General features: G+C 42.0%; 4 protein-coding genes across 14 annotated transcripts in view; 2 read left to right on the top strand and 2 right to left on the bottom strand.

Moving 5' to 3' along the window:
* Window positions 1–49,042: 49,042 nt before the first annotated feature.
* fcho2 (FCH and mu domain containing endocytic adaptor 2) lies at window positions 49,043–91,190 on the bottom strand. Of its 8 annotated transcripts, none has more exons than XM_035626353.2 (29): window positions 90,963–91,175; window positions 83,555–83,646; window positions 80,335–80,409; window positions 80,091–80,232; window positions 78,919–79,071; window positions 78,569–78,673; window positions 77,369–77,467; window positions 73,331–73,427; window positions 69,988–70,032; window positions 69,760–69,829; window positions 69,612–69,636; window positions 69,304–69,360; window positions 68,293–68,350; window positions 67,903–68,078; window positions 65,409–65,433; window positions 64,818–64,862; window positions 64,053–64,092; window positions 63,771–63,856; window positions 60,529–61,041; window positions 59,986–60,101; window positions 59,761–59,887; window positions 59,105–59,164; window positions 58,435–58,546; window positions 54,299–54,454; window positions 53,362–53,494; window positions 52,314–52,513; window positions 52,137–52,201; window positions 51,817–51,981; window positions 49,043–51,721 (listed from the first exon to the last, which is right to left on the bottom strand). In XM_035626353.2, exons 1-29 carry the CDS (start codon window positions 90,993–90,995, stop codon window positions 51,699–51,701), a joined length of 3,093 nt encoding a protein of 1,030 aa, XP_035482246.1. In that variant the 5' UTR covers window positions 90,996–91,175; the 3' UTR covers window positions 49,043–51,698. The 8 variants fall into 8 exon arrangements, with proteins under 8 accessions (XP_035482246.1, XP_035482249.1, XP_035482248.1 ...); XM_035626356.2 differs by lacking the exon at window positions 90,963–91,175 and adding an exon at window positions 85,130–85,231; XM_035626355.2 differs by lacking the exon at window positions 59,105–59,164 and having other exon boundaries at window positions 90,963–91,173.
* An 829-nt stretch (window positions 91,191–92,019) lies between these two features.
* tnpo1 (transportin 1) lies at window positions 92,020–114,929 on the bottom strand. 3 transcript variants are annotated; one of them, XM_035626364.2, is made up of 25 exons: window positions 114,674–114,903; window positions 114,400–114,519; window positions 112,367–112,442; window positions 111,475–111,624; window positions 109,800–109,906; window positions 105,327–105,460; window positions 104,745–104,826; window positions 103,750–103,872; window positions 102,709–102,827; window positions 102,340–102,400; window positions 101,831–101,999; window positions 101,474–101,626; window positions 101,119–101,344; window positions 100,774–100,945; window positions 100,360–100,446; window positions 100,157–100,264; window positions 99,436–99,594; window positions 99,264–99,351; window positions 99,079–99,177; window positions 98,857–98,952; window positions 96,898–96,973; window positions 95,883–95,982; window positions 95,713–95,787; window positions 95,222–95,361; window positions 92,020–95,132 (listed from the first exon to the last, which is right to left on the bottom strand). In XM_035626364.2, exons 2-24 carry the CDS (start codon window positions 114,502–114,504, stop codon window positions 95,254–95,256), a joined length of 2,673 nt encoding a protein of 890 aa, XP_035482257.1. In that variant the 5' UTR covers window positions 114,505–114,519; window positions 114,674–114,903; the 3' UTR covers window positions 92,020–95,132; window positions 95,222–95,253. The 3 variants fall into 3 exon arrangements, 2 of the variants coding, with proteins under 2 accessions (XP_035482257.1, XP_035482256.1); XM_035626363.2 differs by having other exon boundaries at window positions 114,400–114,516; window positions 114,674–114,898; XR_004790234.2 differs by lacking the exons at window positions 92,020–95,132; window positions 95,222–95,361; window positions 96,898–96,973 and having other exon boundaries at window positions 114,400–114,516; window positions 114,674–114,929.
* LOC118301143 (MOB kinase activator 1B) lies at window positions 114,105–122,812 on the top strand. Of its 2 annotated transcripts, none has more exons than XM_035626366.2 (6): window positions 114,105–114,259; window positions 117,298–117,464; window positions 118,993–119,086; window positions 119,698–119,831; window positions 120,397–120,560; window positions 120,684–122,812. In XM_035626366.2, exons 2-6 carry the CDS (start codon window positions 117,410–117,412, stop codon window positions 120,759–120,761), a joined length of 525 nt encoding a protein of 174 aa, XP_035482259.1. In that variant the 5' UTR covers window positions 114,105–114,259; window positions 117,298–117,409; the 3' UTR covers window positions 120,762–122,812. The 2 variants fall into 2 exon arrangements, with proteins under 2 accessions (XP_035482259.1, XP_035482258.1); XM_035626365.2 differs by lacking the exon at window positions 114,105–114,259 and adding an exon at window positions 115,571–116,124.
* A 10,044-nt stretch (window positions 122,813–132,856) lies between these two features.
* Window positions 132,857–142,614, top strand: part of ddx56 (DEAD (Asp-Glu-Ala-Asp) box helicase 56) — a 10,246-nt gene continuing 488 nt past the window's right edge. Inside the window, exons 1-14 of the mRNA XM_035626666.2 lie at window positions 132,857–132,976; window positions 134,037–134,198; window positions 134,496–134,650; window positions 135,364–135,534; window positions 136,128–136,218; window positions 136,336–136,577; window positions 137,796–137,939; window positions 138,506–138,619; window positions 138,713–138,807; window positions 138,940–139,013; window positions 139,279–139,368; window positions 140,579–140,684; window positions 140,859–140,965; window positions 141,672–142,614. The exon at window positions 141,672–142,614 is cut by the window's right edge and continues 488 nt beyond it. Of these exons, the coding sequence (XP_035482559.1) occupies window positions 132,920–132,976; window positions 134,037–134,198; window positions 134,496–134,650; window positions 135,364–135,534; window positions 136,128–136,218; window positions 136,336–136,577; window positions 137,796–137,939; window positions 138,506–138,619; window positions 138,713–138,807; window positions 138,940–139,013; window positions 139,279–139,368; window positions 140,579–140,684; window positions 140,859–140,965; window positions 141,672–141,755 (1,692 nt within the window). The 5' untranslated portion in view covers window positions 132,857–132,919 and the 3' untranslated portion in view covers window positions 141,756–142,614. The remainder of the gene's footprint in view (window positions 132,977–134,036; window positions 134,199–134,495; window positions 134,651–135,363; window positions 135,535–136,127; window positions 136,219–136,335; window positions 136,578–137,795; window positions 137,940–138,505; window positions 138,620–138,712; window positions 138,808–138,939; window positions 139,014–139,278; window positions 139,369–140,578; window positions 140,685–140,858; window positions 140,966–141,671) is intronic.

Below are 142,614 nucleotides of genomic sequence, written 5' to 3'. Positions count from 1 at the left end.
TTAACACAAGAACATAACTCGGTCAAATGACCTTTAATTCATTCATCGATCAATTTATTTATTCTCGGAAATTCATAAACAAAACCCCCCCCCAAAAAACCCCAATACAAAATCATTTGGAACAACACCGTGCAGGGCGACGTGCGCCGCTTTAAGACGCGCACTTTAGAGCAGGATTTGTGTTTTGTTTGGGGGCCAATCGGTCCAATATCTGTGCAACTTTCACAAGAGAGATGTGGAAACCTGGAGCCTCTGTGGCGCACAAACACACACACACACACACACACACACACACACACACTGATTTGGCTGCAGGAGGAGGCATCTTGTGTGCATCAAAACGTTTGAAATGAAACATATTTGTATATTCCTCCACCCGGCAGGCGACTTTCCAACGAGGAAGAAGGCATTGGATGTGAAAAGTTTTACAGAACTGTTTAAATGAAAAAGAAAATATTAAAAAATGAAATTATTATTTGTTTATCTAGAAACATAAAAGCAGGGGATCTTTAACAATGTGGGCTGAGCTCATGGTGAAAAGTGAACCAAAGTAAAGGCAGGTGGGCTACACGCCAGACTGTCAGAGTCATAATCTTATTTTGTGTATATGGGCGTAATAAACTCAGGGGTTTTTAATGTCAGTCATAGACGCATCAGTATCGAGGAATTACAGTCGAATTACGACGTAAATGACTGTGAACGTCATCACACACTAAAATCTCTGGTGCAGGCTTTCAAGGCTGCGTTTGCACACACCATGTGTGTGTGTGTGTGTGTGCGTGCGTATGGTGTTTACCGTCTCAGAGCCGGGACCGCACGCCACGGTTGTGTTTGGTTGCAGCTATTATTTACCTAGGTTATTCATTGTCTTTACTTTTTGGGTTGTTTTTCTTCTTCTTCTTCTTCTTCTTCTTCTCTCCTATGGTTCATGTCGTTCTGTGACCGCGCGGCGAGGCCCCTGGATGTGGGCCGCGACTCCCCCAAGGGGCGCATGAGGAGGAGCGCATGAGGAGGAGGCGCATGGAGAGGAACACCAGTTGGGACCCCAGCAATAAAATAAAGACGGCACACTTCTTAGATCAAAAGGAGAGAAGAAAAAAAACAGCCACATGTTAACATGATCCACCTTGAGACTCACTCTTCTGTCAAATTAAATATTAGAGGTAAATATAACCGCACAACTTTTCGACGAGCCGAAACAATTTAATTCCTCCACCTTCACTTCCGCCGAGCAACTTTCCGTTCCCAAAGGAATGCGTGTAGATGAGCAAAATGATGTTCTTTTGACTGCAAGAAAAGTAATTGCTTTCAATTAAATCCCGCGACGAGAGCCTATTTGGAGTCTGGTTTTTAGCCTAATAGGTGTTCAGATGACGCGTACAAGAAGGATACAGCTTCCTCTTGGTCACGTGGACATGTGGGTCTAGTGGATTTAATAACAGATGGATATGCACTTATCCGAATTACAATCGCATTTACAGTAAGCCCCATGCATTTCTTATTGCTTGCCATTATTAATGGAAGTCGGCGAATCCACCGACAGTGGGTCCTGTCAGTGGGGGAATATGAGGGCTTTCCACACCTGTCATCCCGGTGAATACTGGTGCAGGTGGATGGAAAATAAAGTGCAAAGTGTGGGCGATTTTGCTTCAGAATGACCTGCTTCGTTGTCCCTTTTCAACGGCGGAATGACACAATTATTTTTGGTCATCGATACAAACGGAAATGGTGCTCACCTGCTGCTGCTGCTCTGACTGCCGCCAGCTGCCAGTTAACACCCATGGCATGTTGAGGAGGCCGCAGAGCCTGCCACCTCAGGAGACCTTTCTTCAGACCCCTCCACCACAAAGTGGCTTTTTACTGTCACAAGGGCTCATGTGCATCCTGCATGTGCGTCCGGCATGGGCAACCGGGAGGGAGCCACGACGTGGGATTTCGACGCTTGGACGAAGCGGTGTCGCTGCAAGAACGTGGACTATCGCGAAGTGTTCGGGGATCACTCGTGGCTCGAAAATCATTTAACCCAATTAGACTGTTGTGGGAAGTGTTCAGGAGCAGCAGTGGTGGAGGGAGGGTGACTGCAGTCGAGCAGGTCTGAGAGGATGGCCGGCCGCATGAGAGTCACAGGTTCGACGCCATGACATTGTGAAATTCGCATTTTTTCTTTCTGGAGGACACGTGAGGTTCGGGAGGGCAATGTCAAGATCGGTGTGCAGGCTGAACGTGACGTCTAATGAAATGGAAAAGTCAAAGAAATGTGTCTGCCCTCCGCTAATAACGAGGGGCTTCATACAATACACACATGCTGTTCGGATTCTGTCGCTGCCTCGCACACAGGCACACATGGATCAGTAAGACAAACAAACCGCGAAACAAATTACCAAACGGCTGGCTCTTCTCACGCACAACCTATTGTGATTCCGTACGCAGAAATCTGGACCGCAGGACCTGCCAGGGCACCTCCTCGAGGAGCCGGGCTGGAGGGATCTCTCGGAAAGTTGGACAAATGCACAACATGGCATCACACGGGCCTAAAGGGATACTCGAGGTGAAATGGGGTTGTTTGTCGGGGCGGTGATGTGTGTGTGTGTGTGTGTGTGTGTGTGTGTGTGTGTGTAGGGTAGAGGTAAAAGGGGGAGTGGCGTTGTTCGTGAAATGTTACTCAGAAAAGAAGAAAACCACCTAAAAGCCCGGAGAAACACAATGACACATCAAAAGGGAAAACCTGAAAACCTTGGCATAATAAGACTCATGAATAAGCTCAGATCTCAAAGGAACAATGTGTGTTTAAGTGTGTGAGAGAGAGAGCGAGAGAGAGAAGTGTGTGTGTGTGTGTGTGTGTGTGTGTGTGTGCGGATGGCGAGCATGCAGGCACAATCACAGAATTACTCTAAAATCATTGACACAGCGGGAGAACGTCCGTTCGCCACAGTAATGACTTCATTGCTTCACATAATCATTTCAGGTCTTGTCTCTGGTTCAAAGACGAGAACTGTTTAACTCCTTTGATGCGCGAGGAAACTTAGTGGGAACACAGCGAACTCCGATAATAACAAAGGGAAAAAAACCCCCACATTGTTTTTAAGGAGGCTAAATGTTTGCAGTGCGCTTTAAATCGCTGTCTTTTGTGAGTTCGACCATTGATTTGAAGAAACGAATCAGCTCTTGGCGCAAAACATTGTTAACGCCATTTCTCTGAATCCCAAGTAACAGCTGATGTGGATAAAAAAAAACATTTCAACTAAAGGGAAAGCATAAAACTGAGCTGTCCACATGTTGGCATTGTCATTTTTAAAATGTATTAATTAGCATATCTTACACTCACACTCTTATGGTCTGTTGCGTTTGAACACTTGGAAGGTGGAAGTTCCAACAGGGTCAGAAGAATCACCCATTTGTTTGTGAACTGCCATTTTGAAGCCTTGAGTTTCGCATCTTGACAATCTTTGTTGTCCATCTACTCTAAATGAGAGCACAATTTGCAAAATGCACCTGAATGAATACATGAGCACATGTGCCAAAAACAAATTCATGAACCATGTGTTGAAGACTTGAAACGAGAGATTGAGACGAGAGACTCAGACCGAGTCGCCCTTTGCTGGTGATTACAGAGAACGCAGCCTTCAGGCGCGTCCGCACTGTTGGCTCCATTCTTCTGTACCTTGCGACTACGTCCATTTTCCTAAAAAGTCTGTGGAAGAACTTCAACCCCCGACATCAAAATCTAGCTGAAGTCATTTACGCTTTCTGTTATTTCATAATTCAGTCGTGCACACCACTGTCCATTTTCCATCTGTGGAGATGTAGCTACAGTGTTGACAAGCTCTACATGGAGGCTTATGTCTGGGTCTGACTTGCGAGGTAAATGAAACACAGGCTCCATAAATCCGTAGCAGCATATCGCACAGAATATTGAATATGGGTCTGGGTGAAGCACAATATCCTTTATTTATTTGTACTTTCATGATTATATATGATCGTGTTTTTAATAGAATGACAAATCGGGGTAACTGACCGACACCTCTGTAGAGTCCCTAACACTATTTGGGTTAAAGCAAGAGAAGAAAAAAAATGATCTCTACAGGATAACGTTGCTCTACGTGTCTGTACCTTGAATAAACACTTTTGATGCATCTTTGATGCACCAGATGCCATCGGAAAATAAACGCAAAGCAAAACAGCACAAACATGGAAGAGAAACAAAGTCATCTGGATCGTGTATGCTCACACAGTCCTGCGACTCATTAGCTGTGTGCTTCATTGTTTTTTGGGGGTAACAGATTTCCGCGTTTTTTTTTCCCCCTCTTCTGTTTTATGGTTTGTCAACAAATAACTTTTTTTCAAAGTGGCCCCTGCTTTCGAGTTGACCCCCTTCACCGTGTGCTATGACATCATTTCCCTATTGTGAGAAGATTTCTGCTTTGAATCCAGGGTAAAGCGATACTGTGCCAGAAGTTAAGGGATACAACTTCACTCCCTCCTGTAAACAACGAGAGGCCAGGCCGAGACTGTGGCCATGTTGGGTGGTAGAAAGCTCTTTTCACTGTGTATGAATACAGTCAAACAATATGTTCTCAGTGACGAACTCCTCAATGTGTTTACCGCATGTGTGAGTGGTGCGGTTTTGTCGAAATGAATGAAGTTATGAAAAATGGGCGAAGATGGCAGAGACAGCTGAAGGTTATGATTTATAAAGTGACTTTATAAATCAAAATGATTTCTATCGTCCCATATTGTTTGTATTTGTACAAAAAAAGCAGAATGGTCATACCTACATAAGAGATTAATGGCACTGATTTGTCACAATGTCATGTGTTCACTTGATATATGATATTGTTTAACAAATGTCGAGCATATGTCATTTGAAATTGGTGCAGTAACATCTCATTTGCACGTGATGAGATTAAACTTGAAAATACAAAATATAGCTGCAACCTACTTCAGATTTGTTTGATTTTTTTTTCAACTGTAGAGTAGAGCAGCAGAACATTACCAACAGAACAGTAGAGTTCAGTAAAGTTGATCAGCAATAGAACAAAGCTGAGTTAAATTACTGTGACTTCATTGCCATACATGAGCTCACAGTGCAATTTGATGGACAAAGCATTTTGGTAAAGAGGAATCAATCTTAAACATGTAACAATATTTCGTGACAGAGACAGAGAACGACTGTGGTGATTGACTCCAACAATGTGATCAATCGATAGGCCAACATGTAAGTTGAAGAGATGACCGGATCTTTCCACCATATAAGACTCAAATAGAGAATACGTTTGCTCTGAATTACTAAAAATCCCCCCAAAAGTTGTCCCCTCCTCAAAGAGCAGAGATGCTGGGGGGAGACCCTCAGTGGTTGAGATATATGGGTTAACTACAGCAGATTACACAGAGAAGAAACGAGTGGGGTAAAATCCAAACAGGATTTTAGTCACTGTACACTTTATTCATTTCGAAATGTGTTTGTAAAATTGGTGTAACCCCCCCAGATAGATACCAGCTACAGACATGAAGGGTGAAGTGGGAGCAGAGCAGAGAAAGAAAGAGTAGAGTGCAGTAATGTACAGCAGAGTGTACTAGAGGGAAGTAGAGGAGAGCGGTGCTGACTAGAACACAGCAGAGTAGAGCCAAGGAAATTGGCGTAAAGCAGAACAGAGGCCCAATAAAGTCAAAAGTGTCATAAAAATCAATAAAACACAGCTGCGTCAGATTATTTCAGTGCTCCGACGTCTGAGGTCTGGATGGACGATGCCTCCATCAGCATTTCCACTGACGATCCTATTACAACCTCTATCCACTTGTTCAATTGACACAGTCCGTACAAAGGTATGTCTGTTGAAAAGATGATAAAAGATATGCGGCGAGTTTTATGTTGTTTATGTGAACGTCAGGGCCGCCAGGAGGCTGCGGTGATGTGGTCCGGCCCTGAAAACCAGGTCTGACAGAGTGGCATCATCTTCAAATCCATTTTAAAGTTACAACCAACAATTGCACTAATCACCACAGCAAACCAAATCCAAATAGGATTTTAGTAATTCTATACCCCTTCCACCTCTAAATGCAGTGCGGAGTGGCCTATACTCATCTTTAGAATTGTATCAGTAAAAAAATGTATGTCGGCTGGATTTTAACTCATTCGGTCTTGAAATTATAAAATGCCCCTTTTTCTTCTTAAACTGTTGTTATTGTTACTTCACACGATTAAAGGAGAAACACTGCTGGAAATTGGTTTATGTTACGGATTGAGATCTGACGGCATGCATGGTGTGGAGTTTCCATGTCCACACACACACACACACACACACACACACACACACAGGACTGCGGACTTAAGTGGCAAACACTCTGCAGGCCTGCCCAATTTTCAAGGCGATTTCCGAACTTGAGAAAAAGCGGGCTGTGAATAATTGTGGTGCTCTTCATGCCTGTGATAATAATGTTTTTCTAAAGGGGTGAAAGTGGTGCCAATGGTGGAAAAAAAAAAATCACTTACGGTAAGAAAAAAAAAAAGGAGAGACAGAAGGTAGGACATGTTAGAAACCACACATTTGAACTTGCGGCCAAATCACTCATTTATCATGAGGTTTCATTTACTCTGACAATTAAAGCAAGGCAAAGGGTTCTGGTAACACCGGGTCCCTTTCTCTTACATATCTTCTATCAACGTCTTATATCAACATCAGGGAGCTGAAAAAAACTGCATGTACTAATCAATTTGAGTATTGTGTGACTTTGTAATATACAGCTGTTCCCCTCTCTCTCCCACTCTTTCTCCCCCATTTCTCTCTTCTTCTTGAACCAGTTGCGGTTGTTATTTCCCCCCACTCAACACTTGTGCAGCGTTTGCTCATTGCGGGAGCTGTTGGGGAATCTCTGTAATATTGTGAGGTCTCGACCCCGCCATGCAAAGTGCCTTGAGATAATGCGCGTTGTGATTTAGGGCTATGCAGATGCGCTACAAGAATATCCCATTCCGTTCTTTCTTTTTTTTCAAAAACTGCATGGACTCAAATGGTTTCTTTTTTAAATTGAATTATCTTTCATCGCTGCAAACTGCATATTTGCCGTGCACAGACTGACGGAGTGGGGAGAGGGATTAGTGAGCTTTCAGTGAACTGAAAAATGCATTGACTTGAGTCGAGGAAAAAAATAAAGACTACAATTCACTTGAAGCAGGTTCCCATGTGTGCTTTGTTAGAAATGCACTAGGGGTCCAGACTGAGGAACATTATACCCATTGAATTGTTTTTAACAGTAGTGACTGTAGAGGTCATTGGGAGACATGCTGCATGTCACCTGCCTCCCTGGAGAAAAATTGAAATTGAAATTTTAAATTGAAGATACAGTTTTTCAGTGTTTTGTGTTCAATTGATCACATGACCACACTTGGGGAACTCAAGACCAAGGTTGGAAACTCTGTAATGTCTACTCATTAAAGGTCTAATGTTAAATCATATACTGCAATGTTTAAGAAATCCAAAAGTGCATGTCCATATCAGACACTATGAGACATGTGGTTTACATATGCAACCAAACTAACCATTGGAAAAATTGGACTGGAAATCATGACGAATCCCGAGAACGCCATTAGCTCAACCTTTACAGTGAATCGAATGAGTAACTTGCTGTGTGTTTGAGTTTGTTTGGGCGGGTGACGGTACCTTTGTGTGAGAAGGAATCAGAGAGGAGGCATGTGTGTACACTGTCCATGTTTTGTCTGTGGTTTGAGTACCCAGACTACTCTGTCATTCTGTGTGTGTGTGTGTGTGTGTGTGTGTGTGCGTGTGTAATACCTCAGAGAGGGCTCAACCGACTGTCTGTGGATGAACTGAATAATGCATCAGGAGTTTCCCGTCCTCTCTCCCTCTCTCTCTCTCTCTCTCTCTCTCTCTCTCTCTCCCCCCTCTCACCCTCGCTCATCTTAACCTCCAATCTCTCAATCAATTTGGCTGTTTATCCAATATTCTCTTAGTTACTCGACCTTTGTTCTCTGTATCATCCTCCACCATCAGTGCGCAGCATCACCCCTCCTCCTCCATCCACTCTCCTCCCCTCCCTCTATCACTCAGCCCCTCCCAGGCCTACTCATGCGTAAGGTAGTGGGGTGAAAATGCTATGCTCTCAGTGCAGCCTCTGCACGCAATAGTGCCGAGATCGTGTGAGAAGGCCGGCAGACATGCTGCAGCCCCACATGGCTGTGGCATGGAGCCACGGAAGAGAGGAGCGGAGCAGAGGGGAGGGGTGTAAAAAAGAATCCCCACAGTCCCTGTTACCCAGGGGTCTCGGCTCAGCTGAAACCATGGCAACGTTTCACACTGATGAGGGATTTTTTCACTGCCATTGCCAAGGGTCAATCAGAAGGGTCTCACGCAAAGCCACTCTTACAGGGGGGAGGTGGAGTGACAGGACGCACCGAGAAAAACAAACAATGCTGAGCGACTTTCCATTCATTTGGGACGGCTCCTGATGAAATCTGTGGCTCGGACATCCCCGGGCATATTTCTTTTAAACAAATTGATTTAAAGTGGTGATTACTGTGAAGGCTGAGGGGGGAGGAGTGGGCTCAAATCACACCCATCACTCATCTTCTTTTGGTTTTCAATCCTCAAAGGCCGGCCAGCCTGCCCCTGCGACTCCCCCGTTTCCCCTCGGGTCTCTCGCAGCCGCTCTCCACACCTCTGCTGACGCTGGTCTCATTTCAGAGGCGAGTTGTAATGAAATCCTCGCCCTCTGATGTATGTTCCTCCGAGGCGGCGGGCCGTGTGGGCCAGGCCGCTGAGCAAGCGAAGGCCTCTCCATTACAGACGGGTTAACGTCTTGTGTCAAGTTTGGCCGGCGTGGCTGCAGTTGTGATAACAACATAATGACTTTCTACCTCTGATTACCAAAGAGTCAGAAACATACAGGATCAAAGTAAATAAAACAGAGTAGCACCTTCGGCTAGAATAATAAACCCCCTCAGAAGTGGTGCATGCTGGGAGGATTACTCATATTTTTTCATCTAATTAGGACAATACATCATTTACTGTTCACATGGTGGAATGAGGCCAAATGGAGAGGCCCAGGTTACTCGACATGGGGTAAGTTAGAGCTCATGAGGAACAGAGGAAAATGAATCAAATGCATGAAATATACAGGGAATGTTCAATTATTGTAACAATAACATGAGCATTTTTGCTAATGGGTGTAATTGTGGCTTACAGCTTGAGTAACACGAGACAGGAAATTAGTCAAGATCTATTGCAATTTCTTCTTTAAATAGACAACACAATAGTAGAGTGTGTGCAGTTCAGTTTGAATGTAGTTTTCCTAGATTTGTGTGTGTGTGTGTGTGTGTGTGTGCGTGTGTGTGTCTCCAATGGTGCAGGTGTCGGTGTGTGTGTGGTCCCATAGTGGATGTGCTGGCGGTATGGGGGGGGGGGCTTTGAGTGAGGAGGCCTCTTGGAGAACCATCACTCGGAGGGTTAATATCTGTTTCCCATCTTTTCCAAGTGGCTCTTGAGGAACTGTGGGTTTCCCCGTTTCATTTTTTAAAAGGGGGGTAGAAGGCCTCTCTTATGAAATTACAAGTACTTGAAAAGATCTAATGTGGTCTTAATTGTCGCGTTGCATTTGACAATGGGTGTGGAGGGAAACCATGGGGTTGGAGAGGGGTTTCTCAAGTGTGTTTTAAATTACAATGCGGAGTTCTATAGAAAACGAGCTTGTCTGTGTTGTGTGGCTTTGTTGTCTTGAACAGAATAAGGAGGTGCAAGGCTTGTGTGAAACACTTTCCCAGAAAAAAAAAGAGTTTAAATTTAATGACAAGAATCTGGAGTTTGATTGCACAGTGCCACTCTGCAGCACATATACCGCAGTATGCAGCTTGAATGATATATGTGAATCTAAATATCTGAAATTCATTTTTAAATCTCCTAAAATGACCTATGTTAAGTGTAAATCTCCAGGACCTCTAGTGGCTGCATGAACTGTGACTGCTGTCTGTCAGAAGGGCAAAGGCGAAGGTGACGTAACATAGAATCTCTTCCTAGAGGAGGCTGCAGTGTTAACAAACTCTGACAAGAGCGGAAAAAAGATCAAAAAAGGTTGTACAAATAATATTTAAGAAAGGGCTTATGACGGCAGGTGTCAGAGCAGGAAACACTCCATTGCCAATGTGGAAATCAATGACAAACTAGCTGGCTCTAAGTGTGAATACATTAGAGAAGATCAACTAGTGTTTAAAGGCTTGAAAGAGAAACATCTCCAGATTTAGTAGCTACCAACTACTGTGGCTTTTGACGCCTAAAAATCAACTCGATGTTCATCTGGTGAGTCCTAAATAGGAAACACTATCCTGAGGTAGATATCAATAAAAAAGAAATTGTCTTTTTCTTGTCTCTGTTTTCTGTCATCTCTGCCATCCCCTTAAGGGCTCCCTTCGGTTGGGTCGCATTTAGCTTTGTCAACAAATCCATTTCAATCAGAATTATAGAGAGAGAAAAAAAGGAGAGTGTCAATTCCGTGGAGTGTGAACGCTGGTGGTGGTGATGAGGAAGATAGTGCAAGGTTGGGGCGTCTTATGAGAGAAGACAGCTTGGTTGCGATTAGCCAAAAGCGAGCGTGTCAGGTGGTGATTGGATGAAGACCAGAATGAGCTGGTGGAGCTTAGAGATGGGGAGAAACGGTGACTCAGAAGACGTGCGCAAGGAGACAGTCTACCTGACTGAACTTTCGCTGAGCTTCATATGAGACAAGAGCGCGGGTGTGTGAAATGCGTTTGTTTGATCGAAATGTAACGCGTACAATTGACACTTTGGAAAAGATATTGTTTTAGAACCAGTTTACCATGAGCAAAAAGAACCACCTTGTCGAGCCCCCCTAATTTTGTTATGCTGGTTCCCTGCACCCCAAACACCAGCAAGTGATTCTTCTCTCCACAACTCTGTGGTGCCCGCAGAAACCAAAACCCAGGCGATCCCTGGAACCGACTGAACAGCTCGACTGTGCATGGCCACCCCTGGAGCCGGGTTTCTCCTTTGCCAGCTGCTGTAGCCTAATTAGCCATTTTAAGAATCACCCTACCAAAGGAGATGTGTTTCCATGTATGTGAATTTCCCTCGCCAGTCATTCACTTCAACATGTTTCCCACCCTTCACGACCACCAATCTGCGTATGGCGCACATCTGGGCCTTCATTCATGAACATTCAGCAATCTGAGGCGGGTATCTGACGAGAGAGGGAAATCTGGTGGGCCCTTTTCTGCTTACAGTGTGACAGACTTGATCTCGGCAGAGAGAAGGTTGGAGAGAAAAACAACTGGTCTCAGATTCCACAGAGCTCAATTGCGCAATCAAAAAGGCCTTTGTCATTTTCCCGTTTGACTGTGAAGAGTCTCTTGTGTCTTGTAGCACAAGCTGAAACAATTGGAACAGTTTATTGCCTTTGATAATATTGAAATGGAATCAAAGAGCAGTCTACAGGGATTTACAGCTCGCAAAAATAAAGAGACAGATGCAAGCACGCGCGCGCGCACACACACACAGACACACACACACACACACAAATGCAAACAAAATCATCTCTAATTGGATCAGGGCAGCTCTTTGGGCTGATTCACTGACCACAGAGGCCTTGTCCTCTGATAAGTAGGGATCTAACCAGCGCTGGTTGTCTGTGTACTGACCTCCACCGTCGAAGAGTGTCCACTGACACCTGACACAGCCGGCTTATTCTCCCCACTGGAGCCTAATGTCTGCTGATGGCGGAGACCACCATTCCCTCTTTAGTTTAGGTGCAGTGGGCCGCGTACACATAGGCCAAGCAAGTCTGTCACCCTCCACCCAGCCCACCTCTCGTTAGACGGAGACAACCTGTTTCTGTGCAAAGGACTCTTGCCGTATTCAATGCGGGTGGTGCCACAGGGATTTCCAACTCACTGTGTCTCCCCAGCCAAAAGATAATAATTAGGCCCAGGGCTGTGCTAAAACACCCTCAGAGTCTGGTTCTGGTTGGATTTATACAACCATTTAACATTATGTGGCTTCTAGAACAATTTAGAAAAATTATACCCCACTGATAGTGGTCTTAAGTTGTGGTTTTCCCCATTACATAGAGCATGTGCATGGCGAGAGCATATAGCAGCAGGAAACCTGCATGATATTAATAGTATGCGCGGCAGCAAATTTGGCAGGGAGGTGGCTACACCTCAGAGACCCCACCAACAGTGCTGCAGTTTTACTCTGCCTTATATATGACATGTGCCCCTATAGTGATTTGTTACAGTATGTATGATCAATTAATTACGCCACAGTGCTACTCACAGGCTCAGGTAGAAGGGTGGTGCGTTGCCTGGGTGAAAGAACAACACAGTACATTTCTTGAAAGCATAACACAACGACTAAACAACATGTTCATCTTTGTACTGACTATCTATGAAGTGTACAATCAATTAGCTATGACAGTACAATCGGCAGTCAGTGACTGTTAAACTATGTTGTTGCTATTAAAAATATCAAATCAAATCAATACAAATGACTAATTTCCAGCTATTAGTTTTTTCGTTTAAAAATGCAAGGAGCTCTTTGACATGTAATGAAGAACATTGGAAAATTCATAATTATTAGTCATTTTAAATGTCATTTTGCCACATTGTGATACAGAGATAGGGTTAGTAATACATGTCTAACAGGGATTAATGCTGTTCTGGACATTTGAAATGACCAGAACAGTTCAAGTTCTCTTTGGTAAATATTTTACAAATGTCTCATGAGAGTCGTGCAAAATATTGGAAACATGTCCATTAAACATATCACTTTTGCGTATGTGTTAAAAATGATAAGATCAGGCGTCCGCTACGGCCATGGAACGATCCACATCATTTTCATGGTCTTCAAACCATTCAGTGACTCCTTCTCCTCTCATTTATTCTGGATTTTATCAATTCCAGCAGCAACGATTCAGGGATGAAATTGGAACAGTATAATCAGTTCAAACATCGTGGTCTTGACTGAAATATCTCAAGGACTTTGGTGATCCGCTCTGAGTTTCACATTTATAATTTTGAGCGAAATGTCTCAAAATCAATCGAATAGATTGCTTTAAAATTTTGTCCAGACATTCATTTTTCCCTCAGACTGAAGTCTGATAACAGCCCCTACTTTTTCATCCAGAACTGTCATCAGATTTACCTAACAATGTGGTTCATGACCAAATACTTGCAAAACTAATGAGACTGTGTTTGGAGCTGATTAGAAAATGTTGCATGTTAGCACATGGAAGATGGTCAACATGGTAAATATTATACCTTTTTAAAGAACACATGTGAGGCTATTTCAGTTTTACCCTTTCCTCTAGTGTGTTATAGGTTTTTTGTGTATGTTTTGACATACAGGTTAAAAAGGCCAAAGTCTGCGATAAACAGAGCTTCACTCCTCAACAGAAAACACTGCTCCTGAAAGGCCTCGTCAGTAGTGCAGACATCCTGATACCATGTGCATGAAGCATATTTAGTGGCTAGTCGGGCGCGCCCCCATTCAAAGCCAGGTAAAGCGAGAGCGGAGGCCGACAAACCCTACATGCACTGCAAGTGGTTGACCAATCACAAGAGTGAGCCAGCTGACCAATTAGAGCAGACTGGGCTTCGTTGGAAGGGAGGCCTTAAAGAGACAGGAGGTAAAACCAAGTGTTTCAGAGAGAAGCTGAAACGAGGAGCTGGGGGAATGGACAGTCTGAGGAAACGGATGTGCTTACCGAACATTAGAACGTGTAAACCTTTTCAAGAAACAACCCAAATTAAAATCACGCAGCCCGAATATGTGCGTAATTTGTCTCCTTTAAAGTGTTAGCACTGTGACCATCTGGGCATGCTGACATTTGCATAGGTCAAAGCACTTATTATTAGCAACTGGTGCAATTATCACATACAGGCTATTAAACACCTCACAAACCTGATCCATGCTACAAACCTCTTCACATACGTGCACACACACACACACACACACACTAGCTTGTGTGTGTCTCCTATAAAAATGATGAGTGACTTGCACTGCGGTTGAAACTGCATGTAAAGGAGACACTTCAATGTCATAACATCAAAAAACGAAACGGAAATGAATGTTGTAAACAAAGCTAACCAGCAGTAATCTTTATCAGCTGCCTCGCGTTTGCCTCACAAGTTGGTACAAAATAGAAAAATGCAAATGTAATCAAGTGCAACGGAACAGCCGTACCAAACACTTTGCAGTGGTGTTTGGAGGCACAGGACACCACCTTCTCAGCCGGGAAGAGGGAAGAGGACACCGTCAGTCGGGTCAGTGGGAAAGAACAGCAAATGAATCAAGACTTCACAGGGCGGTTGCTCGGTCCGACAACATGTACACAAACCAGCAACAAATGTGAGCAAATGTAAGTGCGAGTTGTTCGGGAAATTAATAATTTTCACCCGTGCTCCCTTACATATTCACCAGTGAGCTGTTTAATAGGATCAAGCTCTACTCTGCAAAGGCCCATCTTGTATTATGGTCCTATCCAATTATGGTTAGAAAAGAAATGTGTGATAATGGAAATGTTTGATGGGTGGAGTAGCTTACTCTCCGCCGTTTGACAGACACTACAAGTCATGACGCTGGAGAAAGCCTGGTGCATGTTGAATACCGGGCATAGCCTGCACTCCCACTCAACTCAGCTGGTGGTCCGTCTGAATTATGGTTAAGGAAATGTTTTGTGCGTGTGTATGTGTGTTTTTAACTTTTGAAAGGACAGACAGAACCACGCTCGACAAAGCCATCCTGAAAGCATCTATTATGTCCCGCCTCATGTGCTTTCTATGAACACCACATGTTGCTGGTCAACAGCGGGGAAAAATATGACTTTCTAAATCACTGATGGCAGGTTTTACGGCACACTTCCCTCACTGTGTGTCTGTCCTGCACTCTTTGTGTCTGCTCTGGTGCAAGCACACACATAAACACACACATAAAACCACACATATGCGTATGTAGCGGCCAATGCGAGACACCGGTTGAGCCAACTGCAGAGGGCGGGGAGACGACATTGTCATCTTTTTATTCTCAGTGTGACAGGGATCACACACACACACACACACACACACACACACGCACACAGGGAAAACACACCACGTTATCCTCAAAGGTGTTGAATCGGGAGCAACTGCACTTGGTTGTAGATTCTTGAGGACGTTTCACCGCTCGTACAAGAGGCTTCGTCGGGTCGAATTAAGTATGCACTTGACTACATCATGGTTAAACTGTTTTAAAAGAGATGTAAGATGGAAATTTCAGCGATCACGGAAGGAGTACTCAGATTTTAGGTAAAGGGTAAAGGGTTAAGTGTGGTGATGTATTTTTTTTTTATTACTGTCAGTAAATCCCTTTAAAAAAAATCTAAAATAGCAATGCCAGAGGATGAGTGGGACGAACAGGATACATTAGTTTTACTTTGCCTGAAAATGCGTAAATTCCCATGTTTGTAATAGCGATTGCTGTTTTTTCAGCCACTCGGGGGGCAGGAGCACAAGCTGTAAACTCCACACCAACATATCCACTAATAAAGTTGATATGACAAACTTGTTCGCAAATGGTTTCCTATTCACACAACCAGCGGACACGGAGCAACGCTATTATCCAGCATTTACGTTTGTCTCGGCGTGTTTTTGGGGCTCTGTCAACTCCTGAGGGGGAAACAACCTGGCTCTTTTTCTACCAAGCCCTGCCTTTCATTCACCAGCTCACCTCTAGCTTCGCCCTGTTAGCCGTTTGGAGTCGAGGAGGTGTACAGTGAGTTATCAGAGAGAAAACTGCTGAGGCTAAAAAAAATCAAAGTTGGAAAACTCTGAGGCCGCGTTTAAGTAAAGGGAGATGTGCAGAAACAATGATGCGGTCGCCTGCATGTGCTTCCTGATTGGTTCTCACCAGTCACAGCTCGACTGGCAGCAGAGAATGTATTAGTTCCAGTTTGTCATTGATCCAAGATAAGAAATCCCCGCAATTACGTTTCATCGTTGTTGTTTCTTGTTAATTTAAAAATGCCATTTCTTTGACGAAAACAAAGTAGTTGAATGTAGCCCAAGTTAATGACAGCACAGTTTGAGGGTTGTAAACCCAAAACAATGAGCTGAAATACACCATGGTCCTGTCCAGACCTGGCGTTAACGTCTGTCTCTAAATACAGCGGTGAACGCACCCAAGATAAATCGGGGCCTTGAGCTCAGTCCCCCGTGAGTCATGCCAAATGAAGCTGGACATAGTCAGTGGCTGCATACCTGTCGAAAACCTTTGCTGATGATCCCAAATCATTCGCAGTATCTCTAACAACACTTTTCATAACATTAACTAGTACAAAGTTAAGTGGCTAATAGGGAGCTAAAGGCAGCTCCCTCATACTGGCCAAGTCAAGACAGAAGTAGTAGATTGGATGGCTTTAGACTGAGTTAAGCCCACTACCTAATAACCATTTATACACTGACAGAAACACGTCAGTGTAGAGATACATAAATAAATGAATGAAGAAATGTAGAAATACATAAATAAATAAATGAATACATGTACAAATTAATAAATGAATAAATGTAAAAAAAATGTAGAAATTAATAAAAACATAAATGCATGTAGAAATAGAGAAATTGCCTTTTTTCATCGCAAACTCTATGTGTTTATTAGTTTATCTTTATTTATTTCTGCGTTTATTAATTTATTAATTTATATTTATGTCATTTTTTTGTCCTTCATACCCAACAGTCATTGATTTACCAGTTGACATTGACTCTTCTTAACATTTGGTCTACACATCACCAAATTGAGAATCATCACATTAGTTCCTCAACATCATCATCCAGTTTTTGCTGCGTGACTTTCTTTGTTGGCAGTTATTACGTTATGTCCTTTGACAGTCAATTGTCAACAGAAGTTTTGACAACAAGACCTAAGAGAAAGTACATTATTGGTCTCTTATTCCACTGGTCAGGTCTTTAGTTTCTCCCTCAGATATACTTCCAAATGCCTGCAGCAGCTATTTCAGCCAGTTTGCATGTTAAAAGTAGAAGTGGTTACATTTTTAATGTAGCTTGATGACATCTTGCTCTTTCCACTCGTTCCATATTTGTTTCCGTGACATTTGTTCAAATTAAGGATATGAACCCCCTGCTGTAATGTGCTGGTCCCTGGATTTGCTAAATCACAAACTTAAATCAGTCATGCTATAACTGTAAAAAGACATACTCTGAGCACAGCTGTAGATGCAGATTTCAAGAATCCTTCAGCCAAGAGCTTGAGCAGGCCTCGCTGCTCTTACCAGAAAAAACAATTCTCTCCTCCCCACAGAATAACTCAAGATTTTATGTTAAGTGTGTGCGACCTCAAACTGGAAGCCAGCCCTGCTCATTAAACCAATAAAACTTCAATAAAACTGATAATTGTTTGGCTCATTTTTCCAGGGTAGTACCATTTCTAATCCCGCATATCAAACGGAATATGTCTTCAATAATCCGTTTGGTTGGTCCATGCTGAAAGAGTTAAAGTCCACCGCTGCCACAGACCAATTTGGGTTTTAAACCTATGTCGCCATGTGTAGGAACACTCAAACCACTGACCTGAAAAAGTCAGGACATCTTTGAATCAAGGACGACATTAAGTTACATCAAGACTTGTACATCTCCCACCGGAGGCTATTTTGTCTGTTGCCAATCATTTTGTGCTCTGTTGGTAATTCTGCCTGCTGCCTTGCTACATGGCCACTGACTGAAGATGTTCATTCATAACATTTACAGTAACAATCTAAAATACAATGGAAAACTCCACTACTGTCCCAAAGTCTTCATCTATATCTGCATGGGTAGAGAGATTTGTTCACTGCTGTTGCTTAGTAGTTGCAATATGACAGCATGGCGTTGCTCCTCTGAGGCAGAGAAGTTTGTTTACCATAAGAAATAATAATAATAATAATACATTTCATAGAAAAAGAATGCTGACAAGACAGAAACTGTGTGCCACTTCGTGCAGGTGCAGTCAGGAAAAAAGACAGCGGCTTTAAGGAATCGACTCGTGGCTCAACTGTGCGAAAGTCTGAAGTCAGTCCACCGAAATTTCTGGCAGGTCAGAAATGTATTGGGACATCTGGCGGCAAGCAGACGTCGGGACCAATTGATCACTGCTCGTATGTGCTGATGACATTTACCCTAAAAAGGTACTTTTTTTTATTTTCCACCATTCAGTCAGTTGAAATGTCTCGTTTTAATTTGTATCAGCAGAGATGCTGTGATCTAAATGCTTTTATCCCTCTATAAACAGCCTGTTCTCTATCCGTTCATTTGTGCTATTTGTGTATTTTAAGGTCTATAAGGGAGTTTCCTCGGTGCAGGGGTTCGACATGGATGAAGTGATCTGTGCTCTGCGCAGTCCCTTAAACGCCTTTATGCGCTTTTGTATATTTTTGAACGATAACTCTCTATTCAACAAGCTGATGGAAATCAATGTGTTTTGAGCTTTTAACTTATTGTTGCAAGTGAAGGCTGACTGACAGAACTGAAGCTGTTGCGGAGTAATGATCCTAAATCAATCTTTTTTGCACACGTACACTGCACGATAAGCGACGCATGACGAAGCTGAAACTTCGTCTGACTCTAAAAGGAGTCAAAAATCAGAACTCCGAAATCGGGGCAAAAACGAAAAATCATACGTTGAACAGTGTGGCTGAGCATGGCAGGCAAAAGGGGGTTTATGCAGGTGATCCAGAGCAAAGACAGAGTCAGAGAGGCTATCATATGAGGCAGGCGCAAAAATACAAAAAAGCTTTCCAAAAGTGTTGGCAGAGGCATTCAGCACAGAGTGTATGACAATCAAGAAGTGGTGTTCGAGTCGGCCCTTTTATACCGCAGCGGATTGATGAATGAATGAATATAAGCTGGTTAAATTAGCTGGATGAGTATAGATCAAATCAAATTTCCCATGACCCTATCAAAAATAGAAGCTGTAAAACCAAAGCAATAAGTTAAAGAAAACTAAAATGGCGCACGGTCCTGAGAGGATGTTTGGATGTGGGTGATAATTCTCTGTGGGTCCACCACCGCAAGCAAAACCTTTTTATGTAGTAATTATGTCCGTGGTCGTTGAGCAATGCTGCTTTATGTTTACAATGGTCAAGGGGAGAATTTCATTCATGCGAAAACATTGTTGTTTTTTTATCGGCGCGCACAAAAGCGACAGCTAACAGACAGTCAGGAAATATTCACAGATTTTTACAAAGCGTGTATTGCTTTAGAATCGCTAACTGCCCCTTTAAGATATTTATTTAGCTTTGAACATAGTCGACATAACCTGCAGTCACGAACAGTTGGAACACACCTGCCTGCAGGTTTGGTGGCTCAACAGCTACTCTTCCTTTTTGCTGAGTGTCTCCAGGCCATCCCGCATCAAACCCTGTCCCCACCCCTGACCCAGTCTATTAAACCCACACAGTGATCTTTCTCTAAACTCAAACAAGTTCTTTTGAGCCACACCAAAACGTAACCATAGTGCTGTCACAGCATGACAGGGATTTCTTTTTTCACCTATGATTTGTTGCCCTGTTGCCATTCTACTGTATGTGGCGTTCATGCACAAATGACTTCTTTCATCTTTTGATTTGGGTTTTTTTTTCTAACAGAATCTGAGAACTACAATTTAAATGATTGTACTGTACTGTATAATAATTGAATTTTGAGCTCTCTGAGAGAGACAAGTTAAAGTAGAAAATTGCCACATTAGTTGTTTCTAAGAAAAGATAAACCTAAAAGACTCGTATTATGAAGTACTGAAAATGTTGTAACAATATGTAGGACACAATAACAAAATGATAAGATTATGAAAACGAGACTAAGTGGATTTCATACTAATTATGGATTGGCAGTAAATATGCTCATACAGGGAACAATAGATATTTCCATTGAACGTGATTAGGAAAAAAATAAAACCAATAAAACCACACCTCAGCCGTGTATCCCAGCTGAGTAATGCAAGTGGCAGATGAATTGAAAACAATATCCCATCCACGATCGGCTCGCCAAATTCAGCTACAGATTTCAGCTTTAACCCATTGGATCCCCGGAGCGGATTCGAAGGGAGTGAGCAGGAAAGCAAACAGTATTAATCCTCCAAAAGTTCAAAATACCTCCCTGTCATAACAAAGGATTGAGCCCTTGTTCTCCGTAAAGTCTGCAAAATAATATTAAGTGCAGATGTGAAGGAAGATGGAGGCATAAACACAGGGCCCTGTCTTTTCTAAATGTTTAAAAAATGAGCCCTAATGCAGAAGGGCTGTGGGTATTTGCCCAGCTGCTGCATAAATAAGCAGAGAGATTCAAAGGCTGGATAACCTCCGCCAATGCCCATCAAACCAAACAGATGAGAGACCGTAGTAATCTGCTCCATTCTCAAATGGGATAACACTGACTCCAATTAGCCTTCAGTCCCCGATCCACCAGGGGAGTCGGGTGGAGACCCGAAAGAGCAATGAAAACGGAGTGTTGGGATCCTCCTTGCATTTTTACTGAATGCATTCAGAAGATGAGAGACAGAATTACACTCTTTTATCACTCCTCACCTTTTCATCCATGTCATACAGGAACATTGGAATGCTCAGTGGCAATGTTTTACCGTCTAATTCAATTCCTTCCCCCTTTTACTTGGCATGCAGTGAAGTCCCAACAGAGTTAATCGAAGTAGATCAGCGTCGTGTATCCATGCCATCCGGCTTGCTGCGTTACGGAGCATCCTGCACCCTGAAGGCTCCCGCTCCTTGGCCGCAGGTCGGTGTGCAGTTGAGCGATTGCACCCTCGCTCGCATTTGGAGCGCGAGGGGCCTTGGTGTGCAGGAGTAATTGGCTGCAGGATCCTTCTGCAAATACATCGGACGTCTTTCAAGAGACTGGAGAAATGTTTTCACTACTGTTGAGCTCACTGGCGCTCGTCCCGTGCTCGATTGGAGGGGACGGAGTGCGCACAGCAGTAATTAAAGCGAGGTGGAAGAAGCGAGCTGACATTCATCGGGGGGCTGATCTCGCCAACAGTCTAATTCTTCATCTCTAGTTATTTTCTCGGTATTTCCTCGCTGTAAAGTTTGTTTTGCCACGATACGGCCAGTTATTTTGCCCAATCTCATACTTCCGCATTTAATCCTCGCTATTGATTGTACAAATACAACTTTTCTAAGTTGTTACGTAATTAATTGTATGTTTTGCCGCTGGGAGCTTCAAAGGGCCCGCTGCTGCTGAAGACATTGCTTGCCGCTGAGGTCATGATTTCCCTGGGATATTTTAAAATAAACACATTAGGCCCGAAAGAATTCAAAACTTGTCTCGGGCTATAATGCCCGGCCTTTTGATTGGCACGAGGCGTGGCGTGCCACTTTTCAGTGGAAAGCAATAGTTGCCTTTAACAGCCTGCATTTCCAAGCTCCCATGCAGTGTAAATTATAGGATAATAGGGTGCAGGCGATTGCAGACTCTGTTTATTCAATCCATTTCTTCACATAAGTTCCCATTGCCTTCTTTCCGTCTTTCTGCTGTGTGTGTGGTGGTCCTCTGATCCTGCTGACCCTCGACATGTGTTTTCACTTTCGGCTCTGATCTCAGCTCTGCGACCAGCGGGGAACCAAATACAAATTGAACAGTAACCATTCACAGGCCACTCTTTTTCATACCGCCGTTAAACCCCGCTTTGTCTTCTCCAGGAGGAGCTCGGGGGATAGCGGTCCCTCGTTTGGTCACGGGGCCTTGAGTCTGTTCCCCCCGCAGCCATCAGTTTTTGTTGCAGGCATCCAACAACAATGCGGTTTACTGGCAGTGCATGGCACATATTACATCTTTTTAAATCTGAGTCACGTTATTCCCCTGAAAGAATCGAATAGGCCTCAAAACACAGACACAAGCTGAAAACCTTTAAGTGGGCAAAGAGTTTCTTTAACGTATCAAGACTGATGAGCTGCGGCCCAGAGAAAACACTACCAAGAGGAACAAATCGCCAGTGTTTGGGTGGTGTGCTTTTTATTATTTCAGTTAAGGTGAAGTTTTCATTAGGCCCATAAGCCCCCCCTTTTGAAAGCGAGCCCTTTTTCTGTGAAACTCGCTGGACAGCAGCCGCTCACAAGTGGCAGGGTATGTTTGTTCAGCTTTTATTGGGAGATGTGGTTTGAAGAAGTTAAAAAGAACCCTTCTGTTGTTCTTGGGGTTCATATTTTCTCTGGAGTTGCTCCACGCGCTGTGTTTATTCCCTCGACTGAAAATGAAAAGGGTAAAACCTGAACGCAATAACTCACCTAAAGTGAAGACAAACTCTCAGAAGACTCCACGGATAATCTCCCAGATAAAGATATAAATCAAGCTGGGTGAAAGCCGTGAGCTACTTTTATTGAAGGCGGTTGCCAGACTTCGTGTGTGGACGGTTTAACTTGACGCCTCAAATGGGCGGCTGAGACTTAGTGAACAGTTTAGTGACCCAACATAATGTAATCCACAAAAGTGAGCGCAGACTTATGCCAAAGCCATAATATTTGATCAAATGATACAGCACTGATAGCATCTACATGTTATTGCTGTAATATCATCAAGAACAGGACGTGCTGATATGCTGCAACCAAGTGCATTAAGCATTGCCTACACATTGGTTTGTATTGTGATTCTCAATAATCTTCTCTTCACTGGGATTCTCCCTCAGAGCCTCTTTATTAGAGTAAAAACACGTTCATCACCTGTTTCACGTTAAGGTTTCACGCATGCAGCCCCAACCCCTTGTATCTTGTAAACTCTGCTTCATTTACTTAGCCTGGCTTTCATTGCGGCCATTTTGCATGGTTTACCTTTGTTTAGTTTATTAACCCAGGGGGTTACCTAACCTAAACATCCCAGCTGAACGCTTTGGCTTTGCTTTTCAATATTTTTAAAGACATTTTTTTTCAAACGCTAAAAGTGACGTGAGTTCGAGGATGGTGGAGTTGATCTACACTGACAAATGGTTACGTTTGTCAGGTGGGCATGTGATTGGTAGGCGACATATTGACATTTCTTTTGTTTTGTTTTACATTTCTTTTGTATGAAATCCATTTTTTAAGTTACACGGGTTTTAGATCTAAAGCACAGGTTTCATTTTTTTATTGCGTGTTTGATTTGACTTTTAAGGAATATCGTTTTCTTTAAACGAAGGAATAGAAATCCTTTTTTTGATTTTGTATTTGTTTAATTTGGATATTGAATCTTGTCTCAGGTCTGGCAAAACAATACATTAATATCCTCATCTACCTTCCAAGCTGCATCGGTTTCAACAGCGCATGTCCGAATCTCTCAGAGGACTTTTCCTTAAACAAATGAATTCTCTAAAACAGCATCAGACTGGAGGAAAACCTAAGAAAAAAACTGTATATGCACTGAGTGTTAAGTGAGACTGTCCTCATTTGCTAAACCAAAAATATCCCCAGTTTGAGGACCAGCTCCACGCCGCTGATGGCTGGTGCTTGGTTCCCATGCTCCAGCATTGTGTATCTTCCAGCTGCAGCCAGGGGAAAAATGGGGGAGGCGTACTCATGGGTGGTCTGCCCCACATGGTCCCACACTCTGCGGTTTGCGCCCTACATCTGATAGTAGTGGCTCAGCTGGGGCGCGCACAGCTCACATTCTCGGTGCCATTTTACTGCAACAATCTCGAGCTCCAGGAGGAGCTGGAACTGTTTACTGTGCAATGTCTTCATCAGAGCGGCACACTGCGCAGCTGGCTCGCCATACACCGACACTGTCGTTTCTTTACTGTACCGGGGGATGTTGTAAAATTCTTCCGTGAGTTGGTCGAGCACATTTTTTACCATGAATCAGATAGACAATAGTTCTCAGTGATTGTAACTTTGATCTTTTCATCCACTTACACCTGCATGCAACCTTTCGAAAAAATACTTTGTGTAATTGACACTTTCATTGTGCTCAGTTAAGAGAGCATTAACTACTCGTGCTGCACCATAACCATTACTCTGTACACATTTGGCTCAAAGAGACTCTCACACACGCTTGCTATGGGGTTTGAATCGATCATTTCTCAGCCAGAAGGTTTTGCAGTGTTCACACAAATCACGCTGAATTTCAATTTCAATCCAGAACGCCATACAGTCTAGTCAATAGCTGAGGGGGGCTGTGAGATCATTTATGTCGAAGTAGATTTATCCTCGAGGCCCACAAATACCACATTTTATTGACTTTCATATGCTGGCAGTGTGATCTGAAGTACAGGAGCACAATTAGCTTCATATTAACATTTTATGGAAATAATCAATACGGCGCAGAGCACAGATTTGGGTTGGGGGCTTCAAGTGTGGTCTTGACAAAGTTCTCATGAGCGGAGAAGCCAACATGTTGCAATCATCTAACTCAGCCACACACAATACTGCGACAGTAAGAAATGAAAACGGGGCTCGTGGTGGCAGTGAGCATATGTGCCATTCGGACAAAACACTCCAAGACTAAAACGTTGCACCGCTGCATGTCAGTAAGACTCACCTATTCCGTTAAGTGATGGTTTTATGACCTTGCACATGGAAGAGTGTGTAGTAAAATGATTGTGCCGATTTCATTTAGGCTGCAATCGTGTTATTGGGTCATTTTGAGATGGACACGTCTATTGACGTTTCATTGTATGCTGCTTCTGTTGCTTCTACAATCATGTTCATGTGTTTCCTACCAGACATGGATATGTCGCTGATTGTGTTCAGTGTAGTGGGTCAAATCCAGGTCAGCAACCCAGCACAGGTGCTTCAAAACCCAAACTGACGTTGTCTCATGCAAATGGAGGTTGGCCAAACATTTTCTTCATTGTGTACGCGTGTGTGTGTGTGTGTGTGTGTGTGTGTGTGTGTGTGTGTCTGTGTGCATGGATTGGTGGTTATAAATTCTTCTTCTCCAGAAGCTATTTTTCCGATGTTTTATGAACAACATGTTGCTGGGAGACAAGCTCAATGATGAGCTCCGGCCTCCGGAGAAGACGAGTGATATTATTCATTCTGCCCCGTGACAGTGATGTAGAGGCAGATGCTTCAAAGCTGCTGATCGTCAGAGTTGTGACGATCTCCGGATCAGGTGAATCAGAGTGTTTCACAGTCTCATCTGCGTCTGACATAAACTGAAGGCATCTACAAGTATGCATCGTGGCACGAGTCCTGTGACTGGGGTCATGGAAGGCTGAAGATGATCTCATTAAATCATCTTTACCACCTCAACAGAGCAGACGGATTGTCAGCTTTCAATGCTATGTGAGAATGGATTCTGGGCCCATGCTGGACACCACATAAGTGAAAAGAAGGTGTGGCAACGTTGTTGGCAGATTGTACCGGTAACCGGTACAGTAGACCACAGACCAAACTATAAAAAATAACTTGACCCAGACAGAAACATCAGCTGCATACATACCAAAAATCAAGCTGCACCATCCAGAATGCAGTCAGCCAGCGGACACAGGAGACACGTGTTGCCAGGCAGCACACCAGGGCCGCGTTTGTCCCCCCGAGGACAGTGAAAGCATCACCATGTGCATTGAATCTGCACACAGTTCACACACTTGCGTGCTCGTCAAGCGTGGCAAGAAGGCTAATGTAAAGAAGAAAAATAATCAGAGCAATACAGAATTAGGGTCAACGTGCTTTCAGTTGTTCAGTACTGAGAGACTAATGTTTTTAATCTTCTCTAAGAAAATACCACATGCCCAATTTTCCTAAAGTTTTAAACTGCCTTGAAGAAAATATACCTCATAGCTCACTTTGGTCCACCACATACAGGGTTTCAATAGTGAAAGTGTGGCAATACCTGACAACATGTGTCCACACATGCCCCATGTGCACATGTATATTGAATCAAGTAATATTACAGCATGTCTGAATCCCAAACAAGTTGGAAAGAAATCAAGGGATTTTATTATCATGTTTGTAAACAGTAATTTCCTCTTCCTCCTACAGCTCAATCTCTGCTCTAACTTTGGACATGACACAACAAAGAAAACCACAATTAAAGGGAAAAGGCTTCTTGAAAGATTAAATTATTAAATATTAAAGTGGCAGTGGGGGAAGGCCTTGCACTTGCTGACAGACTAATAAATATATGTAGCCATGAAAGATGAAATGTTGCCATTGTTAGAGGCAGATTTACATGCAAACCATACGGCTCAGATTAAATTTCACTGCCTCCGCTTCAATCAACTTATCAAACATGCAATACAATACGATACAATACAATACGATCAAATGCGGCATCTTTTTTTCATGGCTAGGTCCATAAATATGTCAAATTCTGTTTGCAAAAATGACACCTTGAAAGATGAGAAAGAACACAAAAATGAACATGATCTTGACCCGAAGTGTTTGGATGATAGAGTGGCTCTTGTACATCTGATAATGATTACCGTTTTACTTTCCGGAATTGCTTTTCAACATGGGGGAATATAACTCTTCCGTTCCTAGTGCAGTCTTGACACCACGAGGACTCTGAAGAGTATCAGTTTCCTTTTGTGTTTTTCATGTCTTGTCATTCTTGAACTCTCGGCAGTGATCGCCACGACAGGCTGAGAGGTGGCTCTCTAAGATGTTACAGCTGATGCAGGCCCTTGGAAGGGAAAGTGGCATCTAGCCGCTCTTTCATCCTGAAAGATTTCTGCGCTTATCACTTTAATCTGTCTACAGTCTTTAACTCACTGGCAGAAGCACAAAAGACCCTCACATGTGGTTTTAGAGTACGTGGGTTTATGACATGATCAGAGTCTATTACAGTGCACGTTAACCTCATGAACTCCTGATTTTCCACTCACATTTTCCCTTGTGTTCCTTTCAATTTGGGGGGGGGGGGGGGGATCTTCATAATAATATCACATGTGCAATATATTGTGTACCTGCTTGTTCCAACAGTCCAATGCATACATTTCTTGTGCGGACAAACATCATACCAACTTCACAGTCTCATCAGTAGCTGTTTATTTGGAAAGACAGAGTCAAAATGTAACAATGCAAACTTTATATTCAAGAAGAAACGAGTTTGCAGCAAAGCTAGCAGCTCTCTGAAACTTTTCTTTTACCACAGCATTGGTTGAAGCTATGCTAACATGTTGACAGTGACCATGCTAACACAAAGCTGAGACGAATAAGAATATCAGTGCGGGTACTTGGCCATAGGACAGGCCTCTCAAGGAAATTGAAATGGAAAACTGCGTTCCTCTCTAATATCTGGCGTGTCTATGTGTATGTGTGCATGCATCATGTATATGTTTGCATGTATGTTCATGTGTATATGTGCACATATGTACTGCATGCATGTGAGGTGGTTGGGGCAGACCCCACGGTGCTTACACGCCCGCATGTGTTTATGTGTGTTTGTCAGGGACGTTTCTGGGCGTGTGTGCGGCAGGCGTGTTTGATTTCAAAGCACGGCAAATGAAACCTAAGACTTGGGAAAAGCTGACAAAACATACCGATCCCAGGTGGTTAATGGGCCGAGAGAAATGACCACTTGACCAGCATCATAGACGACCTCATTCTAATGTGCCCTCTCCCCCCATCTGCTAGATATTACACCTACAAACTCTTCTGTTGGTCCAACATTTGTAACCGATGGGTGGTCCTGTGATAACACAGCACGGGGCCTGTCCTGTCACTGAATGACACCTTGCCTGGCATTTTATTCCTCACCATCACTGCAGTCCGAAAAATTGGAGGCTACCAGTGTGGCAAGATGTCACGATATCTGACAGGCCGTGACAGCCTCGTTACTTCCTTATGCCACGTTGATGCCAGTCGCTAGAGGGCTGTAAACTTTTGACAAAAATGATCTCTTGTCTTCTTTCACCCCACAAGGCTTAAAGCACACCGTCTCATTCTGATGCCTCGGGAAAATGCAAATAGATGTGTATGTTAAACTCAGAAAGAGAAATCTGGGCTCAGGGAGCAGACGTGGGGAAAGTTCCAGGTGTCAGGGGTGAGAGGTCGAAGGTCCTGGTAGTGTGGGTGGTTCTGATGAAGCCCTGTTAGCAGTTAATGAGGGCTGAACAGACACACTGATCACCCCTTGTAATTTGCGTGGGGCTAATCGCTGAATATTCCCCTTTGACAAGAGAGCTTACACGCAGGACCCGGGGCTGGACAATAGAGATTTGCCATGTAATGTCTCCACTATAGACTCAGAACACAAAAAAAAGGGGGTGGATCAGACCGTAGGAGAGAGGAATTAGAAGAGGGCAGGCAGGGGGGTGGATGTGACACCAGCCAAGAGGTGCCACCTTTTGGGACAATGTGAAGATGGGGGGGTGGGGGGCAGGGAAACATAACAGCAAAGAGCATCACATGAGTCAGCTATGACCTCAGAAGGACCGTGTGTGGCTATGGGTATTATGGCTGGCCAAAATGACAAAAGAATGCCTTGTTTACTTCCTTTAAAGAGTGATTATATTACAAATTACCAATGGATCACATGACAACTTGCTTGGGAGGTTGCATGTATTGATTTTCACATTTTCACTGAATAATCTGTCGCTTCCTAAGTATCCATCAAGCACTTGCTCCATGAAGACCATTTTGGCCCTGTGGGGGAAAAAGCCGAGGGAAAGAATTAGGCCTCAGTCCATCAAGCACATGGAAAGCTCATAACTCAATGAGGTTGAGCTCGCTTTAGTGGTTTTCAGTGACACAGATGACTTTTACAGACTCAAAATGACTCCACAGTAAAAGAAGCGTACACCCTGTGAATGTACCATATATACTTACCTTGGTGGTCCGCGTAATGTACATTACATGTAGAAACTTACTGTATACGACCAAGTGCTGTATGAGGTTTGGGTTTGTCATGGTGGTCAGATTTAGATTTGGCCATTAAACCACACACTAGCTAACATCCATTCTGTCTTTCTCCTGTTAGTTGAATTTCTGGGATAGAAAAGAACAATGGATCATGGGTATCTTGTGTAAGTCTCGTGTAATGCAATGTAACAAGGCTCATGGTCTGAGCTTCAAACCTGTTACCGATTTGCATGAAAAATAACCGCACTAATCCGTAGTAAACCTTGAACCGTGGACCATCTTGCGGTGCAGCCTTTTATCTATCTCTATTTATATGGACAATATACTTTAAAAAAACAAACATATCATGATATCAAAGTCTCTGTTTCTCTTCCTGTAAAAAAGTTTCATCAGTTTAATGAATCATCCTGTACTCAGGGGCATTTCAAATTTTGCATTCAATGAAAACTACTTTTTAACTTAACCCCTCCCATGACTATAAATTCTGCCAGATATCGATCGGTGCACAGGAGCCTATGCTGCCCGATTAATAGGTTTACGCGAAGTTACACTCTGCCGCAGGGGCATGATGCACATCCAGCTCTCTTAGCTCCTGTGAACGCCAATGAATATCTGTGACAGTTCCCTCCATAGCTTTGTGTTTTTATAGGATATATGTGCAAAATCAAAGGGTGCTCTGACATTTAAGGCTCAGTCACGCCACAAAGTTGCAGGGCAAGGTGCTGCAGAGGCTATGAATGATTAGGGAATGTAGCGGGTGAGCTAATGGCTAACACGCCTGCAAGCCAGGAAAATGCTAGCTTTAATCAGTCACAGTAGATCTTCCTGGTATTTTGTTCCCAGAGATGTACATTTCATCTAATAAGAATTTGTTGAAGGGAGAAAAAATTGTCAGTTAATAAGTAGTCGTTAACAGAACAACTTTACACGAACTATCCATGTGATATATTTTTGCTCTTTTGACTCCTGTCTTAAAAGAAATGTGTCTTTTGTGTTAGAGCTTATATTCTGACAGAGGATGGTTAAATAAAAGTGGACTCGCCTCACAGCTAATGAGCTGTGAGAGCGTCCCCCATTCGAGCCTCTCCAGCTCTCCGTCCCTCGAACGGTCGGCGGGTGTGAAGACAGCTCGCTGTTTCGGTGCAAAGTCAATCTTCAAGGGAAAAGTTTGGATGGATTTACTTTCCCTCTGCCAGCGATTCCATCCCAATTAACCGAATTCACCACATTTGAAATGCTGCTGTGTCCAACCCTTCATGTGGTACCAACAGCATCAGCAGGGAACATTTCAAAGACAGTGAGGGACAACGTGTGATAGAGGTGAGCTCAAGGAAACCGGGCATCGTGTTCTCTTGTGTTTTCTGTGTTTTTAAAGTGATCGGTTACTTCAGCTCCTCTGTTGTATTCCTCTTTAGTCTTTTCCCTCCATTCGACATCCCTCGTCTCACTCATAAGATGTGTGGCTTTTTGTTTTGCCAAAACATCCTTTGGGTTTCGCATCCGTGCCAAAACCAAGGGATGCATGCAACATGTTGTACAAGTCTGCAAAGGCGGACGGGATTTTCTTTTCTTTTTTTCTTCTTGCCTTTCTTCAGAAGCCTGCGAGGACCACCAAAGATGTCAGTCTCCGACTCAAATTAATTACAACCTCAAGGATGATCCAATTCGTCTAACATCAACTGCACGTAAATGCTCCGATGTGCATGTTTTGTGTGGACTATTCCCCATGCATTAACATGCACTAAAAAGAGCTTGAATCCCAAAAGGCTCGGTGACGGTCATGGGAACCCGGAGCCGCACATCAAACATAAACTCCCGGTGGCAAGTCTGATGAGAGTGCCTCGCCTCTGAACATGCACGGTATAATTTCCGAAGTCGTGGGCCGTGTCATTGGCACTTCAGAGGAAACGCGACTCGGACACATGCACAGCTTCAGGCTGCAAAGATGAGACGTGAGGTGCCAGGAGGGAGAAGAGGGGGTACATACGCCGACGACGTGAAGGTGAAGATCCCGACTGCGGTGCCTTGATTTAACAGCTAAAGTTTTGAAAGCCCAGTGCATATAAAAGCCTGCCATCAACACATATAATCTCTAAGCTGAGCCCATTGAAAGCTGGGTCCCAGGGGTTAATTCTCCCATCACTCCATGTTTGAATCAACTACTGACTCAAATTGAGATGAAAGCCACAGAGTCCCAGGACCAAGCCTGGACTCCGAGGCCCGCTGATCCTGGACGACTGGAGCGGATTATTGCATGTTCGTCTGGTCGGACCTCCATCGGGACAGGAAAACTGAAAAGAAAAACAATAATTAGAGATAATTGCTTGTGTCCAAACACGAGCGTTAAAGCCCTCCTCCCTCCCATCTCCTTTCGTAGTATGTGAGGTGGAATGAAAGGGACACCCCCCTGTTTTGACAGCTGGGCAGGCGAACATAATTTGTGACAGCTGAACTGAAACGTCTTTAACCGCAGGGAGAGACACAGAGAGACGGGGACTTGGGCTGAAAGGGAGAGAAATGGTGAGAGAGAGGGGAAGATCAGAGGGGGAGAGAGGTCCTGCCCAAGAGAAAGGAAGAAGATATCAGAGAAGAAAAGGACACATAGGAAAACGGGGAGAAGTGATTGCCATGTAGGATGGGTGGGATTTCAGCAGAGAAGGATGGAGGGAGGTTAAAAGGGGGGAAATTAGTCACACACCATAAACTTTGAAGAGAGGTAGAATTTAAAATAACCCCCCCACACACACACACACACACACACACACAAAAAAGACAGGACAAGAGAGCTTAACATCAAATGCATGCAAGTGGAAAAGAGGAGAATATTTGAACGGCAGAGCTCGGCTGAACATGGTGTCATGCCAGGTTTGACACATTGGGTTAATTTGCTGCTCCCTGGAGGTGACCCTTGACCTTTGGGGACACGGGGTCGAATTGAACCCTGAGTGAGACAGCCGAAATCATGTCAGTCTGAGGAGCCGGGTCATGGGTCGCCCTCTGAGATTCTTGGTATATAGGCCAAAACAAGGACCATATGTGGACGGAAAACGCATCTGAAAAAAAAAAAAAAAAAGGAGTCCAGATTTTTCCGTCCTCGCCGCAAACTGGCCATTTTCTTTTTCCTTTTTGTTTCTCCTCCTCCGCGTCTCCTCCCACCCCCCAAAATCCCGGCCCGCTGCACACTCTCTGCCCTAATTCAATAAAGTCATAAATACCAGCGAAACGGCAAATTGACATAACGTTGGCCGCATGCCCTTCAAATTGTCAGTGACAGAAGTTTTCCCAGAGGTGTAATATTAATACAAACACAGGATTTCTTTTCCAAAATACCCAGCTCCCAAATTCTCCCATGTTTACTTTGCTCCTTGCTCCTAATTTCTGTTAGTGTGAAATGTTATACTTACTGTTGTATTCACTGACAGGGCAGGAATGGAAACCTGGGAGCCGGGAGACTGCTCCTTATGGGGCATCACTCAGCTCAAATAGGCGAGTCTCTGTCCTCTCAGTTTCACTTCATTTGACCGGGAAATCTCCTTTCAGCATCTGGCGAGTGTGAGCACATCTGCGGATTAATCACCATTCAAACTGTAAATAAACTGACCATTAATAATTTCTCACAATTTGCTTTGTGTCGCAGTTTCTTTCACTACTATGTATTTAGTAATATAGCGACACGATTGTTCCCAATGCTTCTAAAAGTATCACATAATCATGTTAAAATATATGCTGCCACAAAACAAAAAAAAACAGTACAGTGTGTTCACTGTGTCAGACTTTGGTGATTAAACAGAAAACGGCCAAAACATGAGCACAGGCTCCATTTAAGTATGAGGTTGTGAGGATTAGTGTGGTAAGGTTTGAAATTTATGGTCATATTACATTTAAAACAACAGTCTTACTATTCTGAGAAGGTGCATATCCTTAAATGAACGTACAAAACAGAGACAGTCTAAGGGTAGTAAAACAGACAAGGTCTTGAATAAAATCACATCGGAAATTAGACTGTAATTGACTGTATAAGTGAAATGTGCAAATATCCTTGAAAATAAAACCTGTAGTGCCACTCTGCCGGTAATACTATGGGAACATATGAACAAAAACTACAATATACACAATAATACATTATATTGAACAGCTTTATATGTAATATACACACAATATAGTGACACAACAATGCTTTGTGATATACAATATATACATTGACAGTTAAGTAGAGGAGAATACCATAATATAATATATCATATAATAATAAAAATGTCCAATGATAACAATATGGTATTATTATGGTATATGATTACGTCATGCAATCCAAACTAAAACCATAATAGTACAACATATAACTACTTTTAATACTTTAACATTAATACCAATGATACAGTATAATCTGGGACAGGGTACATGAAGTACATAATTGCATATTTACTACTACTTCTTATACCACTACTGTTGTCTGTTTGTTTTTTAATCTCTGGTCCAAATTGGGTCTATGATTTTGGTCTAATAGTTAATAATGGTTGTTAATGAAAAAGAGCTTCATCACTTTTCCTGTTCTTGCCTAATTTTAGATACTTTGACAGCTGGTTTTTAGTATTTCATCATTTGTGTGCCTAATGTCGTATTGTCCTGTCTTTTATATCCTGTTGCCTGGGATTTTCCTGGTTGAATAAAATAAATGCATCATGCCACATTCTACTTCCGATTGGTTGTTTGAATCCCTGAACTCTCCCGTGTGGCACAGTAATTGGCTGTTGAAGACATTTAATGACATCAAGCATGTTCCTAGACAACCAGCCGGTCTTTGCACTTTGCTTCAGAGTCTTAATTAATCTACACTGATTATATCAACTTTTCTGCAGTAATTTAGTGCCATCACTGGAGTATTTGAGGGAAAAGTTTCGTTTTTTTCCACATTTAATTAAATGAAATAAAATGACAAGATGTTTTCCAGAGTTTTAATCTATGATCATGGACTATCCAGTATTTGATGTCCCTCTGATGATTAAGATTGTAAATTGAAAAGTTGAAAAGCTACAGAAAGTTAAAAAAAAGACTTTGCGTGAAGGGTGTTCTGTCCAAACAAGGCTACCGTATCTTCACTTTCATTCTTTAAAAAAAAAACACTGAAAGAGCTATAAATTGTGTAACTGAAATTCAATGAATGTCAATGAAATAAAAAGAGCTTCATTAATAACTCTCAGAAAAGTTTATGGAGGAACTTTGTCTCCATTTTCCAATGATATCCACCACGGAATATCCCTCACTTAAAGGCACATGGTGATATAAGACACATAAACGTCATATTAAAATCTTTAATATAACTTAAGAAATACAAAATCAAATTTGTTCATGAATTGAATCATCACAGAACTCTTTCTCCACATGACATGGCCTCTTGTGGTGTGACAAAGCACTGACCCGTGCAGAAGGCACATGCAATTGCACTCAGAATACAGTCAAATCCACTGCGGTTGCCCTCATAACACATATATGGGTATTTCCAATAATGCGGCAGATGGAGCTGACCTCCCTGTGCTCTCATTGAGCGAGTAAGCTCAGGGAGGGAGTTTGATCGTTAAAAAAAGAAAAGGAAAATAATATATTTGATGGGGAAGTTATTAAAGAGAGTAGAGACAGGGTGAGGGAGATGACTTTGTCAGGGCCACACAGAGTCACTGGCTTGTACTTGATAAAGAGGGAAAATGACCTGATTGTAGCTGATAGTTTTGCCACATTTGCTGTGTGTAAGTGCGCGCGTGTGTGTGTGTGTGTGTGTGTGTGTGTGTGTGTGTGTGTGTGCAAATGGTTGCTTATAGAGAATGTATCCAAGTAACTGTACGTACCTGTTATTTTTTCTGTTGAATGGTGCATGTTAGAAGACTTTTTTCTCTGTGTGTGTGTGTGTGTGTGTGTGTGTGTGTGTGTGTGTGTGTGTGTGTGCAAATGGTTGCTTATAGAGAATGTATCCAAGTAACTGTACGTACCTGTTATTTTTTCTGTTGAATGGTGCATGTTAGAAGACTTTTTTCTCTGTGTGTGTGTGTGTGTGTGTGTGTGTGTGTGTGTGTGTGTGTGTGCGTGCGTGCGTGTGTGTTTAGCACAGCTCCCTAAAAGGATGAGTATGTAAATGGCTTATTATGCTGAGAAGGTCTGCAAATCATTTCCTGTGGGCTGACAATTTATCAGATCCCCTTGAGGTTCAGATGCTCACAAACATGTCTGCATGTGTGTGTGTGTGTGTGTGTGTGTGTGTGTGTCTGTGCGTGTGTGTCGGTGTCTGCATCAGGAAGAGTAACAGTGACGAAAAAAACACGCCGCTTGAAAAGTTTTGTCTGGATCTTAAGGGACAAAAAAACGGGTACTTTGCATTTTTTCTCGGTTTCAACTCGAGAGGAAGACGTGGGAGGACTGCCGTCCAATCGCCTTCAGACTTCTGACTTGTGTGTCTGTGACCAGCAAACTCTCTCCACCTTCTCCGCACAGACCTGCTTGCTGGGTGGTGACACTGCTGGCGAGCGAACTGAAAACTGCAAACGACAAAAGCTGGAACAACAGGAAGATAATTCAGATTTGATTGGTTTCACGTGTTCTTCATAAACAACAAAGTTTTCCTGTGCCTCCAGCGTGTTTTCCTGCAAACATGGCATCCATTTGTCCCCTGCGTCTTCATGCTCTTACGTATATAGCAACACACACAAACACAAACACACTCACACACACACACACACACACACAGACACAGACACAGTGAAGTGAAAGCAGGCACAGGGAGCGCGAGCCCACCACTGTGGCGCTGGGGTCTTTTTGATATACGGTCAGGAACTTCTTTTTGAAAACAACCACTTTCAGCTGCTAAAAATAATCATGAGGGACATGGAGATGGAAATGGGAATGGGCGTTCTCCAGATCTGCCTCTGCCGTCCAAATAGCAAGAAAATGAAAGTCCTGGCCGGAAGCTTTAGACCCTCGGCGTCATTTCATTTCTCCCTGCTATAAACACACGCGGGACCTTTAAAGGGCAGATCCGCTCAAATACAAAATTGACATCAGGTGTCACTACTGTCACTACAACTATTTTTGAGTCTGATGGAAGGCAATGGAACTTTGTTTGTTGCGCTCACATTCATAATAATGATAAAAAATATATAAATTGTTATCATATAAATTCCACAGCAATTTTTTTTTTTTCAGAAATGGCATCTCTGATAATCTGGACGGTAAACAGAGTACTATGAAGTAGTACTGCAGTGGGTCCCCCCCCCCCCCCCCCGGGAATCAGGACCCCACACAGGGTCACAAGATGAATCTATAAGGGGGTCATGAGATGATCCCTCGCATACAAAATGAGAGAAAAAATGAAATGATTTCTTCAACACAGAGCCGTGTATATTTCTCAGACTTTTCACCAGTCTCGTATTGTGTTTTGCACGATACTGCACTTTACAGTTTCATTGTCTTCAAGCCTCTGAAGATATGGACAAATCCCACAACCTGAGCAGAAAAGGAAGGGCTGAGCTGACAGGCTGACTGAGCTGCCCACAGCCTACAGGCACACGAGCAGTAATCTGTGATGAAGGGTCACAAGAAGATATTGCCTGTAGTGTTACGGGGTCAATAGCAATAGCAGGTTTGAAATCGCTGCCTGGGTGTGTAGCGGTAAGTAAGAACATGTATTGTGGGGTTTTTTTTGGTCATTTAGGTTGAACACACAAAAGATTCCCGTAGCCAATTACACAACTCTCCTGCTCACAGACACTTACAGGTACGAGCAGTTACTTGGAGACACTCTTGGCAGCAAATAACAGTAAAAACTATGAAATACATGCACACAAACTTAATTTGTGAATGAATTTGCAATTTAGACATGAGCCCTTATGAAGACGTGACCCGCTTGTCTTTAATATGTGAGGCCAAACATCATTCAAACCTATTACGTATTTATAATTCAAGTTTAAGTATATATATATATACGTTAATGAGTAAATATATCAGTCTGAATTTTGATGGAATGTGTAATAGAATAGAATTTGCACAATATATCCAGAGTACATGATTCTTCTAAGGAACGGTGCAGTCATAGAAACCATGAAGTCGTTGAGTATTTCTGTTGGTGTAAAAATGAGGAGTTAGAAAAAGATGCTATAGTTTAAACAATAATGTCTGATACACAGACACGGAATGATTCTACCCAACTCCAACCCGCACGAGGTGGGCCAAAAAGGGGAAAATGCTCAAGTGAATGCTGTGTGTTCACTGAAATTAAACAATCGCCGGCCCTGAACTCATTTTTGGAAGGGTTTTGTTTTTACACTCTCAAACCCAAAATGCCGTCGTTTTCCTGTGAGTCAAAACAAAGTTCCTCATTGAGTGCAGCGTTGTGGGAGAATTTGCTCACACAATGAGCTCAAGTTACTGACTAAACACCAGCTTCAGCTGTTTGTGCGCTGCAGAAAGCCTCCTCATGCTCATGAGCATGCACCATATGGGGCTCTGACCATGCAAGCACAATGGCCGATCCAGTCGCTGCCAGCGTGCAGAGCAGGGTCAGCGCTAATTGCCCTGGTCTAATCATGATTTCCAGGGATTATCTGACCCTTTGGTATTTATTTTTTTTTTTTTGGATTTCAAAAGGGGAAAATGCCATCTCAGATGAAGTTTTTCCAAATCCGTCCACAAATGTTTAGCTGGGGGCCCGTTTCGCGCGCGGGGCCTCCAGCTCAGGCCTCCTGCACAATCGAACCACTCTAGTGGCCCCGCGACGCAGCTCGTCCTGGGAAACATGTGACAAAGGGGGAAACGCAGACTGTGAGTAAGAGTTGGTCGAGGGGAAGCGGAGACAACTGCAGACAGAACAACAGCCGGTGTCCTCAGACAAGACCTTTGATGTCTCAGTATGAGCCTTTTTTTTTTTATTTATTTATTTTTTTTAAATAATCTGCAGAAAAGCTTATCCACTGTATTACAGTATATACATCATTGTGTTTTAAGGGGCATTTTGTCGGACGACAAATCACTTGGACAGTTTGTACATTAGTGATTGCTTGTTGCTGCTTACCTTTGAAACATCTCCAGCTGGAAGTGGTTTCCCTTATTATTAACCTCAAAATTACTGATAATGACTTTCCAAACTCATGATTTTGTAGGTGAGTATCTCCCCCCCCCCCCCACACACACATCTCTTTTTTTCATTCCAGAGTTGTTATCGTCCAGTATGTCCCATAATACTTTCAGAAATTGTCTCCACTGCTCCAAAATGGTGAAATAATGGGCCTTGTCGGCCACCCGCATTTTACTGTGCTGTAAAAATAATGAAAGTCATATTGCGCTGCGGTTTTAAATCGGCGCAGGCGAACGGCGCAAGCTTGAAGGAGGTCCTGACATGTTTTCTAAACTGCTCTGACTTTTCAATTTGTACACGTTTTCTGCAAAGCCGGTCGACGTTTTCTGTACGAGAATAAGTACAAGTGTTGGGCGGTTGGGGGGGAAATATATATATATATATATATATATATATATATATATATATATATATATATATATATATATATATATATATATATATATTTGTAGTTATCAGGTCAATAATAAGTGTCCTGCAAATATGAGATTTACATTGAGGATTCGTCATGTAGGCTCCAAAACAAAACAAAAAAATAAATAACAGCTATGATAACAAAATAATACAAAATCCAACAACGATACATTTGCTTCTTGTGAAGACTTCTTTTTGCAGCACACACTTTAAATGAGCTGCTGTGTTTCAACAAGCACGAGACCAGAAAGTTTCAATAAAAATACATACATACATACATACATACATACATACATACATACATACATACATTTTTCTCACAAACTAATGATTCAATATAAATTAATAAATCGTCATGCAATATAATCGATTTTTATCCCAAAAAATTCTTAAACATAGAAACGGTTTGGTTGTTTTTTATTCATTCATGAACGTGTTGTCTGAGTCTATTTATGGTTGCAAAGAGCGTGTATGTAATGTTTCTAATTCATTACTTACTCATGAATACTTCACATGTCTTACTGGTTGAATTTATTTGACATTACTTTAAATTAAAAACAAAAACAAAACCACGAAGACAGGAATTAGCTCATTTATCATCAACAAAGATTAGTCGATACATCGCTGTCGGCGTGAGTGTGTGTCCATGCACGCGGCGCACCTGTAAGTGGCTCTGTGCGTGAGGTGCGTGACAAGTTGTGGGAGATTTGATTTTTATAGCAATTTCTTTATCAAGTCAGTTAAATGTCCCGTACGGTTCACGCCGTGAGTCGTAAAACAGACGAAAAAACATATTACATGAACACGATTTAAGTAGAATAAACTGAAATGGAAAAAAAAATAAAATCCTCTCAAACATGTGCAAAGGTTGAGCAAATCAGGAGGATTAAAGTTTCAGCTAAAGAAAGTTGGTTCAACGTGGTTTGAAGTAAAAAGAAAACAAAAAAGAGGAAACAGACCAAATTTAATAAATGAATTCCATAATTAACATAAATGCAGTGGCAACTGTGTAAAGTCTTAACACTTGATTCAAAAATAGCTAAATGCCATCATCCTTATTATTACTAATATCAGTGGTGGTGGTATTTTTAAATTTCCATAACACCGGTAAAACCACCTGACTCGATGCGCTGAGTGAAGGTAGTACTGAAGTATTGATTTCCTCAGTATTTCTGCCCCCGTGTGGTGCAGTGACACTTATTTCTCCTGCGAACACAGCTGACAGTGAACTCCTCACTCCTCACTTTGTAACCACCGTTACTAGGCTACATTGAACGGAGCTGCGTGATGCTGCAGGACAACGGGAAATGAACATGGGTTTCAAGCTTAATCTGGACATGGATTCCTGGTTATTATTATTATAATTATGATTATTATTATTATTAGCAGTAGTAGTAGTAGTGGTAGTTGTATTATCATCATTTTTATTATTATTATTATTATTAGTAGTAGTAGTGGTAGTAGTGGTAGTTGTATTATCATCATTACTATTATTATTATTAGTAGTAGTAGTGGTAGTTGTATTATCATCATTGTTATTATTGTTATTAGTAGTAGTAGTAGTGGTAGTTGTATTATCTTCATTTTTATTATTATTATTAGTAGTAGTAGTAGTAGTGGTAGTTGTATTATCATCATTACTATTATTATTAGTAGTAGTAGTAGTGGTAGTTGTATTATCATCATTGTTATTATTAGTAGAAGTAGTATAGTAGTGGTAGTTGTATTATCATCATTATTATTATTAGTAGTAGTAGTATAGTAATGGTAGTTGTATTATCATCATTATTATTATTATTATTAATATTATTATTAGTAGTAGTGGTAGTTGTATTATCATCATTGTTATTATTATTATTATTATTAATAGTAGTAGTTCATTGCTGTTCTAAACTGATATTTTGAGCTGTGCTCGTGTTGAGGTAATTGTCCTCCGAGTTCCATGGTGTCTTTAAACACCACACATAAAAACTAGCCATGCTGCCAGTATGAGAACAATTGTAACCAAATGTTGAATGACCATTCTGACTTTTTCCACTTTTGAAGATAATTTTCTCCAGCATAGAACATTTGAATGAAATCAAAATAAAAAAATTAAAAAAAACGTATTTTTCTAAAGCATCTCTGGTAAATTGTCTCCATGTTTGTTTCAGTCAATAATGGCTGTCTGCATTTCCAAGATTTAATGGGCATGTCGAGTTGTTTTTTGCCTCTCTTGAGCGACAACACAAGCACAAGTGTGTGTGTGTGTGTGTGTCTGTGGGTGTGTGTGTGCGTGCGTGTGTGTTTTCTGAATGTAAATTTAGCATCTCAAAGTTTCCAAAACCTTTGAGCCCTCAGATTCAGCAGAGTGTGTCCATAAATCTCCATTTTAATGAGGCTTTCTTCCAAGGAGTCTCATCTGTGTGGATTTTATGACTTCATACATAATTATTATGGTAACTCTATGTGTCAGAGGAAAGCAAAACCTCAGCTATATGCAACTCTCGCGTGTGTTGTGGCGTGAGATACCAGTGACACTGAAGTAGCAAGGCATTTTATCAAATCACTTTGACGAATCCAGAAGGAAAGTGCGTCCAGAAAGAAAGATGAGAATCCCAATAACACGTTTCAGAAGACATTCATGACAGACTGTGGTTGTTAAAGGAAGGGTAGATGTCTTCATAAGCAGGTGGACGTAAACGGGTAGAGCCACTCTTGTCACCACGTCCTCTGTCACCCGCCGTCCTCTCAACCCCTACGGGAAATTACAGGAGGATAACAATAAGAGCAGATCTGGCTAATATCCAAATATTATTTGGCCCCAATTGGTCATGCTTAAAGCACATCTCAGGAAGCATATTGCCCTTTCAAAGAAAACTCTGAGGTTGGCCCATTTCTCCCTTGATCATTCCTCTATTTGGCATTAACCACTGGAAACACACTGAAACAGGTCAGAAGTTGTGACAACATAAGTGAGCGCTGGTGAGCAGAGCATGTGTTCATATGATCAGGGCAGCAGTTTATAGTAACTCTAGGTTAACTGTATTATTCCCGCTGTCTGTTTTTATTAAAGTGAATTACTTTCCTGGAAACCTGCTGGGAGTAATCATCTTAAAGACAATAAAAGAAAGTGAAAACCTGTAACTTTCCACAAATGGAATGCAGCCTCTTTTTTTGTCAGCAGGATGTCTGTCAGAGGACGTTTGATTGGATTCAAAATAAATGGGATGATGCAATTAGTGGTAAAAAAAAAAAATCTTTTTTGTGGTTATTTTTCCCTCAGCACTTTTTGTAGGAACAGGTGGGAAAATATGATGAACCAAAAGAATATTGCACGCCATTCCTTGACACAGCACATCAAGTGTAAAATGTCTGTGGTATGACGTCGTATCTCTGGAGGGTGATTCAATGAGATATTTCGGTCTTAATTGTCCCCATTTTATCCACATAAGGATTATTTTATTTTACGAGACTGTTAAACTGATGACCTCTTTTCAACATTGGTCTCCAGTTTTATTTCTGTTACCCTGCGACAATAAGCCCACATTATGGGACGCATTGATCTCAGTAGAGTCATTTATTGAATCAATACAAGTGTGTTAACTATTATAGGGAGATTAATTGAACAATAATTTGGCTGATAGAGGAGTGACAGCCAAAAGCACTTTGGGCCGAGTGGAAAGGCATCATGTGGTTGATGAGAAATGAACTCTGGCACGTTGGGTCTGCTTTCATAAGCTCTGTGAGGAGCCGCGAGTTTTTAACACTATCACGTTTGACGCAAGGTCTTGTCTGCTCCATGGTGTCGACCTGTGGTATGCTGGGTAAAAAGCACTTACAGGGGAATCCATTGGCTCAAATTTAAATCAACCTGATGCATAACTGCATGTTTAAGTGATGGAAGAACCCAGCAGGACTGACACTCTGTTTTAGAGGCTTGTGCTCTGAGCGATGTCTGTCGTGCAGTCAGCGCTCGCTACCTGCTTCTGCTGCTGTCCGCTCCTGCTCTGTGAGCTGAGCCGCCGTCCTCGGCACAGTGAGCAGGGTTGTGTGCAGCAGGCGCTGCGCCGATGCCGTCCACAGAGCTGCCGCGCCGGAGCGAAGCGGCTCGGCACACATCCCCGGGTTAAAAAGGGTTATAGGGCGGCGGAAAAAACACAGCGTTGCTGTGGCACTGTGTAACACGATAGGTTGATTTATGCCACTTTAGTCGCCCTGAGCTTTGCTCCGTCGCGGGCCTCACGAGCACTTCCCCATCCATCGGTCGGCAGCTCCAGCGGGAAGTGAGGCCAAACTTGCAGACACTGGTGAGTATGAGGGTGCCCCCCGACAGAGATCAGCATGGGCCCCAGCAGTCGGGTCCGCTCGAAGCCGGAGTCGGCTCGGCGGTGTTGCCAGCCCATGGCGGTGAAGGTGACACCAACCAGAGCCAGGAAGACTCCGGAGCGGGTATGGCTGTCTCCATTGCGGGCCTCTGCCCCACCATGGCAATCCGGAAGCCCCGCGCTCCTTGAGCATCCGTGAGTTGACCCAGCATCACCCGTGTACACACACTCAAACTGGTCGACGGGGCCTCTTGCAGTGACCGCCAAGTCAAAGTGAGCGAGCGCTGAGTAACTCTGAAGACTCTCGAACCAGCCGAGAGGACAAGTTCTAAGTTAACCTGCTCTCAAAACAACACGGTGCACCTGTACCGGTGTCAGCGAGGTCAAATGGCAACCTTTCTGTTTTTCAGCGTGTACGAGAAGACTTTTGGAAAATATGGATTTTGTTAATATTTCATTCAGGTAACTTTGTAACCAAAGAGCAGACATGCATAACGTGAGGCAGTAGGCCAAGGGGAGAAGATGCGAAAACCCACCCTGTCACATGTCATTTCACACAGACACATCTCGCCACTGTGCTGTTATGCATAACATATTAGTTGAACAATCAGCGCAGCATGTTAACTGGAAGGGCTTAAAAACACGCCATACGTGTTACAGTCAGAGGCTAAATGAGCTGCACACAAAGTGAAACCCACACGTGACACGCAGGTGTCCGCAGGACCCCCCCCCCCCCCTCCCCCCAACTCTTTACCCATGGTGTGTCAGAGGAGTGCTGAGGGTTTCATATGTAAAGCTGTGCATCAGAATCAGGCTCAAAGTGCTGAGGCTAAAGTAACAATTTTGGACTTGACAACGTTGTTTTTACAGACAATCAATTGATATAAGAATCCAGACTTTTATTTTTTCACACTTTTGCTTATATCTATATGAAGTAAGACTTTCCCTCTATTAATTCAAACCTCCGTTTTAGGTGGAGCAACAACGCAGATTGTTCATTCCCAGTCTCTTTCTCCGCTTTCATCTCATTTAGTCGCTGCCAGGGCAGCCTGCAAAACATCCAGACGTGACTGTGTGTGCTACAGTTACAGTGGGAGGGAAAAAACACCTACGCCCATGAATATTTTATTCTCAATGCAAACACAGTGACATGCAAACATGTTTTTCAGCTGAATTTCCAGGCAGTCTGCTCTCCTCCCGGCGGACAGCTGGCATTTGCCGACGTACAAAGCACATCCGCACTGCATGGCATGTAACCAGCCTGACAACCGTGAGGACGATCATGTGCCGCTGCTGGCAAAGAAAAAACAAAAGGTCTGCAGACACACAAGGCCAGTGGCTGAGCCAACGTTACCTGTGTGTGTGTGTGTGTGTGTGTGTGTGTGTGTGTGTGTGGGACGGGGTGGGGTGGGATGGGGTGCATGGGGTGGGGCAGTTGGACAGGGTTTAGTAATAAGTTTAGATTTGGGTTGGGGTTGGGGATTTAGTGGTGATGGGTAAGGTTACGGCAACAGGCTGGGGAACACATTGTGTCAGTGATTGTCGTCACAACTATAGAAATACAAGAGCGTGTGTGTGTGTGTGTTTGTGTGTGTGTGTGTGTGTGTGTGTGTGTGTGTGTGTGTGTGTGTGTGTGTGTGCGCCTTTGTTTACCAAAGACTCAGCTCATTTCACTTGGCACTAATGAACAAAGGGACTTATAACTATACAAAGAATCCATATGAGTGCAGTGTTTAAAGAACCCCCCAGAATTGAAGCTGCACAGATTCTTTCAATTAGCAAACTCCAAATATTTATGGACTGAACATTTCCTCTATGGAAGGAAGGGGGAGTTATGTACAGTACGTGTGTCTCCTGTTGACTCATACCGGGGGGAGTATTGATCCCCCGGGCTTATGCTTCATTTCATTTGCCTTAGTAAGTATATATGTATCAAGCAGTGATGCCACGCCCACTTACCGGATGCGATAACCCGAGGATTTGGAGAACGTTAACTCACATCTCCTTTGTGCGACAAAGCTGCACATTTTGGTTCCTCCCTCTCTCCTCCCAGCGGGTCCGAGGCTTTCCGTCTCTCTTTGCCTCGCGGTGATGTTGTCTCTTCTCACCTTTGTGTGAACGGTGGCCTGATATTTTTCCTTCTGTGAGGGTGAAAGCCCCTCGTCTCTCCTCCCTTTTTGTGAACGGTGCCCTTGCATCCGCTCCCCCTGCGTGAACTCTGTCCTTGTCTGTCGCTATTTATGTGACTGGTGATCCCGTGTCCTCTCCCTCTGTGTGAACATCCTCCTCGTCTGAACTCGGGGTAAAGTACCAAAGATGGAGCTCTGCAAATTTGAAGGCAAATTTTAAAGCTTTATGATTGATTTGACTTGACAAGAAAACATCTGAGACGGTTTTTTTGTTATGTTGTTATAGGTCAGATCATGAGGAGCCTCTATGCCTCTATATCATATTCGAAGTGAAGCAACGCAATTGCATTGGCATATTTTGCCGGGCCAATGGAGAAGGACCAAATGACCACCATCGGATTTAAGACGTAACCATTTCTCAGTCATCCCCTCCCCCAAACACACACTCACACACGCTCACCATGACAGATAGCCTGTGACGTGCCTCTGTGAACATGGCACGGAAGGGTCCCCTCCCACTCCCCAGGGCTGACGAGGCAGGGGAGTCTGCCCGTAGATGGGATCTCTATTTCGCTTCCGGTGACTCAGGTCACATTTGTGTGTTTTTGAATTCGCCGGGAAGATCCCGCTCAGCACAGCCCCTTCACTTTAAAAAAGCCTTAGGCTTAACATATCACCTGACGTCAGAGTCATGGATAGGCAAAATAAGCTGTGTGTTAATATACAGCCCTTCACCTTGAGCTGCTTATACCCAATCAATTTTGTATTCTAAATTTCAAATTCAGATTTTGTACAGGTGCAAACCGAACCTTCTTTTTGAATGACCTTATCCTCGTCAGGTCTTAAAAACCTCATTGCAGAGGTATTTGTCTCCACAGGGGAAGTCATTGAAAGTCACAAAAGGCTATATTCCTTAAAATGTTCAATCTACACAAACAGTATAGGAAAGCAAGAGTTTTTTGAAAAAGAGAGATTTTTTTTGAGATATGTTTGCACATATCTGAAAGCTCAAGCTCAAGGCATCTGATGACTTCATTACTATATACTTCTGAAGCCTTAAACAGAAATTATGAGGTCAACATAATGTTGCTTCTAATGTTGCGTGTGAATTAGACATCATTCATTTGATTGCGAATCACACAGCAACTCACAAAAGATTGAGCGACTAAATATTAATTGATTGATCATTTGACTGTAAAGCTGATGATCTGCCGGTGTCAGGGAGATAAGAGCAGTTTGTCCAAATGCCTTCATAGTGGAACATTTTCCTGTCAGTTTTGTTAACGCTGAATTGTGTTCATATTTGTATTGCCAGGGGGAAACCGTTGACAGAGGTGTGCTTGCTGAGTGGAAATGTGACAGATGCCTTTGGATGTGAGTCCGACATGTTCAGGGGTTGAGTTATTCTAAAGAGGTCTTCTGGGTCTTAGAGTGAGCGGGAGAAGCAGAGGTGAGGGATCCATATTGATGCAATAAACTTACACCGTCCTTGTTTGTTCAGATGGCTTTTCTTGTGGTAAAGAGGGAGATCAAATGGGCACATCAATTATAAATTGTCCGTAAATGTTACTGATGTGGGGCTCGCTCTCTGGATCGTAGAATAACTCATCTCTATGGCCCCAGTGGGCCTTAGGACAAACATAACTGTGATGGTGGAGAATATGGAATAAATGCTCCCTTTGCTCCGACAGCAACACGGAGCTGAGTCTGACGTTCAGGCTCTATCAATCGATAGCAGACACAGGGAGCCCAACCATTCCAGACCCAAAGAGTGATATATATATTTATTTATATGCATATATATGCATATATATATATATATATGCATATATATGCAAAAACACTGGAAACAGAGGGAACGAGACAACCTTCATCTGTCTAAAGGGAACAAAACCGACCTACCAGTTCACTTATTAAAATGCTATATCGTTTTAGTTTAATCTGTGCAAAAATCAAAGTATGGAAACATCAAGTTGAGGTTCTACAGGGCATTATGTGCTGGAAGATTTCTTGGCTTTGTAGTCCTGTCGTTACTGAGAGGTTGCCAGGCAACACGAGGCACATCTCATGTAACCAAAACTTGTCATTTTTACACTTTAACACTTTCTTTTGTACAAACAAGAATGCAATGTCTTGTTCGTACAGTGTTAAAGCATAAAATTGATCAGTGACCTCTTGCAGTATTAGTTCATGTTTTTTTGTCATTTTTTGATAAGGCTTGTGTCGCTGTTGACCCTGTTTTCAGTCTTAGTGTTGAGCTAAGCTAACCGGCTGCTGGTTGTGAATACATATTTAACAGACACCTGAGAGTCATTTCAAAAGTTTCATGTTACTGTTGACAAAACAGCACATAAGTGTCTTTCCCCAAAATGTCTCACTGTTCTCTTTTTTAAAGGCAACCTTTGAATTACTCTGTACAAATTAACATAATAAAGCGTGAATTTGTTAACATTAAGGTAATGGTAGGTTCAAATTGATCCAGGCTCTTTGGACACCAGAAGTAACCATGCTTGGAGGAGCGGGAGGTGGACCTGACTGGGAGCTCCACCACTGTACGTCCACCTGGTACATCTGCAACCATCCCCCTGCTGGTCATTTGAGAGAATACAGGCTTAAGGCACTTTCTGGACCCGGTGACCGCATCCACTTTTTTGGTATGGAAAAACCCGAACTCAAACTAAACTCTTACTCTCTTCATACGTCTCCTTTCTTCGTACTTCTTCTCCTTCTCGTTCATCTTACTCCTCAAGATGGCGCCGTGCTAGGTGGCAGCCTGTCGCAGCAGCTATATTTTTGACGTTTGTTTGTGTATATATTGTATATATTTTGTGTGCTGTATGAAACATGCTGCTGTTACACCGGAATTTCCCAGCTTGGGATAAATAAAGTAACCATCTGTCTATCTATCTATTAGCCTGCTCACCTGTCGCCCACACACTCAGGCTCAAAGATCGTCTCCTATAAAAAAAGAGTGGCCACACACAAAAGCCGACACATGGACCACTACGGTTTCAGGATATATGACTTCAGCTCGCACGTCTCACTTTGGCCCTCCAGAGGATAACATCATCGCACACGAGGACTCTGAGATCTCTCCGTTTTTGCCTGAGTGAGGCGCACAGGGAAAAGTAGAGGCAACGCCGACGGCCCGCACGTGTTGCGGCAAAAAGGCAGCAGCTCAGACGCTGTGTTTCAAAGGGCAAAGAGGAGGTCCTCGGGCCGAGGGACACAAGGCATGAGCAAGTGTGTAAATACACACAAGGTGTTGACGGACTGCTGACGGAGTGCGTACCCACAGCCATGAATACGTAGTCCCAAGCAAAGCACTGCTGGAAGTTCTCGCAGTGCAAACAGCGGCACATGTGTGGTGGCGTGTTCCGACTTTGGTTTCGTGCTCCGTCACCATGCGCGTCAGTAGAGAATTTAATACAAGCCATTTGACGGGGATTGTCATAGAAAAAACTGACGACAGATTTGTCGTTTTCATCTCGTCGTATCGCAACTTCTGACCTTTAGGTCGGAACACTTCAACACTTGATTAGAAAAGTAGATATTTAGAGATAGCCCTGAACTCATTTGGTTTTCCTCTGTGCCCAAGAGCTTTCTGTCAATTCAGGTCATATCAGTGTGTAATGTTTCAACCTTTCCACTGAGCACAATTCTCTGCAAAAGCACACCTGCAACATGTCTGCCTCCAAACAAAGGGGAGATGTTGCTGTTGAATCTTACAAATTTTACATTTTGTCGCTTGGAGAGCAGTCAACTCTACAATATCTCCGAAGCTCACACAGTGACTGTCCATAAAAAAGAGAAACAGTAGCTCTAGGGGTTTTTGATTTCAGAGTTCTAAAATCTGCTTATCTATTTTCACAGATCCACGATTCCATTGCATTCCTAAGCACACGCTCTAACAGCTGTCACTTTTGAAAGGGTGAAATTCAGACAACACAATCAATCTGACAAGGATCAACAATCTAACAATTTTACTAATGTGGTATATAACATTTGCTAAATAGTACTGTAGACAGTGTACCTCTGAAACAGATTCATGAATGAAACGTGAATGTCTGCACAAAATGTTGTGTATAACCAACTTGTATCGAGAGAAGTTACTGGATACATCCTGCTGGTGCTGCTACAGCAAAAGTCTGGCGATAAAGTTGGTAGGATACAAAGCGTTCATTGCGCTATTTCAGTCTGAAATCAATAACTAACATTCGAGCCACACTGCTAAAATAATTAGAGTAGAGGTGCTTACGATGCATTTATGATAAGACTTGAAGAAATTGCACAGGACACACTTAAAGTAGTCATTTTCATATATTTGTATATATTCATATATTACACATTTAATACAGGCACAATGAGAAATCATAAAGTAGAGACAGAAAGTGGCTGATATTGGTAAAAATGTACAATTTATGAGAATCATTTACAAAATCAAGCTCTTCATAGAACATATAAAGAAAGAAAATGAAAGTGACCTAAAAATGAGCCTTCAAAAGTTAATTAGAAAGTTTTGTGGGGACAGCAAGAACCTGCTTGCTAAGACTGAATGTAATTACAGAATCTGAGCTTTTTTTTCTTCTTTTAATGAATGCATATGTTTGCTTGACCAAAACCACTGATATAATAAACCAGGAGAGATCAGAGAGCGATATACTGATTTCTCACTGTTCAAACATCCGGTGCTACAATTTTAGGATTTAGTGTAAACTTGTTCATTTCAACTAGCGAACATTTGGCTGATTAAAGTTTGACAGACAGAAAGAGTCGAGCTCTAAAATATTATTAAGGTCTTGAGTCCTAAACCAGGTACTAAAAGCATCATGCAAAACATTAAAAACATCAAGAATTCATGATTACAATTAATCACCCTGGAAGGATATGCTGACTGAAATCAAATGAATCACGCAATTTCCAGTGAGACATCGAATGAATCAAATATGGGTATGAGTTTAAATGGCCTGTAAACCAGTTAGAAACTACAATGAGTGATGTTTCATAGCACTGAGGACACGCTCAAACATAAAGCCTGATGTGAATGGTTGTTTCCTAAAATCTTACAGGAGAGGTCATTTGGCCACATGCTGCACAGTGTATGACACTCCTGCCTGCTGAAGGGTTTCAAGGTTTCGTCGATTTTCAATCACAGCTTCCGGGCAACTTATTGCATCTCCAGACATGTCAACAGATCACACACCAATTTCAGAATTATCTCAAAGATGAAGACAAAGAAAATATGTCCTACATATAACATTAAATACTCTAACTAGAAGCACGACAGCCTCTACAGCAGCAGCAGCAGCGGCAGCCCTTCAATAGTAAAAGGCAAGAATGAAGCATCAAGAGTCAAACGTGGCAGTTCTCCACCCATCCATTTTCAATGCCTGCTGCTGCTGTTTATGGAGGCTGAAGCTTAAGCAGCATGCATCGTGTGAAAGGCAAGCCAGATCAGTAATCTATTACAATGGCAATGCTGTGCCACAGTATCTAACCACGGTCAACAACACTGGATTACAGAAGTGTGTGAGCAGTTGTAATAAGGCATTTCAATCATTAATTTGGCCTTAATGTGCTACTGCTCTCTAACATCATTACTGTAAAATGAGTATATGAGAGGTTGAGGTCAACTGACGAGTGCTGAATAAAAAATTGAGGAGGTAAAAAAAAGAAAAGAAAGTCTAATTCATTTCTGGAAGACAGTTGGCTTGTAAAAAGAGATGATATTTTCCCTTCAGTATCCAAATAGAGGAGTAAAAAAACACAACTGGCACATTGTTGGTGCTATTCTCATTAACTGTGCTGTCGTATACAAAAGAAGTAGAGAAAAGTTAGATTCAGGCACATTCCTCAATTAATAGGGCACAAAAGTGTGATTAGAAAAACACAGCTCCGACTTTTGGGTGATGTCCCTTGATTTTGTTTAAAATCATATAACATTTGACACAATGTTTTACAGTCAAGATTGCTGAGCAGTTTTTTCCTAATGAAAAATAAAAATCATGGGCTTAAAATGTAAAACAAAAAAAAAAATTTTATTAAAAAAATGATGGGGTCTTTTTTTAAAGACCCCATTATGGGTGATTGTTTAAAAAACTCGATGCTATTTACCACAGAAAAGTGTAACTTAAATCTGGAAAACCCAAATCTGGGTAAAACACTGGAGAACTTTTGTTGCCTATTGATCCACGGTAGAAGAGGCACTGAGGTCAGATCTTTTTTTTTGCGTTTGTCTGAAAGCACTTCAATGTTGTTTTTAAAGATCAAGCATGTGCCGAGAGAGAGAAGGAGAGAGAGAGAGAGAGAGAGAGAGAGAGAGAGAGAGAGAGAGAGAGAGAGAGAGAACGGGAGAGAGAGAGAGGATGAGACAGATTAGATCAAAAAAAAAAAACAAGAGTCACTGTGACAAGGCAAAGAGAATAATCAGCGAACTAAACTGATTTGAGAACTAAGCCAGAGCTGGTTGAGCAGAATATTCAGTGTTAATATTTACAGTTTGGAGGCAACGAGGGAGACACTAATCTTTTCCTCTCTTCAACACAGAAATGGTTTTGTTTTCCTTTAAAGACTCTTGGAAAAATAATGAATATACGAGTAAAAAGAGCATCTGAAAGATTGTTAGTGCACTTATGATTTCAAATACAATATAGATTTATATTCAATCCATAAATTGTTTCTGACTATACAAAAGTGAACTGATGAGAAAGCATTATTAGACTTCATATCTACACAGTTCCTGAAAGCTCATCTTAGTTTTCTTTTTTTCTTTTCTTTTCTTTTTTTTTAACAGTGTTCAATACTCAGTGCTGTTTTATTGTAGTGAGATTCTTGCCTCCTGGGCAAAAGCACAACTGTTCTCAGGTGGATCCAGAGGTTGAGGAGCGTATTGCAGAGTTGCCAAGTTGTGTGTCAAGCAAGATTTCTTTTTCACATGGACACGAGCGGTGGGACACCTCAGGAATCTGCCATGTAACGTCCTAAAGAGAAAGAACACAGGGTACAAGATTTGAGTTGTTGATGCATTAAATAAACCAGAATCAGGCATGTATGCATGGTCAAGCCTGCTACATACCTGTGGCAAATCTCTTCTTGCTGAGAGAAAGTCTGTACCCAGTCCCCTGTAGCTCCATGTCTACTCCGGACAAGGTGCTCCCCTCACTCATAAACTGAACCGCCAAAGTAGAGGGGTTTGATGGGCCATCTGACAGTTCGAACTTGGCCCTCAGAGATCCGGCACCTGGGGGGCCAACACAAACAAATACAGTCAGATTCCAGCGACTCGTCCTGCTCTCTTCCTCAACATCCACATTCTTGGATTCTGAACCTTTTTCTCATGGTAATCCAATTTGTAAGAATCTAAAAAAAAAAGGGGGGTGGAAAATGAATCCATACCTTCATTTTCAGACTTTTCTGTGATGTCAGTCAGCTTCCACAAACACTTATTCTGCTCGGAATTCCTACAATCAGAAAAAGCAACAACACCGTAAGCTGCTTTTGTCTAGCTAAGATAACAGATGCCGTTCAGGGATCCACACTTGTTGCTGTGATACAAAAAGCGCCACATCTCACCATATGGAGTTGGGCAGAGACTGCATGTTGGTGACGCCTCCATCGACAGGCACTAAGATCTGTACGTTGCTGAGCGGCCCAGGGGAGACCATGGAATCCGGGTTGTAGCGGTAGTCTACCCTCAGGTCGGTTGTACTCGCCGTACTCTTCCAATATACGGCCAGGTTTAGAGGAGTGGAATGGATCCCATCAGACAGCACCTGAACAAAGCAGCACAGGGAAATAGAAACTATAAAGAGCAGCTTGAGCAATTAAGAGTGATTTTTGTTAATCTCCTGCAATAAGACTATATAAATGTGCTTGAAGGGTTATACAGCAACCTGAATCTCAACTTAGAATATTGATTTGTTTTTGACACTCCCCTGTAGCATTAGTTTGTAATGTAATCTAGATTTTATAGCTTAAGCTTCAACAATATAATTTAATGTCAATTATTCACAATGACATTAAAGATTCTAAAAGTGTAAAAATGTAAACAAGCTATTGTTTTAAAGATTTGCCAAGGACTTTCACATTGTTTGATGCTACATGATTTTATGAATAGTACCACAGTATATACATGTAACTGTGATCAAGGTTTAAACCAGATAATCAGGTTTTTGAGTCATAAATTCAATTCAAAAGACAGTGAGCGACCACAAATTAATCAAACTCCTATCTGGTCCGCAGCCTTAGTGAGACTTTGTGGCAGGCACAGATCACAACAATAAAACTATTGGATAATGAATGAATATTATGGACTATGGCGGCATTGGGCTGGAGGATCAAAAAGACTTCTGACAAAACACAACTAAAAAAATGCTGTGATATAATTTCTCTTTAACTTTGAAGCATGGCAACCAACGGTAACAGCTTACACCTTCAAAATTAATTTTGCACTGTCTATGTTTCCTCCTCCCCTGGCCTCACACTCATGTTCATCTCATGAGTTTCTCTCAGGCTTGTTTGAAGTGTGAAGCACTTGGGGAAAATATGTTTTCAGACAGCATTCTTTGACCACATTTATTTTATCTGGATTATGCTCCCGTCTCGATGCTGGCTCACAGACCTGGTATTTTAGGATGTCCACATTAAAGTAGGAAGCTGAAGGATTCTGATCGGAGGCTTTTCTGAGGTAGGACGTCAGTGCTTGCATGTTGAACCAGAAGTCCTTGGAATTCGAGTCACTTTGGGAAGGATCGCTAGATAAAAGACAAACAGTTAAGATATATATACATATACACACACACACACACACACACACACACACACATGGAATAATCAGAGGCTCAATTATTCATTGCTCTTCTTGGCTTTGTGTGTAAAGCTCCAATAGCTTGGAAACAATGACCCTGTTATATCCAGCCAGCTACTAAATCATGAATTCCATTGAATTCAATTAGGCCAGCCATGTGGTCTTGAGGGAACCAGAGTGAGAAACATTTTTTTTAAAAGAGAAAAAATAAACAAAAGATACAGGACCAGAACAAATTATTAATACATTTTTTATATAGTTTGTTTTAAGAAGTCGCAGTTTTAAAAATAGCTCCAACAAATTTAATAACATGTTGAAACTTGCCTGCATGTGCGGTATAATACACACTGAACACCTTTGACTGAGACAAAAGAGGTGAGAGACAAAATAAAGTATGTTAAATGAAGCAGCTGCTATATAAAGTTTGCTGTTCTTTGCTATTTCAGGGCGCAAAGTATTTCAGAAGAGACATGGGATGTTGAGAACCTGGCTGTTAGAGTCTGGTGGAAAATACTTCCCTGACAACTTAATGATAGGTTTATGTCAGATTACTAATTGAATTTCCTCTCGCTGACGCAGACTACATTTCCTCCATTCTCACTCGCATCATCAAGGCCAAACCCCTCTTTGACTCAACCACAACTCTAACAAGTTATCAACTCATCAACTCCATGAATGTCTTTACCCGCCATGCAAACAAGCCTGTTTGTATTTGAGCTGTTTTTATGTTTATCTGTCCCGGACACCTCACCTGTACAACAGCTGCTGGTTGGGTAGGATCTGCTCCAGCCTGCTGGTGTTCTTCAGTTTGAAGGTGAGGACGGCCGGTGAGGGGTTGGTGGTGAACACCTTGATGATGCCCATCGGGAACGACAGAGTCATGTCTCCCGTGATCTTCACAATGCACCTGTTGAGTGAAGCCACAGGAATATGAACCTTGTCCTAGGTAAGGTAAGGTAAGTAAGAACGGCTACTTATCCTTTCCATCATGAATCCTCCAAGTTTTTGCAAATATTCTATTAGCTTATAAAACCACAGAAAACTGAGAAAAATACCCATTACAATTTCCAAACTCAACCAAACCTGCAATTCAACTTTTTTTACTCAAGAAAAGACTTAAACATTTACTTTATCATTAAAAGTATTGATATTTTGCAGTTTCCCACTTTTCTTTTCTTTACTGAGTACAAAGCCATATTTGACATATTTGATATAATGGATCATACTTTAGCTTGCTAATCCGCACTTTATAAAAATTTCTAACCAAGAGTAGATATATAACCTGCTGTAGACTTCTGGTTTGATCTAACACATTGCCTCTCTAAAACCCACCCCTATGTCCTCGTCGTGAGAGGTGGAAGCAGGTAATGCTGACCAACAGGGTTCTGGTGAAAAGCATGGGCCAATCCCTCGTGACGCGGATAATAATGAATACAGCAACATTGATGAAGAACAAAAAACCCAGAAGCCAAGGAGAAGAAGACCCTTCAGGCAGAGAAAGCAAGGAATTGGCACCATGAATGAGAACGGAGAGATCTTTGCTGACGTCTGTGCGGACAACAACCTGGTCATTGGAGGAACAATCTTCCCCCATAAACCCACCCACAAAGCCACTTGGGTATCTCCTGACCACATCACTGAAAACCAGATTGATCACATATGCATTAACAGGAAATTCACACGCTCTCTCCTGGATGATCGAGTGAAGAGGGGAGCAGACGCCGGGTCAGACCACCACCTACTGACAGCTAAAATACAACTGAAGCTGAAACGCTGCAACAACCCCTGTGACAGAGTCAGATTCAACATCCAGCTCTTCCAGGACATAGGAACAATTGAACTGTACCAAACCACCCTACAGAACAGGTTCCAAGCCCTGCAAGAAGAGGACAAAACACCAATTGAGAAGCGTTGGAACTGCCTGAAAAACATATGGAAGGAGACCTGTTCAGAAGTGTTAGGGAGGAAGAAAACAAATCACAAGCCATGGTTGTCAACAGAAACACTGAAAAGAACAGAAGAGAGGAGGGTAAGAAAACACACAAAAAACAACTGCAAAACACAAGCACAAACGGTGGCAGCCCATAGAGATTATGAAGCTGCAAACAAGGAGGTGAAAAAAAGGAAACGCGACAAAAGAAATTACATCGAAGACTTGGCACAGCAAGCGGAGGTCGCAGCCTCCAAGAACAACCTAAAGGATCTCTACCTGACCACAAAGAAATTAGCAGACAAGTTTAGGTGGACAAACACAGAGATCCACAACAAGCAGGGGCAACTCTTAACCACCAAAGAAGAACAGCAGAAAAGATGGACGGAGCACATCAGGGAACTGCTCAACAGACAGCTCGCTGACCAGACGGTAGAGATCCTGACAGCTGCTGACATGCTGGAGGTAAGCTGCGAACCACCAACAAGGATTGAAGTAAAGAAGGCATAAAGGGATTGTGCCGTGGCAAGGCAGAAGGGCCAGACAAGATCCCTGCAGAGGCCTTACAAGCTGCTCTTGAAACCTCAACTACCATGCTACACCAGCTGATCAATCAGATATGGGAGGAAGAGATCATACCATCGGACTGGAAGGACGGTCTCATTGCAATAGTACCCAAGAAAGGAGACCTCAGGGAATGTAACAACTACAGAGGGATCATGCTGCTATCAACACCTGGCAAAGTGTTCAATCGCATTATCTTGGAGAGGCTGCGGAAGGGGGCTGATGAAACACTGAGAGAAAACCAGTCTGGTTTCTGGAACGGAAGATCGTGCAGTGACCAAATTGCCACCCTCAGGATCATCGTCGAGCAGTCCATAGAATGGAACACCCCTGTCTATGTCAATTTCATTGACTTTGAAAAGGCATAATTTGACAGCATAAACCACGTGTTGCTGTAGAAGCTCATGGCTCACTATGGTATCCCTCCGAAATATATAAACATCATGAGGAACACATACCAGGGTATGCAATGCCAAGTGCTCCACCAGGGATCTGCACATGAAAAGTGCTCACTGGTGTGAGACAAGGCTGCCTTCCCTCTCCGTTCCTCTTCCTCCTATGTATCGACTGGATCAGGAAAACAAACAATAACCAATAAAAATAATGGCATCCAGTGGAGTCTGAAAAAACACCTAGACGATCTTGACTTCGCAGATGACATCGCACTGCTCTCACATACACACCAACAGATGCGGGACAAGACAACACGGCTGAGCTTGGACTCAAAGTAAATGGGCCAAAAACCAAAACCATGCGGATTAACAACAAAAGCATGAATTCAATAACACTTGAGGGCCGCGGTCAACAAATTTACCTACCTGGTAAGTGTAATAGCTGTGAACAGAGGGTCAGAGGAGGACGTAAAGGCAAAAATTGGTAAAGCTAGAGCAGCATTCAACATCCTAACCAAGATCTGGAAAACAAAAAACATCTCTCTCATGACCAAGCTCAAAATCTACAACTCCAACGTCAAATCCGTACTCCTGTACGGATCCGAAACATGGAAGAACACCACTACCATCATAAGCAAACTTCAGACATTCATGAACCACTGCATAAGACGCATCCTGGGGATCTTCTGGCCAAACACAATCAACAACATCCTCCTGTGGGAACGCACCAACCAGGAACCAATAGAAATACAGATTAAAAGGAGAAAGTGGATCTGGATAGGTCACACACTGAGAAGAAACAACACAGCAATAACCAAACAGGCACTGACATGGAACCCACAGGGCAAACGGGGGAGAGGTCGTCCCAAGAACACCTGGAGAAGAAGCACAGAGCAAGAGCTCAAGAAGGAAGGGCTGACGTGGCAACAGCTGAAGAAGATGGCCCAAGACAGGCGAGGGTGGAAGCGATTCATCAATGGCCTATGTTCCAAAAGGAATACAAAGGCCTAACTAAACTAACTAACTTATAAAACCACAGAAAACTGAGAAAAATAACCATTACAATTTCCCAGGGTCTAGGGCGGCTTCTTTGAATCGCCTATTCTGTCTGAATAACAACCCAAAAACTGAGCCATTCCTTTTATTTCAATAAGCAATTATTTGAGGGAAAAAAAGGAAAAACACAATTTCTCACATTTGAGAAAATGCAACCTAACCTGTAATTCTATTTTTTTTCTCAAGAAAAGACTTTACTTTATCATTAAAAGTATTGATATTTTGCAGTTTCCCACTTTTCATTTCTTTACTGAGTACAAAGCCATATTTGACATATTTGGTATGATGGATCATAATTTAGCTTGCTAATTTCTAACCAAGAGTAGATATCTAACCTGCTGTAGACTTCTGGTTTGATCTAACACATTAGCTTGGGGCTCCAGGTTTAACACATCTCCAGGTTTAAAAGTCTGGATCTGTTTGCTTCTACAGTCTAATATTAATCCAGTCTCAAAACAAGTTCTGGGACGAGAAGAGTCTTCGTTCATTTGGGGACCAACCTGGGCTATGGTGGTTAAAAACCCACAACGGGTCTCAACCTTGCACTCCACTGCATTGCTTATGAAATGTTCCATTTGCTAAACCCTGCAAAAATAAGCTTTTTTGCACGGCGGCAATTTAACAGCAGTTAACTAATAAAAGGCTGTATGTTTTCTCTGCCCCAGACTATAATCTGCGCCATGTAGGTTATCCACTCTGAAAGAATGGTGTCGGACTGTCGCAAAACATTCCACACATGCAGAGCGCAAGGGAGATACTCTGCAAAATGTCTACCGAGCGTAGTGTACATTGGCCTGGGACCATGAAGCACAACACCATGTAATGTACAGTATAACTTATAGCGTCATGGGTGTTATTGTTTAAGTTCAAATGTGGACAAAAATGTGTATGCGTGCAGGGTCCATGTCGGGGACTTTGAGCAGTAGGAGGTCATGTGAGACTCACTTAGTGGGATCAGCTCCTTTGAAGTAAGCATTAACCGACTCTGTGAAGGCCACGGCAATGGGCAAAGCATCTTGGGATGCCAGGGTCACAGGGCTGGGACCGCGAGAGGTCCCTGAGAATGAGAAAGGCACAGAGATTCAGGTCTGTTGACTCAGCTGCAGATCCGGCTTTCATAACATTGGGGTCCAAAGCTCACATCAGAATTAGGAAGGTTTGATCATGCAATGATTATATAATCAAAAAATATTTGTATTATTACATTTCATGAGGTCAGATACATTGCAAATCACTACATTCTGTTATTCAAATAAACAGAAGTGAGACATGGTTTTAGAGAAGTTCGTGCTACAGCTGCCTTAGTTATAATTAAGTACTGTTAGACAGTGAGAATGACCTCAGAGAGCATGTGAAAACTTAAATTAACAAAAGATGTACCAGTCATATCATTCATCATAGACTTTACAGCTCTTTATAATGTTAGAAGGGTTTGATAGTAAGACAATTTCAAGAAACAAGGTGGAAATAGGCGGCAATGAAGACTGGTAAACGCAATCACTGCAAAGCAACAAAAGAAAAATGAAGTCAGTTGTCCATCCAGCCCATTCAACACTTTAGTGTTAGTTTTGGTTAAATACAGAGGACAGTCTTGTTGTATGAACTTCAGCCATACCTGCTGGTGTTTCACAGCGCTTCTCAAAGGTAGGCAGCTTCGCTATGAACACATCATCCTCTTTACGCCAAATTAAAGGCATAAAGAGGAGGGGAGGAGATAAACAAATCCAGAGAGCACAAACGTGAGGAGAGATGATGCTGAGCGCAGTTGTAAGCCGGTCCCTAAACATGCAGTGGCGGCAGGTGAGCCCTAAGCTGACAAGGCTGATATGATTGCACAGAGATGAACAAAGAGCTAACAGGCTCTAACGATGACATTCATAGAACCAGTGAAATGTATGCTGAGTAGAGATGATGACTGTAGGCACCATGGAAAGGAGTGTCTCTTAGGCAAATGACAGTTTGGAAAAGGCAGACTCACTTTGGCTTAGTAGAAAAAAAGGAGAAAGGGAGAGCAGCTCTGGCTCTGGGGAGGAGAGGGGGTGAGCAAAGGTGTGATCAGCTCCTGTAAGGAGAGGAGTGAAGCGAGGAAGGAAAGGGGAGTGGGGAAAGAGGGAGAAAAGAGAAAACAGCCCATTGTGGTGCAGAGACAACGGCATGGGGCACATTGGTGAGGAGCTGAGGAAGCTGAGGAAAAGGAGAATAAATAGTACAAAAAAAAAAAAGGTATAGAAGGTAGATTTTCTGTGCACAGAGGAGGCTGAGGAGGCTTACCAACAGTGGGGGTGTTGCCAGCACTGAGTGAGGCATTTGAGGACAAGGAGGAGGAACTCTCTGCCCGGGCGAGTGGTGCAGGAGGAGGACTGGCATTAGATGTTTTGGGTGGGCTGAACGGTCGCACCTGCGGAAGTAGAGGAAGTCAATCAAATAGGATGTTATTACAACGTCAGAATGTAATTTTAACAGTGTTCCACATGTAGAAATGTTGTAGTTCCTCACAATCTCATTGATTCCTGTGAGTTTTCCAGTGGAGAGTTTGGGCCTGGAGGAAGGTCGTGGCGGGGGCACAAGGGCTCCAGCTGTCAGCGGGGTCGTGGGTCGGTTCGGTACAGGAACTACACCGGTAGACAAGGTTTTACTGGTTAGTGACGGAGAGACAGCGAGGAAAAGGAAGGAGCACAAGCAAACATGTACGGAGACAACTGGGCTTCACTCAGGCAGATGCAAACCATCATGCATCATCCTCCTACCTCTTATTTGTAAACCATAACAAGAAAACATGAAAAATCTGGAGATCTTCAAAGGAAATAAGGAAAACACATTCCAAAAGGAATTTTACAAAAACAAACTCAAAGACAAACATGTTGCAAACCAGGCAGTGAGTTGGAAAAACATGTGTCTGTAAAATCAAATAATGAAAAAATAACAGGGGAAAAAAACAATGCACTAATGCACAAAAAAAACAAGAGACAGTAAAAGTATACAAATCAAACTCCAAACCTCAGGCATAAAAGTCGTCTCAGACATCAGTAATAATGTTACCATTGAATATTTTGTTTTGTGGAGCTGCAGCCATCATCGCCCTATCTGTAAGGCCAATGAAGACGTCAGTGAAGCAGGAGCTGCTGTCCTCTCTGCAGCCTGGTTCTTTGCAGTAGGTGTCAGCAGAGTCATCAGAGAATAATCGACTTGACCTGCCAGAGCCGGACTGGGGCCTCTGGAGCTCCTTCACGCTCGACCCCGAGCCCTCGCGGCGAGGTGGGGCAAAGATATCACTGAAAGTGATCCACTGGCTCTGGGACCAGGACACGGAGGAGAAGGCATCGACGCTCTTTGGAGGGTTGCCAGCGACCGGGCTTCTGATGGGGTCAACTGACTCAGTGGGTAGGGTGATGGGGGCGCTCTGGGCCCGCGCCGGTACGGGTTTGAGTGCTTGGGAAGCGTTTTCTGGCGAGTCCCACGGAGAGGATGTGGATGAAGAGAAAGAGGAGAAATCTTTGGATTGCTGGCCCTCCGCCAAGGGAAGAGAGGGCTCCTGTTGTGGCACAGTCTCAGCTGACGGAGTTGATGTGATTGACAAAAGCAAAGCAGAGTACAGAGAGTGACCCTTGAGACATTATGTCATATATCTATAGCTCCAGTGAAATCAGCAGTGCCCTTTGTACAATAAGTAGGTACAGTAAGCAGCAACTCTGTTTGTGAGGGAAAAATTGATGCAGCTGTATCAGGAAGACGGAAACCATAGATGTCTTAAGCAGAAGTATTTATTATAAGAGCTCAATATAGTATATTAAGGAGATTTCTGACTCTTTACACAGATCGACAGGGTGGTCAGCGTATGGCGTCCCAAGATAATCTGCCTATCTCCGGTGTCTGTAGGTGTATTTAGCTTTGTCATAGTAATGTCATCATCTCACAAACAGAACAGCTACCTCCATAGTAACACTCTGTATTACTGTATTAACCACTATGTGTCTTACACAAATCCCGTGACTATGACACGCCCAAGACAGTCTTCAGTTAACCACCAACTGCCTTGGCTTGCCATAAATTAGATGACCTTGCTGAGACACTCATCATTGCAGTTTCTCAGGAGGGACAGAAATTCCTCAACACTGTTCTCCTCAACAGATCAAATAATTCTGCAGGTTTGTCTTCTACCAAAGGAGCAGCAGTGTAAACTCAGATGATCTGTCCTGTTTGGATCTCTTATGGTTTCCTCATGTTGTTTCAAAAACACCCACATTGCACAGCTGATTGCCGGACTTTTTTATAGCTGACCTAATCTGCAAACTGGCTTTCAACCAAATATGCATAACCTCTCTCGTGTAAGCTATAATGATGTTTTTGTCTTTCCTGGGTGTTTACAATTAGTTTTTAGCTCCTTTAATTGTCTCAAACACAGTATGAGACACATGAGAGGTATTTTATAGCTACACAGCTCAGAAAATAGAAGGGTTGCATTTAATCTAAGCTTAACTATATTGCATGAGTTTGTGGAACCGTGGCAGATTTGAACCTTTGTACACATACGCTTGTACCGTATAAAATAGGCCTAGTGGAATGTATGGACCTCCTGTAGCTCACAATGAGCTTAAACACATGCTAAACAATAGTTTTGTTTCCATCATCTAACAGAAATACCAGGCATATTGTGCAACTAAATGCATCCTCTACTCGACACCACACAAACCCTTATTTTAGACATGCATAAGGACATGTCCTGACAGTTAAAAGTATTAAGTCACATGCAACCAGAACAGAGAATACTCAAGAGGTTTACATGAGAAGAAACAAAAACTGACCATAAATACCAAGCAAAACAGAAGCTGATGAATGTTCTAGTTCTTCAAACAAGTTTTCATTTAAATCACTGATGAACGGGGCTCACACATTTTACCTGAGGCCTCTGGCAGAAAGACGTCTGAGTCATTCATCAGAAAAGATGGAGATGAAGGCATTGAAAGGAAAAAGGAGGCAAGGTCTAACAAGAGAAGTTAAAATAAATAAATACATCAAACCAAAAAAATAAAACATCAAGGTATATAAAGTCAGACAATGGCATTGCAATAAAATAAAATGCAAAATTAAAATAATGAATAAAAGAGATAAAAATGTACAGACAACAGAACAGTGAACAGTGAAAAATGAATAAAAACAATATTTGTCATAAAAGTCCTTATTTTTTAAAAATCTCTGCCTCAGAGTTTAAACTCTATTCAGGTCCTCACAGACTAGACCTGTTTAATGTGTCGTTTGTATTTGGAGCTGGTTAAACTGCGACACTGTACACTGAGAGATTTAACTGCCGGTACGCAGGGACTTAATGCCCATCAACGCATCTTAATCAGGGCACTTTGTGATGCTCTTTTGACTTTTAAGTCGCAACCTTTGACAGAAACGAGACACTGTTTGACAACATACGTGCCAGTGGGCTTTACAGCCGACCCGCTGAACTCTACGAGGTGCCAATTAACTGTGGATTACGCTTAGCCTAGGCAATGGGTCAGCGCTAATGTCACTCTGTTTAACACTGGTGTCATGCACGTAAAGCCATGAGAGTCACACTATCACACTTTTTGTGCAACAAAAACCTCAGGAGTCAAATGTCGCTTAGAGGAGAGGGACTGCAAAAACATCAGGGAGATTTTTAAGACACAAAAACTGGGATTAGTTGTAGCTACATAGTACAAACTGGGGAAAAGACTGTAAACTCGGATAGAATAATCCTGTCTTTTTATTTCCCTAAGGGTCCAATATTCTGTTGACTTCATTGGTCAGTTCCGCCATCTGGGAGGAAAGGCTTCCAACTGAGTAGTTTGGAAAAAGGACGAGAGGGAGACTATATATAGTGACTATATAGGGAAATGTTGAAATCAAAGAATGTGAAAACTGACTGGATCACTGGCTAAACTGAGTGAATGAAACCACTTGTACTTGTAGCATGGTTGATCTTTGAAGTTATAATCCTTCAGACTTTAATTAAATCAACCATTGATTTACAGTCTTTTATTTTTTCTAAGATAGACTCTCTCTAAGGGGGTTTTTCTGTCAGAAGATCATTCTGATGCAGTGTGGAAAACTCATTGTGCCGAGCGTAGCGTGAAATTCAGTTTAAATGACTTTTGACTGGACTGAAATCGAAGACATGACTACAACTTTAAAAGGAAATCAAAGGGAGGAACAGATTTTGTCGAGGGATGTGTGACACAGAGCAAAGATGAAAGGTAAAATATGACGTTGTGGAGAGAAGTATGTGCACAGATAAAATGGAGTGGTGTTACCTGCTGATGAGGACACAGAGGAGGTGGAGGCTGCTGCTAGAGTCGGGCCGAACGGGTCCAGAGACAGAAGGTCGTTGTTTGTCAGTCTGACAGAGGAGAGACTGAGTTTAGTCAAACTTTCTGTTTAAAGCACACGGCAGCAAAATTAGCTTCAAAGTACAAAAAAATGGACAGAGATTAATTAAAGTGCACAGATGAAGTAAACATTAAAAAGTAGCACCTATGAACAATTGGGCATTGAACAGACATGAGTTCCAAAGAAAGTTTTACTCTAATACTCACTCATACGATGTTGGCACTCTGGTTCTTGCCAGCTCATCACCTGCAGTGAGAGCAAAACAAACAAAAACTAAGACCCACAGACCGGCGCAGAGCGACAACAGAAAATACACCTTCACAGCAAGTAAAAAAATAATAATAAAAAAATAACCAGCACGGCGGGTTTTCACCATGTAGTATTCAAAGGCATTTTCCTAAAGTACATCACACCTTAAACCAGAAATACAAACGGAAGTTTTGACTGAAAAAGCGAGATCCACCATCTGCCATGAGAAATCACAGAAATATATTTGCAGTAAGAGTCTGGTTTTCTCATTTCTGCCTTATAAATGAAATCCTTAGTGCAAAAGAGTGAGCTCAACCCTTCTAATGTCTTTTCAAAGTGGTGGTAACACTTTACAACAGGGGGAGGAGTGATTTATCGACTAAAAATAAAATCAGGCATTGCTTTGTTAATTTGTGCCCCTGTCTCAAGTGTTACAATGACTTTCTAAGATTCATATAAGCAGGACTGAAGCACCAGAGGTAAGAGGATGCAAATGAAAGGACCCAAATGTATACCCCCACGTGTAAGTAAATCCTTCAAAATAGGAAAGTGAATGTTTGCAGTGAGAGAAATGTGTCAGAGGTGTTAGCTGGTGTCAGCCAGCTGCAGCAGCTGTGTGAAAAGACTCCTATGAGGGGTCAGAGATGAGAGCTGGGGCAGATATTTTGAGGGGAGGGGAAGGCAGGGTTGAAGGGTAACTACTGTAGCGAAAACATACTCACCAGGACCCTGAGCCTTAGAGCTTAATGTAGATACTCCTGTGATCCCTAAGCGCATGTAGAGTATACATCTATCAATGTCATTACCTTGTGTAAAATGATCTCAACTCTGTCAGCGTTTCAGCAGCAAAATGTGAATACAATTAATGCAATGGCTAAATCTGAGAGTTTGAAAGAAAAAGAAAACTGCCGTTTAGGTCATAAAAGAAAAAAAAAATCTGGACTAACAGTCAAGGATTTTATGATTTTTCAAATGTGCATTAAGACCACACAGCAAACACACACTAAAATGTTTGCAGAAGATGAACATCAAAATTACAAACAGCTCATTAAGTAATTAATGGGATTTGTAGCATGGGAGGGAAATATCCCTCAAGTACACATTTACAGAACAGAACAGTTATTAACTTTTCTTGGGTTATGTTGTTTTTGGCTAAGTTTTCTGGATTTTCCTTTTAAAAGACAACCTCTTTAAAAACATCGCGGGCCAAGAAAAACTTAGCTGTGGAGTTGTTCAGCTGACCCCTGCCCCCCCCTCCACAGTCATCCAGCAACACACAGATACAGAGAGGTCAGACAGAGAAAAATACTCACTGGACTGGTTCCTCCGCATCTGTCCCTGAAAACAAAAAGAGACAGTAATTAATCAAAGACGCATGAGACTCGCCACAACATTTCATTTGTGCTTTCCAAAACTTGGATAATTTTGTCTCGAACAAAACTTAAAATACCATCAAGACAGAAATTATCATTCCCTGTACAGTAAGCATAAAACTGGCCCACAGACTTTTTTATAAAGACAAACAAAGTATTCTAAGAGTCATCATGTTTTTCTCTGCTTCATTACATGTTAAACTTTAAAAAACACAAATCCTTTTTATGTCAAACAAGTTCAAACTTTAAGCTTTAAATAGTGTTTATATGATAATATTTAATTTGAAGTACATAAAACCATAGTGAAAATAGGGTAAAAAAAACAACTTTAAAGATGAAAACTATATTATTAATTATTCCCAGTGGCCGAGGGCATTTTCCACTTCAGAGATAAAGACAGTAAATCACAGGACTACTCCCGACTCACACATACCAGACGTTAAACGTAGGGTAAAAAACTCAGCAGCGCAAAACTGTGCATCTACGCCTGTACCTTCGATCAGTCAGGGACAACAGAGCGCGTGCCCCCAAAACTTCACCAACTTCCTTCCCAGAGCCTTTTTGCGGGGACATAAATCTGCAATGTCATGCTGCATAACACAAGATATGCAAGATATGCTGTTGAGGGCCACCAACCCAATGGAAACTCAGAGCATCAATTTCAATAAAGAACTTATTTGAACAGGGAGAAGGGTCGGAGGGGGGGGATTGTCAAGGGAGGTGGGGAGAGAAAAAGAAAAAAAATGGGTTTAAGGAACATAGCAAAAGCGTTTAACCACCGTAGAGCTGTGAGGCCAGGGTTTAGTCCCACAGGCGCTAAGCGGCAAATGGGTTCAATTACGACTCTTGCTGGCCACACACACACACACACACGACTTCCATTGCTATTTCAATAAAGGGAACACCGTGGAGGGAGAACCAAACAGGAGAAGAAATGAAAAAGACAGAAAAATGAGCACTGAGGGGAAAAAAAGAAAATTTCTCAGTAATTCACACCAGATGATGCAACGTTCGTCACCACCTTGGATGTATGCTCAAAATTGTATCCAGAACTTTAAGGTAGAAGTAAAGCAGCAGAAGGGTGGAGAATATAAATCTGAACACATAGAGAGGAAATTAAATGCAATGTAATGATTCTTTTGGTATTTAAACCAAAATCAGTCAAACACAAAAACAGCGGTTTGTGTTTTTTTCTACTCGAGAAAGTAATTGTGGGTTGGAGTCACAACAACATCCAAAACCAAACTGCACGGAACAGAGTCGAAGGTTTAAAAGAGAACATCTTTCCTCTTGAGGCTTGTTACATTAAATAGCAAAAAAAAACATCCTCTATAAACTTGGAACTTATCTTTACCATTAATTCCAAGGGTGGAAAAAAATTTAACATCTGTAAAAAAAAAATTTAAAAACAAAAGACAACCTAGGCAACTAACCCTATAAATAATTCATAAATAACCACAGCAGAGTCCTGTCTGGAACAAGTGGGCTCCAATAAAACTCAAAGAGTGAAAGCAAACAAAGCAACAAGGAAAAGAAAGAGTGAGGTTGAACACAAACAGTGTGGAGGAACGGTGGTGAGAGGAGAGGGAGGGAGAGGCCGAGGGAGAGGGTCCAAGCCGGGGGCGGGAAGATGCCGTGACATTCGCTTAATGTGCAGCCGGGGAGTGCGGCGGGTGAAACCCACTAGACCCCCTTCGCGACACTGAGCGTGCCCTCTCAGCCACTCCACAACACCATTAAAAACAACAGCAGCTCAGTGCACACACGGTGCATGTTTGCACACATGCAGCAGTGGCTTTAAATTTTAATGGCAGTTGCTATTTTCATAGAGCAGCGGAGAGTGATTCAGAGACTGAAGGGATGGTGAGGGACAAGGAGCTGAATGAAGGGCTCCATGACTGAGGTCACGGATCAGACTGGGCTCTCTCGGCCTGTGTGTGTGTGTGTGTGTGTGTAGCTGTCGACCAGTTCAACAAAACATCCCCTGCAAAGAGAGCAGTGTGTATGAGTCTGCAGTAAAGGCCCAACAACATCAGATACTTAGCTCAAAAAATATTGTGTCTGAGTTACTGAAATTTTTTCTTTAAAAAAACCCCCCAACAAAACCTGATTCCAAGATTCTTCAACATGAAACTAAAAACACAACCTGAAATGTGTGAAAGGAGAAATAGTACCGAATCAGAAACCCGTATGGCATATGAAATAAATTGAACATAAAACATAGGCCTTTTCCATTGTAAATAAAATAAAATGCTATACAGGAGGGATAGCACGGTTGATTAAATTGCATTCCCATGTACCCGAACAGAGGTTAGATATTCTCCTGTTGCCCTCTAGTGTTCCACATGCAGAGTAGACTTGTGGCGCAGCAGAGCAGGACAGCAACAGGTCTGTGTTTGGGAGTTTTACTATTCAATATGTCACAAAGCCATACCAAGGTGGAGGGGGACAGGATGATGTTTCCAATAGAGGCCTTGAGCTCGTCAATGGTGGCTCGGTTCTGGTGCGTGCCGTTGTTTGGCTCAACGGGCTTGATTTCTACGTGGAACTTCCTGGGCTCCTCCTCATCCTCTGAGTCGCTGGACGAATAGAAGGAATTCTCTTTGGCATGTGAGCGGGAGAAAGGTTAAGGAGACAATGGCGTCAGGGCAGAAAAAGAGACAGAAAGCAAGATCATTTACTGTCCAGTTTTGCTTAATCCCGTCGCCCCGGCCTCAGGCTGCAGATGGTGTGAACACAAAAATAAAAAACTGATTACGTGATGTTACAATCTGGACTGAGTCTGAGAGCGAGGAACAGCTTCAGAACGTAATTAAAAGGATATCATTTTCATTTCCTTCTGGCCTGATACAGAAGCCCTCTGCATCAACTTGAGGAACATTCTACAAAAACACAAGCAGACAAAGGTTGTGGCACAAAAATCAAACAATGCACCATTCAGTTAACACAAAGTTAAAGTGTCTTTTATCATCAGTGTAAAGCGGCTAAATGATACATATCCAAATTGTATTTCTCAACACAGCTTATTGTGTTACAGTATTTTTTTTTTATGAAAATTGAAATTTTCAATCAAGTATTAAGACAAGGTAATTTTAAACTGCTTGTTATTAGACGATACATGTAATATTATACAATTCAAAATAGGACAAATAATTGCGTGTTGATTAGCAGTGACTTCATGATTTAAACATTTATTTTGTCTTCTTTCTGTCTTGTGCTAAACTTTAGTCAACTTTTCTTGGTCTAAATTAAAAACTTGTTAACCCAAATTTGATTTATCGTCATCAAAGCAAATCACATCAACAAGAGTAAATTATGTAATTTTAATTTTTAAATATAATTTATTGCATTCTGCTTTTAAGGTTTTACAAAAAAGGAAAATAGACAATCTCTCATTTGTATATACAGAATCTGCAATTATATCACTAATGAAATGTGGTGAAAATTCTAACAACTCAATACACCCACAGACACACTTAATTTTAGTTTCTAATTCTGCACAATGCCCACACAATGTGTGGCTGACACTCATCTGAAAAACATGTCATAATGTGCGACAAGAGCTTAGTGGTTTTACAACTACAAATTTTCGCATTAAGCATTTATATACTGTACGTGATTTCGGAGGATACAAGGATAGTAAAACAGGAGACAAGGGAAATATCTTTGTTGAAATTCAGCGTTGCTAAAAAAAATATATAGCTTTGACTATTTAAAAGATATAATTTTAAGTTCATAAAATATTTTTATTTATGCATGATGGTTTGATTATCAATATTTACTTTGTGTGTGGTTCTGTGTGTGTGAGTGTTTCTGTGTGTACTAGCTTGCGTACAGCATTCTGGATGTCTATGGCCCCATAGTATCCAGGGGGAGCGCCATTGGCAGTGTTCTACATGCAGAAACAGAGAGAAATAAATGAATGAATGAGCATATCTACCACACAAACAAAAGGGAACGGAGAGTGAGTGAGAGAGAGAGAGTGAGTCACGTGCTCAAGTAGTAAAATACCAAGCAGAATCAAATGAACAGGGATCTTTTCTACCTCCTGCTGTTTAAAATCAAAAGAACATACAAAGCTGAATTAATATTTAAAGTGTAAACTGAAAGAATACATTCATTAGCTGAGGAAATTATACTCACAGCAGCTTCAACTTCTGTAGACTCCCTGAAAGAAGGGGGAAAAAAGGGTCCCATAATGATTCGATATTCTTAATTAGTTTTAATCAGAAAGAAAAACAAGCAGCATGAACTGTGTTGGTGAACTGAGGATGAAAATGTCTTCACTCACGTGGAGTCGGTGTCCTTGTCTTTCCTACGACCTGGGATGCCGAATGGTTTTCGCTTTCTGGGTTTAGCTCCTTCACACAAGAACAAGAAGAATCAAACATCTTATCTAAAATACGTGAGTTTGACAAGTTGGATGTAGGTATTTAAGGTTTTTACTTAAGTGAAAAGTCACTTGCAGTGTTATTTTCAAAGCTTATCTTGTGTATCTTTAATTTTGTGACAAACCCACCTTCAGTAGCAATAGCTGTGTTGCACTCCTCAAACTCAATGGGTCCTAATGAGACAAAAAAATCATTTAGGTTCAGTTGGCAAGGAAAGGGTCAACGACCCCCTGCTGTGAATGCTTGAATGCACATCACGCAATGATCTCACACACACACACACACACACACACAGACACACACGCACACACACACACACACATTGGCAAACACACAATACGCAGTCTGGCATGCTATACAGAGTGTAGATACACACAGGGCTAGGCTGGTCCCAGAGGGCAGACAGGGTCAATAGCGGAGTCAACTGTTTGTCTGGTGGCACTCCCTCTTGGGCACACAAATGCGCTACTGTACAACACAGACTCATCCTCACAGAAAAACACACAAAAAACTCCCCACCTGGGACACATGAATCATCACGATCATAATCCAATTCTAAACGTCTGTGTGTGTGTGTGTGTGTGTGTGTGTGTGTGTGTGTGTGCAAACAGCAGGTATGACCTAAGCTGAAACGAAACCTGCCCACACGGGACACGCAAAGTCACTAAACCTATTACAATAAGACAAACAAGACCAAGATTACATGCAGAGAAGTGTTTAAAGCCACATGGACAAATCTGCTCTCAGGCTTAAGAGATGCCCTTTTCTCCTTCTCTTTTGCGTGCAAAAAAATGGCCAGAATAGAAAAAGAACTATGAAACAAAAGAAATCAAGCACAAACAAACATGCAAAGCCCGCCGAAATAACGGACTGAACCTACAAAACGTCATATCTACTCAAGCTAATGACCGTGTTATCACTTGGAGCACAACCAGCTATGGATTTGATTTGACGAAAAATAACATTGCTTTTGGTTATTTGGATACATCATTCAAAAACAACTACGTTTACACTAAATTTAGTGCTCATCAATTATACACATTTACCAAGGCCCTGCACTGGGATTGTCACGCTTCAAGTGCGCCTCCGGAAACATTTATGGAGGCTTTTCAAAGGGTCGGAGCTTTAGTGCACACACACACTTACACACACACACGCACACTCACACTAAAAGGGCATTTGCATTTAGGAAGAATTGTAGGAAGACTAGAGGCAAGACATGCAATATGTGTATGTGTCAATCAGTGAAATCAAATTTAAATTAGACCCATGCGTTTAATTGTAAATTGAAACACACACACAAACACACACATCATTTAAATTCTATGCTCCAGTATTGATGGTGCAGTTTGACAGTTATGTGACTACATCTGGCCACTTAACAGGAACCACAACATCTTGCTGAAATGCTATATTAGAAATAGTTTTTCTTTAAATGTATGACATAAAGCACATGTAGTGTCTGCTATCAAACCAGAGAGAGGCAGATGTGCTGCATAAGACTAAAAAGCGTAATATCTTGCAAGATGAGCAGGAGAGACAGAGAGAGAGAGAGAGAGAGAGAGAGAGAGAGAGAGAGAGGGCAGGACCCTCTGGCAATATTTCTGATACACTAACATGCTATGACCTGAAAACAACAAAGCTAATGATATTTTAACTCAAAATGTATACATTAGCAGTGGTCCAATGAAGTCTCCCCAGAGGACGCCAGTCGCGGGCAGAATTGACGCATTGTTTGGCGTGTGCAATGCCGAGTGAAGCGCAGGGAAGCGGCGAGTCACGAGAGGCATGCATCACGCCAAGTGAAGTGGATAAAGTACACCAATGACCGATCTACTCTACTGTGCAATATCAGGCCTCTTCACCGCCGGCAAATACACAATGAAGAGCACGAATAGCTGCTTGTGTGCACGTGCGTGTGCGTGACAGAGTTTCATGCCAATCAAAACAAAATTGGCATGCTCACTCAAGAAGCTTTCTCCCATGGGAGGAAGTGAGAGAGACACACGCAGACGTGGTTATCTCATCGTCCCCATTCGGTCATCGTACCGACATAAAATCAGGGAGAGTATCTGAATTTTGAGGTGCATCTTTTTCCTGGAGAGGAGGCTCGTGATCATTATCTCATTTGACATCATTTTCATTAAATGGATCAGCTGTAGGTGTTGTAAGAACAAAAATAATTTAAATAAAGGGACCCAGAAAGGGAGAAGCTCTGGGATGTTTAACAAATGCAGTGGATCCATGTAAGGCCGAGGCAGAGCAGGAACTCTCTTCCGCTAGCATCCCACGATTGCATCTGACAATATTTATGCACACCAACTGCAACAAAAGTCTAAACACCAGACACATGAATATTACCTAAATCTGGGCAGACATTAGGAACTGTTTAAACATCTCCTAAACAGACAGACGACTTTGTTTATACAGGGGAAGATGTTTCTCTTCTTTATACTCTCTGTGAGGGAAGCATGCAGTCACGCATGAGCGGAGGATGGTTTTTTAAATTGCATATGCTTCACATGGCACTGGGAGTGGGAGAGGGGCAGAGGGGGTTTGCGTGTCTGGCCCACCGCCAGTTGACAGCTCAGCTGGATATCGTTGAACACTCCGAACCCCCCTGCCTCGCAGTGTGTCACTTTGGGATTGTTTCCGCAATAGAAAGTTTATTCAACCTCTCTCTCTCTAAAGGCCCTGGACTGGCCATCCGTTCAGCCATTTAATCAGGGGACAGACAGGTTATTTTTCTGACAGGGCCGGGGCTGCTGTGCAATCCCTAATGAACAGCTTGATACAAGAGGCATTTTCTGACCGTTTTTTAGCCTCAATTAATTCTGCTGTCCAAACAAATGAAGGCCACCACTCCTAAGACGCAGCGTCTGGACACAGGGGTCACCGTTTGTGTACACACAAAACACAGCAGAGGTGAACCCTTTGTGCCTGTGACCTGACGTAATGTAGTACAAGTACAGGAACTGGTAAAGTGATCGGATATTTACGACGGGGGCTTCCAACTGTTCGCAGATTTTCCTTGACTAATTATTCGTTGATGGTATAAAAATCAAGCTGCTCGCTACTAAGCACAAGGGTAACTAACTATCAGTGAATGAGCTGAGCGTGTGTGAGTGGGGAAAAGAAGGAGGTGAAGCGGTAGAGCCAAAGGAGTCCGAGGAGTATTCCCTTGATTATTGTGGCATGGCAAAGTTTACACAAGAGTCATTGTTGAGCTCTGACCTCCTGAAAAGGTTGGTTCTGCCTGCTTAGTCTGTGAGCACAGCAAAGCCCCCCATGTGTCACATGCTTACTGGAATGCCAAGCCTGCCTACCTTTACAGCAGATTACTATGATTGACTCTGATGGCCCTCTCCTTCTTCTAATTGCCCCTCTCTATACACCCCTCCCATCCCCACAAGGCAGGAACAGGCACAGGGCCCAGGACAAACACGGACATAAAGGTCTGTGGTGGCTTACCTGGTCTCTCCTTGCCCGTTCCTTTGCTCTCAGCCAGTTTCTGTATTAAGCTCTCCACAGAGGTGTTTTCAATGTTCCTCACAAATTCACTGTGGAGCTATATGAAGACAAAAAGAAGAAATCAAAATTCAATGACAGTTACTTGAAACTCAAGAGACTTAGTGGAGGTGAAACAAGCTCAACTGCAGCTGATCTTTGATCCATTTAGTGTCAGTATTAGGAATTAACACAGTTACTTGGTGATCAATTACATTCACAGAAAACGGTTATTTTGGGGATATGTAATAATTGCCATTAGGGTCACTATTCAAAGGTCAGATTAATTACATATCCAAGTGCTAGCAGCACGGCCACGTCCAGCGTCACCAAAAAAAGGACACTGAATAAATATTGCAGAGTGTTTTTCCAGTGCCCTGAACCTGACTGAAGAATGAGATTTTTCATTCCGTTTACTCTTAAGTTTTTCTTCAGGCAGTCACTGCTCTTTTGGTGATGTGAATTTCCAAGAAAATCTTTTAAATCTAACACGACATGCACAGGCTGTGTCGAGATGAAATCCTGTCAGCTGGATACTTAAAATCACTGCCCCAAATGAATTATGTGGTTTCTCACCAACAGTATGAAAATGTTTTTCTCAATATAATTGATGAAACTAATTATGTACAAAGTTCTTCCCTGATTGGCGGGAAATGCAGTTAGATGAGTCAGTGTTCAGTAAGCCGGAGTTCAGCGTATGAGTTAGAACTTTTTGGTTCTGTCATAACTAGTCCGACTTTAGGATTATGGGCATAAGCCTGCTATTGGCCACCTATCACATTGAGCACTCTTCTCCACCTCCTGTCTACAGCCGTTTTCAGTATCCTCCTTGTAAGGAGAAACTACAACTACAGCCAAGGTGCAACCTACACTCGATTGTAGCCGTGTTTTGGTCGAAGATTTGGACGGTGCAATAACACGATCCACACAAATCTTTTACTGTTTTTTGTGGTGTTTCCTTTGCAGGGAATGACAGCGAACGCCTCCACACATACATATACAGCAGTACTGTCCCTGCATCCTGGTCAAAACGCCACACAAGATTATTTGTGAATGGTTTCTAAGAATGAAGATAAACAAAGGATTTAAGTAATGTTTGGTGCAATTTGTTTCATGGTGTACAGGACGGAGGCAAACACTCCCCATGTAACTTGCACTGCTTTGCCTTTAGTTGATATTTCTAACATTTATTTAGTATTTGGCCTGTGGAGACATATTGTATTTTACTTTACTGTCATTCTATTGAGTCGGGTTGAATCATCGTTGACACTGTGGTCTGCCCTTTGGGCAGTATCGGAGGAAGGATAGTGCTTGTTTGCTTGTTTGTTTTGGATGTGCATGTGTGCTTGTGTGTTTACTGAGGGGGAAGTGAAAGCGATGTATGGGCATGGGGATGGAGAACAGCGGTTGACTGTGCCGTCTCACCAAACCATTTAGATGTGCGTGATACTGTAAGCGCAGAGTGGCTCCACTATCAAACAAACACACACGCATACACACACATATGTGTCTGCCCCCCGGGCCCCTGTAGCGAGGTGGAGTGCATTAGCCTTCTGTGCCCTGGCAGGAGAGGATGTTGGGGGAGGGTGATGTGGGTGATGTTGGTGGGGGGGGGAGTATGCTCACTGCAGCACACGCGATCTGTCAGGTGCTGCTGCCCTGATGGGGGGGGCACTGATGTCATCAACCTGCGTACCCTGCTCGCCACACACACACACACACACACACACACACACACACACACACACACAGAGAAAAAAACTCGGCCTATGGAGACTTCTCTCGCCCACATGCTCGGAACATGCATCTGCCTTCAAGGGATCCTCACTCGCACACAAATGCTCGTTTAAAAAAACAAACACAGCACGCACACTGACAGACACACCTGCCCTTATGTGAGTGTAAAGCTCTCTGTGCAGGAAACAACACTCTGCACTTCTCTCAACTGAAATAGGACATTTATGTTTTCTTTTTTTTCCCTCTCATCCTTTTATTCTAACCTAGTTATCCTTCACGCCCACTGAGCTGATACTGGATAAGTCTAGTCCGAAAATGCCTGCAAGGTTGACATGATTACTTCTTGATTTTAGTGACGCACTTTCGGTTCCTGGTACCCTTCACTTTCATTCACTGAACTTCCCTGCAATTATGTCTCATCTGATAAACTGGTAAACATGGACTCACCAGCCAACTAAATGGGTTTAAGGCACACAGAGATTCATGCTATCCAACCCCTGATGTGCAAGTCTTTTTGCAGGCACTACAACTATGCAGCAGAAGTTATTAGTGCAGCGACAGGGACAAAAATCCAACACAGATTTCTCACCAAGGAACACTATCATGTAGTAAGTGACTGACATGACTTTTTCACTGGCACAGTTATGTTTTATGTTATCATATTATATTTGGAGATTTAAAAAAATGTGTTTTGTCTGTTCGCTTAAGTAGACCAGCAGTACACTTTACTTATTTTAAATCAAATTGTCCACAACTTATCAAAAACTGAACTTCATTAAAAAAACGAAGAAAAAACATGTCTATAGACGTGTCTGCATTTATAGGCCTTGTGAACTCAGATTTCGTCCAATGCTATGATCCTCAAAAAGCCAGAATCAATCAGTGGACCAATGAATCAGTCTATCACTACTACCAGGTCTGTTTAATGTTGACCAGTTACAGATACAGGCCCCTGGTGGTGGGCAACAGCTTTTCCTCTAAAACACACATGGGGGCAGACAACCTCTTTTTTGCTTTTATTTTATCATCGATGGACATCCACATTTTAGCACATCATTTAGCATGTATTGAAAATATGAGTATGTGACAAGTTAATCTTTTAAATATTCAAATCTTGTATCTATGGCTGAAAGTATTTAAACATCAGTGGGACAGAATGCAGGGATAAGAGAGTCATGTCTTCTGTGTATAATAATATACGTGTGTATGCATGTCTAATTGAAAACAGTCTTCATATTTGATATTTTAAATGTAAGACTATGCACATGCATGATTTTGTCTGTTTGCTTCTCAGCATGAATGCCTGTGGGCTCGGTGACTAAGCACAATGTTGCAGAGCTAAAACTAGTCCCAGCCTCCTTCACCCTTCTCCCTCCCTCACTCCCTCTCGCCTCGCCCTTATGTAATAATGATATTCCCAAAGTCCCTCACAGCTTGGTTTGATGAGCACTTATCTCCAAATCAAAATTTCTTAGGCTCATTCAGATTTTCTGGTTTGGAAACACTGGCCACTTGTCTCCAAGCAGTATTTTAATTTGGCTCAGCAACAGGCAGCAGCACAGCCCATCTCCTGCTTGGAAGCAGGAAGTGTGAGACTGAATAACCTGCCCTCCACATTCTTTCCAACTTGCCGCACGAGCCAAGGGGTTGGACTGAGGCACTCTCATAGTAGAGCTGCGTCGCCCTCTATGGACAACAAGGGAAATACAGTGACGCCATCACTACAGAACAGCCACAGATGAATGGGAACAGAGAGGCAGAATGTAGTAGGTCTTTGTAAATTCTGTTCGGCACTGGTAAGTATGATTGCTGAATAAATAAATGAAAATAAATCTCTGTTTAACATTAAACACTGATTAATATGGTTGTAAACGATGTTTGAAAGCGTTGACAATTAGAGTTGATCACGCTTGCTGCCACTTTCTGAAACCCAAACACTCTTCCAGAAACGAACAGGCCTGTGCAGCACATTTAACTATCAGACACAGTGTTTGGCAAGTGTTTGGACTTCTGGAGGTGTTTTAGGTAGGCTGAGAGGGAGTTTTGATCAGTTTTTAATTGCTCGGCATAAAGGGCTGAATGGACCATTTCCTGCTTCTTAGTTAAATGATTAGCGAGATCAAAGACGACACTAATTGATATGACACACAATGAACCCAATGAGCACAGCCTCAGGTCAACAAGACACCTACTCCACCCACAGGAATGTTAGAGTATGTGTGTGTGTGTGTGTGTGTGTGTGTGTGTGTGTGTGTACACACTCACCTCTCCTATTTGAATGTGTGTTTCGTCGACTGACTGCGAGTATGACTGAATGATCTCCTTCATGTGGAGAATGTGGCTTTCCTCAATGTCTTGGAATTTCTGTAACACAGAGCGAGAACAGTCAGGTGCGGCGCTGCAGTGCAAACAAATCATCCAGTCACTTGAAGTCAAATTAACTGCATGCCAGCAAACCCGCATCATGGTATCGGTCTCATTTCAAAGTCATGAAAACAAAAATAAGGTCAGAACGAAATGCAGCCAGGGAAACTTCACTTCCTTATTTTGTCTCTGCCTCTTCCCATGAGTCTGTTTGGGTGGTCTATGGCACGCACGCACGCACGCACACACGCACACGCACACGCACGCACACGCACACGCACACACACACACACACACACACACACACACACACACACACACACACACACACAGACACACATTATGGACCTCAGGAGTAAGCTGTATTAAATCATAACCTGAAAAGCTAGTGGTTGCTTTCATTTGACTCTCACTCTGGGGTTGTGGGGTAAACCAACGATGATGAGTATAGATCATCGGAAACTGTGAAAGGAGAGGAAAACGAGCCGCTCCTACCACAAGCACACTGCACACAAGCGTCTGAGACTACTTCTGTCATTCACCACAATATGAGGCAGCATACGCTCACACACCGACACACCCACCCACCCACATATACACACATATAGGAGCCTCAGTGATGTCAGAAAGCCACATGTGTTCAGTGTTTATAACTCATGTCCACATGTGCTGAGTTTGAAATGAGCTGTAGACTGCGATGCCAGGGAAGCAAAGCTGCAACACCATTTTTCTCTTGGGGGGAAAACAAAAATGCTGGGATAACCAGGACCTTTTCTGGCGGTGGAGCTGCTGTGGCGCAGAAGGATATGGAGACCAAATTCTGCTGATCTGATTTTAATTTGGAGTTTATCTAATCAGTCGCTCAGATGGATCCAATCAGAGCTTTCCACAATGACTCTGTTGCAGAGAAAAAAAACACATCTGGAGATGATACAGGGCACAAAACCTGTAGAATACACACACACACACACACACACACACGGCTGACGCATTACACAACACAAGAGTGTTGCATACCATAGAGACAGACAACGGGCAGAGTTAGTGAGCGCATATCTCATTTAAACACATACACACAGCACAAGGGAATTTTTACAATACCTGTGCAGTTTCTGCCATCTTCTGTTCAAATTCTGACTTGGCTGTGGCGTATTTCTCCACATATGCTTTGTAGGTCTCGGTGGCTTTTTTGGCTTTCACTCCAGCCTGCAAAGTATAAACAGACAGATAAATGGCTATCATAAGTTTATATACTGTAGACAATGGGCCTCTCTTTTCCCAGCTCAAATGACGAACCAGCAAGGAAGCCAAGTTCCTCTTAATGTTTGGAGGCAAGAGACCTTTTTGGGGTTAAAGTTTCTGTATAGACTGCAGTGTTAAGGCACTTCATCATGCCTTATTAGCATACCATGATTACATGGGTGTGTGTATGTGCGAGTGTGACCTCCCACCTTGTCCACATCTCTCTGGGTGGCCCCCTCTTTGCGGAGGCGCTCCTGCTCCACAGTTTTGGCATTGTAGATCTCCTTGGATTTCTGCAGAGCCTGAGATATGGTCTGGATGTTCTGGACGGCCTCCAGGGTGGACGCCACCTCTTCTTTTGTCTGACAACACGCAAATGCATTGTACAGTTACCCAGCAAACCAAAGGCTAAATAATAAGTGCAAGTGTCTCCCATAAGACTATATAGATCTATAGATACACTTTAGCAAAATACACATTCAACATTTGTGCTTAAATACCCTTGCTTATTCTGTGAGTTTGCCAAAAAAATAAAATTGGACAGAGGTCCTTTATTGCTGTGGTAAAACACTTTTTCACGTCCTCGGTTTCACTCTCCAGCATGTGACACAGAGCTGTTGCAAGGCACAACAGGAAGTGATTAAAGTTATGCGTGTCAATTAAAAATAGATAGGACTCTGCATTTGATCTCAAGAGAGTGCATTTGGTCTGTTTCTATAGCTCTTCATATCAACAGTTAAACGATATAAAAAAAGCTAAATCAAATCAGGAGGAGATAATGATTTACAATTCCAGTGGTCCCACTAGACTTGGTTAATTAATAGTTGTATTCATTGTTTTATTTGCTGCTCATCTTGACACAGTCACAGTCATGGTATATTGTAAACATCACTGGTGATGTCAGCAAACATTTTACTAAACTGGTCAAATTCGGTAACAGGTAAAATCATGTGCAAATTTTCTTCATCTTCTCCAAGGTGGGTGTTTATTTTGGGTGGTTTGCACCACTTAACTACGATGTGCATTGTGTCTGCAAGTTGAGCAGACACAATGCACAAGCAGGGAGTGCAGGGAAGTGACGGAGAGAAACTGTGACAGCCTTTTTGTAATGCTGAAAGCACAAACACAACTCCGCTAATTCTTAACTCCTATTTTACTTTCTGTGCTGTGGCCTCATGCATGAGATATGAGCTGATGGTGCGTCTCAGCAGGGAAGACACATGGAGGAGAGAGGTGTAGCAATATAAGTGGTTCACAGAATAACACTACTGGCTACAGTTTCTCTAAATTTTCATATAGGAAATAGTATCCAAAAACATTAAGCAATAGGAACTTTGATCTTCCCAATTGCTATAGTTTCCCTTACTGTCCAGTTCTGTACCTTCTTGTGTGCTTTGGCCTGCTCTTCCACGTACTTCTGCACCTCCTTTATAAGTTCCTGTAGTTTCCTCACTAGCTCCATGTGACAGCTTGCCAGCTTCTCTGTCGAGCTCTTGAACACATCCCACACTGGAGCAAATGTCCTGGGACAAAAGATGACCGACACGTCAGAGGCTAGGACATGACAAGATGTTCTTTACACCTCTCGGTTTTTCTGAAAAGATAGACTAGCTGCTTACACTCACCCAAGCTGAGAAAAGTTGCCAGCGGATTTGGCAAGTTTGGTCATTGACCTGGCATAGGCCTCTTCAATAGTACTCCTAGGAAAGAGCACACACACACACACACACACACACACACACACACACACACATACACACACACACACACACACACACACACACACACACACACACACACACACACACACACACACACACACACACACACACACACTTTTTAAAAAATCATTATCACTTCATGTCAATGATGCCAAGATAGTACTTTTAATAAAAAAGGTATAGTATGACGAAAAAACGTTTTAAGTATTTGCAACTAGGTTATGGCGGCCACGCCACTGAGCTACTGCAGATCCTTGCCAAAAACATCCACTTAGAGTTTGCAACATAAATGTTTGACCACATTCACACTGACTGAATGGGCAAATAAGTACGGTTTGGTTTGTCAACCTCGTGTTGAAGCGGACAGTGTATGAAAGTTAGTTTTTGAATCCCTGCTTCTCTCAATTTTCCTTTCCATCCCCTCACACTGTAGCAAAGTGACAGGAGTATAAAAAAAAACTAAAGCAGAGTTATAGTGGAAGACTGAATTATGCATGTATTTTGCCAGTCTCTCTCTGCAGTCACGTCACAGGAGCAAGGTCAGCCAGGGGGAAAGGGGACAAACTTGTGCGCACACACGCGCACAAATACACTCACATATACGTACACACAAACACAGGTACACACAGACAAACGCAACTGTCCCATGGGAGAACAAGTACACTCACACACAGCACTACAACAACACACCGGATGGGACGAGCTACAGATGCATTATAGGGCACATTTCCACTTCCACATCTTCCCACGTCAATGTTTCATTTTTATACTTCATGTTGTAAGAAATATATATTTTAAAAAAGTGTTTGTACCATGCTTATAAACAAGAAAGCAAACAATTTTTACACGATGATTATAATTCTTCACAACAATATCAGTTACATAGACTGTTTGACTTCCCATTTAGACATGTACACAATCACACTACTTCTCTCTCAAGTTGAGAGACTTGAGTCGTTTCTGAATATTATTTTCCTGTTAAATGTTCCTTATGATTCTACTGCATGTGGACACTGATGCTGTTTTGACCACATATTCAGATGAAGTGGCTGAAAGAGACCATCTAGTGCCAAAGCATTGTCAATCAAAATGTGGACCCCAGATTGTCCTGAAGGTAAGTTGTTGGCCTAGGACAAAAATGTTTGATAAAAAATAAACCCAAAACTGGGCTGTCTCCACGACAACTGAGCAAACTCAGTCTGCGGAGGAAGACTGAAGTTGTGTATCAAAATCGGGATAAAAATGTATTCTGCGCGTTCACACTCAAAACAGTTGGTAAATAGGTTTTTGCTGGACACTACTCACCAACAAGGCAATAAACAAAAGAAATGGAAATTTTGAAATAATTGGTGCTGAGACAGCTCAAGAAAGATCTGAGTTTTAAATCTCAGCCAAACGTTTTGACGTCTCTTTGTGAAGTTTTTTTTGGGAGTGGCACACAAACTGTATTATTTACTGTCACTTTAAAAGTGGTGAAGTATGTAGATTTTTCTGTGCACGTACTACTAACACAGTATGATGATTAGGATGTTTTAGTTTGTTTATTGTATGGATTTGGGACACACCTGTGTGAGGTGCAGTTAAAGATAAAAAAAAAAGAAAGATAAAAAATAAGAGTTAAGATAATTTTTTGTCTGGTCACTTTTTCACAGGAGATCATATCCACTTAGAATAAAACAGGATGCTGAGAATAAGGAATCAGCATTCAGGTATTTTTTCCCATCTTTAGTGCAGGTACAAAGACACCTGCTAGAGATTTTCAAGAATGTGTCTTGGAGACTGCTAATATAGTCTTAAAATGCTGTGAGGGAAAGAGTCATTAATTGACACAAGGGCAAAGCCCAGTGCGCAGTGCTGTTCTCCCCACTAGAGGGAGCCATGGTGTAGTTTTCCAAAGCGAAACAAAACAAAACCTCATTCTGCCAAAGTCAGTTAAGAAGCAGGAACAGAGTGAATACATTTATGAATATAAAATATAAATTAATCTCTACCTAACTTTCTGTCACCTTCATCAATAATACTTTGATTCATTGACATAGTATAAACAGCCACATTCCTGCAGCCTGATGAGACAGTTAATATTTAAGCAAAGTTAAAAGCTGAAAGGTTATTTATTGCAACAACATGAGTCTGGACAGTTTGAAAATAAAAACTTTCCAAATGCTTTCAACCATTTGTAAATGACAACAACACAGCAATACAAAACGTGTTACACTAAACAACTAAGATGAAGGAAATATGCCAGTTTTCCTTCATGTACATGTAAATTACCCCTGAATTGTAATCATCCATTATTAATAAGACATTCCCAACATCTTCCTCAAAGTCATGTAGACACTGCTGAATTCCTGAGGCGGCCCCTTACACACCTCTTACACAGTGAGGTTAATCTTCACGGAGGCTGGAAGCATTTGAATAGACGCTATTATATCAAGCTGTTGACACTGAAGGTGTGTAACCAAATGCAAGATTACAGGTGGACCCAGGTTTATCCTCCTGCGACAAAGAGTTTAAGTCTGCATAACACACTGATCTACATATATGCTGCCCTCATTGAGTCATTTTATTTCCCGGTTGATTTTTAAGGTTAAAGTAGAGTAGCTGAACCTTTTAGCCTCTATTTTTACCATGACATTTTCTGGAACTACAAACACTTAGATTATATTGTTTCAGCTCCTCTAGTGTGAAGATTTCTTGCTTTTTTTTGTCATATAACATAATTAACTGAATATCTTTGGGTTTCGGACTTTTCATCAGACAAATCGCTGCAATTCAACACGTCATTTGGATTCTGAGAAGTGGTGGTGGAAAGTCACATTTCACAAACTAAACAATGAATTGGTTAAAAAAAAATAACATACATTAATTGAAAATGAAAGATGGAGCAAAAAAAAGTGTCAAAATGTACATCAGTTGGAGTTAAGTTGAGTTGATTAAATTGATATTTGCTCAGCAGGTCGAGCTGCAGGTGTCTACTGGGAAATTCATTTAAATACCAAGAAAACCACAAGACAGTAAAGACATATTCAATAACTAGCCACATCACAATAAACGAATGACTAAGATTATTTTAAACACATGCAAATGACTAATATCTAGAATAGAATAGGACTGACTAACTTACCTTTCTCTGATGAAGTCTGTCAGCTCCTTGGAGGATATTTGGCCATGCTTCATGTTATGGTAGAGCACGTCAAAGCCATTATTTTTTTCCCCCTGTATTTCAGAGACCAAAACGAATGCAGAAAGATCAGTCAGCAGAACAAGAGCCAAGTCCAACAAACAAGACAATACCTCAGTTATTGATCAAACACTACCCTGAAGGCTTTTTCTACAAGCAGCGTTCTCATCGTCTGCATTGCTTCACGCTGCATTTGCAGCAGCCTCTGGTCAACCATACTCATCCTGGCCATGTCAGGAAGTAATGAAAAGTCAACAAATGCTGTGAATGGTGGTAGACTGGACTAAGGCTCGAGCAGATAATGGGAGCGATAGCCAGTCTTGTCTGTGTTGCCGTAACCACGCAACTGGGTAACAGTGTCCAGTTGCACTGATGCTTTAAAAATGCAAACGCACCTCTGAATAATGTATATGAAAGAGAATTTGGGGGTTTACGTTTGAGAAAATATTTGATACAATTATAAATGACCATACACTTTGATACAGATATAGTGACACCCTACTACAAGGCCTACTGCTGCTGCTGCTACTACTACAACTACTATTGATGATAATATTTTTTAACTGTTTATTTAAATATTCAACAATGATTTGTATGGTCAATAGTATACATACATACACACACACACACACACACACACACACACATATATATATATATATATATATATGTATTTGTATATATATATATATATATATATATCTCAATCAAGTCAAAGGACTTGTCATGCTAAAAATACATTTTCTTAGAGGAACTTACTCTTTTAACTACTTTATTAGTACAACACCTTTAAATTAGCTATACTGATATTAGCTTGTTGCAAATATATTGGTCTAGTGTATATGTGGGCATTACATAGTTTTTCCACCAGAAAGCACTGACATGTGGACTCTCAACCGTGGAACCCCCCACTCACTATATACTGTACATTATGAATTATCAGCCTCAAATATCCAGTATCCAGGCTATATCCTGTAAAATAACAAACTTAAGGAGGGATGGGAAAGCTAGCCTGTGTAGAATGGATCAGCATTATCAACTGAAAATAAATGTCTTATATAACCTTTACAATATTTCTGTTGAGTCTGTATTCATAACAAGAGCGACACTGGTTCGTAAAAAATGGTCAGGGTCCTCATAATCAGTCTGTTTACAGTAGTACATTTGACGGGTCAGGCTTGTTGTCATCCCAGCAACACAACTAACACTCTACTGTCGACACAGCTTCAATATAAAGTTTCCTTGTCACTTCTGATAAGGAGAAGGAGAAGAAGAAGAATGGCTCCACTCCTTCATCGCCCTTCATTTAGCTGCTGCCTCAGTGAAGTGGAAACATAAAAATCATAGCATGTAGCTTTATTATCAGATAGAACAAACTGGCCAGCAGAATTCAATAACAGCCAGTGAATTAATGGTTTTGACCACAATAGCTTGCAACAATCTTATTAGACAAATACATTTCGCAAATCATTCCTCTACCTGAAAGTGTCAAATGAAGACAAATAAGGAAACTCATACTTGCACTTAAATAAAGGCTGAGTGAGGTGAATATTATAATGGATCTGTCCACCGAGGTCCATCCTCATTCTTGTCTGATTCTGTGTGTCAACACTGTTTTAGTGCAACGCAAGCCTGTCCCAGATATTTCCTGGTTCCTGACGCCATCCACTGTCAGCAGTTTGGTACACAGGCTACAAGATCAGCGCAGTTTTAACCCATGGGTTCAGCCTTGTTTTTCCAAACTGACAAACATGAAGGTCAGTGAGTCTGGGTCCAAATGAATGTCAGAGTTAGATCCAATGAGACTATATTTACAGAGCAAATAGACATTAAAAGAATAGCATCCTTTTCTAGGCTGGAGCTCACTGGCCTAGATTTTACCCTGTTGAGCAGAGCACTGAGATGTGTTTGGTGTTATTACAAGATCACTATTACGTTTTGCTTGTTTCCCACCTTCTGCACACATTGGATTTGGGGACAGGGAGGTGAGACACAGAGCGTACAACACTAACCTGCGCTGCACTAGGCTGAACCCTAAGCAAGAGAAGCACTGCCGATTGGCCAATCGACCAACAAAACAGGGAAGTGATGAAAGTGAGCAGGAACGCACGGCTCCAAATCGAGCAGTTCAGAAACAGGAAGAAAGTCCATTCTGTGCAACATGCTCACGTGGAAGGCGATGTCGATGAGTACAAAGAAAAATTGAAATAAACACAGGAAACAGCTCAGGGCGTTTTGGTGTTTTCAACAGGTTACAATGCTGGAAACTCTCTGAGCCATGCAGTTCGCTCTGTACCACAGTGTTTCTCAATCTCCTCGTCTGGAGACTCATTGATGAGAGTCCTCCCACTGGGTGTTTAATATTCCAGCCACACATGGTGAGTTTGAGAAGTGGGGGGACTATGCTCGAATTAAATGGAGATAAATTGTTTGGGGTTTTTTTTTAACTATCAGCCCCACCCCTAAAGGGAGGAAAACATGCTGGGAGGTTAGCAGACACGTTAGTCACGGTTTGGTGGAGCGACAGCACAGTGTGCGGCTGAGACAGCTTCCTACAGAACGACAGAGTTGGCGAACACTGGCTGTGATACACTGCACTATCTCCTGTAGTCTGCGCGGACTGCAGCGTTTGAGTGCTTTAGGTTGAAAAGAAATGGGGAAAAAAAGGAAATGTAGGTAATAGCCCAGCGACTAGACGTCTAACGTCATGGTTGAACGTGCACTAATGCTCATTCTGGGAAGAGAGGAGCTTTGACGGAAAAGGCAGCAACCTCGCTGACTATTAAAAAAGAATTTAATATACAGCAATAAACTATAGCTGGGGTTATACAGATCAGCATGAATGCTGCCTGTTCTTTTCCTGGAGCAGAGCTGCGGCACAACTCAGGTCCCTGCACGCTGGCTGAGAACTACTGAGGGTCCAAGAACTATGCCGAGTTTACACTACACGACACGAGAGAAAAAGATATGACTTGTAACCCCCTCGCTCATTAAGAGAAAGTTGTTTTGGTACTGTGGACTGCAGTTAGTCCAGGTTGTATGTTGTTGGACAAAACGAGATTAAAGCAACATTTGGAAAAAAATCACTTATGTGTATATCAGCCTTTGGGACCATAAGAACACTACACAACAGAAAATGAATCAATAACTATCAATAACTAACTACTAGAACATTTCCAGTATTTTTTCAAGGAAAAGGACAAAGCATTTCCTTGTTCTACCTTCTCAAATTTGTGAATCTGCAGCTTTTCTTTTCATTTTAAAAGACCAAATATTTGATCAGTCACTCGGGAACTAACAGATGAATCACTAATGAATGTAAGTCATATGAAGATATGCCTTATATTTAGCACATAGCTTTCTCATCAGGCCACGGACTCTAGTCATTGAGATATTGCAATGAGAAGAGAATGAGACACAGGCAGATGTATAATCAAATGGCTCCATTCCATGTATAGATTATAGATGCATGACTGCAAAACCTACCACACGCTGCCTTTAAAATATATACCCTACTGTGTTTTCACACTCAATAACACGTTGTAATTGCAGAGAAGAATCAACACAAAAAGAAAGGGTTAACATTGCTGACGCCCCTTATCTGAAACACCACCTTAAATGACAGATAAACAAAACCACAGCGCTGCAGTTTATCATGTAACATCTGGCGGGCAGAGGAGGACAAGAGTTCACTCTCCCTCTGTCACTGTACAATACCAGTTTCAATATCCAGTTTGTGGGGAATCAAGTGTTTCGTGCCTGACAGGCGGTAATGAAAGAGTCCAGGTCACCTCAGTGTCGTGCTGCTGTCTCCCTCTCCAAACAAAAGACAACCAGGACAAGCTATGCTTGAGAGTCACCCAAAACCTCTCCTAGTGCCAGAACGCAAACATACACTCAGCTTACAACATTCTACCTTCATGGAGGTTATACGGTTACGCGTTTTTTTTATTGAAACCGTTTCAGAGAGCTGTCAATTTAACTTTTTGGAAGGTGCAGTTTGTGTTGCCGTTGAACCGGCATGCATTACACAAAGTGATGTTTCTGTTGGCCTCTATTCAGAGACAGAGTAGGTCAACAGAGAACACTTATTTCCAAGCAACTGTATGTTATGTCTCACAAATGTGTATGTGTATAATAACACCCTTTAAATATATGCTAGCCTGCGAGCATTCAGAAAAACATAATTACACAGACTGCATCACAGAGTGAAGAGCTACGTCAGTGTAAAAACACATTGGTGTACAGGCTGCAAAGTGGAACTATTTCAAAACAAACCTGTTGCTGTTAAACTGTAGGCAGACCTAACAAAAACTGCTGTAGTGTACACATTCATCACATACGGGTGCAAAATGTATCACGGGTTGGCGAAGTGGACTTTTAGGTCCATCATTTTCACTGGCAACAGAGTAAACCAGCAGATAATATTACGAAAAGGATTAAGAGGTTGCCAGGTGACATGACTTGTCTGGTCCTGAGCACATGTTCAGGGTGAAAGCCGCAGACACTTTCACCGAGGGATTTTGGAAGAGGCTAAACGAGACTCCTTCTTCGCAGACAGCCCGTAGACGGTGGCCCAGTGCGGGGCCCAGCGCTCTGAGCTTGAGACAGCAGGATGACATCAGAGTGTCTGCCCTGGGTCATGTGACCGCCGAGGGTCTGGGAGCTGTGCACTGCGCTGTCGCAACTCATCAGTCTGACAGCAACACGCTCATGCAGTAGTGTGCAGTACGCGCCCACAGGCTGGCCTTTGTTTGTGGCGCAAACACAACTGTACAAGAGCCTGACCACTGATTACAGTTAGGGATGTGGCATCAAGTGTACAGGATAAATCCCAGAGCAGGTTAGTGTTACACAACCTATGACTCATTTCACCACATCTACACCAAGCTCACATGCAGGAGGTCATGAGGGCTGGAACTCAAGCCGTAAAAGTAAACGACAACAAACCACCATGAGACTGGATTTCTGTTTGTCCTTCTGGAAGCACTACAGAGATTTCACCAGGTCTCACTGCGCTTTGCTTCTTTTTGCCTTGGCTCACGTCTCAATCCCCCTGCAAAAATTCAGCACAACCCTCTGCTTAAGACGAAGGTGGAAAGCAACGTGGTGTCTTCTTTGTTTGTGTGTTTAATTTACTTGAGGCTCAGTTCACAGTAACATGCCGCCACTGTCCATCTCTTCTCTTCACTGTGTTATTGCGACACTTGCCATGTCTGACCTGAAGATTGTAAGTTGTGTGAGAAGGGAACCAACTCTATAAGACCACACACGACACAGACACCAGGGAGAAGACGGCCATCTCACGGCTGTTGGCTGTATCAACGCGGTTTGCTTATCACACTGCCATCTCATTTTCCCATGACTGTCTGGAGGCTAACAGACTCCACATTAAACATGAGCTCATCATCGATGTAGGGCTAAAGTGAAAAGAGCATTAGATCCACTGACTGAGACATTTCAGTGAAGGTGGGGACTGTAACACACGCACTGTCGCTATGAAAGCTTTCATCCACATACCACAGTGAACAAACCGGTTAATGAACATTGAACACACACACAAAAAAAAGGGAAATGAGACGTCCAAGAAAATCTAGTGAGCGGAAATGTTGCAGACAGTGACCAGGCGAGTGCCGCAACTTAGACAGAGGAACATGGCCATTCTATGTCTGGCTCCTAATTCCAAAAGAACTTGTTTATTCTTCTGAGCGGAGATATTGTCTTCGTCCGAGATTCAAGCCCAGATTGTGTACAGGGAAAAAACAGCCAAGGAAAATGTTGCTACAGAGACTACAGAGCAAAAGAGGGCGGACAGGAGAGAGGTGTTCACTGCTGCATGCAATGCAAAAGCAAAACAGATTGACAAATCTGACAGCCTATTATGTGTGGCTGCTTGTGGAGATGATTTGCAGTCAAGTCAAAGGGAAATGAATGCATCTCCTAATGCCAGGTGTGTGTGCGTGCATGCCCTGCATGTTAAACACACAGCTGATCCTTGCCATCACTGGATCCTCTTGTGGCCCACCGGGGGGCACAAAGGGCAGATTGAAGAATCGGGAGCATCTCAGCTCTCCTCTTCTCCATTCAGTTACCGATGAAGTCTCCCCCAGACAAAAAGGGGCTTTAGAGGTTGACTTCAAAACACTTATCTAAATGATGTTTCCATTCATCAACTAAGCCGAGCAGGGCTGTATTTTCCCTACTCTGGGACGACAGAGATACTTTATGAATGGAGGTTATTTACAGCTGAGGAACTGGCTGACAGACGTCATACATAGGACTGTATAGAGCAGATTTTTTGCATCATGAAACATAAGCACTTAGTTTACAATGGTTGCAAGTATACCTGATCATTGGAAAATAACAGAGCAAAGCAATAACACATGTATTAGTTTTAAGTACGGTACACCTGCTATATTCAGTAATCCAATATTCATTTATAGCACAGGGTGATAAAGGTGATCGACCAAAGCGACTAACAAACCAAAACATCACCCACACATGCGGCAGTGGTTACAGTGACATTAACGGTTAGAGCCTAATGAACAAATGGCCTTAGTTGCTTTTCCCTATTAATAATATCGTGTTTAACGCTTTGGAGTTTAAGCAAAGTGGAAAGGTGGTCAGGTGACACACAGACAGGTGTGTGGAGGCAGAAGTTGGCAGGACATTTTTTTCTTTTCATTTTTCAACCTGCTGTAACACAGCCACGTCAAAGGAGTATCGCGAGAGGAATGACCTTTACACAATACTGTACACGGTGTGAATTGTCCCAGGCCAACAGCAGCACTGGCTATATTAAAATAAGAGCTCAGTGTCCGGCACCGTGGGGCTGAATCCGTGTTTTTTTAAAAGAAAAGCTGTCCTCTAACTCACTAAACGTTTGGCCTCTCACTGAAACTTTGTTACGGAAGAAGAAGAAGAAAAAAAAAAGAAAAAAAAATGACGGGTCCGGCCAAAGGGCTGTGACTGACAGCCGGAGCGCCCAATGGCATTCGCGGAACTGACCATCAACATTCCAAGCAAGCCTGAGACGGCCAATTAGCGGGAGCGGAGGGTGGATTCTTGGAGGTTCCAAGTTAGATGGGGTTACCGAGGCCCAAATCCCGGGGTGGCAAATTAATAATCGCCGAAAAAAAATGAGCAAAGCTTGGGGAACCGCCGACTAATACGTCCGGCGGCACCGGACGCCGCCGCTTGGACCGGAGCGGGCCAACGAATGAGACTGCAACGCCAATAGAACTTCACTCCTGGCTGACATGAACATGATAGGGAGGGAACACGGTGCCCGAGGAGAATAAGGAACAGCACCGGTGTAAACACCGTGAAATAGGAAAAAGCCACCACCTACCCAGAAATGCTCTAGGAAGAAGGGCGTTATCATCTTGTTCTATTCCTCTTCGCAGCAACTGTTAACCCTGTCGTAATGCAACTTGTATAGAGTTAATCATCCGCCGTCTGTTGTATCTGCCTTTCCCCGTTTTCCTCCTCTCCCCTTTCTTCTCCCTCCCCACCTCGAGACTCCACCTCCACTCGGCTGTGCTGCGTCTCTCCGGCGCTTCGGTTTCTCGCAGTGGAGGCGGGATGCGGGGCGGCGGGAGGCGGGATGCGGGGGGAGTGGGCGCAACAGCGCCACCGATGGCGGACATCAAAGCGGGCCGGAGGTGCTGCCTTCAAGTGCTCTGCGAAAACTCCAGTACTTGTGTTGTCTGCGGCGCTCGCGGCAGCATATTGTGGAGGATAAACTGTTAATTCAGTGAGAAATACACCGATATACAAAATATTATTTGATGCAGTCGTAAAACAAAAGAAAAAAAAAAAAGAAGGAAAAATAGGTTTCTTGTATGCGCGTGAATGAGATTGTCATTCATCCAGGTCATCATTATCCACAAGGTTGGACGAGGATAAGTGGACTTGCTGCTGATTACGCACCCTTGTGGATTTCCGACAGGCAGATTATCCTTTAAGGCCACACCGATTGCACAAAATAGTGCTACAAAGAAGTCAAACATGAATGTACTGTAGACATTCAGCTGCAAATGTTTTGGCATTCCTGTCCCTTCTCATCATGCAGGTCAAAATATACACTTGTAATCCACAGCCAAACAGCATGACGTGCTACAGTCACATGTTACATGTTGTGTCTGCACACTTGGGTCCATGGTCTCCTGGAAGAGCGTCATCTCTGGGTTCATCTTTGGAATCATCGCCTTGCTACAGAGCCTTTTAAGACTCATTATTAAACATTTGATTCCAGTCATATAGTCATACCACATAGCGAAATTGTGACTTGCATGCAAAGTCAAATGCTTTCCTTCCTCTAGCGAGTTTCCTTGCATTTGAACTTTGTACAGCTGCAGAAGGAAAATGCTCTACAATATGTGAGAAAACACAAGACGAAAACCCCATAATGTAAACAATTTATTGGAACAATGTACAGACTCAAGCAATGGTAACCAGTCACACTCACTATATCATCTTACAAATATTACAAAATTACTACAGTACAATATAGATTCTTTGCATGATCCAAAATATTTGGTGGCCCCAAAAGTATTAATTTTAAAATTCAGCAGCTTATTAAAAAAACTCAAACCATGTCTATCAAAATGATGTTTTTGCTTTTATAAGCAAAAATATGAAGGCAGAGTCTAATCAAGTTTGAAGGCTAATGAGAATGACATTCGTCAATATTGGTGGGTGCTTTATAAAATACAAGTTTTCAATAAAGCTTCGTAGAAAGTCAAACTTATATTTGCAAACATCATGTTTCTTTGCTTTTAAATTAGGCGTTACCTGTTTCTTTAGATACCGTATACTGTGTATCTATTGCAAAACACCAACAAAACCTCAATGTATTTTCTCTCAAGGCATTGTGTACATATTACACTACATATTTATCGTAGTCGGATAACAATCACTTTTGACAAAAGGTACACAAAGTATGTGCAAGTTGTCATTTGCAATAATTCTTCCCTCGTGCGTTGCAGTTTTAATAACATTGGACAGCTAGCTGTGTTGCACAAATATAACACTAATGTCAATTCACACCCATGGTTACCCACTTTTCAATATGAAGGGCAAGAGTTTGACTAATCTTTAGTTGTTGAGAGGAGATGGCTAAAGGCGTACACATTGGGGAAACAATGAAAACAAGTAACACTGAACACAGACGACCTGAGGTTAACACGTAGAAAACACATATTCAAGTAGTGAAACACAACTACAATGTATAGCAGCAGTCAAGTCAGAAATACAGCACACAGCAGGGCTGGGGATTGTTACGTGTGTTTTAAAGACCTACACTCTTTCAACGAAGGACCAACTGGACACTGTGTACACACACAGAGACACACACACACATGCCCCATCAAGCTGCTATTTCTCAATTTTTTTGCATGCCAAACAACTGGAATGTGACAGACAAAATTCACCCCGAAACACAAAATGACGTGGCACATAAATGTATTTGCCTCTGTATTCCATGATGCATCCTGTATTTAACCACCGCTCACCTCATTAACATTAAATCTAACATTGTATAAGTTTATCAGAGAAACTAAACTACTTCTAAATATTAAAAGAACCAATTGCATGAAGATACAGATTACTTTATACTTATTGCATTAAGTAAATACATTTTAGCAGCAGATTATCTTATTAATGATCCGTGTTAACACTTGGTTCATATTATGAAGGGTTTGGCGACATCATTAAATCCAAAGGCATGCAATTAAAATTTTTAAGTGCATGTCATGTGCATTTCAAAGGTTAAAATACTGCAGTTATTACTCTGGCCGGCAGAGGAAAAATGACTGACTGGGCATTCAAAAAAAAAAAATCTTTCTCCCTCTCCAACCCATCATGGAATACATTCAGCGTATCTGTAACTTAAACACTTACACACTTTTTTTAAAAATATAACAGCGTAAAAACAACCAGAGACAATAACGTTGTCGTTTCACAGTTTTTAAAAACTATACATCCAGCTATGGGGTAAAAGTCAAGGGAGAACACTCCAGCAAGATCTATATGACGTTATAACTGTCCCAGTGTTGCAACACCTAAAATGGTTACTATGTACTTTTTAAATCTTAAATTGAAGCTCCCCACCCTCCCATAATCCCTTCCCCAATATATGTTGGGGTGTGAGGGGCCACCAACATGCAAGAGATGAAAGCATCCAAATACCCTACGAAACACAACCACCCAAAACATTACACAGTCATCCTCGCGATCATGCTTTTAGCACACAAAGCCAAACAAAACTTCAGTACATTGAGAAATTAACATATTCAACACTGAGTTAATGGGCTGCATGGTTCTGATCGTCAGAAGTCACTAAAACAGGATTAGTGTCCTTGCGGTTTAAGTCCAAGAAACTAAAGATAATGACCGACTCACAGGAAGTTAACCCGTGGGCTTCTCCTTCACTTTGCTTTCATGAAGTCCAGACAATAGAAAGGATTGTAAGCATGTAAAGCTTTGATATACTTGCTGTTGAATGTCCATATCACATCCACCACAAGACCAAGAGATTCACTCCAGCATTACATCACAGCCAGGATTTTTTTTTTTTTTTTTTTAACACATCTCCTAAGTTCGGCGTGTAAACCCGGTCATGCTACATTACAGCTGATTGCCGTAATTCTCTGGTAGATGAAACAAAAAGTACTGCTAATAGATAAATTACAAGGTCAGAGACCTTATTACAGGGCAATGACAGCTGTCGAACGCAATACACATTACTAATATTCTACGGCTTTTCACAATGATACAAGCATGCTACCTATTCCCAGAAAAGCTTAAAACAAAATCTTGTGCTCTCCAATGACATAATTAACAGCGTTTGCCCTGCTAAAGAATGAAAAACTGAAATTATCTGACAACTATAGAGATGAACTTATTCTTTGTGATATGCAGCATTGTATTATCATCTTCTCTAGGGATGGATCCAATGAGAGTCATTCTTATTATATGAGCTCCAACTTAACTGTATTTATTGAGAACAATCCCAGTTCCACTGGTAAAATTCAATTTCAGTAAAGTACCATTTGACATCTACCTGGCGGACATGAATATAAATGTGTACCTGCTCTGGAGACCATTTTCCACACTAACCTTTCAATATACGAAAAACTCGCCATCTAACCAAAAGTAACGAGTAAATGTTTGACAGAGTTTTGCGAATGTTCTCCATGTTTGCTTACATTTCTTTTCAGTAGTTTGGTTGACAGAAAATAAAGCGTTTGGGGAAGAAATCTAGAGAAAAAAAAAAAGATTACGGATTAATGAATTTTCCTCCCATGATAAGGTTGTTCTGCCTGTCTCTTTCCCCCTTTGCCTGTGCATAGGGGCTCTGAGCACTGCAGCTACCACCTCCCTCCCACCCCGTCCACCAGGTCGGGGAGGGGTCCGCACCCCTTCCCTCCCCTCAGCAGGCAGACCCTTCCCCCCAGTAAAGGGTAACATGTTCCCTGGGTAAAAGAGGTTCCCTATTTTGTCTCCCAAAGTGAATGACCTGTGCAGAGAGAAGAGGCGTCATTAAATACTGATACATTTTTCAGCAGATTTTCTACAATAGCAAATGATATCACAGGAGAAACTGACCCCAGTGATGAGGCACACTGCTGTGGAAACAGTTACACCCCGTAAAAGGTTGCCAGCCGTTCCTTCAGGGGCATGGGGAACTGATCTGAGAATCGCCTCCAGTTGTCCTCACCCACCTGGTTCTTAAAACCGTGAAGGATCTGAAATTGAACACCGGGAGAAGTTCATTCCAAGTTCCAACGGAGAACTGCCTTTCAAAATAAATCTTGCGCAGGACAGGATTATTACAAGTGTGTCACACTGTACAAACTGTCAGGCCTCCATTAGGGGGCAAACAGGGAGACCAAGTGAATTATTGAACAAATTAATAAAAGGCATGAGGGAAACATCTTCTCAAACCATTTGCATCCTGAATGGCTTTTTTTTAAACTTTTTTTTTTTTTACATTTTACATTTAAAAATGACGAGTCAATTTTCAGCAGTCATATGAATTGTAATGCAATCTCTGTAAAATCCAGTTATTTGTACCAAACAGTCATTTTCAGCTTTACCTTGCAGAACATGTCTCTTAGATCATCGTTTGGATTTACCCAGGAGGCCACTGCATCACAGAAGAATATAAAATCCTGTTCCAGAGAAGAGAGGTGAGGCAACATTTCAACTTCCAGAGCCATTATACATTTTAAAAAGACCACACTGCCATCTTAGTGCTGGCTCTCACCTGCACTACACCTCCCGGATTTACACTGATCATAGTGCAAATTCCTCTGAACGCAGAGTCTTTCTCCTCATTGTCTCTTATATTTCGTAGAGAGGTGCACCTGACAAGAGGGATGGCCAAATTTAACATGAGACAAAACAAAGAGTCCGCGAGTAACAATTTTAGAAACTTGAATAAATCTACTTTGAATGACTAATGCTAATAACTATATATGAATCATTATATTTGTGAGAAATAAACAAATACTATACAAACTATTTTTGAAATGTATTGTTTAGGTGTTTTCTTATCATCGTCATCATCATCATCAATAATGGTTTTCCTTATCAGTAAAAATATAAGTGTCTATAATAACCTCAGATAACAACAAGTCAAGCATGCACACAAAACAGATTGAAATAAAACGAATCAAACATGTATATTTAAAATTTTAACACAACTACTCTGATTCTAATAACTTCTCTTTTGTATGAGCAGTGTGTTCAGCAAAACCTAATCTTTAGCACCTTGAAAATAACATTATGTTTTGAGAGATTGACTAAAGGAGGTTCGGGGTCACTATGGGACAGGCACATGCAGCTGGGTGACTACTAAATGAGAAAGGGATTTAGGAATTGCTCTTTTGCAGCAGAGACTGCATCCTTTCTCTGTTGTTGAACCAGCAGGCATGTGACAAATCTGATCCCATGCATCTTTTAGGTTGTTAGCAACAGTTAACAATGACAAACAACTACAAATTAAACAAATCAATGTATAATACATGAAGGTGCTACTGAGGCAAAAAAAAATCACAAGTAGGACCTAAAAGAGGACAGGGTTAGTCACATGGTCGGCAATGATTACAAACTAATAGGAAAAAGAAATTCAACTGAAAAGACTTCTTCTGAGAAGGAAAGTGAGAAGTAAGGAAAGGAGGAGAGCAACAGGGGAGAGAAAGAAGGGAACAGGATACATTGAGAGGATAGGAAGGAAGCAGAGAGAAGATGAATTAAATAAAAGATTGAATAATACACACCAGGGTCTTATAAACTGCTGTAGCATGGGTGCCACCTCTTGAGGACAAACGTAACCAAGACGACCAATTGTTATTGCTAAGGTAACGCAATCACGGTTACACACCACCAAACGCCAACCAAGACATGAGCAATGAGGAGGGGAGGAGAAAAATAAAGAAAAAACAAACAACTCAGAGACATAAATCAACAGAATCTGTGTATGATAATAAACAGAAGATTTCACTAGTGTTGATTATTACTGCCCCGTCAGTCATGGGGAGGAATGTAAAATATGACAGTCTAAAAAAAACATACAACACGTTTAAGGGAGAACACATTGACAGCTTTGACAGGACATTCATAGAAAAAGGCAAACAATGGCATCTGCTTTCAGAAATCATATGTCTCAAACAGCTATTGAAATCTAGTAGGAAACTGATCGAAATTCATTAGCTTGCTTTAAAATGCAGGTCTCAATGTTAAAGAAACAGGCTGGCTAAGGTGTAGCATGTGTATGTGACTGGTATAAGCAAAAGCAGTTCATTTGGGTTTTCAGAAATTTCTCCCTTAAACTCACAAATGTTAATTTTCCATAACAGAAACAGAAATATATATATATTTTTTTTTTGTTCTTTTGAAAAGAAATGAGAGATTACTCCAAGCCAACTACATGGAGGGAGACTAGTGTCCAGCACAGCAGGTTCTTATGAGGCAGAGAGGAGGGAGGACCTAAGTTTAAGAGACACAAAACTATGCAACATTCTCATTAACAAACAGGCATTTATGAACAGTCCAATGGCACATGCAAAAAGCAGATGGTATGCTCATTAGAGTACAGTTCAGTGCAGGATCAGCTGATCAGAGACAAAATGAAATTTACTTTGAATTCACTGCCACACCCACGTTTATCTGTGGTATACCATGGCTATTTTAGACCATATTTCACTGATAAGCTGGTCATCATAGAATTCTCTACGGACAGGCATTAGTTTTACACGTGGTCGAAACACCCAATTTTGTTCACACGTTTGTATGCTTTTGCTTCACTTTCGTGTTTTCAATTTTTACATTGAAAACATGCATCAACTGGTGAAAACATTTACTGGGTCAGATGCAAACATTATTCTTACAAAACTAGTCAGGCATGACACAGTTGTTAGGGTTATCGTGTATCCTGCATCAAACATTGGCCATTCTTAACAACATTTAACATCTATTGGCAGATATGCATCAACATTTAAAGAACAGTAAATAAAAGCAACAAATAAACTGACAGCAAACAAACAGGAACACATCTACTGAGTCCCTACTTATTCTTTTATTTTAGCAGGTTACACTTCAACCCTTGCATGCATCCTTTTCACAACAGTCTCTGACTCATCACATTATAATTTCCCATTCAACTCATGAAAACAAGAGCAGAGTGTAACCTTTTTTTAAAGAATGCTCAAGGCTAGGTGCCCTAAATTTGGTCGGTTCAAGTGTTCTCGCAATCATTCATGAGTAGTTATTATTAAAATGTTCAGTAACTATGTCTGAAGTCCGTAACTGTGTTACTTTGTGAGGCAGGATCTGTGTATCTCACACCCTGCCTTTGCTTTACCTTCTTTTGTTACAATATTCTACTTCACCCGATGGTGCACAGTCCGACCACATCAGTTAATCCAAAGACTGGGCACTTGCAGGGCTCGCTCGATTCAAGATTGCCAAGAATTTCAAACCAGGGCTTGCCCGGGGTTTCATTTTCTTTGATCAACATTTGCAGGCAGCAATCTGCCAGGTCGCAAATCAGATGAAATATTTGACATACTGTACTTTGGTGAAACCAGCGAAACCTGTAAGGCTCAGGGCTTGGGAAGGGCAGGACACGCACCCTAATGAGTGTGTTGAATCCTGGTTGAATGGAGCTGAGTGTGTGAGCACCTTCCTGTGTATGTGGTGACCTGGCTGGCTAGCTCAGCACTGCCACCGAGTGGTACCTGTGTTTTCCAGCAGAGTCTTTGGGGTATTGGGCCTGTTAATGATCTCCACCAGCTGGTGCAGCACCATGGCGACGTACGGCTGCATTTCAGACCCTGCATGTGGAGGAGAAATAAGCAATGACAGAATCTGTCATCTGTGCACTCTGGTGACTATATTTTCACAACACAATATATGGTGTAAATCATAAATTGTGAATGTGTTAAAAGTGAAGCACTCACCCATTTGTATAGATATCTCTCCAATTGCCCATGTCGCATTGTTGCACACTGATATTAACTCTGGGTTTAAATTAGTGCCCAGTATGGGCATGAAATCAGCTGGAAGAAGGAAAGTGGGCCAACTTAGCAACAGACTAAAAACTCACTGACAAACACTGTTCCAGAGTCAGCTACACAGAACATACCGATACAGGGTTTGACATGCTGGAAACAAGCTTTAGTCAGATCCCCCAGCAGAGCAAACGAACTCTGTCGCACTTCGGGCATTTTGTCCTGAACAGACGGAGTAAACAATAATGTCGGTGACTATCAGTTCATCAGATAAGGGACATGTTGCACACTTTGACAGCTCTTCACCTGCATGCATTGATACATGAGGGTGAGGATGTTGCTACGAGCAACTAGCTCCTCAATGGTACCTCCCAGACCCTCAGCAAGTCCACTAAGAAGATCCAACGCCACGATCATGAAGTCTTTGTCAGGGGCCTCGTACTGGTCAGGCTGCGACTGATGAAGCTAGAATGTGCGGATTATAGAAGTTAAAATTAGATTGACGTGTGATGAACTATTGAACAATTGAATTACAATCTTTTTTTTTTTTTTTGTAAATGAGGAAGTTGTCGAGTCAGTTCTCGATCCTGAATCTACATTTCCGGTAGTTTACCTGTACACGTTTAAACTTGCATTCATTCATTTCCCCCCCACTTTGGTGCAGTGTAATAAACTGTAATCACTGACCTCTTCTTACCCTATAAAAGTTGATATGCTCAACATGTAACCAAAATATTTCCTATTCACACATCGAGCAGATGGATCAACATAATCACTGATTTGTATGTGTCCACCTGATGATTGTATTGTTAGGGACGTTTGTGTGTTTGTCACTCCGAGTGATTCCGTACGCAACACACATGATCATTTGATCCAATGTTAAAGCTGCTCTAAATTAATATTGTAAAGTTTAATCTGGTTGAAGTAAGGGTAAAAAAAACTTGGGGTTCCAATGTTGTGGTTAATAATTAAGTCTCGAGTGAGTGTATGCACATGTTAACACATTTAAGAGTGCTGCGCTTATCACCATGGCCTGAGCGAGGGTTTTCTGGACCAGGTTGACACAGCGTTGGTACACAGGCTCACAGTAGGGCAGGAAGCCACTCTGCAGGGCAGTGGCCACTGAGGACAGACACTGAGGAAAGCAGACAGGGGGAAGATACAGTTAGTGATCACAGAACTTGGAGTAACTCAACAAACGCAGGCAGGAAGTGCAGATTAGAAACTCACTTCTAATAAAGGGAAGAGATCTTTGTCTTCATCTTTCAGCTGATTCCATTTTTGGATCAGTGGAGGCATCAACATCTGGATGTACTCCTGATAGATGACACAGATTAAATAAGTATTCACATAGAGACAGTATGGAAATAATAAATGAGAATAATAATTACAGACATTAGTGCAATCACCCATATGTTTAAACAGATTCATCTAGAAAGTGTGTGGGATTTGTTACTAATTTCCCTACTGGATATCATAGATTTAACTATAACATCTACAATTACCAATGCTAGCAATAAGTAATTAAGGGTAAAAGTTCATTACAATAAAAAAGTAAAATGAGGAAAAAGGAATAAACAGTAATTGCTAATTTAACATTCACTTAAAAAAGTGAAGTGAAACAGAGTCCATGATTCTGCATACCGGTTTATTCAAATGGTGTCCAACTGAGTCTGCCAGCGTTCCTATGGCATCATAAAGAATAAGCAGATTTTTGTGCTGGTACTTGTTGAAAGCGAACACCAGTGTGTCAAGGATGAATGCCAGGTATGGCACCAGCTCCGTACAAGCCTCCTCCTCCAAAGTGGCAAAGGCACTGGTTTAGGAGAGATTAAAAAGTGGAGAGGGAAGAAAACACTGTACAGCAATCAATGTGTGACTGGAGCAATGTGTGTGCATTTCAACGCTGAAATCGACAAATGCAAATGTGTTGGCAGCACAAATGCAGTGGAGGGATCCTAATGGGCCGTAAAATGACATGGGTTTTACCTGCAAGCAGCCTCCTGCACACGCTTGTTGCTGTCCAGAATACGTTTGAGCAGCTCTGTCATAAGGGGCTTCAGGTAAGTATCTGGGGGCTGGCTGACAACCCAGTGGGCATAGCGGCTCAGTGTCCAGCAGGTGATTGAACGCACCAGGGCCTTCTTGTCAGACAAACACTGGACGAGATGGGGAATGAGCTCAGGCAGGTATGGGATCATGCCCTGCATACAGCCTGGAGACGAGACAGGGATAAGAACAGTGTCAACTCAGGCAGCCGTTTCCTCTGATTTTATATTCTGAGGAGGACCGGACTCCCTAAGGTCAGTCTCTAATTTTATCCTTCTTTCTTTTCTCTATTTACCTTCAGCTATAGCCCCCAGCACAAGGATGCCAGACTCCTTTACCACCCACTCTGGATGGAAGAGCAGCTCTTTGAGGAGGGGCAGAAGGTGCAGCAACAGATCATCCCTGAACACGTTGGCCAACACGTCCAATGCTGCTGCTGAACACTTACCTAACGTATGGAGAGAAGAAGAAAGGCACACATACAACCGCAGAAGTGTGCGGAAAAACATCAAACAGACGTCACAGGCACAGTACACAAAAACACAAAACAAGTCATCAATACACTCAGTAAAGAGAAAGGGCGAAAGTAAAGGAGGACACAATAGTTGGACAGAGATCTAAGCGGTTCCATGTGCACAGACGCTGAACTCACGCAGGTTCCAGTCAGAAATAGTGTCATCATCATCCAGTTCATCATCCTCATCTTCATCTTCCTCAATCCCATCACCCTCATGCTGCTGGGCAACTGTGCGCGACCGGTGGAAGCGTGGTCTGATGTCTTGCTCGTTGTCAGGAATTGCCTCATCTTCCTCAATGTCGCCCTGATGGCGAACGTCAGGGATGAAAGAGATGTATGTTGTGGCGACATTAGTTTTAACATGGCTGAACCATGGATGGACTACAACAGTACATTACATGTGTGTTTAAAGAACAATCACAACCACCTCGGAAGTTCAGTCTCAATAAAATCAGATTATCCATGGCGGTCACGTTTGTAATAACACCAACGTCTACAAATGTTTGCGGTGAAATGGATAAAACTTGTGTGTTTGTACATAACACAGTCACACAAACCACTTAATTGACCTGCATGTCATTCTGAGTGATGGGGCAATTCATCGTCTTACCCACGGGTACAGACATCAGGCTATATAAACTGACCTTGAGCAGGATAATGTCAATCTCAGAGTACTTCATCCCGTTGACAAGCACCGGAGTGAGCCTGGAGCGGAAACCAGAGGGAATAATTAGGAGAACAAAGGGCAAGGATAGGTCGGCGGCCACAAGCCATCTCTCACATCTGATCCCTGCTGTGGTGCAGTTTAATTTAACAGTGTGGTGACAGATGTTATATCTGAGGTCAACAGCCAAGGCTCTTAATCAGTCGCACTGACGCGGGGAAGAAGAATATCAACCTATGACAAGGTCTTCAGATACTAACTGCCAAGGTTTCTATGAATCAACAGCTTTCAATATGAGTTGTGGTGTGTGTGTGTGTGTGTGTGTGTGTGGGTGTGTGTGTTTTCTTACTGGGAGAGGTGGCCACTCAGCACTTCCTTACACACTGGCTGCTCCGCCAGGGTAAGCCAGAACTCACAGGCCTCCAACGCAACATTTTCATCTTGATCCTGAGTCCTCAGTAGCATGTACTGAGATTAAATTAAAAGAAAACTCATTTAGTTTTTAATCACAAAACTGAATATTTCATTTTTTAAAATTACCAAGGCAGCCATATCAGCAGCACACTTGCGGCACATGTCAACAGGGCCTAATCAGGAGTGTATCATTAAAAGAATAAGAGCGCAGTTACTCTTTTGATTGTTCTTCTCAACAACAGCATAAATATGTCAGGAGTATAAAGTCTTTTAGTTTCAAAATAAATTACTAAAAGAGCAGGACAAGGTCATTTTAGCAGATTTTATTTTAAACAGGAGTTAATAGCGTTTTTGTTGCGTATTTAGTAGTAAATACTCAACAATTTACCATTAAAGTGGGGGAAACTGTCCCATAATATTATGTGCCATAATATTAAAAGTTAAAAAAGATACGAGAAAACAATATTTGACCAATACAGAACAGAGGAAACCTGAATAAATTATTTTGCAATTTAGTTACAGTGTATTTGTTGTATTGTATGTTTTTGCATGACCTGCAGTCCTGTATTGTATTGTTGTATGTTGTTGTATGACCTGCATTTTTCTTTGCAGTATTAATACATGCAGTATATACATTTTTTTCCCTGTTATAATATGATATTGTAAACCTGGGGCAGGATTATATAAGCACTGTGCCTCTGCCTGCTCCTTCTCGAAAGCATCCTTGTTTTGTTCTTTGATGGAATCTGAGTGATTTATCTGTTTGTATCTTTGTTGAGATTTGTTGTTGTTGTTAATTGTTCGAGAAAAATCAAATTAAAACAAATAATCTTTTAAAGGTCCATGGCACAGAGAGATAGACTATGAGGCAGCAGATACACAGATAAATCACTGTTTCTGTTAGGATTGGTTCATTATTATTGGCTTTGGAGAACAGTAAAACAATGAACAGAATTCAGTCCCCAGCCTCACTCACTTCGATGATGTTGTGCATGTGTGGCAGGAGGCGGTCCAGGCGGACTTCCAGCAGCATGACTAGAGCCCTGCACACATTCTTCCTCACTTCTGGTTCCTCATCTGTTGCCAGTGCAAACAGGTTCTATAGGGCAACAGAAAGACACCAGGGTCAAATGTCTTGAGAAGGTGAAACAACTACTACTACAACTATATCTAATAATAATGATTAAAAAAAATATGGTAATACAGTAAATATATAATTAATGTAAATTACTAACTATTTTTCTGAATAGAAATAAACAGTTAGATCAATACAGTAATGCATCACATTATATTCTCATATGATATAAATACACGATAAAATGTTGATAGTATTTTGCTAAACATTTTATAGTATTTTGTTGCGTTTAATATAGGATCACGTTTCCATTTGTCATTACCACAGACATATTATTTCTGTAGCTGTTCTATTTTACACTGGGAACATGTATTTACTTTCTAATAAAATGTTTTGTTAAAAATCTCGTTAGTATATTATATTATAATATATTTATTATAATATTATTATTCAGGTTCCTGCAATGAACGATTATAATCTAATCGTGCATCTTCCTTTTCAAATCAAAATTTAAAATCTAAATATTGAGCGTTGGAAAAAGAGATGCTGGAACTCGTATGTAATATGATATTTACATACATATTACTAGAGAGATATTACAGCCAGAAATTAAGGAAATTAAGGACTGCATAAAATCTGCTGTAACACTGTATCACGACTTAAACCTTTTCATCAGATTCAAATAAACCAAATTTTAACAAGGGATTCAAAAGAAGCCGCACAACGGGCTCCAGCCATGATTTGCTTGAAGCTTGGAACAGACACAGATGACACAACAAGATGAGCGGTAAACTGCAGACAAATTGTCTGTGCATTAGCTGTTATTCACTGAAGCGGGAGGTGCGGCAGTTTGTCTGCATTGTGCAACGGTGGCAATTCATAACAGTCAGACTTGCCTCAATGAAAGAGTCAATGTGCAGCATAAGAGCCTGAGTCCTGCTGATGATGAACTGGTTGACGCAGGCGATGGCATGAGACCTGTAATACAATAACCACCACTTAAGAGTCACACCAGCGCGTTAACCTCACATGTTGCACGCTATGAATGTAGCCTCTGTCTTCTTCTTTGCTCCAATTACACTAATTTAACCTTCAGATATGAGGAAGTCTTTTCCACAGACCACAGAGAGACTTCAACCGTACAGTTGCATAGAACCTTGTCTGTCTTGTACATACTGCACACTGTACATTTGTGTTTGAATATATCTGCTGCATAAATACACACACTAAGAGATCAGTAATTTACCAGCTGAGATCTCTTCCAGATCGCTTTTGTACAATGGACTGATAATCATGCATCACAAATATGGAATTATAGTGAACGGAAATCACAAACATAATTTACTCCATGAAAATGAATTGACCTTCATTGGATGAATTGAATTGACCTTCATTGGATGGTGATGAGTTTAAAAGGCATGACTGACAGTTAACACGATAGTAAATAAGAAGGGAAAGCATTAGAGGGAACTTTATACCTAATCTTAGGACTGTTGTGCTTAAAAAACTGTAAGAACTTGGGGATCATGATGTTGAGAGGACGATCCAGCATGTCACTGTCTAGGATCTCAGCAGAGTCTTCACAGATTTTCTGTAGGGCTCCAAACGCTCCCTGAGGCATGACAAAAAACAAACGGACAGAGAAAAAATAAAACACAAGGAAAAACAACAACCAAAGAATGAGATGAATTCCAATATCAAGACAATTTCTTAGATAGACAGCTTTGTTTGGTGCTGTACTTTTCCATATGTTACAAACATTGTTTTCCAATATATGTTCATATTGACTTGTTTGTGACCAAATGTAAGTCATTTTTGTACAGTCTGAAGGCTATTAGAAGAGGAATGGAGGAGCCCACTAAACACATTTTTGAGCACACAAAACCACACACACACACACACACACACACACACACACACACACACACACACACACACACACACACACACACACACACACACACACACACACACACACACACACACACACACACACACACACACACACACACACACACACACACACACACACACACACACACACACACACTTCTTTCTTAATACTAATAGCGGCTTGACGGATGGTTAGTATGCAGGCTCACGATATGCTGCAGACTCCAGTGTCTCTCACTAAAATGCAGTCTGAGAAGCAGACACAAGAAACAGCAGAGCACCGACACTGACGCTGTGTCTGAAATGTGTTTCCATGGAAACCGTTCTCAGGACTGCATTCCTTTCAGATGAAAGATACAGAAAGATCTTAAAGAGAGAAATAAACTGTGGCGGAGCGCAAAGGATGGATTAAGACAAAGAAGGTTAAGGCTGAATCTATGTCAAGGTCACAGACAGGAGAAGTCAAGAGCAAGTAAACATTTTCCCTAATAAGATCAATGGCACATTGCAGGGGAGCAGCCAGTTTAAAATGACAAGAAATAAAAGCAGCACAGGGGATTTCATAATGAGACTTGCTGGTGTCAAGGCTTTGCTATATATATTTTTTTTCTTTTTTTTTTAAAAAGAAAATCAAGATTTAGACTTGGAAAAGATAAATAGCATGACAATGACAATATTAAAACACAAATAATGCCAGATTAGGCATGCTGAACAATGGTGGTTGTTTTTTTTATATTTTGTGAAAGTTGAAATGAGTTAAACACCATTATTCAACTGATATTTTGATTATCAATTAACCAAGTCATTTTTCAGACAATATTCAAATGAAAAAATGTTGTTGCCTTTGGATTTTGGACTATTGGTAGGACATAACAACACACCATAGTGTTAGGCACAGGTACAGGTTAGGTTTAGGTACAAAACCATTGATTGAGAAAAAGTATTCCGAAAATCAATTCATAGGGAAAACAAAATACACATGAGTAAGTAAGAAGTTCTGTTGCAGCCTTATATTTTCCAAATATTACACAAATAAATCCAGTCTTTCATATCAAACAGAATTCAATAATTATCAGTTTGTTTTGTAAAATTAATAAATTAATAATAACAACTCAGCAACTCGGCATCAGATTCTGCCTCTGGAATTACCACGAGCATGTATCAAAGAAGGGCAAAGAAATGGGAGTGGCCTTCAAGCATTCCAGTGACGCTGAAGCGCAATCCTCCCTTCAGGTCCGGCTGCGGCAGGTCATTAAACTCAAGAATGTAAGTCACACAGATGACAGCAAGGCAGAGCAAAGCGAGGTAACATGCATTTGAGCCAACTACACGGCTCCTCGAGACTCATGCTCTGGAAACCTGAATTGTATTACGGTTTACATGAGCACTGGGGAGAATTTTCATAGCATCAAACTATGAGAGCATCAAATGTGAGTGAGCGTCGAACTTGACCCTCACAACACCATCGCAACCACTTTACAACTGCCATTAATCAAAACAGTGAAACTGCTCTCAGGCAAAACCTATATAAAGCCATCCTCCAACACTTCACTTGGCATCCAACACACCTGCTCATGTCTTTTTATAGAGCATGCAGAGTGGGTGGGTGAGGGGGGGGGGGGGGTCTTTCTACAACTGCTCATCCCTGGCCACAGACAAGACAGGAATTATAGCAGCTGCAACCCCCGATATTACAGAGGCAAAGACCTGGTGTTCTTTTACATGTAATTCATTGGACATATATCAATAACCATTCAAAAGGGAGGATCATCGGGAATACAGTAGATATATTAGAAATCCATGACACGGGGACATTTGGACTGATCAACAGACGTCCGACTAATGTGTTCTAACAACAACCACGTATGTCATTGCTTAGATAATAAAATGCATACAGCTTCGAAAGACTGGCAGTCAGTAAAAATATTCCCAAAATAGTAAAAAGTCCTGGTGGCAGTAATGATGTGGATTATTAAGGGTCTCTACTGCAACGGTCAACACCTTCAAACACAAATTTGACACACGACACAGCTGTGTCTGGTACATTTACATGGTCTGCTGTGTAAAGTAGCCAGTATTCATAATGGTTTAGGGACATCAGCAAACGCCAACTTCCAGTTTTTCGCTGAATTATATATGTTTGAGGAAGAACTACCGTTTTTTTTCAACAACAAAACACAAATTGAGGGCTAAGCCGAAATGAATTTTAATTCACGTCATTATGTCCGTTTCAAGATTGAGTAAATCAATAACGACACATCCGCAGATGCAGGACGAAACAGTCTTAAAATTCAGTTAACACAAAGATTCTGGATCAAAACAGAATGGTTTAGTATTAACATTACATCCACATCCATTTAAACAACACTAGACTCTCACAACGACACTGAACATAAACAAGAATACACACACATTTTGTGCCTTCAACCACAAAATTACAAAACACTGTTTTTCATCCAGCTCAAACATGTTCAACATCAAAACCTAAGAAGCTTTTCAAAAACATAGCAAGTCTTATGAGGAGTTGCTACATTTGGTCGCTGTTCAGTGTTAAGCCACACACACACACACACACACACACACACACACACACACACACACACACACACACACACACACACACACACACACACACACACACACACACACACACACACACACACACACACACACACACACACACACACACACACACACACACACACACACACACACACACACACACACACACACACATCAGGATCCTCTGCAGTAAATAGCTGACCTAAATCTCAGCTTCTGAATGAGCGGCGTGCTTTTACATTTTTTTCCCCGTCACACCACTTCTTTGAATTTCAAATAATCATGTGCACATTCCTGCTCTAAGCAGTGATGGGATACATTTCAAATGCCCTTCAACACAGCTGAATTTAGCACAACAGTTGAACATGCTGCTTAATTTGTGCATGTTCTCCAGTGCAAAGTTATGCACCTTCTCTAAGGCAGCTGATGTCACAGGCACATGCAGCTGAAAGCATATTAACAACCAGAGAGTTTATGAGACTATAAGTATGGGTAAGGCACCGTGACACAGATAAACTGATCCAACATCTTCTGCAAGCGGTCACTGCAATGGCGCATTCATCGATTATTTCAATGTAATAGAAATGCTGATATCATCACGAACTACATTAAGCTCTTCTACTGGATGCATTCAAGAATAGTATAGTGTGATGTAAACAGGGACAGTGAAGATATTCTCCAAATTACAAAGAATTGTCTCATGATGAAATATAAAGAGAGAGAAAAAAAACATTTGCCATATAAGACAGAACAAGACCATGTTGTTTCTTCTGCTAATACTCAGAAAAAAGCTATTCTGCATGATTTGTGCCAAGTCAGAAAATGGGGTCATATGGTTTTCTGGTAAAATATAATCTGTAGTTGTTGCTGGTGCTCCAGCTGTGAGACTGCATTTAGCTCATCTAGCCAGCAGGATACGATCCAGATGCCGCTTTATAGCCGACCCAGCTCTCTTTCCTTTCCACAATAAATAAATACACAAGCCAACAAACAGACATGCAGCACTGTGTGCCCTGTACTTATTGTACAAGTGTGCTATGACATATGAAGAAGTGCATACATTTAATATCTACCTCTCTGCCTCATATACACACACACACACAAACACACACACACGAGTATAGAAAAGACCTGATTCATTTTTTTCAATTTATTGTGCGCTGACTGATAAGAGAAGATAATGAATTTAGAAGAACTACTGTTGTATTTAAAAAACACGAATATCAATGGTTCACAGTAATACAAAACACAGCCAGTCCCACTTTGTAGACCCGGTTTAGCTGTTCACGGGCCATTATAGTATTACAAAGAGGTCTGCACATAGACTTAGAGTTTGCATTTTTTCAAAGGTCTTTTGTCCCATAGAAAAGCATTAATGGCTGTCTTAGGAAACCTTTTTTCTGTAATGTGTATACTGCGGGCTCTGACTGATGACCAGAAAAAAAATCCGATGCCACGAGATCTACATCCTCTACAAGTCCACCGTTTGTCCTCACCTCACATGTGTTGTAGTCCTCAGAATCCAGCAGCAGGCAGAGCTTAGGCAAGAGCTCCGGCCAGTTTTGTAGCTCTCCTTTGGAGGCGATCGTGGTAATGAGGATACCTGTTATGACAAGGATTTACTGTTAGTTACACTGGTGTCACAGATGTACAAAGAACACACAGACATTGCTGTCTCGGGATGGGTACAGAAACCAGGTGTTGAACAGGCCCGGGGCTAAAACATGAAAGATCGTATTATTGATAAGCTGCTATCAGTGCTGCTAACGGTATTGAAGAAATGAATGCATTTGTCTGTGAGGAATTTTATAAAATTATAAAAACCGTGTCAGTTGGAGTCTTTCCTGTGCTGGGGATGCGGCCAGCCCTCACTGCCCGTCATCCACGCAGACCTGCTCAGTGTAGGGATGGCAGAGAGTGAAACGAAAGTCTGGTCGTACTTCACCAAAATCGATGGAGACAACGCTCGTTGCCACAAGTGCAACAAATGTTTTGCAAGTAAAGGTGGTATCACAAGCAACCTGTCGAAACATTTAGTGAAATTAAACCATATTCAGGCAGAGACTGTTTAGCTCGCAGTTCCTCTCCCATTTTTCCTCTCCGCCTCAGGTATGTTGAACAAGCAGGAGCCCACACAGGGTCTTATAGTGTGTGTGTACATATCAGATCAATTCGAGATCAAATGAAATAGATGGTTAGAAAACCAAATCAATATTATCAATTTAAAAATGTGCAACTTTTTTGTATAAGATGCAACTACAATGAACCATCCTGCACCTCCCTCCACTTCTGCTGGTCCCAGTTAGAGACAAGCCCAAAGCTCTTCACACCTGCAGCTAGAGGGAGGATGAGGAAAGGGAAAATGAGAGCCACCTCGCTGTGACCCGGCTCATCGTGAAAGGCTTTAGGTGACAGTCTGTCTGTATATTGAGTCGCTACTTTTACAGGCTTAATGTTAATCCCATCACTCAACAACATCAGCACACAACATCATGTGCTTTATGTTAATTATTTGTTCAAAATAGTGCCGTCCAGTGTTCATCAATGTACTGTGTACAGAACGAGAAATAAAACATTTATCCATTCCATTCTATCCTCATTTTGTTAAAAATGTTTCTCCTAATAAGATTAAAAAAAAGAACCAATAAGAGTACCGTTAAAGTACCTGATCAATGAGCACTATCGATAAGAGTAGTAGTAACGTTAATATCTTAGCGATAACCATCCCTATTACTGGGTCATGCGCAGTCTCAAACAAATCCAAAAATCATACAATTATTTTAAATTAATCAGTTAGCATTGTCAGAAAAACTAAATATGTAGCAATCAAAATATTTTTTAAAGATATTTTGAAATTACGAACTGTAATTTCTTTAATTGACTTCTCTGCTTTCCAATCACTTGCTTTGGCCATGTCATCGACTACAAATACTGTCAAGTCATGTATTTAGCTTCTTTTTTTTAATCGTATTTATTAAGTAAGTTCAAATTGACAGTATGTTGTATCTGCAAATAAGCAAATCTACAAGACAGTCCCACACTGCAGTGCTGAGTCGGATGTTTGTCTTCAGAATTGAACACGAAAGCTATAGCAGCTTGCAATCTTGTGATCCGCGACCATTTCCTCCTGTATCTTAAGGCAAGACTTTACATTCAGTGGACCCAACTTACCGACAGTGGCCCGGATAAGGGGAGATGAGTCTCCAATGTTTTGGAGGCACTCGCTCTTGATGAAATCAGACACACCATTAGGGAAGTTCTGATAGTGGGCTTTGACATTGTTCTTCAGTATCAGCCCACTCAGGGACCGCGTTGGTTCATCTTGTAGGGTGGAGAAAAGAGAAATGAATGAATGCTCAATTCACATGGATGGAGTCACAGCAGAGGTTACGGTGATCTGAAGGTCGTGAATCAATCATTGAATAGCTGACAGGATTTTACCGCCTCTACATTCCATTTCATTCGACTCAGCACAATTCACATAAGCATCAGAACATAAACTAGATAATTTTTAGGGTGTGAAACACCCCTTGAAATAAACAAAAACAAAAAAACAATGGAACTAGTAAGCAGACGATGGATAGGTGCAAGTGCTACTTGTATGAATTGCTACCAATATACAATTCATTATAAATTGGTGGCTTTACTCTTGGACCGCGGCATTGTTTTGTTCCTGAATATTTGTTGCTTGTGGCATTTGAACTATGAGCAACGCCTTAACACCACTCCAGATTTGGGTCATCTACTGCTCAGACAGTCAAGCCAAGAGTTGTGCGGTGCCAGAAATTAGGTTTAAAATTAGAGTGACCCATATTGTGAGTTCCACATCATCTGTGGCAAAGATGCCACCAGGGCAGCAGAGTCATGGCTCGACAGACCTAATAATAATATATTGAATTTATAAAGCGCTTTTCAGGAACCCAAAGCGCTCAACCTGTCTCTGAGCAGTTACATAAAAAGGACACGTCTGACGTTCACACTGTCCAGTACCTTCAGATGATCTAGGAACATGGTGCGCATAAGACAAAATAACACAGTGAAGCTAACAAAACAGATGACTCACCTTCTGATTTCAACTTTGTCAAAACAAATATCAAATAGTTGTTAAAGTCAGGATACTGGTTGAGCTGCTCAAGTCTCTGGGGAAGGTGGTTGAGGAAGATGAGTTGCAAACTGTTCAAACGGCACGTTAAAAGGTTGTGAGCACATTACCACTGCAATCTGTGACATAGTAATAATGATAAAATCTGATTTTGCTCGAGAGATTTAGAATGGGCAGGTGTTAATGTTGTCAAGTGGTGGTGTACATTACACATAACAGTATAATGGCGTGTGTGAGAGGGAAGTTGATAGGGGATCATAAATATGACATTTGACGTGACTGAATATTGTATGTACCCAGCCAGATGGCATACCTACCTATACCTGTAGTGCTACAACAGCATCTCGTCTATGAGTTAATGACTCATAGACTATGAAGTGTTACATAAGCAAAACGTTTAGGATCAGCATGCAACCAGATAAAAATAAAACATAAGGACCAGCAGCATGGAGCCATGGGTAATAATTGTCTCTGATCCAAGAGTGTGAGGTGACTTGTGCGAAACACTGTAGCACATTTGCATCTGACAATAACAGTGCACAGGCTTCGCGCAAGATTTCCAACGCAAGTTCCATGTGACACAGCGATAACGAGAACACACCACATCTGTGCCTGATACATGCTGCTGTAACAACGGAATTTCACGGTTTGGGATCAATAAAGTCCGTCCGTCCATCCATGCATCCATGCATCTTCACTAGCTTTTATTAATGTATTTCCCAGTCCCATATTTGATTTCATGTCTGGGTCTAATGCTTGCCAATAAATCTGATAGGGGAGCCGCCATAGTTGTATTTGATTTGAAGGATTTCAACTCGGTGCAAATCTTGAAAGCACTCCATGACATTAGATGGGTCAAATGGTGATGGTGTGTTAGTTTTGTCAACAGCCCAGGAATTAATATTTTATTCCCATTTCAACTGAAATCTGCTCTGTTGCGTCTGCTAACGATTTCAGAGACGCGTGTCCCGTCGGTTTTAAATTGTCCCGTCACAAGAGAAATGTGAATTCATTTGACAGTTTGAGGATTAGGTCAGTCAGTATTTTTTCGAGGGTTACAAGTATGATTGATTTTGACACCTTTTTTTGTATTTCTCTTTTGTATAATTGGAGGTAGCTTCAATTGATAATGGTGTGGGGATATATATATATATATATATTGTTCCATCACTTCCTAATACATAAGACTATTGACTTTGTTAAAAAAATTCCGTGTGATGCCTGAATAACACACTAATACTACTAATCCCATACTTGTGTACCATGGGATCTGCATATGAGCGTGGGGGGTGTGCACATTTCACAATCAAATTACTGGATTTTCTCTGAGCAACTCCTTATGTTATAGTTCCAGATGAATCATGCCAACACGCAGCCACCGATCAGATGTGTGAGGATTGCTTCACTGCTTCACTGTTTAAACAGCTGTGTTTGCTAACTATGCAACTACCGCCAATGATCCAGGCTGCAGGACTAAAAACGCAGCACCGAGCCCTGTGTTCCGTGAAGATCGGCCTGTGCACGATACGCTATGATATGATGTGACATTACAGGCGAGGTGACGTGGCTGCTGCACGGATCAGCCGCTCACCGGTTTTTTTCGATTCCTGCGGGAGAACAGCGCGAGGTGAGGGCGCGCAGGCGGGAGGCGATCAGCTGCTGGACCGAGCCCTCATTCTACAGTAGTTCCCCGTCGGCTGAAAGCTGGCATAGCGCACCAGACCCTGGTGTCACAGGGGGGCCCGCCACACCTCGGCGGGGCGACATCCCTCCTGGGCTAGTGGCTCAACATCGTTTTCCGATTTTCGCAAGAAGCAGTAAACCGGCGAGCACCTGCGAACCGGCCTCCTAACGGTAATCGTGCGGGCGGGCGGGCGGGCGGAGCTATCGCTAGCTAGCCTGTTGAGTCTGACAGCGTCAGGCTCCTACGGGTCTGGAAACAACGCGCTGTCGTCTCTAATGTGGCTCGGGGGGGGGGGGGGGGGAAAGGATACTTGCTGGACGGATCGCTGTGTGGACGTATCCGGCGACTGGGACTCTTTCAGCAGCTGTAAAATCTGTTGGAGTCCCTGCTCGTCTGGCTTCCACTCACACTCCATCTTGCTCCACTGCTGCTGCGGACAAGGATAAAGGAGCGACGTTAGCTAACGCAGAGGATTTGTCGCCACACGAAATCCTACGGGGGGGGGGGGGGGGGGGGGCGAGGGATAAACAGCATAACGACTCGACGCTCAGCTTACATTTTTATAGATGGAGAAAGGCGTTTACCTGTTCGGGCCGACGTACTCGAGTGTGGCGGACTGTCTGCTGAGGTGTGACCGTCTGTCTGGGTTCTCAGACATGGGCCTGTTCACGGCGGGCACATCCGTCTTCGCAACAAGCTGAAAAAAACGCTGCGGGCCGCACACAGTCGCGTCGCATATAGACGGCTGCCTCGTCAGCTGACACGCAGCAGAGGGGTCCTAGTGCTAGATCGGTTTGCACCAGGCGAGTTCAAAATTAGGCCAACTGCTTTTTTTTTTTGTTGTGACATACAGTCTATGCGCCCAGTGATACGTCCAAATGTTGTTGTTTTTTTGGGGGGGGCACTTTAAAAACAAAAATTTGCTTGCGGCTGTGAACGCAACCTATAAACGTCGGAATGTTGTGCAACAGCACTTGAAGGCAGCGTGGCGCGCCTGAAGGATTGGTTTCTAATTTGAACAAATGTAAAACAGCGATACCTAGTGGTTGGTTGTGGTATTTTTTTATTCTCAAAAAACACTGGGTAAAAACAATGTATTCGTTTAGAAAATGTTAAAACAATGCTCTAAAAATAACTATAAATTAATTTATATTACATATCACTAAAAACAAGTCATTTCGGGAACTGTAGAAGACTATGAAATAACAGAGTTTTAAAAATACCCGCCAGACTTTATTTTCTAGATACACAACAATTTCAAACATATTCATAGGTCTCCTACAAATATTAGAACATTATATCTCACTCTTGATAGCTGGGGAAAGAGATAACCTGACATTATATATGTGAATACAGATAACCCTAACCCTAAACTTGGTGGTAAGACAGGAACATTCTCTGTAAAAATTACCAGCAACTATTTTTGATCCTGAAATAATCGTTTCATAGTTATATGTTTTTGTTGTTGTTTTTTTTAGCTAAAAATACTATGGCTTAGTTGTTGTTCTTAACTTCCAAAATGTGAAGATTTGACGACATTACAACAAATTTTCTCTTTTTACTGTTCATCAAAAATGATAACAATCAACAGGTGTATCAATGTTTCTAATCCAGACATATTTTCAAACACAGCTTATGAACTGTGCAGCTGCCATGTTATACCACAAGATGGCAGCAGGCGGCGGAACTGCGTGTGAGCTGCCCTGGGCGTCAGGTGAAGAAGTCAGCATTGCATTCAGTACGCTGCTGCCTCTCAGCGTACATAGCAGCAGCCAGTGGACAAGTCCGCTTGGGACATTACCCCCTTTTTCCCCCACACGTACCGTGTGTTTCTTAATGTTACAGCAATAGTCATTTTTTGGGGGGGATTTTTCAAAAGGACTACTTGAGGAGAACCAGAGAAGAACCCAGGAGGACTCGAGAGAACACAGCGATTGGTCCGACGATCCCTTCGGTTCACCTCCACTCTCGCTTGTTGTTAGCCGCCTGCCCAGGGTTGTTTTCCTCGGGTCCGGGGAAACATGAGCTTCCTCTTGTGAGTTGGGATTGTTCGACGAGTGCTCGTTTTGTTCTGAACCCACCCGGCCGTTTTCGTTAAGAGAATGCCAGTGTTGCAACACCCCGCGCTAGCTGGCCACCGAGCTAGCCATAGCACAATGCAGGCTGCGGCTACATCCTGGACTCATCGTCGGATGTCCGATGCGTTTCGCTTTGCTTTTCTGTTGACACCAACAGAATGTGACCATCGGCCCCCCGATCGCCAGTCCACCGTGGCTTAAATGTACCCGACGCAGCGCACTTCCGCAAACCTTTAACCTATCGAATGCGAACAGCGCAGGGAATCCGACGGCCAATTCGCCCGAGATGGGTTGACAGTGCGGCCTGGTTGTCTGCTGGCGTCGACACTTCGTCACCGAGGGCTAATCCAGCCCGGACAGAACCCAACACGCCAGACACTCTCCGATCCACTAGTGGATCGAAGCGACCCGGATGTGTTAAATGTTTCGTCTAGAGACCGTGCGGGTGTATTTGAGGTAATTGGAGGTAAGAGTTCTCATTGAAGATCTCAGACTTAGAGCACGAGCATCGTCGTGGACTTGGTGTTCATCCTCGTTGCCATCGGATACGGTTGATTGGCTCCTAATGGTTTACGAATGATCGTTAATATATTACACTTGACGGTCAGATCAGTGTATTGGGTTCAACAAGGGTCGTTTTCCCTTTGAACTATCAAATAAAACACAATTTCCATTTTTTGTTAATGAAATTATACAGGGATGTGATCCTGTTATATAGATCGGTTTTCTATGAATTAAATGTGTTATTATTATTATTATTGTTATTATTATGATTATTATTGTTTATTAGATGTCATCTCTCTAACCAAAGGAGCAGTTTTGCTGTGTTCCCTGCCATGTTGTGATGACTCACAAGAATTCTTGTTTAATGGGGCAGCGAGAGAGATTGAACGCAGGAGCTCTCCAAATGGCCTCATTACGCACTGTACACAGAGCAGGGCTCTGTTCGGGCCCCTCCGCTCTTTAATTCTGCCGAGCCGAGCGACTCGAGCGGAGCTCAACTCTTTTTTCGGTCAGCTCATTTAAAAAAGATCTCCACTTTCTGGTGCGGCGCTTGCATGCTCGTGATTTGCCAACTTCCTCCATGTTAATCACGCCGTCGGTCTTCCTCTTTGACATGTGATCCACAGTGGAAACCGTTCATCCAAGACGTTCAAGCCCAAGAAGAATATCCCGGAGGGTTCTCATCAGTACGAGCTGTTGAAACATGCAGAGGCTACACTGGGAAGTGGAAACCTGCGGATGGCAGTCATGTTGCCTGAGGGTGAAGACTTGAATGAATGGGTCGCAGTCAACAGTAAGTGCCAAGTTTACCCCAGCCTCCCCTCCCTTGATACACCCTTTCTTTGGGTTCAGATTCCTCCAAGATTGACTTAGCCCTCACACGCCTCGCAGTCTCTTCTTGGTCTTAATGTTTGCGTGTTTTAAGTTCCCAGTTGTCTTGTTCCTGAAATGTCAATGAGTCCACATCAGGAAGCAGCAGAGTAAAGCACCAGGGTGTGAGATCTTGGCATTCCCTCTGAAGACCATGAGCGTTCATGCTGGAAAAACCACTGTGAATGTTAAATAGACCTCATTGTCTGTGCTGAGAGCCCTGTTTACTTTCCTCTGTATTGAGACAAATGGCTGGTCAGTGGGAGCTTAATTTCCTCTCCGGTCCGATCGCCTGACTCGCTGAACTTTTAATTTCAAGCCCTTTAACATTGTACTACAGTAATGCAAGAGAAGTTATTCAGATGAGAAATTTGATGTGATGTTTTTATTTATACTGGTGTAATGCGCATGTCAAAGTAAGGGGGCTCAGTTAATGATGTATGATGGTCTCTGTGATTTGACTGTCTTGCCGTCGTTTGAGGTTTATTGCAGTTCTCTAAAGGGTTGGATACATTTTGTAGCGCAGGACAACTGGAAAACTAAAGCAGGGTGAACATATTTCCTCATGTTTACTCAAACAAGTTCATACACTATCTAGCTTTGTTAACTGTGCTGGAGGAACTGTGGCAACATGCCATTTCTAATTCCATTGTTGATTGATGGATATTGGATTGAGTTATTGTTACACAAGATGCTTAAACTTGCACAAGTTTGTTTAAGACAAGTTTGTCTAAAAGTGCCGAATTTAAAGGACTGTCCATGTTGTCGTTGTTCACAACTTATTTTTTTAGATTCTCTTTTTGGAATTTTTGCCTGTGATGGAAAGTGACAGCAGAGGGAGAGGTTTTTGTTACGCAATAAGGATCCACAGCTAGAATTTAACTGGTGATGGCATTTTGTATGCAATGTAAACCCAAGTTCACTGGTGGTTTTCATTTTCTCATGAACAATCTAGAAATCAGCCGAGCATCTCTGTTGTCCTTTGCATGTCAGTCTACAACATGCAGTATCCAATCAGTTTTTATGTCTTATTTTATCATTCCTAAACATCCATCCGGCTATGAATCCAAAATGTTGGACTACATTGTCTCCAGAGGGAATCTGCCAAACCCTAATCAAGTGAGCTGGTGTCTGCTCAAAACCGCACCTCGCACAAAGCATGCCACATCAGCTGTTCAGTGAGTAAGATTAGCAAATGGAGCGCCAGCACAAACACTGCCGACCCCTTAAATGGATTTCTGAAACTGATGGAAAGCCAAAGTTGGGCTGCATGCCCCTGGGACTGAGTGATAACAGCTATTGTGTGCACTGGTCTACAGTCTGGTGTGGGCAGGGAAGGAGGTAGAGTCAGGGGCTCTGGGAAAAACTTGATGCCAGTCCTTTTGCTTGCTCACAGGGTATTGGGTCTCATGTGCATTTGATTTGAATATGTTCTTCTTGCACTTTTTCAGCTGTGGATTTCTTCAACCAGATCAACATGCTGTATGGCACCATCACAGATTTTTGCACAGAGGAGAGCTGTCCAGTCATGTCTGCTGGTCCTAAGTAAGTTTACAAATGTAGGTCATGTCAGTTAGTAAAACCAACCCATCAGACAAAGCCACAAACCCAATGTGACAGAATTTCACAAAAATTCAAGTTCAAAATGCAGCATATTTGTAAAACACCCACCATAGACCCCTCAGTCAGGAGTCTGGCCTGCTGTTGACAGGCTCGGTAGATCCTCAGTAGCTGTTTTCAGACTTCAACTCTGGACATTGTCCACAGAATTGTGTGCAGCCACTCTCCGGAATGTCCACGTTCACATATGTCGAACGCAGCAGGAGGTCGTCTGAGTCAGACGCGTTCACAACAGCTGGAAAATCTCTGACACTTTCTGTGGTAGAGCAGCAAGAGGGAGGACATGACGATATTTGTTAGTCATCAACAAGGCCACACGCTCGCTGAGAATTCTCCGGTGATTGTCCTGCTGTATTCTCTCATGGGCTCACTCGGACATTCTCCAGAGATTTGACCGGGGGACTGGCACGAAAAGTTCTGGAGAATGTCCGGACCATCTTCTGCGTACATTTATGTTCTTGCATACTGAGTGTGAACCTGTGGGTGGAATGTGTCAATATTTTCTAAATTAAATGTTTGCCATCTGTTTCCTGCAGGTACGAGTACCACTGGGCTGATGGAACTAACATCAAGAAGCCCATCAAATGCTCTGCTCCCAAGTATATCGATTACCTCATGACCTGGGTGCAAGACCAGCTCGATGATGAGACACTTTTTCCTTCAAAGATCGGTAGGATTCGTTTATGTATTTTTCTATTCTGTCAATGCCATCTTTTTGATGCAGTTTTAAAATGTTACTTGGTTTCTCAAATGACTTAGGAATCCTTAAAAACGGAGCACTAGTTTTCTAAATTGAAACAACATAAAAAAAAAATGACATATGAGCCCTTGACAAGTTGTCACCAGAAGATGGTGTCGTGTTGCAATCGCGATTGTCTGCACTTCCCTCAAATCATGCTTGGCCTGTCTGTAAAAACATTTCAATCCAGGAGAGCATACTTGAGGGTAGCTGCATCTGCAGCGATTGCTCTGAGCTTTTTGAGCTGGGTGAGATGACCAGCAGCAATAGGGAATTTCATGCATAGCTTTAGTGCATAAGTGAACTTAGCGTGTGCTTTCCCCTAATTTAAGCTCTGCTTGAAGAAACCAAGCACGGTTTGTCAACAATATTTGCTTTTTTGGAAACTTGGGGATCCCTTAAGTCATTTCCCAAACCTCACAGCCATCATGGTATGATCTGTATCTTTGGTTGTATTTCTGAGGATCTGAACAGCTTTTTTTCTCTTGCCCTCCAGGTGTCCCCTTCAAGCGCAACTTTATGTCGGTGGCAAAGACCATTCTGAAGCGCCTGTTCAGAGTCTACGCCCACATCTATCACCAGCACTTTGACTCTGTCATGCAGCTGCAAGAGGAGGCCCACCTCAACACATCGTTCAAACACTTCATCTTCTTTGTTCAGGTGATGAATCTGTCACTTGTGAATTTTGGCTTTTATGTCATATTAATTTGAGCCGTTTATAAGCAATAGAAAAAAATGTAGCACGTGTGATAATGTTTGTGTCATATTCTTTTTGTTTTTCAGGAGTTCAACCTCATTGACAGAAAAGAGCTGGTCCCACTACAGGAGCTGATTGAAAAACTGACAACCAAGGATAGATAAACAGCTCTGTAATCCTTATTTTATTGGTCTTGTTTTTGCACAGATACCCACCCCACCCTGGCTGTACGTATGCAGTATATAATATATTCCCATTTGGGGAAATGTTTTTAAAAAACGCCAGGAAGAAGGAAGGGTCTCGATAGGTTTAAAGCACCAGGACTAATGCTATCAGGGATAACACTTAATTGAACAAACCACAGATTAACATATTAGAGAAAGGGGTTTTAGCTGTATGGGGAAAATAATCCCCAGTGTTCAGTCATGGCTTACATTTAGGATAATTTAGGAACATAAGTTTTCTACTATACTGCACAGATTTTTTTTTTTTTACCTCTTTGATTTCTGGCAACATGAGGCATTTCCATGCTCTTAAATCCCTAATACCAGCTCACCTGCAGGGGAGAAGGCAGTGGAGGTAAAGTTGCTCTGTCAAATTAGAAGGGTTTTGTTGGGAGTTATGGCCTTTTGGCCAACCTCTTAGCCAATTCAACAGCAGTAGCTAGTTATCATATCCACCGAGCTACATCGCAGGGGCTCGGTTGTGATTTGCGACTGTTCGCATCTGCACCAGCCCACATCTGTCAATACAAAAGAATCCTAAGTGCCTAGCATGGCTCGCAATTGCCCTATATCAACAGTGAGAGCTGTGAGAAGATAAAGGCCATATAACACTGACACACTGGACAGCAGCATTCAATTTTCCCACTCAACCTTCCGCTTTAAGTTTCTCTGGTCCCGAACTCCCTCTTTAGCCGCTTTTTCTTCTATTTGTACTGCAACGCAGTTCCAAAAGCGTTTCTCGTTAAAACCACCTCCTCACCGGACATGTCCTTAGTTAGTCCCAGCGTCTCTTTACTAATGTATTGGTCAGGCTATGATAAACGAATGTTCTGGAGGACGTATAGGTGAGGCTAGAATATGGACATGTCGTAGTGGGGACTGAAAGAGAACTGAACTTTTAGCGTTTTCTAGTAACGTGTGTCTGTGCACTAGTTTCCCCTAAAACTAAGTAGAACACACGTTTGAGGAAAGGTCTGCAAGGGATGTAAAACCTCAAAGTGTATATTAAGGTCAGTGAGTAGAAGTACATAATTGTGTCGCGACCTCCCCTGTTGAAAATGAACAGCCTTCTGAATTGGATTTGGGGCATCCCTCGTTATATCGCTGGCCATAAAGCACTTTTGTCCTGATCTCTCTTGCCTGAATGTTTGTTCCGCATAGACTGTGCTCTTGTGAGAAGCTGTGTCATGTGTCTGGTCTTATTCACTCCCCTCTCATATTTACCCCCCAATGAATGTTGTACTGCTTCTCCTCCGACGGAGTCAGCTGTAAGGCACAAGGGAGATCTCTTCGGCTCTTGTACGGCTGGACTTGTTCTGCTGCTGTGCCTCAGGCAGTGGATGCATGTCCCCTTCCCCGAATCTCAAAGTGCATTTACTATGCAATAATTGACACAACGCTAAAAAGGGTTACACCGGTTGGCCCATTCCTACTTTATATCCAATGATCGTTTTACTTTTGTAGTGCTCAAATGCCGGTGTATGGTAAACAGAGAAAATTGCTTACCGTTCGATTTGGGTTTCGGGAAAAGGCGATTGCACATTTTGTATCCGATGCGTGTCAGAGAGGTGAAACACTTTGCTGCACACATGTAAATACGGAGGGTCAGGCCTGTTTCTAAAGAGTTTTCAGAGAGCATGGAATGCTAGCTCTAGGTTAAAAGAATGCATTGAGTCTTTTTAGAGGCCGATTCCGCCGCCGCCGCCCCATTTGGATAGATACCTTTTTTTGTCGTTTGAATTGTTCAGTGTCTGTTTCCACTTCCTTAGCTAAGTTCTATGAATGTTACTGCTCATCAGATTTTATTGGTCATCCTGAAAGCTTCTCTCGTCATTATGAAATGCTCATCACAGCCTGTTGCCGACAGTTATTCCTCCTTGACTGTAAGAATTGATGAAATATTTGTAAATAACAAGCTTGGTTTGGGTTTTCAATGCTACTGAATTGATTTATGCTGTTTACAAGGCAAATAAAGGTATTGTCTCTTTGAATGAAGTAGTTATCTGCTGACTATGTACCTGAGAGCTTAGTGCAGCCAGTTTACTGAAGTACTGTCTGTACGGTAGATGCGTAGATACATAGATAGATAGATGTACTTTATTGATCCTAGACTGGGAGATTCCCGTGTAACGTCAGCAACGTATCAGACACACAATACACCATACAATACAATTGTTTGTACAAACTTGAGGAACTTTATGTGTGTGCTACATTTCAACTCAATTTCAAAGGGAAATATTTCCCTTTTTGTGGAGCTCTAATTAATATGCACATGTAGTTTTCACTTTAAGATTTTATATGTAATACAATTAGTTCGTAAAATATGATGAATTATTTTTGATCAAACTGTCCCCAACTAATTAGATCAGCTTCAATCAACTACAATATTTTGCTGATGCTCACATGTTCATATAGAAGTTAATGATACAGTTGTATGACCCTAACAGGAGTCATTCTGCATAGTAAATACTTTTGTTTCCTAAAAACACTTTTGTATTTCTATCTGAATAAAATTTGATAATGCTGGACTTTTATGTGTCATAGTGTGAGTGTTACGTCTTGTAATCGAGAATTTAAATTTTACTATTTCCCTCTAGAGGGATATGTCACTTTTAAAAACATTAGTTATTGTTCATATAAAGATTTAACTTAAAAAAAACAAAAGAATAGTAGCTATGATTCTTTTTCAGATTGTACTGCCTTTATGTCTCCAAAACACTTATTACATCCACTTAAACATTATTAAAATGCTAATATTTATCCATAAATGTTAATGCAAAAATAAATATTTGAAGTGCAGGACACTTGGTAAACGTTCAGACTTTATGTATTCCAGCTGGATCAGTGTTTGATGATCAGACAGGAGGATCTTCAGGACAACTAACCGTCTGTGCTGCTGCTTTTGTGAACTTGTGAAGCTCAACACCATGGTGAAAAGAAAAAGATTTTATTAGTATATTCATTCTGATAATAACAGGAAATCAATGTATATTTACACTTTAGATGAAATGGTAAACAGTCATTGGTGTCTCATTTCCCCCTTCTCTTTATTTCTCTCTGGAAAAACAGTAAATGCATTGATGATAACTCCCGCAGTTGACGTCTAATCTAATTGGCTCTTCTCTCTCTCTCTCTCTCTGAAAGACCAAAGTAAATAAAGGGGAGAAAACAGTTAATACTTTTAACAATGATATAAATATTAGATCCATTGATACAAATAGAAACTCTGATGAAAAAACATTGGACACATGTTTATTTATCTTTGTAGATGAGATAGGTCGCAGTGTCTCTCCTACTGTCAAAGAAAAATGAAAAGATAGAATAACAGTTAATGAGTCCAGCAATCATGTCGTGAATAAATATTGATCACTATTGGATTTTCTATAGGAAAAGAATAGAATAAATATTATCTTTTTCAATTCTTTTTCAAACTGGACTGGTCTGATCTGGTCTAGTCTGGTCTGGACTGGTCTGGTCTGGTCTGGACTGGTCTGGTCTGGTCTGGACTAATCTGGTCTAATCTTATCTGGTCTGGACTGGTCTGGTCTGGTCTGGTCTAGTCTTGTCTGGTCTGGACTAATCTGGTCTAATCTTGTCTGGTCTGGTCTGGACTGGTCTGGTCTGGTCTGGTCTGGTCTGGTCTTGTCTGGTCTGGACTGATCTGGTCTGGTCTAGTCTTGCCTGGTCTGGTCTGGTCTGGTCTGGTCTAGTCTTATCTGGTCTGGACTGGTCTGGTCTGGTCTGGTCTAGTCTTGTCTGGTCTTGCCTGGTCTGGACTGGTCTGGTCTGGTCTGGTCTAGTCTTATCTGGTCTGGACTGGTCTGGTCTGGTCTGGTCTGGTCTGGTCTAGTCTTGTCTGGTCTGGAGCGGACTGGTCTTGTCTGGTCTGGTCTAGTCTTGTCTGGTCTGGACCGGACCGGTCTGGTCTGGACTGGTTTGGTCTGGTCTGGTCTGGTCTAGTCTTGTCTAGTCTGGTCTGGACTGGTCTGGTCTGGTCTGGTCTGGTCTAGTCTTGCCTGGTCTGGACTGGTCTAGTCTGGTCTGGTCTTGTCTGGTCTGGTCTGGTCTTGTCTGGTCTGGTCTAGTCTTATCTGATCTGGACTGGTCTGGTCTGGTCTGGTCTAGTCTTGCCTGGTCTGGACTAGTCTTATCTGGTCTGGACTGGTCTGGTCTGGTCTGGTCTAGTCTTGTCTGGTCTGGACCAGACCGGACCGGTCTGGTCTGGACTGGTCTGGTCTGGTCTGGTCTATGCTTGTCTGGTCTGGTCTATGCTTGTCTGGTCTGGTCTATGCTTGTCTGGTCTGGTCTGGGTCTGTTCATTTCTCCCTGAACAACACTGTCTGGCTTTAGGTTTCACTTTAAAACTTCAAGGTGTTAAAGGAGCGATCTCAACAGGGACATGAATTATTCTCTGTTTTTGAATATCTGCCTCATTGACGGATCATATGTGCCTGTACAGGCAGACTGGTTTCGAGTTTTGCCTCCAACTCGTCCATATCGCCAATGCGCCGGTAGAACACACAAACAACAAAACAAAATGTAGTTTGTTAGTTACCTTTCCATACTGTGTACTGCCATTGTAATTTGAATGACATGAAAATGATGGAATAAAGTACAACTTCCTCCGATAGTGCTTTAAATTAGTCATTTCCAACGCATTGTGTGCCAGCTGCCAGTAACTTTTTTTTTTATTTGAGCAGCTTGACCAAGAGTTCGGTGAATATATTATGTACAAACCATGGAGGCATATTCAGTGAATTAATCTTTTACTAAACAGTTGTGAGTCAAATGAGTTACACTGTTGTCAAGTTTGTCGACGTCAGTTATGCCATAGCTGACAGCCGTGTGAGCAGGTCTTGGATAACGTCAAATTAAAAGGTAAAACTGGACATTAAATTCTGTGAATTAGATGAGTTCCACAGTTGGCAACATCATGAGCCCTGGTGTTTTTAGCCCATGTTCGTTTACCTTTTGGAAAAGGAAGGATGCCAAATGAACTGTTAAAGGTTCCTGCTCACTGTGCATCATTGTGACTTGGAGAGATGTATGTAGTGTGGCTTGTCAAAAGTTCTTGTGATGGTTTGATTGTGTAATCCTGTAATATGTACGATTCTTAACAGAGTTACAGAGCTACTCCCCAAACAGTTAAATATCCTATACATTCTGTACATTCACTGTGTTGGTTGTACACTGTCTATCTAAAACCACATTCTAATACACAGTTGAATATCTACAGACCATGAACGCTCAACTTCTTTATTTACAAACTTGCCTCACTACTTTTATTTGTCATTTTTATTAGGGAAGGACATGTCTGAAGAACTCCACCGTGCTGACCATGTTCTGTCTCCAAGAGCAAAGAAGAAAAATGAAACACTTGCTTGTTATCATCACGTGTACTGTTACACATCTTTCAAACAATTGTAAATGTGTAACCTATAATCTGGATATTGTCATGAATACAAATTTGACTTTAATTCGTTTAACTGCTGCTTGTGTGGTAATCAGTCATGTTTACATATAAAATGTATCAGACAAAATATATTTCTATGCGTGCCCTACTTTTCTGGTGCACAAACCGTCTTCTCACTCTGCTACAAAATAAATGTATCAAATGTACGCACATGCTTATATTCATAAATTAATACAAGAAACATATGAAAATGTTTTTAACATTCATTAGATGTTCGAATTTGGCTACAGGGATCCAACGCGTTGTTGGTGCATGGAGGGGGCCTCGTGATAATATTCATCATCATCAGCACTGAGCACTACTTTAACTATATCAGCAGTCATTAGATCAATTTCCTCACTCATATCTAAAGGCTCCGGGTGCATGGAGGGGGGCCTCATGATAATATTCATCATCATCATCATCATCATCATCACTGAACATAGAGCACCCTCTGCCATATTTAGATTTGCGTATACACTTGCGAGACATGATTCACAACACGAAATGAGCCAGACCAACCTCAGACACAATCACCCTCAACTATTCTATTCGAAATATTCTTTTCAAGAAGTTGAACCAATTTAGTGTTTGCAGTCATTCTAATACTCATTCTCTTTTCTAACCTGCACAGGTTCTCAAGTTCTTGATGGAGTTTTAGAACCTCTTCTTCAATTCCAAGGGGTTTTCTCAAATATTTGAATGTGACATTGGTTTGTCTTTTTCGATTGCTTGCCACCAGAGCTTTTGTGAATCTGCACAGCTGTAACTGAGCCTTACTACGTCCCAATAAACCGTCCTGTACACACTCGGAATATGTCCATAACCCCCCCTTTTTTTTTTTAAACGGATGATTAGCTCCTGCTCTTTGTCAAACGTGGTGCATTTCTGTCTCACCAGGCGATTTTGAATTGGCCCTCATTCAAGGTGAACCTGTTCTCGTCCCAATGTGGAATCTGCGAATCAGTCCAACAGTTCGGCAAATCCTCATCATGTCCTTCTCCTGGGGAGACTAGGCATCGAACGCGCTGTTTGGGGTTACTTTCGCTAGTTTGTGTTGTCAGCAGCAGGGCCGAAATGGAATTCTGTCTCGGTTGTTTCCGCCTTCCATGGGTCTGTTTCGACTCTTGGGCGTTTAGTTGTCATCAAACAGGTGTATCTCCTCTAGAGAATTAAGATTTGTATGGTTATTTTTGAAATAAAAATACAGATAGCCTATATTAGTATATACATTAGCTAAACATATGTAGTCTATTTACAGTACCTATGAAATATGTCCTCTTCCTAGATCCGTCGGCAGAATTCGACCTCCCTGGGGAGTCGAACACGAATGACAAGACAATGATTCATTTATTTCCATCCAATATTCTTTGATTGTTTTGTACCAGCTACAAGGCTCATTTCTGCAGAATGCAGTTTCGATCAGTGTTCTTCGGACAGCCTGTCCGGGACAGGGAGAAATGAGGCAGCACACAGAGTCCCGGAGATGTTAGGATGAGATCTCGCCATGTGAGGCCATCCCTACCACCACTTTGATCCTATTGTTTTACAGTCTTACATGCTGACTGAATATTCAGATCAGCCCCCTATTTTATTGATTTACTGATGTGATACTTACATCCAATACACATTCCCTCTGGTTGGTTGCATCTGATCTCTCTCTCTCTCTCTCTCTCTCAGCCATGGATCGCTCGAACACGTTGTCATTTCCTAAGATTATGCCATTGTTTTCAATGAATGGATGTATTGGTCTTCATAATCTATATCAAGAATAAAAAAAGAAACATTATAGATTGGATAGCCGATTAGAATCCTTCCAAGTGTAATAATTTGGGATGAGGTTTCTCTTATGTTTCAACAACGTTTCGGTTGTTAGTTATTGATCCGGAAAGTCTAAAACTGTGAATATCTTTCCAATTTAAACACCTAAAGTATCGCAGCAGCCCCCGCTGCGCAAAGTTTTAGTTTTAGTTCGTTTTTAGCTTGGAAAAATTAAAGACTTACATGTCAAAGTAAATATTAATACTAATAAATTTCTTTGGTCATATACCCGTCACACACACACACACACACACACACACACACACACACACACACACACACACACACACACACATCGCTCCAGTCCCGACAGTATTTACAGTTTTCCACCATGCGTGGAGTGGATAATCCCACCATCATGTATATTTTACATGGAGAATTTTCGAGTTCTTCTGCTCCTCCAAAACATTATGCCCGTTCAGCGTGACGCCCCCTGCATTTTAATTGCGACTTGTTGTGTAGGTAGCTCAGTTGAGGGTCCTGCATCTGCCATGCGGTCCATTGCGACTTATTGTTAAGTGTCCTGTTAGTGCAGCTACTCGGAACTCCTGACTCAACGCAGGAGGTCTGAATTAGAGACAGTACTTTGTTACTAGCAATTATCTATTCAAACCATAAAACTAATTACCCCATGGATAGGTTTCATCAGCCAGCGTGTTGGTCATATGACCCAGTAACAAAAAAGGGCGCGCACACACACACACACACACACACGCGCATTCACAGTCTTGTAAGACTCACCTGATGCAAACACACACACGCACGCGTGCACGCACACACACACACACACACACACACACACGCATGCAGGCACGCAAACAGAAATGATCTAACAATGGTCGATGGACACCAAAATCATCAATCCATTGATGGTTGGATTCAAAATCAAGAAGAAGGCAACAGTCCAATGACGGACCCACAAATACAGTCTTGTAAGACTCACCTGACACACGCACATGCACACACACACACACACGGACACGGACACACATGCACACACATGCACAGTCCTATGGGGCACCATCATGTGACACACACACAGAAATAATTTAACAGCGGTCAGTGGAAAGTTTGGAATAAAAGAAATGTTTTTGTTTTTAATTAGTGTTTTCTAAGTAATTAGTGTCATTACATGAATTAAAAATTGGCTGAATACATTGGGTGAGAGGCTGAACTATGTATTTAAAAAATTAAAATTCTATTCAACAGAGACTGCCTGTGTAGGGTGCCCAGAATTTGGTGCTACGCCCCTGTGTGTCACCATCCTGTGAACTGGCATGGCAATGTAGGGGGTTTATTTCCTTTGAGGTAACGTGGGACAGTTCCTCCCTCTGAGGTATTGTGAAGTATTTTTTAATAGCTTATACTCACATATCTTCCCTTATTGCATACCAAGAGCCCGTCAATAAAGCAATTGCTGTTAATCATGAAGCTACCTACTGCTCCCACTTCACTCTCCTCCTGTTCCTGCTCACTGTCACACGCCTGCTCCTCTAACTGACATTGGCCACTTGTCCTCTGTCAAATTCCAGCCGTTGCTGACCATGTCGGGTACTGAAGCCACTGCAGCCCCGGCAGCAAACATTCCTGTTACTTTTGCGCATATGGCGACATCTGCCACTAGATTTGTGACTTTTCTGCGCACCCCCTTGTGCTTATGGTTCTGCATTTTGACGCCCTCGCCTCATGCATCCACTGACCTTTGGCCCTGAGCCCCGGTGCCTGACAAGAGAAACAGAGGACAGAGGCGGAGGGGCGGGGCCTAGAGAGAGATGTGATTTGGCTAGCCCAGTGTCAGTATAGAAACCAAAGCTATAATCAAATTTACAGGGGAAATTATTCTCAAATATTGACCCCTGATTTGCACACAGTGACAACCACACAGCCAGAAGGTAGTCCAAATGTTTGAATCGCTTACAGGGTCCCCACATGTCAAATATGAGCATTTGTGGAATGAATAATCCACCGTTTCTTATGGAAAACATCAATTTATCATCGATGCATGAAATGCATTAGTCAGCTGAAGGAATATGAACAAAATATAAAAGAGTCCAATAAAATACATCATAAAATACAGAACACAATAAAGTATCAAAATGTAATGTCTTGTATGCATTTAAACATTTAATTTGAAAACAAATATAAATACAAATTGAAATACATTATACATGCATTATGACCCCTGTGATATGTTTATGGGTGTTCACATGAACAGACATCACTAAGGCCAGGCGTAGTTAAGACGAGTCGTCAGTTAGGTTGGTGCAACCGATGTAAGGGACTCTAATTCTAAAGACTGGTCTTAACTAAGACGGTCTTAGCAGTTACCAGCCCCTGTACCCCACATCCTCTGAATTCCTCTGCACCATTTCTCTTATACCCAGCACAGCTGCCTTTTTCGTGGTTTTTTTATATTTACAAAACGCATTTGAAAAGTGATGAGAAATGGCTGCCGCACTTGCCATAGTTCAGCTCAGGGTAAAACCAACAGCGTGGACAAAGACAAATCACCACACACATTTGCGCATATGCCAGGGCGAAAGTAGGCTATAGCAAAAATCACGTGTAAAACAACAGCCAATTGCAAGGCCTGACTGAGTTGTAACCGATGACTTGTCTGTATTTTCAGCTCTTTGAGCAAAACGTTTAGCCTTTCAGCCATTAATATCTATGTACGCATTCCAGACTTATTCACAGAAATATACACACATTTGCAGATTAATTTACAGACACACAAATCAGATTGCACACACATGGATTGAGATACAGTTACACACACATACACACAGACAAACACACACATACACACAGACACACACACACACACACACATACATCACATTTATTATCATTCGAATTGCAGGATTAAACCGAATGTCAACATAACAAGGTGATATGTATGCATTTTAAAATAATTTTCATAAATTTTATTTTATTTAGATATAAAAGTGATGTAAAAAATGAGCCATGAGTGGAAAAACAAGTGGTTTGATCATATATTCAAATTATTTATTAGGAATAACCCCTTGAGATGAACCCATCTCTTTTTCAAGGGGGTCCTTAACAGCAGATTCATTTACGTGACTCTGACAGGTCTGGAAAACCCCTAAATTCTGTTCGTAATCGAAATCTCAAAATACAAGAAAATTCCTGAATGTGGGATTTTCTCCTAAATCAGTCTGCACAATTTTAGAACAAATCTATTCGTACCAACAGTTTTGGCATGTGGCCCATTTTGTCATCTGTAATGATCATCTGTTATGCCTCAGATGTGTTGGTTCAGTTCTGTGGTGGGTTACAGTTTTTATCTTTCCCGTAATAGTCTGTCAAATCGATAAGTGACCAGACCCCAGACCAGGCCCAAGAACCTAAGGGGTCAGAGCCACCGTCTAAGGCAACTGGGAACATTTCTTGATGGAAATGACAATAAAACAACAGCAAAGTGACATAAATCCATTACAAAGCAACACAGAAATGACCACAAAGAGACAAAAAATGATGAAAAAGTAATTCAAAGGGGCCACAGAGACAAGAAAAATGAAAATAATGAGAAGAAAATGGGACCACAAGGAGATACAAGTGATTACCAAGAGAGTCAAATGACCACAGAGACATTTCGCCTTTGTGTAATTTATTCCATTTCCCCTTTAATTTTTGTACATCATACAACATTTACTATTATCTATCAAGGATCCTCGTTCCTCGTACCACGGCAGTGACGTCACTCAAACAAATGGGACTTGTCTGCTCTTTTTCGCAGCTTTGGAAAGGTATACAAAGACGCCATGTCTTAAAAATATACAATACAGAGATTGATATTGGGCTATGTTTACAGTTGGAGATGTCCTTCAAACAATTTTACAGGTGACTCTTTAACAATAGTCATCTATGGGTAAAAGGCTGAGCACCATTTGTTATAATACTGTACACCCAAGCAATAGCTGCAGGGCTTTGTTGCCTTCTATTGATCAAACTGACAAGAGTTCTATTTTAAAAAGAAGTTAAACCCCAGTCCGATTACAAGGTACAGCTTTCGATCAGAAGTGTTTTAAGGGACTTTGGAGGCAGAAGTGATCTGGGGACCCCGCATTGAGCCATCATCATTCCAATATTCAAATGATTATTTTGTTATCAAAATTATAAACAACGTGCATACTGCGTATAGACATAAGTAATAGTCAAGTAATGAAATTCAAGTACAAACCCCCACCACCATCCCTGGGACATCTTACTTTTAGACGTTGTAGTTTTAGTCTTCAACTAAACCTCTTGAATTCCTTTAGACAGAAAGCTAGTACCATGGTGCCTCCTTGGGGTTTCTGACCATGGTGTATTTGCAGACTCCTCTATATAGTTGATCAAAGAATTAAGGGGGGTCCTCGCAAAATCACAAAATGTAATCAGCCTTTCTCGGGGGCCCTCTCTCAGATTGGGGCCCCAGACAAAATGCCTGCTTTGCCTACTCTGTTGCCACGCCCCAGCTTTAGATCATATCACTTGATCTTCACCATTCTTACTTATTTTCTCAGCAAAATAAAAACACTTCTCATCCATGTTAGCTGAGAAAGTGATCGTTTAAGATTCATTCTTAACCTTGGAAAGGCATTTTGCCTCTTTGTCTGTATCCAAGGTGAACCTCCTTCATGGAAACATGTCTCATCAAGATCATATGCAGCAATAAATCTGAAGTAATGATCTGTGTTATGCACAAGCTGAGGAAAAGAAAGAAAAGAACCGAAAATACCAAGCCTCAGAGGTGGGACGTGAAGGGGACATGACGTAGAATCCCCGCGACGCACATGTGAGCGTGTAGAGCGGAGGAGCCATGGCTGACGAGAGGTTGCAGTTTCACGAAATGGGCATAGACGACCGTCTTCTCAAGGTAACAAAACCTCTGACACGGTCCGGGAATATTAAAGGATCCGCGGGGGAAATGCTGAAGCGGCACATGTATGTTAAAAAGTGTTCAAACCGGAAACTCGACGTAAAAAAACCCGATCACGGCCGCGGTAACGTGTGAGCAGGCTGGTGTTTGGTCATCCACTACACATGTTAATATACCTGGGAAAAAGGCTGCAGTCAAAAGTCGAGTAACCCACAGAAAAGCATTTGATCGGCCTCTATTTCGACAATCGAAACTTTAAATAGCTGCTTTCCACTTCTCTAATAGTCTGTTGGTTGGACAAGTCGACTCGGAAATGTTTGCTTGCCCACGAGCTGTAATTCTGCTGTCATCGCTTACTTAAAGTGAAAGGATATAAATCAACCCACTGCAGCAAACGGACATTATAATAACAGCCACTTATTATCAACAAATTCGAGACTATGAAAGGGAAACGACCCTTAAAATCCATCACGATCCCCCTTCATGGAATGTGGGTGCATCGTAAACATATTGTGTGGACTACATAGAGACTGATGCTGCTGAAAAAGACCTTACCTGCCTCAGTTATTCTTTTTTAATTAGATGTTTTTCTATTTGTAAAAGTTGATAAAAGTACCAGATCATTAAGCGCTGAAGAAAATGTTCATCGTAATTTCTGTTTGCTGCAGGCTGCATTTCTAAATCCCTAAATCCTTCTGCTGTAGTATGTAAAGATAGATGCTTAGAGAAAGACTCTTCTGACCATATGGATAAACACGTTAGTAAGTCTTTATTATTAACTTTAAGATCTCAGATGCTGCAACTGTATTTAACTGAAAATAGCATCGTGTTCTTTCCCCTTTTTTAAAAGAATGCCAACTAAATATTAAAATATTATTTGGAAAGAAAAGTAGAAAAATATTGGAAATATGCATCGGTGTTTGCCAACATGACTATTCGTTCTTATTCAACAACAGACGTTAGAAGAGACTTTGAGGACCAGAACTGTTAAACCGCACCAACAGGGCATTGTTTGTTGTGCCCTTTGGACTCATTCCCTGTTACTGTGGTGATCCAGGCAGTTGCAGATCTGGGTTGGTCCCAGCCTACCCTGATCCAAGAGAAGGCCATCCCTTTGGCTCTGGAGGGGAAAGACCTTCTGGCTCGAGCCCGGACGGGATCTGGGAAGACGGCTGCTTATGCTGTACCTGTCGCACAGCGCATCCTCACCTCCAAACAGGTGAGTGCAAAAGAAATGATGACTATTCATCAAAGTGGATTCAGGTGGATCCCTGCTCTGTGCTGACACTATCCTGGAACGTGCGTTTTTGTTGCAAACTGGGCATAAATTACAAATGAGAACTAGATTATAAAAAAAAGTCCAGTGCTTAGGGGTAATGTGTATTGATGTGACAGGTGGTCCGGTTCAAGCGGTTCAGAATCTTCCCTCGTGCACGCCACAGAGCTGCTTTGTGCTGGTCCCGTTGCTCCTTTTGGTCAATTACTTCAGTGTGTTGTGTTCTGTTGTTGTCTTCAGAGCGTTCGTGAGCAGGACGTGAGGGCTCTGATCCTCGTTCCAACCAAAGAGCTGGGTCGGCAGGTGCAGGCCATGATGAAACAGTTGACGGCGTACTGCTCGAGGGACGTGCGAGTGGCTGACATCTCTGGCAAGGCTGACCTGTCAGCGCAGAGGTCAGTTTGCTCGGACACTTCACTACAGTTTTCTTTTGTGCATTTCTAATATTTAAATGCACAATGGTTTCATATCACCAGAGCAAAATTGCAAGGGGAGATGAATACAAATATTGTTAAAATCTCGAACATATTACTGGAATGGAGACATCAAAAGTTACATTAGGATGGAGCCGTGGAGGATGTCACAGTTAATCCAACATAAAATAATATGTAGAGTTAGTAGTGTTTTTTTTTGTCTGCCTATGGTTAGTGAAATGGAATAATTTAGAGTCCTGTTCGCCAGACTCAGATGAAGTGGAATAATTGATGGAGTGGATGCTGATTCAGCAGAAGTATTTATTATAAGAGTTCAATATTAAGGAGACTTCCAGTTAGCTAGTCTGCCCATCCCCAGTCTCTGTAGTGTATTTAGTTTAGAGTAATGTCGTAATCTCCCCGCGACTGTGCCGCCTCGAGTGAGACATCAGCTGCTCAATGATTGTTTAGGCTTGCCATAGATGAAATGACCTTTCTTGGTGCCTGAGAAGACTCGTCTAACAGTTTCTCAGGGAGTATAGACGAAAATTCCTCAACATTTAGGATTTTGCGTCATTATTATTTTTGCGTGTATGTTGTAGGCCGATTTTACAATTATCAAAACCAAAATGACTGCTGTTCCACTCTGAAAAACTGTAAATGAGGTTTTATATTGGCTGCTACTCTCCGGACAGACCCATCTTAATGGAGAAGCCTGACGTGGTCGTGGGGACGCCATCCCGCGTGCTGGCCCACCTCAACGCACAAAACTTGGTCCTGCATTCGTCACTTGAGATGCTGGTGGTGGACGAGGCCGACTTGCTCTTCTCTTTCGGATTCGAGGCTGACCTGAAGAACCTGTTGTGGTGAGGCTTGACATGTGACCCCCTGTCATGACCTGAGGGTAGATATGAGAATGTTTTCATTTCAACATGAACAGTCAATCTGGTCACGACACAGAATTACCTTGGGGGTGGGGGGGTTACTGACCCAAAGTAAAAAAATAAACAACCTCTTGTTTGGAATGAGGGTCATTTAGAGCAGAGTGCGTAACAGTCCAGATGGTTAAAAGACTTCATGTTCAATCCCCGGCTCCACCAGTCTGAATGCAGAAACCTGAATTGCCCCTGGCGACTGTGCTGGCATTGTGTGGTAGAAAAAGTACTGTGCATAGAACCACTGTATGAATGTGTGCGAATGTGACTTCTTGTGTTAAGTGCTTTGATTGGTAGATAAGACTAGAAAGGCGCCATATAAATACAGTACATTTAATATTTACAGTCTTTAAAGTTGTAGTTGTTTAAACATCTAACAGTCACAGAACAATGTTGTCTTGTTTCTTTCCAACTGATGAGTTGATTTCTAATATTCACTCCTCTCTGCTGCTTCTGCCTTCTGCATTTTCTAAAAAACATGGAGTGTTTCTTTTCAAACCAGCCTCTTGTTTGTTGTGTCACAGTCATTTGCCGAAGATCTACCAGTCGTTCCTGATGTCTGCTACTCTCAGCGAGGACGTTCAGGCCTTGAAGGAGCTGCTGCTACACAATCCTGTAATGTCGCATTCATGGCCTCTGCATGTCAGTCATAGCTGGCAGTGCACCCAGTTACAGAGTGTGTGTTTTTGGACTTGAGTTTTGTCTGATGTGTGCTCTCTCCCCCTCTGTCAGGTCATCCTGAAGCTGCAGGGCTCTCAGCTCCCAGACAGCAGCCAGCTGCAGCAGTACAGCATCAACTGTGAGGAGGAGGACAAGTTCCTGCTCATCTACACGCTGCTGAAGCTGCGACTGGTTCAGGGAAAAACGCTGGTGTTTGTGGGAGCAGTGGAAAGATGTTACAGACTCAAGCTGTTCCTGGAACAGTTTGGTATTCCCGCCTGCGTGCTCAACTCTGAGCTGCCTGTTCAGTCCAGGTGAGGGAGGAGTGCAGATGACGGTGTGGAAAGATGTCTATTTTAATAGGGGAACACATTGTTTTTCCCTCTTTTTTTTCGACAGCTTGTCTCACAGTTTATATACTCGGCTCCATTACTAACCACAGATACATTTTGATCCAGAAATGTTATTTATTATTCAAATTTCAACCAAATTTAAAGAAAATAGGGTTATCAATCACTGCATCATTTAAGGTCCATTGGGTGTGGGGTCTTCTGACGATTGTCAGTTCCTGTCTGGGAAGAACTGCCAACCTGCACGCATTTTTCTTAGCAGGCACGCATTTTGACAAAGTATGCTGGTACAATACAAAAGCTAGTGACGCCTTTGAATTTAATCATATCATCTCTGGTTTAATTGTGAACGTGCAGTACTCAAGTCTAACAGCAAGAGGGCAGTAGCGTCCTGCTGCCAAAAGTAAAATAAGAAAAGTGCGACCAATCATGAGTTCATTCCACCAAGTGGCGATTATTGGCAAATCATAATGACAATCATTTCAAGCAGTGTTTCCCATACAACGGTTTGGGGATTATTTTGTGGTTTTCACCGTCAAAGACACGTTTTTGGCCATAACTCAAGAATAAATGATCATGCTGCCCACGACAAATGTCTAATAGGATAAAAATGATGAAATAATAACACTTAATATCCAAAAGGTCAAAGGTCAGCTTCATGGTTACATCAGTGTTTTACAAAAACCCTTTACTTGGCCAATATTTAACATTATGACTCAGGAACAGAAGGGGACATTGTGAACAATATGTCCTGCAGCGTGGGAAAGACATCAAGACGGCAGCAACCATAGTTTGGCTCATGCTGTTTTTGTTTTTTTTCTAGACAGGAGGGAATGGAAATTCATAAAAACAACCTGATATATCAGTGTGAGAGGGTTTTTTTAAAAACGTTTTGGGGGTAAACAATGTTAAACAAAATATTAGGCATAGCAGATTATTTTTTAATATACTTAAAAACTTGACTAGAGGGGTTCTTTAAGTAATTTGAGGCTGGCTTGGTAAACCTCATCAGATTCGGAACGACATTCGTTTTTATGTTATGTTTTATGTAGTAAACTACTTTAATGGGATTCAACAGTGAAGGATATGTAGGAATTTAGATGGCTGTAAAGTAGCAGTTTCCAATGCAAATTGTCAGTTGCCTTTCTTCATCTTCTTGTGTCCCACCACTCTCCACTGCAGGTGCCACATCATCACCCAGTTCAACCAGGGATTTTATGACTACATCATTGCTGCAGATGAACAGAGTTTGGCTGATCCCTCTGCGGCTCCACAGATGAGTGCAGTTAAAGGGAAGAAGAAAAAGACCACAGAGGGCGGAGGAAAGTGAGTCTGCTTTCAGATAATCAAATCGCGGGCTACACCCATAGTAACGCACATGTTTTAATTTTTAAAGAATGATCTCTGTTCACACAAGTCTTTTAGCTCCATATCTGAAGTAATCTCATTCCATTCTAACACACCTGAAAAAGCCTATCACATGACCATTCATGTACGCTGGGCATGTGCGTGCTGGTGTTGACTGGAAGCAGATTGTCTACTCTGCAGTTGGTTGCTTAGTTACACAAAATACTAATAAGAAACAGCGATGGTGAAATGTAAGAGCATGGATTAATTTTCTTGGAGCGTTGACTAGGTGGAACTGTTACTGATAGTAAGTGTTTGCCACGTTTTGCAGGAAGCAAATGTGTGACTCATCCTTTCCAAACCTCTCCCTCTTTGCACGTCCATACTACAACACAGCCTCGAGTTTTTAAATTAAAATGGGACCAGGATAAAACGAAAACATATTTTGGATGTAGCTGCAGGCTCTCCAGATGTAATGTTCATGTGACGTTCTGACTGTGGTCACATGTTGACCCTGATTTTTGTGTCAATTGATGTATTTAAAGGGCGAAGGACAAGGAGTATGGTGTCTCCAGAGGTGTGGACTTCCAAAACGTCGCCAATGTCATAAACTTCGATTTTCCCACGACGGTAGAGTCCTACATTCATCGAGTTGGACGGTAAGCCGTGTTTTCCGTTCAGTCACAATGCACTGCACTGATAACACATGCAGTATGATTAACCCTGACTGTCACTCTGTTTCATTTTGTAAGAACGGCGAGAGCAGACAACCCAGGCACAGCTCTGTCGTTCATCTCTCACACTGAGCTGGGTTTGTTGTCGGAAGTGGAGGAGGCTCTTATAGGAGGTAATATTTAATTGGATTTCCTTTTTTTTGTCATCTTTGTCAGCACTCTTTGACTAAAACTGATTCTGTTGGCATAATCATGTGAGTTCATTATTAATGAGAGATTAACGTGTTATGTTTAATTTTCTTAAGATAAAGCTGATTCTGTTCTGAAACCTTACAAGTTTAAGATGGAAGAGATTGAAGGCTTCAGGTACAGGTGCAGGGTAAGTACCTCACCACAGATGCTCATTAAAGTCAAGAACACATTTTCATAATCATAATAATAATGATACCACACATGGGCAGCAGTATGGACTAAGGTTTGCTCTGAAAGGTACAAGGCTTGTAGTTTAGTCTGTAAATCCCAGGTTCAAACACCGTTGTTGTGATCTTCATAAATGTGGCAATTCGATACACACTTAAAATGTCATTCTATCCGTTTGGGGGCTGTAAGGTTCAGGATGATGACTCTGTTTTGTTTGTATGTAGGACGCCATGCGTTCAGTGACAAAGCAGGCAGTGAAGGAGGCCAGGCTGAAGGAGATCAAACAGGAGCTGCTTAATTCAGAAAAACTCAAAGTGAGTGACGGTCACTAATCTGAATATGTTTAGATTTGTGTGTGTGTGTGTGTGTGTGTGTGTGTGTGTGTGTGTGTGTGTGTGTGTGTGTGTGTGTGTGTGTGTGTGTGTGTGTGTGTGTGTGTGTGTGTGTGTGTGTGTGTGTGTGTGTGTGTGTGTGTGTGTGTGTGTGTGTGTGTGTGTGTGTGTATATATATATTAGGGGTGTAATGGTTCACAAAATTCACGTTTTGGTTTGTTACAATAAAGTGGTGTCACAGTTCGGTACGTTTTCGATACAGCAAAAAAAGTAAGAATGCCAGAGAAATGTCCTTGATATTTTTAATTTATTAAAACTGACTTTGAACAATGGCCCGTATTCTGGGATGTCTTCTTAGCAGTATACAAAACAAAAGCAGATATTTTTTATAAAAATATTATTATCAGTAGTATTGTAGTAGTTATGAACAAATACAAACAAAATCTGTTTATTTATGGAACTCAGTTTTTTTTTTCCAGAAGAAAGATTAGAATATTCACATTTTCTGTAAAAATCACAGATCTGTTCGATGTGACAAAGTCCCCTCCAGTGGTAAAGACCCTCTCACTAGGGACAGTCGTTCACAGACAAGTGACGCTGTGCGGTAATGTACTGTCTGGTAGTCAGAGCGAGCGACTCTCTGTTTGGGCTTTTGTTTTATTTATACAAAGCAAGAATCCGCAGCTATAAATGTACCAATCGCCGCCGTTATTTATTTTTTCCCGGTTTGAATCAGTTGAACGGCTACCTAAATGCTGATGACATGCCGGGTGATGTCGGTGTAAGTGAGTTGACATGAGACACTGAGACAGATGCGACATACCGTTGTCTTAATGGCAATACTGTCCATATTGCAACGAGCTAGCTCAGCGTGGCTCAGCCTCCCGGAGTCTGGAGAACTGGAGAGCAATGTCTTTCCTTGGCAGAGGGGAGGAGCAGACAACCCACTGACGCTGTCGGTTATGTAGTGTGGGCTGCCTCGTTGAGCGCAGTGGCTCTGAGAACATTGTATTTCACACAATTTAAACTTTATCTAGGATTACAACGAATCGTTCGGTTCATAACTTGTGTCGAACCGAAAGCCCCGTACCCGAACGGTCCAATACAAATACGTGTATCGTTACACCCCCTAATTGTGTAAAATACACTGTGTGAGTGTGTAAATGACTGGATGTTACTGCTCTCTCTCAGACATATTTTGAGGATAACCCCAGAGATCTGCAGCTGCTCAGACATGACAAAGACCTCCATCCTGCTGTCGTCAAACCCCACCTGAAGAACATACCCGAGTACCTCGGTAACACACACACACACACACACACACACACACACACACACACACACACACACACACACACACACACACACACACACACACACACACACACACACACACACACACACCATCCATCATTGTCCCAAAGTTGTCCCCTTGTTGGTAATTATGGTCATCTACACCAATTTCCTCCAGTTCCTGAGACACTGAGGGATGTGGTGAACCCCCTGGTCAGTAGGAAGAGGAGGAGGATGAAGAAGGAAAAATCTAAACCTGAAGGAGTTGTCAAGACCAGTTTCAAGGTGAGACTCTGTTCCAACTGACAGAATGACAAATGGGTAACACGGGGAAAATGTTTTAGAACTCTCTCACTTGCAATGACTGAGCATCCTCACCAGTTTGAAGTAAATATTGAAATAAAAACAAAATATCAACTGTACAGTTACAATTTTAGCACCTATGAAATGAAATGAAATCTCTTGCTCAGAAAAGTAATGATATTGTCCATTAGCGGGGGCTTATGACTTGAGGTGTATATATTTTTCCACATGGTGACGTATTTTTACATTTATATCTAATGATTTAGACCCTGTTTGGATACACAGTTAAATCATTTATGTAGTTGTTTTTACGCAAACATGGCAAAAAAAAATTCACGCTCAACTGTACAGTGAATGACTGACTTTTTATTTTGAGAAAACTAAACATTCTAAAACGTCCATGTGGACTCCCAGAAATATTTTTTGACTTTATATAAACCAAATGATTAATCAAATAATGAATAGATTAGATCTATAATTGTAATTATTGTTTGCTGCAGCACTATCATCTGTTCAACTGGTCTTGTTGGTGTGTGTCCATAAATAGTTTTGGTTTCTTTGTCTGTGTTGATCATTTACAAAGAACAATTTGTATTATATATTGAAACACACATGCTGAGAAATTTCATAGGTTTAACTGAAACCATTCATAAGATGTTAGCCACAACATTATATCTTCTTTTTGCAGAGGAACATGAAGGGGACGAACCCACTGAAGAGTTTCAAATACAGCGGCGGGAGAGGCAAGAAGGGCAAAACAGTCCAATCATAGCTGCGACTGTAGAACACATGAACATGTATCAGTCCTGGATGGTGGAACTTTGCAGAGACATTGAACAGAAGGACGGTTTGGTCTCCACGTTTGCCCAGGTGAGACAGACCTTTTGGACTTGCATTAGAAGCTCCGCGAGTCACAGACAAAATGGATTTATGCCTACTCATGTGGACAGAAGAAAATATACAAAATATCAGTTTGAATCTGGATTTTGTTAAATTCACTCATGACTGAGGGCAAAATGAGACAGTTAGAGGAATAAAGTATCCATCTCATCTTTGTAATATGTTAATTAAAATAAAGTGAATTCCCCCCAAAAAACTGTGTATTTGTATCATAGTTCTACTGGATCACAGAGCTGTCAATCAAACTTTATTTGTTCAAATGGATTTACAGATGACTGATTTAAGACTGATAATAAGACAGAATTGTATAAAAAAACTTAGTGATGTGAAGTGAAAACTGTATAAAATGGATAAAAAAGACAGATCAAATAAGATGATGGCAATAAATTACAATAAAATGGAGGTTAAAGCTATGATGATAATAATATTGATAATAATGATGATAGACTAAGACTCAGCCTTTTTCAGGAGGAGCTTAAGACCCTCCCTCTGGCTGCCATTGGCTGAATTTAACTTAACTGAAGAAGAGCCGCAGGTGTCGAGTCAGTATTGCGATCTGGATCGGGACCTTGTTCTTCACGGTTGAAAGTGAACGCATCGCCAGCAAATTGCCGAGAAACACAACACATTCGGACAAGATTTTCAAAATAACCCCAATCCGGACGGGCTTCAGCACCTTTGAGAGCAAACTTTGCAAATTATAAGAAATGGAAGAGGTTTTATAGCCTACT

This window comes from Scophthalmus maximus, chromosome 2 (assembly GCF_022379125.1).
Source record: "Scophthalmus maximus strain ysfricsl-2021 chromosome 2, ASM2237912v1, whole genome shotgun sequence".
Classification (NCBI taxonomy): domain Eukaryota; kingdom Metazoa; phylum Chordata; class Actinopteri; order Pleuronectiformes; family Scophthalmidae; genus Scophthalmus; species Scophthalmus maximus.
This window is presented reverse-complemented; position numbering and strand designations above follow the sequence as displayed.

Coding starts and splice junctions, on each gene's coding strand:
- tnpo1 (XM_035626364.2), bottom strand. CDS start 114,504: ATGGAGTGTGAGTGGAAGCCAGACGAGCAGGGACTCCAACAGATTTTA. Junction 112,443..114,399: donor CACAGCGATCCGTCCAGCAA/GTATCCTTTCCC, acceptor CACCTTCCCCAG/AGACTTGAGCAGCTCAACCA. Junction 100,265..100,359: donor ATCTCTTCCCTTTATTAGAA/GTGAGTTTCTAA, acceptor TGCTTTCCTCAG/TGTCTGTCCTCAGTGGCCAC.
- fcho2 (XM_035626353.2), bottom strand. CDS start 90,995: ATGATAACGCCCTTCTTCCTAGAGCATTTCTGG. Junction 68,079..68,292: donor GCCAGAAGGAAATGAAAATG/ATATCCTTTTAA, acceptor TCTCCCGCTCAC/ATGCCAAAGAGAATTCCTTC. Junction 51,982..52,136: donor AGAAAAGTCTGAAAATGAAG/GTATGGATTCAT, acceptor TTGGCCCCCCAG/GTGCCGGATCTCTGAGGGCC.
- LOC118301143 (XM_035626365.2), top strand. Junction 117,465..118,992: donor TGAATGGGTCGCAGTCAACA/GTAAGTGCCAAG, acceptor GCACTTTTTCAG/CTGTGGATTTCTTCAACCAG. Junction 119,832..120,396: donor ACTTTTTCCTTCAAAGATCG/GTAGGATTCGTT, acceptor CTTGCCCTCCAG/GTGTCCCCTTCAAGCGCAAC.